Below are 144179 nucleotides of genomic sequence, written 5' to 3' on the forward strand. Positions count from 1 at the left end.
TAGGGTACCATTCCATCAATATATTGCTCCATTTTTTTCATAGGGACTCCATAGCATATCACCCGTGGATCTCCATGCCAACTTAGTTAGTACTAATTACTACTAATAATAATATACTAAATACTAAATATTATCTTAGAGATGAAAGCTTATAAAAGAATATAAAAATTATTGTATTATATTTTTCAAAATCTTTTATAAAAATATTGTATACATGTAAATATATAATATAGTCAGGCACCTAATGTAATTCGCATTTAATTATCTTCGCGCCAATACAGCTAGGGACTTGTCATCAAAACAAAGTAAATAAGGTATTCAAATCCCCCAAACACCCACAAGTTTTCTAAGCGCAGTCCGAATATGTTAACCCCTTTCAAATGTAAAAGCATTACTGAATGAAAAAACAGTACTTATGTACCCCGCGAGGCAGATAAACAATCTCTGTACAAAGCACACAATGATACAATGCCTCTGAAAGGGTTCAAGAACGTACTTTTAAATTAACCGTTTGAATACCAAAACAGCAAAACAGACATCATCTACACGCCACTCTCAACCCTCTGGTGTATAACAATAAAATCAGAACACGTCATAATTGCCTGCGTATGAAAAGGCCTATAGTCTGTGCTTAAAATAGAGTCGTTTACATTTTTCTTTTTCATATCATTGTCTCTGGCTCGCAACCGTCACGTTCCAATTTTGAAAAGTGTCGGAATAAAATGGTCGCCGCTTTGTGTCGTGCCCCCTTGAAGTTCGGTAATTCACTCTTTGAATGTTCCGACAGCGGGAAATGTGGGTTCTAACTGGAATTAGAGGTTTCAAAAACGTAAGCCAGAGGCCATTATGATGCGTTGTTATGCCTCAATAAATAAAATAAATCAGTGGCGCTATGACCTTTTAGGTCAGATTTCTGTATATGTTTCATTATCATTTGCCTGACACACACCGACTTATTGGGTCTTAAGCAAGCCGGTTCCCTCACGATGTTTTCCTTCACCGTTTGAGCGAATGTCAAATACGCAAATAGAAACTCCATTGGTGCACAGCCGGGGATCGAACCTAAGGGTCGCACGCTGAAGCCAATACGAGCAGTTATTCCGAAATACCGACGTCAAATATTATCGACGTCACAAGAGTCATAGATTTAAAACCCAATTGGAACATCACCGTGTTTACAACTAAAAAATAGACAACAAAGGAGCCGAATTTGAATTCCAATCGAACTTTGACACATGTCTGCCACCATAAACAATAGAAATTCAAATCATCATTCGACAGCAAGCTAATGCGATTGTGGCGTACTCTATGGCTATAAATGGGAGCCTTTTCTTTTGCTTTTTCTTCACAAAATCTGAGTAGAGATCGCCTGATAAGCTATCGTGTGAGATGGTCTCAATATCCACAGATGGCCTTGCTCGAGTAATCCTTAGATATTGTCATTTTTTGTTGTGGTTCCTTTGAAAACGTTATGTGGTCTAATAGGGACATTATTTTGACGGAGCTCACGCCGTTGTAATAATGTAAACACAGATTCACTGATAAGTAAGACAATCCAAGTGATATGAATGTGATGTTTTTTGTGGAAGCACTGTGTTTTGGAATTACGCTTTACTTTACTCGCAGCTGCTAGCTTTAATGACATCGGAGAGTATGTCATATAGGAACCTTTTCGCTGCTTAACTTCAAAACAAACTTTAACGGTTAGACAACTATACTTAAAAGGTTAACGGTCAAAGGTTGGTAAACTCAGTTACCGCACTTAGATTTTCGTAAGGTGCGTTGTGCGTAAAGGCTTGGCTAACTTAGCCAGCCTCCTCTCCTTCCAGAATAAGTCTCCTGGGTACTCAGGCTTCACGACCTTACAGCTCCAAGGAATTCTAAATTTACGAAATGGAAGTGACTGGCTCACGACACAGAGCGTCACCTGCATCAATTGTTTACTTAGTTAAATGTATTGAATATTTTTTATTGTTTTTTCCTTTTTGTAAATGTTTGAACCTTTTAATTAATATTATGAATTCCGTTGGTTATAGTTTGTTTTTATATATAATTTTTGTTGTAGGATTCCGAACTTTATTATACATTTTTTATTATGTTAAAAAAATAAATTACCTAAATCTATACAATTGTTTGTAATTGTACAATTTTTTAGTGATATGATTTTCAAGATACATTATAAGTGTGTTTGACCTTTCAAGTAGACTAACGTTATTATATAAACAAATTGTTTATTAGCAATCCTTTGTCCCTTATGTACTTTGACACAGATACAAGACACTATTGTATATACAGTAACTGACTTTTTTGTAGGAGTATTATACGTTCCTATGTATTAGTATTAGTTATTGTGTTTCGTATTTTCGTATTTTTCGTAACAAAAGCTGGCCACTGATTTCCGAATCAATTTGACTTAGGGTCTGCGGTCACCAATTCTTAAAAGGAGCCCTTTGGCATTGAGTGTCATCAGGTGAGCCTCCTACCCGTTTCCCCATGTCCTATAAAAAAAACGTTTAAAGAGTTTCATCCTTGCTGGCATCGCCAGGTGCAGCACGGCACGGCTTTGCCCACTACCATCCCTAGACATTAAAATTTATTTAATGTATTATATCATTTAAGCGGTCATTAAGATATTCCAGTCCTGCTCAATAGGACAATCAAACTCGACAAACTACTGGCTGCTAATCTAGTCATACAAGTTTATGTGTGCTTTTGACGCTCACACTGTTTGACTGTATATTAATTATTTCGTTGTTTATAAAGAATAATGTAAAATATATAGTAACAACTAGACATGTATCAACATAATAATATAAACACGTATGTTCTTTAAACACTGAGCCTATTTTATTTTGGTACCTATAGTAGTAGTAGTATAGTAGTATTTTGTTCTAGATACATGGTCTACGCGTATAATTAAATCAACGTATACAAAATTGTAGATATAGAGTCTCTCTCCCTCTTTCGTTTATTTTCAATATGAAACTACCTTTTGACAATTTTTTAACATTTTTAACTTAATTTTGACTTTCAAAAGTGCCTTTAAAATGTCTCCTGGACAGGCGTCTCCTCCAATAGGTGGAAACATCAGGTGGATTGTGGGCAACCAATTACTATTTCAACTATTTGTGTTAGTGTGTTACACTATTTTAGTGTTAGTGTACTTTAATATTAAGTGCTAAACAGTGAATGAAAAAATGAAAACACAAGAACAGAGTGTCTTCTATTTAATAGAGACTATAAGTAGCGTTATTGGACACTTACTTATGATAACAATCCTTTTTAGTAAATTAGGTTAGACTTAAATTACTTATTAGTCTTAAGTTAGGCTAGATCGTAATGTTCCATGATGTCGTAGTAAAGACACATGTATATAAAAATAAATTAAACTATTTCAACGAACAAATACAAAAATAGATCTACTATGTAATACAACACACGCCCACCCCAAACACAATCTCAGCCCTTATCTGTGCAACTTAAACAAAACATCAGACCGGCAATAAGCATAAAACAAAATCGTCCCGACCTCACACACGCCGCCGGAGCACTTGGGAAAAATCCCTATGGATTTTCCGCGGGGGGAACGAGGAGCGCGGGCCGAAGGAACGTAAAAGAGAAAAGCTGCGAGTTTTTATCTCGCCGCCATAAATTTTATTCGTAGCGTGATTTAGTGCGCAGATTGCCCCCCGCGCCCCGCCCGCCCCGCGCCTACGCCCGCCCTGGTAAGGCTGCTAGTCATTGTCAAAATTATTGCACCCCTATCTACTGAAGCTTTAAATATATGTCCCAGGCACGTAACCCGCTCTCTGAATACTTTGATGTGAATTTTATAACAGGCGAAATCGGCCACTCGAACACGTATAGCGGAGATTACATCGCGACTACGGAGTCTCGAATGCCAAAGTCACAATGCTGTAATTGCACAAGAAAACATCCAAAATGTATATAATTTCTCGTCACGCCGCGCTCGTTTTGGTGTGGACACGTCCGTATTACCTCCCTCGGACAAGCACAAAATCTGGAATATAATAAAAGGCTCAAATAAGATTTCTACAACTTTAGTTTTCTTTCGAGTAGAGACTAGGGTTGGAAGGACCAAGAGCACAGGCGCTAATAAAAGATTTGGCAGCTCGTAGATGGTGACCCCCAGTGTTGTTCCTTTCCTTAACGAATAAGAATCGTAATACAGCGACTAAATGTTGCCAGCATTAAAAACACTGACAATACTATTGTCTTTTGTTAAAATAGCTTTTACACATTAAGAAGAACCACGTCACGGTCACGGTGACCACGCACGCTGTAAAGCACGCGAAACGTCGGAAAAAAAATCAACATTTAGAATTATGTAAATAATTATAAGTTTTTAATAATAATACATAGCTTTAATCCGTTTAAAAAGTGTTTTTCTTACTGACAATATTGTTTGTGTATTAAAAAAACATTGTCCATCCATTGTTTAATTATTTGTTGTTGCGTAAACGTTTCTACTCATACTTTCCACTTGATATATTTTCAATACTTTCACTAAGAAAACAGATACACAAGCCAAATACAGATTAATGCAATAGCGAGCCAGTGGCGCCATCAAGGGAGCAAAAAATCGGTTCGCTAATCCTACATTTCTTCTCCTTTAAGTGAATCTTCAGTTATTTGTCAATACGTAGCCACAAAGGCGCCCAAATACCCTCAGTGAGAGCATAATACACGCCTCATAGCTGAACAATTGTGATACTTGTTAAAATCATAATGCCATTGTGCGCTTTGACAGTTCCATTTTTTTTAAACGGTTTCGTATTTCTAGGCAAATGACGTATATTTTGTCACGATTTCTGGCTAAGGCTCGATCGTTATCGCCGCGTATTTTATGTAAACACGACAAATTTTGTAGCTCGGACGGAGAAATAGCAGATGCGCTGGCGACTTTTATTGTCTATGGCAATTCAAAGGTTCGCATTTGATCCGGGCTGTACGCTGTGTCTTATCTCAGATCTGGTTTTATGAAACCCTAAATTTACGACTGCGGTCGAGGGGTAGGGGCTCGTATTAAGCCGAGCGAAACACTTTTGTCACCACAAATCGTGACTAAGCAGGCCCTAGCTCGTGTAAAAACCTTTCATTATAGGAACACGACTATTTTTTTGTTTTAGAAGCATTACTGTGTTAATTGTTGTATTATTATTTTCTTTATTCCTATATAATAATGTATTTACGGTGAATATTCGAGGATGCATTGGATGCGACTTGTTCAAAATAAAGAGTTACTCGATTGTGAGGAAGTTGGATCTGGTTAGCGCTGCGTCTTCTTAAGTTCTCATGTCATTTTCACACGTCCATTCTATACTATTTTCATAAGCGTCTGATTTTCTTCTATGAACTACTTTATCAAAATATTGGTGTCTTCAAAATTATCTTCAGAAAAACGTTTCAAAAGTTTTCTCAAAATTATCGACGACTTCTTAAAAATAATTTTATGTATGAGGCCATCCGCTTTTCGGTATTTTTTACTAAAACTAAAATTTTGATTTTTTGTTAGAACTAGTCCATTTATATATATAGTGTTGAATTCACAACGGAAGGAAACAACAAAAGACAAAACTTTAACGGATTTATCTTTAAAATTAAAAAAATGTTAATTGCCAGGCTTAGATATTGGTTAACATTCCCGCGATGACAATTACATGAGAACTGGTAAAAAAATCCGCTTAACAATTTTTTTTCTATTTTTATATATATAGATATATATTGTAACCTATAAGTTTACCAAAATGTTCTTATATTTTAGATAAAAGAGCACAAAACAACTTATATACAAAATATGTATATATAACTTATGTACAAAAAAAATCAAATTCATTTATTCATATAGGTACACTTATGAACGTCAAAAACAGAAATGTATATGAAATGCACCTAATTATACATTTACGATGTGGTAAACGTGAATAATTAAATAAATAACAGCTGTGTTAGTTATGAAGTTTGAAAAACTTTAAGCTAGGATCACTATGCAATTAATTATGACCTTAGAGACCTAGTAATACTCAACTAGTAAATCTTTAATTGCTAGAACCCATCCCGGTAAGTCCAGATACAGGTCCTCAATAAATTACGAGAATAAATCCTGGGAAAGAAAAATTGCCCTCTGGAGCACATAATTCTTGCCTTGTCACAAACCTTCCTTATCTACGCCCAATGGCGGATTACAATGCGATTTTTATTTTACGCTATATTCGCTTATTCAGCGATGTGTTACGTTTAACATCTATTACAAAGTATCTTGTGAAATTTAAACTTACGTTTACTATAAAAATTGGATTAATGTTAAGTTGTAATTCGTACGAAACGAAACAAACGGTCTGTAGCAAAATGTTTTTCCTCACTTTAATGTGTCAATAAAACATTTCATTAAAAAAAATATTGCTATTTATTAGATAAAGTTATTTATTTATTACAATCAAATATACAGCATTCACAACATCTTAACCTTCATGGTAATAATTAAAATAATTAATAACAAAAACAAATTTTAAAAGTTTGGGCCCTGTGGCAGTTTACTTTTAACGCTGGCAACATTTCTTCGCTGCATTGCGAAACTTATTCGTTGAGCGAGAAAAGCACCAGCTCTGGTGTCACCGATACTATGTACCAGGCGTTCAATTGAATCCCATGGCCCAAGACTCTACTCCGAAGGGAACAAAATCAAAGTTGAAGAAAAGACTATAATAGAAATATAAATTTGAGCTGTTTATGAATTAAATTCTCTCCATGCAATCAATTTAAAAAAAACTTAGTCATCTAGTCCCCATAAAAACCCCCAAAAACCAGACCTGGTCGGTCGGGAGTAGGTACTATTGGGATACCGACGAAGACCTCTTAAAAGATGGGTAGATGACATTATCTTAATAGCTAGGTGGATGCATGTTGAATGTTTGGCCATGACAGATTTACTTGGAGATTCGTGGAGGCCTTCACCTGCGGAATTAGTTCTTGAAAACCAATTAGCAATTATATAGTACAGATAAAAATTAGTCTATTTTTTTAAGTTATTAAAACATTTATTACTAACACACACAGAAACACATAAAGTAACAATAATCAAAAATAAATTGTGTAATGCGTGTTGGCAGGGTTGTGGCCCTGGCTCAGCATTATGCTGAGGAGCAGAGTTCTTCCACAGCGCTGGTCATTCTGCCAGAGATTACAGCATATATACTTTGATTTTCCAGGAAATAAAAGGCTTTTTATTATCTATAATTACTAGGGAAAAGTTTAAAATGTGTATGTAAGGTTTTCTCTTTTCTTCTCCTTTTTTTTCAAATTCATGTTCATCGTAATTGTTATGTATTTTAGAATAGACTGCAACTTTTATCTACTGTCAAAAAGAAATTATATATAATATGATGTAGTTTAAGAAATAAATGACAGATGCACTTACCACGATTTCTTAACAATGATGACAATTACTCAAATAACCAATAAATATACTACATACAATTTGTGTTTACGTCATGAAGAAGTAAAAGTTAATATTTAACATGTTTCCCAACAATATCGTCTAATGGGGAATGACAAATGTATCTTTTTGTTGCGAATTGAGACACGATTCGGGGGAATTTGGGGAAAAAAATTCAGAGAAATATTTTGACAGCATAATGAATAGGCAGGTAGACTGTGACAGGCTAATGATCTTTTAATAGTAATATGAAGCTTTGAATGTGTTCTGTGGAATTTAGATTGTCTCCAATTGTACCTTTGATATAGTCTGTGTATAGAGATTATGTGTGAACTACCTCCATGACTTAAGACAAAGCGAAATCATTATAATTTTTTTTAATAAGTTTTAACTATTCGATTAAAATTTTGTTGTTCCATACATTTTGACACGGACATATTTAATTTAATTTTAAATTAGAATTATTTAGATTTTAGCCAATATTGTTTAATCATGCTCTCAATCAAACACTGTTAAGTGAGTGTTTCTTCGTATGGAGACTATTTGTACAAATTATTTGTTATTTGTCTAACCTCTCTCATTTTTCCATATAAGTTAAAAGAGAATTATCATCAAAGAAGAATCTTAAATAAAATATATACCACAAGAGTCTCCAATGCAGTACAGCAGTTGTAGTTGCGACCCTCAGAGCCGTGATTAAGATAAAATCCAGACACGAGACAGCGTTATGTCTGACTCCAGCCAAAAATCCAAATGTGCTAAGTCTTGATTCTGAATTCCCTATTCGCTTAAACCATAGATAATATCTTCGTTATACGTGTCACCAACACTCCCATACATTAAATTATTGCAATTTCCCAATAATTGCATAACAAATGCGGTGACGTTTCGTTGTATTTAGATTTATTGTCTTCTTTTGTTACCATACTAGCACATAATGGCAACCCAGTGGACATTGGGTAATAATTTCTAGGCATTGACCGTCTTTTGTTATGTGACGAACCACAATTGTCATCAGATCGAAAAGGGACAAACAGGAGCTTCTTAAAGTTTTATGGACCGATGATGATACCTTGTCGCATACAACTTAAAACAAATTAATATTTTTTTTACAATTCAACGTAATTTACCTAACTTTTTTATTACAATTTTGTTACTATTTAATTAAATTTAATAAGAAATTTTTATATAACATTACTATATTTTTATATAACTATAACATAACAAAGATTTTAAACGTTAAAACGTCATATACAATTATTCGTTATGTCAAAAAACGCATTCGTTCTTACGCTTGTAATCTTATAGACTATATAAGGCGAAAATTTTCGTAGTCTGACAAAGAAAAAAACACTTTAAGATAGAATTTGATTTGATTATTCAAAAGCCTTCGATAGCTATACAACAATTATAACGGTGATACAATTTTTCGATACCATTTAATAAAGTATAAAAATGATTCAGACTAAAGTTAAAAGAAAACCTTTTTTTACCGATTTTTACCGAAAAACCGATACGTATTTTTTAAATTATCAAGTAATTCACACTAAAGTAATAGATTACAGAAATAACTCCATATGCTACTTACAACTTAAAGGATTAATTCGAAGGCGTAAGAAGATTCCCATTTTGTTTGGACACAAATCGTTTCGCCCCAATAGTACAAATGAAAGTGGATTTAGTTTAAAAAAATCCTTTATTTCGCGCTTGTTTGATGTCTTTGTTCAGCACAAAGGATACCTTTGGTGAACATGGAGAACAAAGAAAGAATTTGGTAGCTAAATATTTCCCATTATATTGATGCTTATTATTGAAATAATGTTTGTATTATTGTAATGTTTTTGTTTACGTATTAGTAACATATTTAAAGTAAATTTTGCCACGCACCACCACTATGTGTATCCAGTTACCTACTGAAGTATTTCCGAACCAATTCGATGAAGGATCCTTCAAGAAAAGAGCCTACCAGTTCAACGCACATTGCGATTTCTAGCATATATTGTGTCCACGCGCTTAGGTAACATTAGTTAAGTCTCCTTCCTGCCCGTTTGCCCTCAAGGCAAGTGGTACGAGTGATTAAACAATCATACTTTATAGTTTTGCGTATTCAATTTGATTAATTTAGTACACATATATTACTGAAGCTCTAGTATCATTGCATATATATTTTTAGTTCATTGAAATACAACGTTGAAAAAAATTGTATAACATTCCATAAAAACAATTTCTTAAGCGCCTTTAACAAAAACTAAAGTACAACCTTCCGTCAACAAACGCAATAACGTTGAAGAGCACCAAACAAAAATCAATAAATCAATTATGCTTTCGGAGAAAAAAAGACTGAACCGCACAGCGAGCCCCATCGCACGCTCTATTAGAATTAGTCACAGCCCGACCGTGTTTCCAAACACGCCGATATTATATCAAAATACGACATATTTATTGCAATACGAGATAATTTAACGATGTGAACGAACGACCCGCGAACTTAATTCGGTCAAAGTTTAATTCGTTCACAAAGATTACGACACATTCTAATCGCTCGGGCGTGATGTCGAAATTTCAATTTTACGATTGAATTGCGAATCGTTAATGAAAAGGCTGTTAAACTGCCATAAACTTGGCGATGGAAAAGGGAGCTTTTTTTCGTTTATGACCGGAAATGAAAGAGGTCTAATATATTATTAAAGCCTAAATTAACTTAAACAAAATTCTTTAGTTGTAAGCTGAGTTTAGTATCTACAACTGTTGTTGAACTGAGGAATTGTTAAGAATATACATAATAATTTGAAATTTGTGGACTCTTGGACCTTGGGGTTCAATTGCAATTGCAACACAGCGAGGAAATTCTACCAATATTACTTACTATGCCACAGGGCCCTACCTTTTTAAATTTAATTAATTTTAAATTGATATAATTTTTAATTATTATTATTACTATATAGGTTAAGAATATTGTAAATACTGTATATTAAAATAATTTTGATATACTTAAAATTAATAGCTTTTACTCTGATGTTTATGATTAAGCGTTATTATTTATATGTATTCCAAACGAGCTTTTCAATTGCCGCTTTAACCCGCTTAACGGGACACCTAAAAAAGTTTAAAACTACATGGAATTACTACGACTATTTTTTGTTATGACTGAGGCGCAAATACAGCAACACAATAGTTGAAACTTCAGATGATAATTGTTCTTTTAGATAAAATAAATATAATATCAATAATAAGAACAACTTAGGTAGCAGATGTTAAAATAAAAATAAATAAACGTAACTGGGAATGGGCGGTAAATGGCAAAAGGAACAGAAAAGTATTAAACAAAAGAACATGGATATACCAGATTGAGGGAACAGCAGGGGTACATGACAGTGAGTAGCTCAGTGCAGACTGACAGAATTTGGAATACCTAAAAAGGATGAGATAAAAATCTGAATGTGTTTAATTGTAATAGTATCTGAAAGTGCTAGTAATATTATTTATTTATTTATTTATTAACCAATGTGAGTAAAGAAAAAATTTTATTAAGACAAAAACTAAACAGGAACAAAAAAATAATAAACTAAACTAAAAAGATGATACATTAAAAATAGAAAGTAAAAACACACATAAATCACGATAATTTAAGATAAGTCTCACGTCAGTTAGTAGTTGGAATGAAAGTTAGTTATTAACGTAAAGATAGTTGTTATCGTAAATCGATACAAAAATACATATTAAATCACATTGTGAGGGAACGAAGGGGCGATCGGTAACGGTCATTAAATTACTGTTTATCTGCATACGCAAATTGATCCCTAAATGGCGTGACCAAGTCTTGAGGCCCATGACATTGCGCTTTGTTAATGGTTTATCTATTATATTACCATGGGACATACACATGACCAATCATATTTTAGCTTACATTGTGTTGTTTGAAATGGACTGAAGTGTAGGTTATATGAATTAAATTAACGCTTCGAAATGAGAGACGTTAAACGAAACGACGCGATTTGCGCGCATTGATACCGACTTGGGGTCCCCCCCCCCTCCTCTAAATTTAGGAGGAAGTCAAGTCAAAAATCATTTATTCTTATAGGTAACACAATGTACACTTATGAACGTAAAAAAAAGAAATATACATTAAATGCTTCTAATTTTACATTTACTGCCAGTTCTCAAATCAAGATGATGATGAGTTTTAGGGGTTGCTTTAATCAATATTTATTTAACGTATTAACATAAGTTTAGAGACTGTAAAGCATTTCCTAGATACTGTTAAGTATATAATGGATTCATCTTCACTGCATGAATCATCTTGCACTTTTTACCTGGAGTAGTATGTACGAGCCAAGGCTGTACATTTTGCTCACTCAGGCTAACAGGCACTAAGCGTGATGATCCCTATGTACGTGCCAAGACTCCCACATTTTGATTACTTATAAGCGTGACGATTGATTTCCCAAATCGTCGGAGTTACGCCCGCAGTTGATGCCGGCACTCTCTTCTTCATTACAGCTATTAGTTTCATAGCAATTAGCGCGTCATTATTATGCTCATATTCTATTGTACGCGTGTGGTTAATATAGAGTAAAACAAAAAACTTCTAATATTAAAAGCGTCTCGATGACCCAGGAACCGTAAAACCAACAACGTAAACTAAATTACTCCAAGATTTCAAGAAGAGCTATACATGAATGTAATTTTAATGCATACTTGAAATAAACCTCTCAAACCAAGTGTACAACAAAAAGTGGGATTTTGATCAATATTCAGGAGTATTTTAAGTTGGTCCTAGTGGGATCATTTTGTAGGTGTTGGCATCACGGGGCCATTTCATTGTCATTAGCGAACAGCGGCCACTAGACCAACAATCAATAGGTTTCTTAATCATCGTTTTATTTTTTTTTGCTAGGTATTGGTGGCAAAGATATATAGATATATATACATATCTTATAAGTAACTATTGTAAAATTGAAAATATTTTTATTTAGGCCTACACTTATCTAATCATATAAGTCGAATTTGGAGCCCATATGCTTAATATATTTTAAAATCGGGTTCACACGTGTCATGATAAGTCACTGTAATTATTTATAAAGTAACGTTTATAGGAAATAATATGAAGGTATTTTTGGTACGACGCGTAGATGGTTATATTATATTTTCCGTTCCTCTTTTTTTGTTTTGGGGACAAACAAGCGTCAACAAGGGTCTACGGACCCAAAAGGATTAGTCATCGCAGCCCACAGACATCTAGTTTAGTAAACCAATTGGAAATGCCTTCCAGGGACACCCCACCGGGAGTTAAATCAACAGTTTGCTAGTTCAAAAGAAAATATCTTGTGACGCGGAAGCCTTCCAGTCATCAAGGTGATGGAGATGAAATCTTGGAGTTCATACGGCTCGAACGGTGATGAAACGTGACAAGACATATGATTTATTAGATTTTTTGTTTATATTTAACTATTAGAACAAACTTTATATATTGCGTAATTATTATTACTTCCGAAATATATTCCTAATGTGTATGTTGTGTACAAACAAAAGAAAAACAATTTCCGATCGTAAAACAGTACAGAGGCAACAAAAAGAAAAACGGAAAAGTGGAACAAACAACTCCGCAACTTTTACGTAGAATTATACAGTTCTTTTTCTAATCTCTAAATCAAAATAGAATATTTTAGTAGGTGAGATTTATAACATTGTATTTACCACAGTCGTTAATTGAGCTTCAGTTATAAACAAATTAATTATATTAAGCCTATAATTTGTATATGATTTGCGTCAAATTCCTTACCAACACCAACTATGTTAAATCTCAGTTTTGTATCGCGAAGCCCAATACAACGATCAATATTTAAGCCTTGGCTTATTAGAGTTATCGCGGAATTTGTAAAACGAGTACTAAGAATATACATGGCTGTGTATTAATTTGTATGTGATATTAATGTTATGCCGCTTTCGAGTAATCTCTAATGGTAACCTATTTTGTTTGAAATAATATAGTTTTATAATAAAAGTTGATTTCTATATTAATGGCGCTACAATCTTTGCTTAGGTCTGGGCCTTTTCTGGATATGTTTCATGATTATTTGTTAATCGAATGGGCAAGTAGGTAATCAGTATTCTGTGCTTGACACACATTGTTGACTTTTTGGGTCTAAGACGAGCCGATTTTCTCACGATGTTTTCCTTCACCGTTCGAGCTAATGTTAAATGCGCACATAGAAAGAAAATTCATTGGTGCACAGCCGGGGATCGAACCTACGACCTCAGGGATGAGAGTCGCACGCTGAAGCCACTACTGCTCAATAATAAAAGTTTAGTTTATATATTTTAAATGTAACGAATCAATAAACAAGTAATACATTTAGTTTGATCGAAAAAATCTAATCGCTATCACCAATATAGATAAATTGAAATATTTGAATAGTAAAAGATTTTTTATTTTATTTCAAAATACTGTATATCTGTGATCCTAATAGCCTGAACATGAATCGAATATATTACAACTAGATTGACTCCGCACTAAAAATAAAACAATGGCGCTACAACCTCTCTAATCTGGGCCTTACATTTCTGTATGTTTCATGATGATTCGTTAATCGAATAGGCAAGTAGTTGATCAGCCTTCTGTGCCTGACGCACGCCGTCGACTTTTTGGGTCTAAGGCAAGCCGGTTTCCTCACGATGTTTTCCTTTACAATTCGAGCGAATGTTAAATACGCTCATAGAACACAGGTGGGTATCACCTCCTTGCCTATTAGATTGACAAATGATCATAAAATAGATACAAAAATGTGAGACCCAGACCTAAAAGGCGCCACTAATTTTAATACTATTAAAATTACGAAAGTGTACTAAACATACATGTATTTAATAATAATGGACTCCGTTCCTGTTGTTGTACAAGATTAGGGATAAGATTTCATGTTAAGACTTAGTCCGAAATAAGAGATATTAATTCAAGTATCAAATCTGAAATCTGCATCGTTAAAATGAGGATTACAACCATAAATATTTATGCAATTTAACAATGGACTTCCACAATTTTGTTAAAACACTAATCCAATTTCTGTGCCAGTCGTAATATTCGAAATATTTACGGAAATAGGAGTGACACTGAGCCCAGGTAACATCAAAATTAATTAAGGAGGGACCGCCCGCGCGCTACCGTCCCGACGGGGTACCGCGTGACGACTTCATGCGGCTTCCCTGTTCCCGGAACGCGCCCGGGAGGTGACAGGATTTAGTGATCGTACCTGTACGTGACCAGTGTCTATGGTCAGTGGTGACCTAGCACTACCTTTATCCGTGGCTTTGTATTTGTCTAATCATATAATAAGTGTTTGTTAAGAATTAAGTGTTTTTCTATTATTTATTTTGAATTGTGTAACAGACTTCCAAACCCCTGTCACTTGTAAGACCATTACCTTCTTATTAAACTAATTTTAAGGCTATATTTTTAGGAAATATGGCGTGAAAGGCGAATAACGGCAACTTCGATCACAATAATGAGATGACATAGCTCTATAATCTATGTGACTGTCAGCTCTATTGGTTCACGGAAACATAATCTGTGGCTTCGATTTTAAAATCACAAAAGTAACGTTTAATTTTAAATATTATCTTCAATAACATTGTGTAATTCTGCTACTATCTATGGGAATAATTTCCGGAGTACGACATATCTATTTGAGCCTGGCTTAAAATGTTTGTATGTAAATCATAAGGTTCGTGTAACAAAATTACCGAACAAACTACGTATTTTAAATACTGAATCTTTTTATGACCATTAGTATAAATTAAAGCAATACTAAACAGTAGCTAGAAGCTAGCTTTAGAAGGCAGAGTTGGCCTAGTGGCTTTAGCGTGCGACTCTCATCCCTGAGGTTGTAGGCTCGATCCCCGGTTGTTCACTAATGGAGTTGCACCGACCGTGATACGTCCACATATTAATATTCGCTCCAACGCTTAAGTAACATCATTATTATTTGTTCATCGTGAGAATACCGGCTTGCCTTAGACTCAAAAAGCCGATGGCGTGTGCTAGGCACAAGCTAATCACCCTAAACGATCATGAAACAAGTACAAAATTCTGAGGAAACCTAGTCGTAGTGACACAGTTTCCATTTAAATTACTTATTTAACCATTATATTCATCGTATATGTAGCACGTGGACACTAAAACCATGTTTCCTTTGTTCTCAGCCTTGTCTAACCTCTCCTAAATTAATAACAAAACCAGGAATTTGCGAATTGCGTAAAAAAGAGAAACTATAATGTCGAGACGGGGTTGACATCGGTGCCACAATAAAATCGATGAAATATCTCTAAGGGGTAGCAATAATTCATAGTGGGCGATTAAAGAGGCCATTGTGCCACGGTTTGCACAGGTAGAAAGAAGGCAGACACCCCGATGTTTGCGCGGCGCTAAACTCATAAATATACATGACTTCCATGTATTTGTTTAGTTTAACCAATTCAATATATCACATACGGACAACTGTCAAGAGTATAAGTGATTGAAACCTCATACGGCAAAACGCTCTTAACTGTTTTTCAATTAACTTCTCTACCAAAACATTGTCACACAGAGATTCTGTATAGACATGAATTTGAATGCATGAAGCCATCCGCCTTTATATTACTAAGCTATTTTAAGACGGATCCGTGATTATTGATTATGGATGGTTTTGACTTCTAATAACATAATACAATTGAAAAGCGCTGTAATAAAATAGTATATTTTTTAGAAGCTTTATGCTTAGTCCAGCTCAAGTTAAAAAAGTATTCTGAATGATTAAGGCTTTCTACTTATTTGTTAACAGAATTATATAATTGTCTGTTTTCTTTTAACGTCAGGTGAGCCTTATGACACCTGTATATAGTACAATACTCACCTGATCTGCAAACTCAAACAATAACTTTATTCATATAACCAAGTACGCTTATGAACGTCAACAGAAAATATGTTAAATTAATTCTAAATTTACATTTACTACCAGTACGCAGGTAGAGGTTGTGGCCCTTCACGGCTTACCGGTTCGACGGTACTGAAGGTAGCTAGGATATATAAAATATATAGGATAAAAAAATAAAAATAATGTAAAAAAATTATCTAAGATATTTTTTATCATGATATGAAAATAAACGGTCTTTATTATTATTACCAGTTCGCAAGTCAGGGCGTAGAGCGGGCAAGAAACTCTCCGCCCCTTTTTTAAGTGTTAAGTGATACAGCCATGAACACTCTCGATGCCAGAGGAATCGCAAGTACGTTGTCAGCTTTTTAATAATTGGTACGCAATTTACTCTTGAAGAGTTAGTCGAGTTAATTAGAAAACACTTCTGTGGGCAGCTGGTGGGGCGCGGAAAAAACAGCCTTAAAAACGCTTACTTATTGACGGACACCGATGTAGTATTTTGTATTCTGCCTCGACGACTGATGATGAAACTTATCTGCAGGTATTAATCCGAACAACTCCAGCTTTTCAATTACAATTATAATGCCAAAAGTATATTCTATAACAGGATATTAAACTAAAAAGTGTCATCATTATTATTATTTTAAACGTTAATTTACTTTTAAACTTTCAGAGTTCATTCAACATTGTTTAAGGCGTCATTATCAAAAGGTAGCACTTCAAAGAATGTTATACAAATATAATAGTAGCAAAGTTATAAAATCCTACAATCGTTAACCCGTACTCACCTGGCTTACTCTCCCACAGAGAAAAAACTCTTATAAAGAAATAAATTATTGCATTATGGCTTTTGCTCCTCCACTGCTGCTGAGAAATGACAATATTATTAAAGACTACGCGTCTTTGTCACACTATCTTTTTGTGTTCGATATATTGTCACTATAAAAGATGCCCCTTTATAGATCGAACATTGTGGACCCCACCTTTGTGGACATTATTAAATATATTTTAAACAGTTTTATTAATGGTGGGCGGATCGCGTGATTTATTTTTTCGACGCGTGTTCCGTTTTGCTTTCAATCATTTTAATTAACAGTCCAGATATGTTTAGAGGATCGGAACTTGTAATCTCAATAGTTTTCTAGTGAGATACGATGCTCTTACAGTTGATTTGAATTACATATTTAGAGCGTTTATTTTAGTGATTTACTGTGTTCTGTGTTTGACAAAGATATTTGATTTTTGTCTATGGATAAGACTCCGTACGTCCCAAAATTAATACCATATTGCTAAGCGCATAACACGAAAACGGCTTTACCAATACAAGTATTTTAAATGTATTTCTACCCGATTACAAAGTACGTGGTACTATATAATAGTTAGTCTATAAAACACTCAAAATATTTGAATAAAACCCTAAAAAATCCGAGAAATCGACTCATTGTCCTCAATTCTATTTGAAATTTAATAATCAATGTCTAATTTGCATTTTGTAATGGCGTGCTTCTTAGAATTCAGTTAATGTTTAAAATCCTGCAAATAATTGAAATGTCATACGAGTTGTTTTGTTATTTGACACTGTAACCTCTTCAAAGACACGCCTCCAAACTTTTATATTTGTGAATACGACTCCCATTCAAACAGGTGTCTGTACGAAACCACAAGAATACAAACACATCTTCCCACACATGTCACTCTGTCCATTTGTTAGTTTTTATCATTGGGGGAATTTAAAGAAACATTTAGTCCATATATATATTAAACAATAACTAATTAATATGTACTATGTAATATATTAGATAAATTCTCGGATCACGGCTCCACTTTAAAACAGCTCCAAATGTTTTTCTATATACTTTCATTACTCGGCAATGATATACTATACTATATAATGAGATCATCATTTGTGAAATGAATGAAAGAAGATACCAAGTACTAATGAAGCGCATGGCTTTGGGCCATTGAAATAAATTAATAACTGATAATTTTACATGCATGATGTAAATAATATTACCTAAATTCTCCTCCACTGGATTATATGATGTTAGGTTAAGGGCCTCAAAGCCTAGCGGTGTTATTGAGGTTCCGCTAGGTGAGGGTAGTCGATTCCCGGTAGTTTTCTTTCTATGAATTTAAAAACCTAGGGCCCTGAAGTACTGAGGCAATATCATTTACACGTATATTATCACGTCTTTAAAAAAAATTTAAGGAGTCCAAAGCCATGCGACTCCTATATATTACTTGAGATGTATATTACTATGTATGTTAAGAATATTGTTATAACTGTATATGTATGTTGTGAAGTAAATATCAATGTATAAAACTAATTGTGAATTCTTTATATAAAACAAAGTCATACTAATTTATTTGTATTAGCTTTCATTACGTTCAGTTTATATGTATTATATTTTTAGTTAAATTCTTAATTTATTTAAAGGATCTGAAATTTAACTCTGAATGATGTTATAGTAAGATACTCCGCCTTACGCGCCTGTTACATGTAAACTATTTACTGCGATTCAGTTCAGTATTTGTTGATAGATGTCTTTAATGATCGACTAATACACACGTTCAATATTTATAACGTCAGTATATAATCCGGTTTTTTGCTGAATACACGTTGAATGCACACAGAGCTAAAAATTAAGGTTTGTGTGGCTATTATTTTAGCAATTGGTTTTAAAAAAAGTTTAAAGAAAACGATGGTCAAAAAAACTGGTACCAACAAAGAGAAAAGTAAGGCCAAAGTTGATCTACATGACCAAATGTATGATTACTTCTAATAAGCTACAACATTTTTTAGAAAGCAGAATTCGGTGGTGAAAAAAGCTGTCAACCCAACAGAAAAATTAGCAATATGCATTACTTATCAACAGATTTATATCAGTTAGTACTGACCCGTTAAACGTTCAATATTTATCACATTATGAAGGATCGTCAATACGAAAACAAAAAATCTAGAAATTAATTATTACATATTGATCAGTACCTTAGTTGCTGGCTCACTAATACCATGATACATGAGTATTTATTGGCGAAACTCTTTACGTCTAACAGGCGCCTTACAGTTGACTTATTGGCAGTGACATCTTGAAGAAAGAAGAAAAAATTGCTGCGTCTATTTTAGTGATATTTTTATAGGCAAATTGGTGACCAGCAGTTTGACATTTGACACAAAAAACAAAAACCACAACTCAAGAATTACTTGATGATTATTATTATTAAACTGTGTATATACAACTTCTTAGGACAGTTTTAAATTTAAATTTAAGATTATTAAATTGGGATTATTGAATCCTTTTTAATATTGGTACAAATGTGGGGGACAAACTAGCAGTAGTCTCATCTGAAGTACCTACCGCTGTCATATGGAAATAACAAAAACATTTTATTAAACATTGATAAATATTCGTTTTACGGCAATGGTCTTTATTCACCATGATGATAAATAAGTGTAATAAAGAGCTACGTGTCTTTGAATAAATGAACGCGACGTGCTCACGCGCAGTAGCCACTCAATTGATCGCTACGATCGATATTATATCCATTGGTAGCTGCTTGAGATTCTATTTCAGAAACAAATGAGCGTTGAATCGATTAATTTCGCAATATACTTCGTTAAATGGAGGCAACAATTAATTACGTTTATATTATTGTATTTAGCATTTAATGAAGCGGTATCTTTTGAATACTGACTATATGCGTAATGTGTAAAAACAATTTTTTTGTATTTATAATATTTTTTTATACTTTGTCGCTACTCCTCTTTTAGAACACTTTTCTTAAAGCCACAGCCAACATCGGAATACTTGGCGTTGACATATCGAACGAAGTTCAGTTTCGCGGTCATTTGGAGGGAAAATTAGCCTCCAAAAAGCCTCATGTGCTCAGCAAGGCGAGACGGTATTTCACTCCGGTCCACCGCTGGCAACTCTATAAAGCGCAAATTCGGCCCCTCATGGAATACTGTTCTCAGCTCTGGGCGGGAGCCAGCCGGTACCAGCTCCTTCCCCTTAAGAATTTGGAAAATTCTGCCGATTTTAAACCTTGGGAATGAATGAACGGTTCTGTATTAGACCATTTAACAATTAGAATAAGAATCACCGGAAAGGGAGCTCTGATTGTGTACGATACATATGCTGTAGCATAATTTTTAATATCCTAAGCCGCCATTTGTGCCTATCAGAACACTGTTACTTATGAATGCTAAGTGTATGAGTGATTGATCTTTGAATGTTACATATAAATCCAATTGGACTAGGATATTAGATATATATTATTAAAGTGAGACCAGCGTTTGGATTTAGGAGCTTTTTCAGTATTACAAGAATAAATTTAAAATAATCTTTACCAATTGAAAGGCCGGAAACGCACTTGCGAGCCCTTTGCCAATAAAAGTGTCCATGGGCGGTGGTATCACTTAAGATCAGGTGAGACTTCTGTCCTTTTGCCTCCTATTACTTAAAAAAAGACTCCAAAGGCTACCTTCATTGTTAATTGGTATCTAAAGTTTACCCCGAACTTATGTTCGTGACGCTAAAGACGTTATAACGCTTTTATATCGACACGATTCATGTTAGAACCATTAAATATGGGATTTTTAAGGTCGTACAAGAAAAGAATTCGTTAAATACTTAATACAAAAATTTAATTTTATTTATTACAAAGTACTAGTGTTATAGTTTCACATTTAAGGAGGCTGTGATTGACTAGCTTTTCGGCTTGCCGCCTCTTTTATGACTTTTTTCTGTTTTAATGCCAATAAATAAGGTTGTTTTTTCTCGCAACACACTACATACGCCGCTCTCTTGCCTCCCTTACCGTTCCACCCATTTAGGAGCCAACAGGCATCGCTTGGTGGTAATGACAGCGATGGCAAGCGGCGGACGTACACCATCGACTCTTTGGGTCTAAGGCAAGCCGGTTTCCTCACGATGTTTTCCTTCTTTGTTCGAGCGAATGCGAAACGTGCACATAGACAGAAAATCCATTGGTGCACAGCCGGGGATCGAACCTACGACCTTAGGGATGAGAGTCGCATGCTGAAGCCACTAGGCCAATTATATCAATTAATAATTATTATTTAATTATCTGAATTTGTACCTTTTAAGCAACAGACTTTAACATAGCATTAGTATATGATTTGAGAGCTTTTAAGTATAGCAGGTACTGTAAATTTAATGTAAATTCAATCTGCAGATGCATCTGTCTGCGACACTTTGATACTATCTCCCCGCAAAAGCCTTTCAAAACTTCAAACGACGATCCCTCTTCCTACACAAAGATTTCGCATTTTAACCACTCCCTTTAATAAAGACTTAGCTCGTCTTATTTATATTTATAAAATCGTTGTTAAAATTAAGTTATTATTAGTTAATGTCATTATTAGTTTAATGTTTATAAACAAAATCTTACAGATAACAAAGGGCTGTTTTGCTAACTGAAGCAACTTCATTTTGTAATAAGGTTAATGGAACGTTGAAGAAAAGCAAAGGATTCTTACTATTCATTGTAGATACAAAAAAAATTGTTTTAATCCATCCCTGAGGTCGTAGGTTCGATCCCCGGCCAACACATTTTTTATCTGCGTGCATTTAACATTCACTCAAACGTTCATGGAAAATATCGTTAGCAAACCGGCTTACCTTAGACCCTATAAGTCGGTTTGTATCAGACACAGGCTGGTACCTGCCTATTAGATTGACAAATGATCATAATTCAGATACAGAAATCTAATCCAGACCTACTCTACTCTTTTAATCAACTGCGTTACATCTGGAGTGTGAATGTATCGCGTATATACGGAAATACTATTTTGTTATGCTTTATAACTCTTAGGATATTGCACTACTTCATGTTCGGAACAATGACGTAAGAGCTTTAAGTAGTAGATATAAAAGCAAATAGCCTCCTAAAACACAAGCACCTATACAATAATGGTTACAGGGAAATTGGAGTGGTGATCGACGTTAATTGTGGACCACCACGAAGCAAACACTCAAAACAATGTAATCATTAAGAGCGTGTGTCGTGGCAGCTGCGAGGCGCACCTAGAAACTGTTGTTCCTGGAGGGTGACAGTGGCACGTGCTGATACCCGGTGGGCAGACCTCCCTCATAGATAATTTAAAGGTGATTTTAATGAACCGCTAATGTCTTATTTCTCGCGGTTAAAGTCACGAAGTAAAGGGAATACCTATACCATGATTTACATATGTACTTGGAAAAAAATAGATGGCAAATTTCGTGGTGTTAATTTAAAAAAAAATTGTTAATTGTATAACAGTTTTTTTTTTAAATTGAATTGGCCATACATGTTTATTGTGGAACATAAGATACAGGTATCACTTATTCCACGTCATTAAGTTTGTATCGGTAGACATCCCTACTCATAGGCAAAGAAGACAGAGGGTGCAGGCCGAGAGAAAAAGCTGGCGTAAATAACTCTCGGTAATAAAATATTAAATCATCATACAAAATGACTTTGGCAAATATAGATAGAAGAAACCAGAAATGAGGTAGATACGATCCGCTTATTATTTGTATTAAGTTAGAAAACTGAACGAAAACCTCGCAGTCCAGTTTCCGGAGGTGGCTTATTTTCACAGGCATAACATGTGAGCCAGCCATCGTTTAACTCAATCATATTTGAGGGAATTAATCAAATGAAAATATCAGAGCTATCATAGTCTTTAGATTTTTTTATTATAAGTATAAAATACTGTCCTTAAATACTGTAATGTCAAAATTGATTTACTATGATTTTGCAAAATGTCGAAAGCTCTCTAAAAGTCATTACAATTAAAAAAAATTGTAAATGAATCTGCTTAGCGACGTGTAACCCGTAACCTTGGTTACGGTCTGTTAAAACTTGGCATTATAAGCCGTTAAATTTGTTTAATGCATGGGACAAACGTGCACAAGGCTCACCTGATGTCAAGTGATAGTGCCCATGGACACTCTCAATGCCAGAGGGCTTGCGAGAGCTTGGCTAGCCTCAAAATTGTACTTGTCTAAGTGAAGCGTCTAATATGAAAAAAATACACTACTGAAAACAAACTATTCATTTCTAAAGACACTTTAAACGAATTAATCACGTGGTAATAGTAAAATATACAATAATGCTCAGCAATATTTCATAAAAATATCTTCAATAAATTAGATTATCTATCAGAATCTTGAGTGTTTATATTTTTCATGAGAAACTGAGCTTGGGTCGATATTCAGCCCCCCCCCCCCCCCGCTCCCCGCAGGTACGAGATAATCCAAGATGGCCGCCGAGATAGGACGTGACGTCACGGCCCTCGCCTCCCGCTTTGGGCGCATCCTCGAGGCTTTGCCACCCTCCTTAGATCCTTTCAGAAATCCACTGTACTGATCGCAAACACATGTTTGTTGAAGATTGCCAGTTTTTTTGGGAAATTACAAACAATACCAATCTCTTTATACATTATCTGTAGACGGTCTGAAGGCTTGAAGAGGACGCCCACCAGAAACTTGGCAACATGGAATAAAAGGGACACGCGGGGCAGGATTGAAAAATTGTGGCGAGTAATAGAGACAAGTGGAAGAATTAAGAGGAGGCATTCTCTCCTTCGGAGATCCAGAAAAACATAATGATATGGACTCAATGTTTTAATGTAATGTTGTTCTCGAATGAATGCAATTTTCTAATGCCTTATTGTAAAACATATCCGATAGTACACGGATATTTATATATATACAACATATGTCACTTATTAAGCAACTAAATTTCTAATAACCAGTCCAGTTCAGTGACCACTGACAATGAATGTATGTCCAATAACAAATGCTGCTTTGCATAACTTCCAATTTATGTGTAGTAAGGTCAGGAAAAGTATAAAATATTAAACATATACGTTAGTATGTACGATATTGTTAACCTACATAGTAATAATAATAATTGATAAATAGAAAATTAAAACAAAGTTAAAAAGTTGGGTCCCTATAGCAGTCTTTAACACTAGCAACAATTTCTCTGATTCTGACTGGTCTGACTGGTCACCGATAGTACTAGGCTCCAACTTAATACTTTAATTAGCGAGCACTTGGACCCACGGCCTAAGTCTCTACTAAAACAAAATAAAGATACTGAGTGTCTCTTATATTTTTTGCTTTAATAAAGTTTTCTAGCGTATTTTAGTTTAGCTCAGAATTCTATTTAAAATTAAATTAAGGTAAATAAAATAAATACCATAGACTACATATTCTTTGACACTACGCCTATTGTTTTAAGCAAAGAGTTTGTCTATTCTCATACATGGTGATTATAGGATTATGTTTTTGGATGTTTTATAGAATCGGTTGCAAACGGGGAGGAGATTCCCCGAAGGCTCACGTACAACGGACTGAGTATGAGACTAAATGCGAATTCTGAGTCCAGCTCACGAGTTAGTTGTCGGCTCTATGACCGATATGCGTTATTAATTTATTTATAATTTCTAATAGGTTCTCAACCTTCTGTGCCGGTCACAGGTTTTGGGTTTAAGGCGTGACTTTCCTCACAATGTTTTCCTTCGAGCGATTGTTTAATGCGCACGTAGACAGCCCATGGTTGCACAGTTGGCAATCGAAACTACGACCTCGGGTGATGAGAGTCGCAAGTTCAAGCCACTACTCATAGCAGTAGTGAACTTCTTGCGATGCGCGACGTCTGTAGACGCTAAGGTAAGATTCGAAGGTTGAGATTACCCTCCAAGTGTGTCTCCTTTGTCAACTATTATAGAATATTGACCTACGTCAATTAATATTTCGCTGTAATTAATTCTTGCGTTTAAAGAAAAAAAAACTAATAGCTTCCACCATATACGTGACTGCATTGCATTGCAAAAACGTTTATTGTATCTGTATTCGTAGCCCATTTCCTTAGTCCACAAAATATGCTAAAAATTTTTAAAAGATGTAATCTGTGGACTGTACAGCGAGGGTGGTGCGTTATATGCTATGAGCTATGTAAGAGGTTATCTCGGTAGCTGCTACTATCTAAATCTGTATTATCGCAACAAGCCTGATAATAATTATCATTACTAGCTATATGACTGCAATTTGACTATTCAATAACCAATGATGTTATCTTCGCTAATGTATTATCTATGGCTAAATTGGTGTTGCCATCAAATACAATTATTTTTTATATGGTCCATATATAATAAATATTTGTAATAGTATTTATTAAATAGCTTAACATTATCTTTACGATTATCAAATACTTTCTTACCATTTACAATTAATTACGGCGAAATATTAATTGACGTAGGTCAATATTCTATAATAGTTGACAAACGAGACACCTTTCGAATCTTACCTTAGCGTCTACAGACGTAGCGCCTCGCAAGAACTTCACTAATGCTATGAGCAGTGGCTTGAACTTGGTACTCTCATCACCCGAGGTCGTAGGTTCGATTCCCAACTGTGCAACAATGGGCTGTATATGTGACCATTAAACAATCGCTCGAAGGAAAACATCCTGAGGAATGTCACGCCTTAAACCCAAAACCTGTGACCGGCACAGTTGATAACCAATTAGAAATTATCAACAGATACAGAATTAAAAGATTGTAACGCTATTGGTAGTTAGTATACTCCCTAGTGTCAGTCATTAAGTTTTTTTAAAGAACCTATCCGAACAAAAATCATATATACAAATATAATTATTACAAATGTCTAATATACAGTTCAGATTTGAATACATTTTTTTCTTATCACTCGATATCCTGACATCCTTCGGTAACGTTGATCGAACCCCCTTCTTGAGTAAAGGCCTCCTCCAGCAGTTCCAAATATCTGTATCCATTTCGCTCTGTCTCCATTCGCTTCCTGCTAACGCTTCTATATCTTTTATCCACCTTTTTAGGGCGCCCTCTTGTCCGTGATTTCCTTAGTCCGTGATAAGCCAAACATACGTTACATTCAATAATCGATGAACCAAGTTCCACTTAACCACTTTTAGCTGGAATCGCCCATCGAGTCCTGGCTCCCGAACAAAAGAGTGAAGTGAGGCAAAACCTCTTGGGACATGATGACTGCCGCGACTATGCCCTATCAGCCTGATCGCCTCACAAAAGGCACTCCCATTCGTATACTTAAAATAAACTAGATATTCTTGAGGTTAGCCCGAGTTATGTGATCAAAATTCATCTTTTTTTAAATAGTATTATCATCTTTTGCATATTGGCATATATATAATCCTTGGTAGGATTCGTAGCGTACATGTACATACATTAAAGTTACCACCACATGATACAACACAGCTGATTTAGATTATTTAAATTTAATATTTTTATAGATTTTTCCTTTTGTAAATATATCTTTAGTATACCTAATTGATTTTATATATAATTTATGTTACCTGTAGGATTGCAGATTAACAAAGAATATTTGTCGTTGTTTATTTGCTAGACTATACTAGAGTGTATATAATATTCAAAGAATATCGTATGTTTACGAAAAGGGATTTTGAACATTCATTCACTTAAATTTTATATTCTTAGGTCTGGGCCTCAGATTACTGTATATGTTTTATGATCATTTTTCTATATAAAAGGCAAGTAGGTATTCAGCCCCCTGTGCCTGAAATACCCTGTCGGCTTTTTGGCTCTGAGGCAATCCGGTTTCCTCACTATGTTTTCCTTCACCATCCAGCGAACATAGAAAAACCGGGGATCAAACCTACGACCTCAGGAAAGGAGCCACTAGGCCAACACTGCTCTTAAATATTTCATTTTCCATATTAAAACGACATAATGAACAAGTAATATAGCACTGCAACGACCTGAAAACCAACTATTATTTTTATATTTAATAAAAAAAAAATATTAATGATTATTCTAAGAGGTGTCCATGGGCTGCGATGACTTCACTTTTTGGGCGCCCCAGTCATATTTATCACTCAAAAAGTCTTTCTAAAAACAATAAATATAAAAAGTTTTGTCATCAAAAAGTTACACATTTAATGCTGGCCCTATAGCGGATTCCGAAGACACAAAAGGCAGTTGGCGACGTCTCGGTGATCAATGATTTATATATTTAAGTTAGTCTAGTGTCAAGTAAATATAGATTTAACAATTAGCAGCGCACAGTTTATCTACCGGCAGTCGGCACACATGATACGTCGCGCGGCGGAAATGGCGTCGAACCGGATATTGTATCGCGCCTTCATCTCCGGTCCTCTTCCTACCCTCGCCTCGCCTCGTGCCTACTCTAATTACTATATTCATCTAACCCCTTAATACGACTAGTTACACATCTATGATACTAAGAAAAAATAATTGTATAATATGAACATGTTAAAACTATTTCTTAAAGAATAATACATACCACGAACTACGCAAATAAATACCTAATAAACCACAACCTAAATAGTCACATGTTGACAGTCACTAAAAGAACACGCAATACAAATGTCATAAAGTTGTCTAAATAGGGGTTAGGAGCGTCTGTATTCTATGTCAACACTCGTTTAAACGTCTATTTAGGAATAAAGGTCCACAGATGTTTTTATTGCCTTTGGCCAATCAAAATATCACCACCAATAGAGTTGAATCGTAGATCGTAGAACCACAGATTATAATAGGTACAAGTAGACTATAAATTCTTCATTTGTTTATGGTCAGACTTTCCGACCCTCTTTGTAAATGCATTTAATTGTATTTTATCTGTAAGTGTACTTAAAAAATTCTTTTATTGAAAATATATTATGCTTTTTTTATTTATACTTAATAAAAAAAACACCAATAAGATGCCTGTAGCAATAAAGGGCTGTGGCGATTAATTAATTTAATAAGTCAGTTTTTATCGAATTAAATTGGTGGCCATCAAACAAGTTTGGAATGTCACTTGAATCAAAGTTATAATTAAACGCACATGACTTGAATTATTTTTAATATCGCTACATTCCAGTTTGTTCTTGCGCACATAAAATGCGGTAAACAAATATTTATCTGTAGTGGAGTGTATAGGAACAGGTACTAGGGGTTTTTAAATAGAAAGTTAATTCGAAAGATCCATTGAAAAGATCTCAGATCCTAAAAATAAAGTTAATCGTGGAAAATAAATTTTAATTGAAACTGAATATACCAGATAGTCTTATTCCGCTCTCTCCTCGCACTTGTCTATATATTTAGACATCAATGTTCGTCAACGTTAGCATCAGCAAAGATTCATTCATTTTATAATCTTCGTAACAGTACCGGATAAAATTGCTTCAAATAGCTTGAGTAAGGAAGGAAGCAGGCGTCGGAGGCTCAACTAAGGAAGACACATTAAACAAACTGTAGTTGGAATCGACTAGTACATCTGCTGTAGGACTTCGTTAGTTCACGTGACTTAGACAAATAAAAAATAACTCACAAAATGCTCTCGAGAGCTCTCGCTACAATAAAGTGTAACAATGAATTAACAGGAAGGAAAAGTCCTAAAACTTTTAAAGCATTCGTTTTTTTTTAATGTAATAGGAGGTAAACGGGCAGAAAGTTCACCTGATATTGCCAGAAGGCAAGTGTTGCCGGCCTTTGAAAAATAGTTAAAAAACAATTGAATTGTGAACCGACATATCCAACACACTTATAACGGTATTTAAACTATTTTTCTTTTATACTGCCAGTCTTAAAGGTTCCAAACTTTTAAAATAGGTTTTAGCAAATTATAAATTTTTAATTATTATTATTATGTGAGGGTTTACCTCCTGATACACAGTTGCACATGGACCTAAGGTAATAACACAGGTTTTTATTGGGTTACTCTGTAGAAATTTGCGGATTATTTTTGCTGTATTTAAAATTACTGCTTTTAATATTATGTAGGTTAAGAATATTCTTAATACTGGAAATAATTTTTTCGATATGGTAACAGCGTTTATGGTCTCGGCCAAAAGGGAACAAAGTCGTGGGATCCCCTTTGGAGTGAGATAAGTCACCCCACGCAGATCTGATTTACTGACACTGCTGGTATCCAGTTACATTACCGCCCTTCATTACACCGCATTTAATCAAATAACATTTATAACGATACGAACAGATTAGAATATTAACCTCACCATTACAAAATCATTTTCATTTTTTATATCTTCTTTTGCTGCCTCTCTATTACTAGAGCTTGGCCCTCAGTCTCGTGAAGCGTCTTGTCCTGATGCAGAACTCTTCCACAGTAACAATACGCATCCACTCCATTACGTTACGAAAAAAAAATCAATGGCGCTACAACGATTTTAGGTCTGGGCCTCAGATTCTGTATCTGTTTTATGATCATTTGTTAATTGAATATGCTAGTGATCAGCCTTCTGTGCCTGACGCACGCCGTCGACTCTTTGGGTCTAGGACGAGCCGGTTTCCTGACGATGTTCTCCTTCACTGTTCGAGCTAATGATAAATGACATAGAAAGAAAATCCATAGGTGCACAGCCGGGATAGAACCTACGACCTCAGGGATGAGAGCCGCACGCTGTAGCCACTATGCCAACGCTGCTCATGCCTTACGTTACGATAGCCGTGATTATTCCTTCCATACCGTAGTGTAATTATATTTAAAGGCCAGCAACGTACTCGCGAACCCTCTTGAAATGTGAGTCATGGACACTGAGGGGCTGATGTTAAGTTGTACAGATGTATCAGCCTCCTGCCCCCTCCTCCTCCTGTTATATATAATAAAGAAAAATGTTTTTCTCGAGATTCGATACTCAGTAAGCGAGATTTAAAATCCCAATTACCACCCCAGTGATAAACGGGTGCATACACTTTCGCCACCACCCCACGACCGGTCATTGTTCATCTTTATAACCGGGGTGAATTGGCAAGGGGAGCCAGGCGTCAGGGCTAGTTTAGTTTAAATAACAGATGTAATTGTGTTCGAATGGCTGAACACGAAACTGAATTGCTACTAAATAAATTAAATTGCGTATGGATATCGATATGCAGTTATTTATTTTATTTATTTCTTTATTAGTAGTACTACGACAATATACAAAGCCAAAACAGATTACATAGAGAAACGATATCAATTAAAAAGAAATTATAAGTGAGTATACACAAAAAACTAGAGAAAACTAAACTTTAACATTAAACAAACGCAAGTTAATATCTCATATAAAAAAACTAGATTGTTATTGCCAAGCAAAGTCAGTTTTCCCGCCTCTTCAAATATTTGTTCACGTCTTCTTTGGTGAGGTTGAAAATATCAATATGCTCATTAGTGTCATAGTAAGATAAAACCCGATTTTATTACGTAAATGTGCGCATTTTGTTTGTGATTTGCGATCCACAATAAAAGTTTCAATCTGTCTCAAGAATCATATAAGAACCGTTGTTAAAAGACATTTCATTTTAAAAAGTACAAACCCAGTCACCAAGTCAGAGTAACCTTGGCTTTAAGCAAAGGTAAATATTAGAAAACATCTAAAAAAACTAGATTAAGAACGAAAAGAACAACATCAGATCAATTATGCACTAATTTTCTCCCTTCAAAGAAAATGGAAATGCCTTGGACACGATGCCATATACAATAATGACCGGTGGACACAGAGACTGGCGAAATGGCCGTCCAGGCACAAGGTCGAAAGGCCTGTCTTTTGCCAGGCTAAATTTTTATAACGGGCTAAATATGGCTGGAGATAGCAAAAAAATTAACATTGTGGAATGCCTTGGAGGAGAATTTTACCTGTCTATATATAAATAATAATATATAAAAATACAACTGTTTTTTTCTTACCGTTAATGTCTTATTATTAGAAGATTAGAATCAAGCATTTGTTTTTCTTATCAATGGTAACTAGGTACTTCTTCAGTTTGTGAGTCCAAAGGTAGGATTTAGTTTTTAACTGAATCTTTCCCTAAGCTATAGTGGTCCTCCAAGATATTTTCTTTATACACTTCAAATGCTTTGATATATTTTTAAGTTTTTGTAGCAATCAGCTAAAATTATTTATTTTCATTTTATGAAATAATACATCGGCTAAAAGACTAATCAATGAAAGGACAAAGATCGCCACAGATTTAAGTTGCAATTAACGCACTACTTGTCAGAGGAAGTTTTCCATACGTCATCTCAAGGACGGTTCTATGTTTATCAATACTGAAAAGGTATTTATTTATAAAAGCTTACCATCGCTTGAGAGCAGTGTTGGCCTAGTGGCTTTAGCACGTGACTCCTACGAGTTCGATCCCCGGCTGTGCACCAATAGACTTTCTCTCTATGTGCGCATTTAACAATCGCTAGAACGTTGAAGGAGTGAGGAAACCGGCTTGCCTTAAACCCAAAAAGTCGACAGCGTGCGTCGGCAATTATTAACAAATGATCATGAAACAGATACAAAAATCTGAGGCCCAGACCTAAAAGAAAAGTTGTAGCGCCATTGATTTTTTCCAATGCTCGGAACACTTATACAACTTCAACAAAAATTAAGTACAATATTTAATTTTACAAGCACTTATCAGCAAACATAATAGAGACAAAAGTGTAAAGAAAACAACTATGATTATCTCGAACAAAAAGAACAAATAGTAGTAATAATATGACTCTTTTCGTTAAAACATTTATGGAAAATATTCCCCTTTCCAAACACAAATCAATCAAAGTTTAAAAAACAAAGATCATAATTCGCACGCAACGATTCCCGCAAAAGTTAAATTACACTTTACGCGTTTGAGTGCGAAAAATCTTCCTGACGGGCTAAGAAATTGATGACGTCTAAAAAAGCGTAAGGCTGACGAAAGTTTTTACGTCAACCAAGTTTCACTTAAGTTCCTACATCCATTTGGAAGTTGCTCGTACCACAAAATGACAAATTTTAATGAAACTAAGCGGGCGCTAATGTCTCCGAACTGCGTAATGGGAAAACTTTGACGATTCAACTCCACCCTCTAGACTCGGGTGGGATTTTTAATATTATTTTCCCTCTTCGGTTTACAGTCTAGGGACAGAGAACGTTTAATACAATCGATTTGTATATAGAAGTCAAATACCTATGAACGTTTAATTATACATATCATTTTTTATACGTACATAACAATCTGGCAGGAGTCTCACTCAATGCCAGAGTGTTTGTTACCCTCGTTTCTTTTATTTATATCTTGTATATTGTTTTCTAATCTTTACTGCCCCGTTAAATAGTTTTCGTTACTTATGATGATGCCCAACATTTATATTATATATTTATTTTGTTTAACTATTTTAGGGATGAAAGCACAACATACTAACGTTCTAAAGAGCAGTTGAAAATAAAGGTAAGCTATTGATTTCTACTCCTTTACAATTTCTTTAAATTAAAAACAAAGCAAATGATAAATTGATAATGAAGTAACAACCAATTTTAATATTGTTCAAAAGTGCTATGGGAAAAGAAATTCAATCTGTTGTTTTTATTGCAGCTAACAATACATTCAAAATTTAAACCCACAAATAAAAAAGAGCAATCATTGTGACGTGTGCCAATTGAACTCTTTCGTCGAATTAGCTCGTATCCATTACATTATAAATTTCGCCGTGTTATATCGGTGACCATAGAAAAATTTTGGGGTTGAAATGATTGTGATTTAAACGGCTAACCCCCATTTAGGGCGGCGTTGGAGTCATCCATCATACGCTTTACATATGTTTGAATAAAGCTCGTGGGAAAAGGATTTCCTCTCAGAAGTCACCGGCCTTTAGCATTAAAACGATGACCATATTTAAATTCATAATGGGATAATTCTATAGTCTTTAACAATGTTTTTATACTGTTTTATGTTCCTGTGTCTATTCAAATTACGAGATAACGGTTTTCTATCGCATTTGATATTTACTTTTTATAAATTACACTAATTTAATGTTATTTATTATTTTTAAATTAGGATGTAAAGTTGGCCTAGGGACTTCAGGCTGCAACTCACATCCCTGAGGTCGTAGGTTCGATCCCGACTAATTGTGCGCATCTCACAGTTGCTCGTTGTTGAGGGAAACATCGTGAGGACAGAGGCATGTCTTAATTACAAAAAAAATTATGGCTTATGTCAGACAGAAGGCTGATCGCCAACTTTTCTATGAATTAAAAATTATCAAAGAAACTGGTGGAATCTGGCCAGATGGGTTAATATAGGTTAGCGCCAATTGATTATTTAATTATTTACTCATTAGTTTTTGGGTAATAGCTTTATGGTCTATGTAAACAATATTATAGAATGTGAATGAAATGCCTAAGGAAATATTTAACGAAGTAGCTCATAATATCTCAATCAAAAGCGACAACATTATAACTTTGAGAAAATAAGTTTTTCTTCATCCCCGTTTTTAAAGCAGCATGGTGACCATAAACTACAAATCGTGGATTAGGGCAGTTTAGCAAACAAGGCGTCGCCGTCGTGTGCCGTTGCCCTAACAGCTAATGTTGTATTAATGTCTATTAGAAGCCACGCATTGTTCTCGAGAGTCGATTTATATGGATTTATTTGACTAATACGACGTGCTAAGCCAAATACTTTCGCACGACACTAGTGTGCAAACAGAGTCAAGTACAGATTACGTCATCGAAGATTAGCAAAGTATTAAATATATTTTTAATATTGCAACACTGTTGCGAAGACATTTGTTTTTGGAATTGCGTCTTTGACTTGAGGGATGTGACTCCATCTTGTTTATCTTTTTAATCGAGTAATCTTTTTTATTTAAATCTGATTAAAAATTTGAGTGACAATGAAATGTTTGCAAACTTATACGTTTTATTTCTATTATACTTATACGTTATAGATCAAACCCCAACTGCCCTTTCTTATTAAAACTTGCTCGGACAGAGATGGTAATACCATATAAAAATAGACACAGGAATGTGTTCGGGATTTCACAAAATACAAGCCGTAAATGGCGAATAAAATAGGCCTTATTTGCCAGGAAAGCATCTCCTAAGGACACGGTTGTATGATTTTCAGCTACATTAATTCGAGTTTCAAAACCATTCCTGTAAGCAAAAAAGTATAAAATGTATTAAATATTTATACGTTATTGTATAAATTGGCCATAAATGCAGCGAGGGTGCGTCTTATCAGAAAATGCGACACGCGTCAAAATCATACTATTACGACCTCCAACCTTTATCTTTTGACACAGCTGTGATTAAGATAGTATATCTATACAGTAACAATACAATAAAAATCATCCCTTCATCCTTTACTCTTCAACATCTCAGAAGGTAAAAAATATGTATTCATTAAAAACCTTGAAAAAACAAACCTTACCTTCGTCTCATATTTCTATTTTATGATTTTTCTTTTTCTTTATAGGTGAGCATTCTAGCTTGACATATCCCGTCATACCGCTTTTATCTTTAGGCATAGAAAAAAAAGATCATTGGTCATATACTAATATATATCTGTGCACTTATATTATAGTCGGAGCATATTCCTTCTGAAATAGAGTAATGTTTGAATTAACTCTAAATTCGGTCAATATAACTTTTGAACTTTATTTTATATTATATTATGTATTTTATAACAATTAAAAAATAAATACAGTCTCTTGAGTTGGTTCCATAGATTTTAAATTTAACTTAATAATTTATTTTTATAGACTCAAAAGTGTAACTGTTAATTTCATTCATTCCATCAAACAATCTCATTACCGTTTCACTTTACACTTCCCGTGTATTCGTGTGCAATCTGTAGTGTGCAAATCCGTTAATCTTATTTGGCGGGTAGTCAGTGCGCACGTGGCGCCACGTGGCGGCAAATCAACTAATCTCGGCTACGTACGCGTCAGCGGCGGGCGGAGCGCGTGCGCTTGTCCGATAACACCAAGAAATGCCATTCATTCCCGATCTTTTGTTCAGAACAATCATATATTTATGATATTTGTTGTGAACAATCGAACTTCTCAAACCATAGGCCAAATTCCTTCCTGGTTACATTTTACTGACGACGGTCATCATTATCAAAGTGATATCGTTAATATAGTTCACATACATATATATGAACAAATATAACGTACTAATGCGCATCATAAGAAAAATTTAAATTAAAAATTGCCGTATTTTAAAAAGACGACTGACGGTGAATTCAAGCGCCTGAAAAGAATGCCTCTTTCTTTTAATAATTTTCTCATATTTTATTACATCAAATGAAGTGTCATATATGGATACCTTTTTAAATTAAGCTTTGCTTAGTAAATAACGTAGTTTAATTCACAACATCGTAAGATTAATGCTTAAAAATGTTGATTGTAGTTATTCGTCTGTCTTTAGACTAATATCACCTTGTAAAACAATTTCCGTTTTCCACAATTAAAACAATAACAATAGATAAGATTAGTAAAATGCTTAGTCATGGATGACGAACTCAATGCCAGTAACAATTGTGGAGGCAACAGAATTTTCTTGTTGAAAAAATATACATCCAAGCCCGGAGCAGAGGCAGGGTAAATAAGGTTTATGTATCTTATGGACACAAGCCGCATTTTATTCATGTGTTATCAGTTTTCTCGCCTTGCGGTCGTGCTAGAGACTGTAAGACTGAAAAGCATACTTCCTTGTCTTACCTAGTTTTTATCACTTGAAAATACCTTGGAACAGATTTTTTTTGCATTATTATAATTAAATGTACAAACGACTCAACCCGTCCTTTTTTTCAACTTAAATTATATCAGTAGAAAGTTAGCTGTCACTGTCTTATATTGTTGTATACATGATGTCAATTATCATTAATGAACCGTCATACTCGTATGTCTATGACATTACTTCATTAAGTATTTTGCAAACATTTAACATACTATTTTCATAACAGTGAAAATTGTGAAATAGGAACTATAATTTTTGCTAAGATCGCACAGTTTGATATAACATTACAATGGGTGAGGAGGATGAATACGCATGTGTAAATAAAGCTCAGCTTAAAATCAAAGATAATTCTGGAATTAAGAAAAAGAAGAAGAAGAAAAAAGCCAATAAGGATATAGAAAAAGCTATTGAACACGAGGTCAAACAACATCAACAACAACAACAAGTAAAACCAACTGAAGAACAGAAAAGAACTAAAGCAGAACTAGCTTTTCAGAAAATGCAGGAAAAAATGGTATGTTTGCTTCCTATTCAGTAATATATTATCAAAATTCAGAGAATAGTATTTAAAAGAATATATACATTTTCTAAAATTATTTATTCTTAGCTGTAGTATATTGTAATAAGTTTAAAAACTTTGTTTCATGGTTCTGAAATGAAATCCATACTTCTGTGCTCATATTATAAAGAGGTAAAGTTTGTAAGGTTATAGGTCTTGATCTTTGGATCTATTGAACTAGTTCTGAAAGATTTTTTTAATTCTTGCATGCCATGTTGTTTGTATGTGCCTATATAAAAATTCAAAGACCAAGCAGGAACGGGAAACTGAAGATGGATTTGTAAAGTGAGTCACAGAAAGAATACTCTACTAAAACATTTCTTATGAAAGATATGTGGGTTCTAGGGAAAATATTTAGAACTTAATAATACCTAAAGAATCAGTGACATCATTTTTAAATAACTAACTTTAATATTTTATAAAATATTGTTAGGCATACAGTAAAAACTACTGCGTAGAATTTAATGCAGTTGTTTCCAATATATAGTATGATACTTGACTAGCTTATAAATTAATATGACTAGATCATTAAGAAACTGGTTAACCTTTAGGCTTAATCACCAGTAAAAAATAAAATGTATTGAAATAATTTTTGTGCTTATGTTTTAGCAAAAGCAGAGGATTCAACAAAAAGCAGAGATGACACACAAACAGCGGGTGGAGAGATTCAATCAGCATTTAGATAGTCTCACAGAGCACTTTGATATACCAAAAGTATCTTGGACAAAATAAAACTATACAGATTGTATTATTATGGTTTTGATTACTTAAGATGTACTGTAATTACTAATATTAAAATAATAATTATAAGGAACATTTTGTTTCTATTAAACCCTCTAAACTATCTATCACCTATATATACTAGGAATATTAGATAAATAATTACTAATTAATAATAATAATAGATAAGTTTGATTTCTGCCTGTATGGTGTAGAATATGAAGGTGCAAAAAATGCATTGACTTTAAGTATTTAAGAAAAACTTGTTTATATGTACATATTTGAATAACAAATAAATTTATGTCACATAACCAAAATGGAATTGCTTTGCTACATTTCTAAAGAACTACTTTTAGGTAAAGTAGAACAGAACATGTAGTAGTATATTTGTTGGTGTTTATGGGACAGGAGGCAAACCACCGGGCGCTTCACTTCGAAGAAAGTGATAACCGCTGCCCATGGACACCTGTAATGATGAGGGCTAGCGGGTGGGTTGTCGACCTTTTAGGTAATGGTGCGGTCTCTTGTTAAATACCCCTAAGTCATATAAGTTTGGAAATACTATTTAATATAAAACTAGTTCCAGGTGAGTGTGTGAGGTGGTGCGCGAACACCAGGCGTCGAAAAGGATTCAATTTTGCATTTTGCCTCGACTTCCTATGACGGAATTCAGCCACAGGTATTAGTCCGAACAATTCTTCAGAGCACTTTTCATGAAAAATACGGTAGACTATGCTGAGAGAACCATCATCTTTACGAAAAGCCAAAAGATCAAGCCGGTCCGAAAGTCGACGATTCGCCGTCTGCGTTGAGTCCCGAGGATGCCATAGGTGAGAATAGTACTCCATCTGGGGTCGAATTTGCGCTTTCCTCAATTTTTAGCGATGGCGGGGAGTATTCAGAGTTTTTTGGTTTGAGTTTCATTATTAGCCGTACAAGCAAAATACAAAATACCCTTCTTATCGTATCATACGGCAGTAACTTAGGGACCAAGAAAAAAGCGTACCAATTCTTAAAAGGCCGGCAACTTGCGAGCCTTATATGAGAGTGCCCATGGGGAGCGTTATTACTCAAGATCAGGTGATCCCCCTATCCGTCTTCTGTTACGTTAAAAATATATATTAAAGTTCACCTGCTGAGCAATTGCCCAATTGTTGACATTCAATAATCAGCTGACGATCCTTTAAGTACTGAAAGAGCTGGCTGTTTAAAATAGTCTCCACTATGTATAAATATTAGCAGTGTGATGTACATTGTCTAAATATAATAACTATTTTGTTATTAAAAAAAGGTTTTACTAAAAATTAAAAACAAAGCACATTTTCTTACTCTTAAAACTTGAGGCTAGATTTATTGCTATCCAATATTTTTATTGTATTAATGTGTAAAGTAAAAAAAAGTCATGTATTAATACTAAAATAATAACTTTATTGTATAAAAATGGTACAAAAGTAACTGGACGGATAAGTTACAAAGAGGTACTAATATATACTAAAAACACAATCGCAATATATTTTTCTCTGCCTTTCATAAAACCACTCGGCATCTAACAAAATTAGGAATGCAATCCGAAAGAATTAATCTAAATTAGACTTAATTTTAACATAATGTAAGGCACTGAAGAAATGAGATTCATATTAATACTACACAAATCTTTGCAAACTACAGTAATTGACAATACAATTATACTTAAATCGACTGTACTAAGCAGTGTAATACAAAATTGTGACTTATGCTTAACTTTAGGTAATGAGGCACTTGAGAATTGTACTAAAACTTAAAATAAAAACTACATTCGCTGCATATAATGTAGCAGCTGCATTTCTTCTCCAAAACGAATAGGAGAAAGAGAATATTTTAATAAAACTCTCTTTTGTCGACCAGGGATCGCTTCCATCATCAAAATGCATCGGGCACTGATCCCTCTCTCTCTCATATTCCTCCATTTCAACGGCAACTGCAGCGCCCTCTGTATAGTTCCATGACGTCACATCCTGTTTCAAATCGCAGTAAGCTCCCAGTGCTTGAGACATAAGTACTCTGCAAAATGAATGTATGTAAGAATTTAGATTTATTAAATTATTATTTTTTGGGTAATAATTACATTGTTTTAACTAGACTTAAGATAAATTTAAAAGACCCAAAATGATTGATGCCAATACTGCATACAGACAATATGTACACCAAAAGTCGAAAATCATTTATTCATATAAATAGGTCAATGTACACGTATGAACGCCAAAAAAATAAATATACATTAAATGCTTCTAATTTTACATTTACTGCCAGTTCTCAAAGGCGTAGAACGGAAGAGAAGAACTCTTTTTAATAGCCAATTACACAACTAATGTAAGGATCTGCAACCATAACACCATGTTCCACATGACATCAGCAGGAGGCATGGTGAAATAGGAATACGCACTTACAGTCTCGTGGGAACAACACGCAAATACATAGTCGACTTAACTAACATCACCGCATACACCAGTTTTAAGTTGTTTACAGTTTACTTGTACATAATGATTTAGTCGCAACAATACCAATAGAAAATGCCTCCAATAATGTAAATATCGTAGAAATAAATTTAAAAAAATAAAACAAACCACCGCACCACAAATCTAAAACTTTAGATGTGTACCTTGTACGCACCTATTTTTATATTAAATATAACTCACAAACAATTCAATATATTATTATTAAATAAAAAGCTATACAACGAATAGGCTCTGTTAAGAGTCAAATCGCTTTATGATCAAAAAGTTACAATAAAAAAATTTATTAATGTAAGAAAAAATACCTGTTAAGATCAGCCCTTTGGTACACCCAGCATCGATACTTTGAAAACGGATCAAGTTCGTCATACGTTATCAGATATGACTTCAAATTCTCTTTCCAATAGCCGATACACTTCATCTTATAATCGGGATCACTGTATATATCCACCGGTCTTCCCAAATGATCCACCGAAAGGCAATAGTTTTCCTTTATTTGCACAGTTTTCTGATCGACATCACACACAGAGAAATCACTTATATTGATTTTACAGTATAAATTTGGTCGGGGACTTAATGTAACACCACCGAGTATCCTAGTTTCAAACTTCACATCTCCTTTTTGGGTGAAATTAAATTTCCCTGCAACGGGACATCTTATCGGTGTTGGGTCTTTCTTAAGGAAGATATCATAACGCCAATTTCGTTTGTTCTGGAATTGTACCCAGGAGCATACGGTGTGGAAGTTGTTCTGTGTCATTGCTAATCCTTTACGATATCTGTGGAAATATAAATTAAATGTATAGTTGAAACAATTGTTTGAAGCGCACAATGGATAATATGTCCAACATTTTATCCTAACCAAATGGAATCAATTATTGCTTCGCTATGATTTATTACAAAATTATATATATATATATATATATACACATACAGCACACTTGTATGTATATATGTGTGTAGTGTATAATGTTTAAGATCATTCTATCTCTTTTGTATAATTAATAGTAAAAAAGATTAGTCTTCTTTGTTATGTTCATGCAGATGAGGTGATGTGACAATCAACCAGTAACTTAATAGATTCAGAGTCAGGACTTACTAAGTATGACTTGTATAAAAACCTATTAAATTTGACATTAGTTATACTTAGCCCTAACTTTCTCTAAATCATTCCCAGTTACCTAAAAATTATTTAAAATGAGTATGTGTGTGGTGATAAATCTTACAGTGCCCCACTACAGTGGTTACTTGTAATGCTCAGATTTTTTTAAATTAGACTAGTGTAGTTTATTATGTATAAGACAAAGCTGTTAGTTGTGAGTACGTTAGTATCATAGGAAATAATTGGTAATCAGATATCTTTTTTTTACTATGGGACCTAACACTGTGGGTAATCTTGCATCGTGCAACCAAACCTGTAATGTATTTATAAAAATATCAGACGCAATGAATTCTCTGGATATCCAATTTACCTTATAACATTGTGATGTTGCGGGACGAAGTCGAAGCAGACATAATCCTTTTGATAACCAAATGGAATCAATTATTGCTTCGCTATGATTTATTACAAAATTATATATATACAGTCAAAACCTGATATAGCGACATTGAAGGGACCGTATACTTGCCGACGTTATATCCGATAGTTGTTATAAGCAATACATAAGTATAAACAAGTACAGTAGTTATATTAGTTGTGTAGTTATATTATCATAGGTATCTATCTAGAATAGGTTATGTATGTGAACTTGTTGTCAAATCAAATGTCAGAAAAGAAATGGAAATATTTATTAAGAAATAATTAGAATACAAAATGTACTTAGCTACTTACAGTACAGGTTATAAGACCACACTAGTTTTTAAAGTAATCAGTCATTTTAGTCTCTTTTTTTAGCCTAGTCTCAAATATTTTATTCCATTTTACGTTTCATACTCCTCAAGGTATGAGTATCATGAGTATTAAACTGGTCGTTAAAGGCAACAAATTTTTGCAAAACTGTTATAGCGTTAAGAGCCTCGAAAATTGTTGATGGCTGAAACTGTTCTTCTGGGTCTTGCTGGTCTTCGTTTTCGTCGTCAGTGTTATGATTGTTACTTTCAGCTTCTGCAAGAATTTCTTCCTCAGTAGCTAAGGCGCACACGGCGACACTGTCATCTATTCCAATAAATTCCTCTATCTCAATTCTTTGTTCTGTAGCAGTAGATCTTTGCAACTGAGCAACCAATTCAGCAAGTGCTACGTTGTCATCTTCATCTGTAGATTGTATCATTCTTGCTAGCGGAATATCATCGTCGTTCTCCGCTTGTGATGGAGAGAGATCTTTGAAACCTGCATGGCGAAAGCAGTTGGCTATAGTGGTCTGTGTGACCTTTTCCCAAGCTTCCGATATCATTAGAATTGCATCCAGAACACTAAGACTTTTAGTATCTTTGCTGTTTTCAATATTCTGTATCATTTGTAGCACTTGAAGTTTTCTGTATTGTGTTTTTAAAGCTTTTATCACTCCTTGGTCCATGGGCTGTAAAACAGAGGTGACATTGGGCGGTAAAAACACAAGCCTTATGCATTTCAGATTGGAGACTACAGAATGAGCGGGACAGTTGTCTACTAGAAGTATTTTGTTTCCTCCAGACTTTAATTCTGCATCCCAGATACGCTGCCATTTTTCAAAAATTTGCGATGTCATCCAGGACCTAGTGTTGTTTTCATAAGTTACAGGCAAAGATTGAAGAATGTTCTTAAAGCAACGCGGTTTTTTAGCTTTTCCTATCACCAAAAGTTTTCTTTTACATGAACCAGTCATGTTTGCCGCAACCAATACTGTAATTTTGTTTTGGACAACTTTCCGCCCTTGCATTCCTCGCCTTTGAATTTAAGTGTTTTGTCAGGGGTTAAATTGTAAAACAATCCTGTTTCATCAGCATTAAAGATTTCCTCTGGTGTGTATCCTTCGCATAGTGCAGGCCACTTATGAGAGAGCCACTCTTCAGACACTCCTTTAGAAACGCCAGCCGCTTCATTGCAAACTTTTCCTGCCACAATATTATGACGAGCACGTTGTACCCAAGACGACGAACACTTAAAATTTTCCTTAGCCATAAGATGAGCAAAGTCATTGGCTTTTTGTTGCAGAATCAGACCACTTATTGTGACGCTGTTTGCCCTCTGATGTTTAAACCATGTTAATAAAGCATCTTCTATAACTTTATGTTTACTTGTCCTTGCTCGTTTAAGTTTTAAAGAGTTGTTTTCGAAAAGAACTTTTATTTTATCTCTATTCTTCCAAATCGTTGATATCGAAACTCCACATTCCGTTGCAATTTCACTATTTGACTCGCCATTTTCTAATCTCCATATGACATGAGATTTTTCTTCAATAGAAAACACTTTCCTCTTTTTTTGCGACATGATAACGCATAAATGCACGGTCTAATCAAAACCAACACTTATAAATCAAGCTGTTACTCACGCAGTCATTTCGCGCACTAAACAATTGGTGTAAAATATGCAAGGTCAAATGGCCGGGAAGAGGTTCGGATGAGGTGGGAGAAAGTGCGTAGGTAATAATACGCCTAAATATTCCTTCAATGCTGATCAATAAGATTTAAAATCGTCCGTATTGTTTTGTTTTGCCGGGACAAGAAGCGGTTGGTCGTTATAGTCGATGAATATCGATAAAGTTTCGTCGTTGTAAGCGATATGTCGCTGTATCCGATGTTGTTATAGGCGGTATGTTTGCTGAATAGTTTACTAGAGATTCGGGCGGGACCTTACAATCTGGCTGTAATAACCGATCGGTCGTTGTAAACGATGTCGTTATAATCGATTTCGACTGTATATATATATATATATATATACACACATACAGCACACTTGTATGTATATATGTGTGAAGTGTATAATGTTTAAGATCTTTCTATCTCTTTTGTATAATTAATAGTAAAAAAGATTAGTCTTCTTTGTTATGTTCATGCAGATGAGGTGATGTGACAATCAACCAGTAACTTAATAGATTCAGAGTCAGGACTTACTAAGTATGACTTGTATAAAAACCTATTAAATTTGACATTAGTTATACTTAGCCCTAACTTTCTCTAAATCATTCCTAGTTACCTAAAAATTATTTAAAATGAGTATGTGGGTGATAAATCTTACAGTGCCCCACTACAGTGGTTACTTGTAATGATCAGATTTTATTTAATTACACTAGTGTAGTTTATTATGTATGAGACAAAGCTGTTAGTTGTGAGTACGTTAGTATCATAGGAAATAATTGGTAATCATATATCTTTTTTTTACTATGGGACCTTACACTGTGGGTAATCTTGCATCCTGCAACTGAACCTGTAATGTATTTAATAAAATATTATACCTTATAACATTGTGATGTTGCGGGACAAAGTCAAAGCAGACATAATCCTTTTGACAACCGTCAACTGTCAAACGGGCCATCATCACTCTACTGTCACGTTGTTCCCTGAAAAGTTTTTCCAGCAAATAATTTTTTTACATACATCAATTAAACACAGTTCAACTTTTTAACACCTATCAATAAAAGTTATTATATCCTTTAAGACTGAATCAAGATCAAACCAGCTGTATATGAAATATGGCCTGAACATAGCATTTGATAAGGTCCTTAGAGATGCTGTATCGATAAAAAGGGGTCATAATAAGAATGTTGATGCAATGTTACTTAGAACTCGATGTATTTTTTTTTACATAATAGGGGCAAACAAGCCTACGGGACTCCCATAAAGGGCAGTTCTCGCATCCCATGAACATCCATGTGGTGCGTTGCCGGCCTTTCAGGGAGGAGTACACTCTCACTTAGAACATTTGGAAGTCAGGAAAACCCCCCACTGGCAGTCGATTCCATAATTAGCTAGTTGGCAAAAGTACCTGTGAAGACTACGGAAGACTTTCAGCCTTTAAGGTGATTTTGATGAAATTTTGAATTGATACGTCACGTACGGTGTTGAAACAAGGCAGGAGGGATCAAACGAACCAACTCTTCATATAGTGAGTCATAGTACACTTTGTAGAAATGAATAAGTTAATTTTGAAATAAAAAACTCACCTGCAAACATAAATAGTCCGCCTATACCTTCCTTCGTCGGGATAATACGTCTCAATTATGTGTGTTTCATTTATAAATACATCAGCGTCAATGTTTGCCGTATTTATCCAATCGCCTGAGAAGTTTTGTGGCAATCGACAACCAGGTTCTACTACTTCAGCCTATGGGTAAACCAATTTTTTTAAATATATTTCAATAGGATCAATTTCTAGCTGCATTTTTTTGCAGCAGTCAACATGCATTGCAGCAGTGCACATATTAGAAAATTGTAATTTCCATAATGTTACCCTAGTTTTCAGGAAGCTGAAACCTTTTTTTCAGTCGGTTTCAGAACATGTGTAGGTGAGTGGTGCAGTTTTCAGGGGACCCGTTTTCAGGCCTAGGTCTTATACCCCTTTGATGAAGGAATATTCTAGACCAAACTTTCTAGGTGTGAGACAAGGACGAAATGATACGAGAGAGAGAGAGAGAGAGAAGATCAGAACTTTCTCGAAACTAGACTGAGCACTCTAGAACTCCGTACGACAAGGACGGAGCAACGTGCGAAAGAGACAAAGAGTGCGGACGTTCTAGAATTGTGCAATCGCTACTCAGTAGCAAGCCCGCCTAGAAAGTTCTCGAATATTGTTTAGAATTATTCCCAGGGATATATAAGCGAGCCGAAACGCGACTAGTCGCCTTTAGGTTTGAATGCGATAACAAGAGAGAAACACCGAAGCGATAAAGTGCGAATAAAGTGAATACAAGTGATAAAGTACTGTGTGAAGTGTGCATAAGTGAAGTAATTAGTGACTGTTTTTGTGCGTGTTATAAGTCATTTCTGCATTAATTTGTGTCCATAAATTCCTCATTGATTTTTCAAGAAATAAACCCTTGAATAAATTTCCGTTATTTTCTATCCGATCCCCTAGCTCGTAACAATAACAATAACTGATAGTAATAACTCTATTACAATTGATGAAATTCTGTAATAATTAGTAGTAATAAGGTAAAATGAAATAATTATATATATATTATTTGTATTCATGTCTATGATAATAATAAATTTATCTAATTTAACTTTATTTAACCAATTTCTGTAAAGTTGCATATATCATATATATATCACAAATCATTTTTCGAAAAATAAGATCATAAAGAAGTTTAACTTCTTACATGTGTACACTAGTACACGCACACACTTTTTTTAAACATAAATATTACCTTAACAGGTGTAATCTTGTATCTTTCAGGAGATTTTTCCACTGTTTTCAAACTGCTACATTCAGGTGTAATAGATGCTCCAATAAACAAATCATCATCTCTGTTTCTCAAGAAGCAGCGGTATCTCTCATCTTTACGTGACTCCTTCGTGTTGGCAACAGCAAAGAACTGATTCTTGTTAACAAACCAATGCCCTAAAAGTATTAAACCATGCGAATGTAAAATCCATAAATTCTACAATGTTCAGAAAAGATATATCCCAATAACTATTGATTCATATTTGAATTAAAATCCTAATTTTTATATGATTAGTCAAAAACTTTAGTACAATAAAAATATTCAAAGTTTTCCATTTTGTCTTGAAATCTGAGTCCTTATAATTCTATTTGAACATGTCAACCCTTATACAAATGAGACTGTCTTTGTTAATTATAGTAAAAAATATGCTTACCCAAACAACTGTATTCAACAACTCCCTCAAATGTGCCTGACATTCCAGGGCACTTTCTATAGGTGATATTAAACTTTTGATTTGTTATCAAGAATTGTGTTCCAGCTGTTTGGCAAGACTTGATCTGTGCTTCTGGGTGGCTACATTCACCTGTGAATCTAAATCGGTTTTGATATGTAAACTGCCACACTCCCTCTAAAGAAGATCGACAATTAACCTGAAATTGAACACGATGCAAAATAATTAATGATATAGAATATATATAATATAATGATAAAAAACCAACAACTTGTTACTATAAATTTAAAAATGTAGGCATTTTCAGAATGAGCAGCTAGTAATTGACTACTCTTGTCTACTTTAACTATTCTTGTTCATCATCTGTTGTTTTTATTTTCTTCCAACTATATATTTTTTAATTGTTCTTAATCTATTTAACATTACAGACTATATTGTATTGAATTTATAACTTGTATACTAACTTTTTAGTAAATGCAGTTAAAACCACACATTATAATTTAACTAAACACTCACAACACAATGTCATACTTACAGGAACAAAATTTTCAGCAAACAAGGTTATGAAATACTGGTCAGGATTAAGATTTCTGCAAACACGCTCCACAGTTGGTTCTTCATGAGGTTCTAAATCTACACAAGGACTTTCAATCTTCTCCAGAACATTTACAGTACGAACAACAAGCTTTACACAATAGTAGCATTTTGTATATTTAAATACCATAGTATAGTTTGATTGAGATTCAGCTTTGATATTCACACATAAACCCCTAAAAAAGAAAAAAAAACATTAGTATCATTAGTTGTGAATTCATTCAATACAGTTTTAGCACAATTTGAAAAGTTTAAGGTGTTTGTAGGTTTTAAAGTATTATAAAATGTAACCAGCGAGAAATGTTCTACATATAATAAGAAATCTTCAACTCATTTTAATTAATAAGTTATAATTTCTTAAAGTAAACATATTTTGGTAAGACTTCAAAATTAAGTTATATAAATTGTATACCTGCCAGTCATTTCGTAAGCATTGATATCAGTCGTTGTTTGTTGACCATTTTCAAAAGAAAACCATGAATTCCTCAAAACTATTGGTATATTACACTCAGAGGAGACCAGCTCGACTGAAAAGAATGAGATGTTTGTTAGTATTTAGTCACAATAGACTTAAGTAAAGTATGAGTAAATAAGCAGTTATATTAATACTGACCCCTATATAATACAGTAAATAATAATATAAATAGTTCTAGCTTCATTTTTACGAACAACTCGAGGTTACATTTATAACTTTAGAAATAAATTTAAATAACGACAAGCAAGTGCCACCACCCTTTTCAATAATTTTTCTTGTTAATGTTGTATATAGTCACAGACTATAATCCACAGACTCGCATAGTATTTTCTATTCGATTAAACAAACACTCGATACCTTAACATGCGGGTTAAACCGGTACATTATTATTTGTTAGGACATAAACATATTTAAATGTAAAATATTATTCTATACTTATTTATAATTTATTGAAATAGATTTATTTGTATTTGTAAACTGCAATTATTTAACAAGCTTTAACATTTAATTATGAAAATCGACCGACATCATACTTATTTCAGACTATAAAATGTTTAAGATTTTTTAAATGACATTATTAAACGCAAAATAATAATTATATTGCTTTCTCTAATATTATAGTTTTGATTACATATGAGGAAAGGAAAGCCTAAAAGATATTGTAGAAAACGATCAATAGCAACACTAGCCGCTTTTATTGATCCAGTTTGTAGTAAAACGCAAGAGTCAACCCAAAATATTTTACTGCAGTCTTTTCCTTTCAACAGGCATCACTAGACCACTAACCACTGAAGTGGTAATAAGTGGTCATTTTAGGGTTGATGTCATTGCAGTCAACGTGAATCATTACTGTCATTTAATTAAATCATAATTTAGAATAATAAAAATATATCATCGAAAATGCCTTCAATGGTAAGTGAAAATATAATTCTAATTTAATTAGCTACATATGGCGTTAATTATTAGTTTTGTAATAGTATAAACAATAGATTCGCTTTAAATGTTTATATTACTTTTATAAGTATGTTTATATGTTTGTTATGTATATTTGTTGTATTTAAAACACAGACACCATAAAGAGTATAAAAAATCGAGTATTGCGTGATTGTTTTACTTTTATTATTGTTTAAATTAACAATTTTACACAATGTTTCGTCTATAATTTCTACATATTTCACAGCGAATGAAGGCAGCCAAATGCCCATCAGATGAGTTGGCGATCACTAACTGTGCTCTCATAAATCCAGACGACTTTCCTAGCGATGTCAAGTAAGCTATAGCAAACCTTGTATATTAAAGATTACATGGTAAAGATACATAAATTTAATCATATTTTAAAGATTTTGACTAGCTTCTTATATTTTTAACTTAAAATCGAGTCTTTTTTATGATTAATGAACTCTTCTCTAGGCACATTGAAGTATCAACAGGCCCATCCCAGCACTTTGTCTTCAGTATCAGATTTTACAGTGGAGTTGATAGGGGGACTGTGGGATTTTCTGCTCCACAAAGAAAATGGGCAACATTATCTATTGGACAGGTATAAAAAAGCAAAATACATTATGTAATCATATTTAACCTGACTATCATGCTGACTTTCCAATTTTGTTTTGTGTAATATTTTGAAGAGTCATCTTTCATTTTATTTGAACTGTAAATCTATTTGTAGCCTATTGAAGTCAGTGTCTTCAAGCCTCAAAGCGCTGAGTGCCTCTGCAGCGTTACTTTGGAAGCTGATTTCATGCTTAAGAAGACGTAAGATTTTCTATACTATATTGCACCTATTTTAGTTATGCTTTTAAATCTTAAAGAAGAGAAGGAAAGCTATTCAAACCGGAATAACTGTGTTATAATTTTACTGTCCTTTGTATATACATCAGATGTTATATACCGACTTAATAAAATAAATGTTGTATTTCTAGAACATCAATGGAGCCTTACGATTCAGAACAGATGGCACGGGACTTCCTAATACAGTTTTCCAATCAGGTTTTCACAGTTGGTCAGCAATTGGCCTTCTCCTTCCAAGAAAAAAAAGTACTCTCCTTGATTGTAAAGAATTTAGAAGGTAAAAGGATTATTATCTTGAAAAATTGTTTTTAAAAGTTCTTTTTGAACATAGTGCAGATAATGCTATCGAAAAATGGTTATTTAGTTTTCTAGTCTTACTATCATGTAATCGCATACTTCTATTTCAACATACCAAGTTTGTGTTTATTTTTTCATTGAACAAATTTTATTTCATGTGATGTAGAGCAAGGTAATAACGGATTAGTTACCTATTTTGTTTACATGTTACATATTTAAATCTATATCATTTCATTGTTATCGCAAGATAGAGAATTAAATTTTTGGAATTTTCTTTTAGCTGTGGATGTACAGGCATTAGCTCAAGGAGCAAATGCAGTCCCTCGAAGAGTAAAGATGGGCCGATTACTTCCCGATGCTTGCATTCAGTTTGACAAGGCTGAGAACTCTTCACTTAACCTTGTTGGCAAGGCTAAGGGGTAAGAAATTCAATGCTTGATTTTGAACAGCCGCAAATATTTTTTAATTTTTTTCTCTTGGTCGACTATTGCAAACAATAAATGAATACAACATTTTCATCTGAACTCAATAAATAACTAAATATGTAACAGTTAACAGAGTACCTATGTTTTCATTGTTTCAATTGATGTTCTCTATAACATTTGGGACACAGAAACAGGTCGGAGTCGACAAGCTTCTCTTAAAGTTTTTTTATTTTATTAAATACAATCATAATATGAAGGTTTAATAATTAACTTTGAATACCTGCATTACATTATGTAAATAATTTTATGTTTTACAGGAAACAACCTCGACAGTCAATCATAAATCCTGATTGGGACTTCGGAAAGATGGGAATTGGTGGTTTGGATAATGAGTTCAACGCCATCTTCCGACGAGCCTTCGCTTCCCGAGTCTTCCCACCAGAAGTGGTCGAGCAGTTGGGTAAGGAAGTATTACATTATATTGAATTATACTGTTTTAAAGTTTATATTTATTAGTTATGAATAAAGCATTAAAATTGACTCGTCAAACTTAGGACGTAAGATAGCCTAAACTTAACCACACCCCACATGATATATGTATGAGTTTTCGGCCCGAAGGACCAAACTGTACGGTGCCTGGCTCATCGGGATGCTGTAAATAATAGAGGATTTTCCTTTTCTCTATATTAACCACTCGTGTACAATATAACAGTCGAAGAGAGAGCCTGCATCTGGCTATACTCTCGAGCGTAACCCCGACGATTTCGGAAATCGCCACGCTCATAAAACTAAGAAAGCCTGAATGAGAAAAATGTTCAGCCTCGATTCAGACACCTGTAATATATGTATTTTTAATAAAAATAATCTTAGTATTGTCTTTTGTTAACATAGCTTTTGCACATTAAGAAAACAATTTTTAAACGGATTGAAGCTATGGATTTGGTCACGGTGACCACGCACGCTGAAAAGAACGCAAAACGTCGGAAAAAATTTAAAGTTATGTAAATAATTATAAGTTTTTAATAATAATACATAGCTTCAATCCGTTTAAAAAGTGTTTTCTTAAAAATGAAAAAAATGTTTAACATGTTTTTAAATTAAAAGCTTTGTATAAAGTATATTTGAACAAGACAGCGGGACATGGTCCCAAACCAAATGAAGATATTTGATCTACACCACGGTGTATCTGTATATAGTTTGTAAATGACTGGAACAATCATGATGGGGTTTTGGGATATTAGCTGCAGTTAATGAAGAACTGTTTGGGCTAACATAGGGAACGATGTTCTGGTATTACTGACCTGACGATGGGTGGATGATGGAGCTTGAAGGTTGACGAGGGTTGATTATTCTTTTATGCTTATTAGGGTGCAAACACGTGAAGGGTATTCTTCTCTTCGGTCCGCCTGGTACGGGTAAGACTTTGATGGCTCGCCAAATTGGGAAAATGTTGAACGCGCGCGAGCCTAAGATCGTCAACGGTCCGCAAATATTGGACAAATATGTGGGCGAAAGTGAGGCGAACATTCGTCGGTTGTTTGCTGATGCTGAGGAGGAAGAGAAAAGGGTAACTATAATTTTAACACACACATACACATTGAGAAGACTTTTCTTAAACAGCTTAACTTCTATAATTATGATGATTAGTTATATAAATTCGCAGTTTTTACGAATATGACAATACGAGAAGCCAGTTCTTTCACAAATATACATTGACAATATCAGGAATTAAGGCCGGTAACGCACTTGCAAACTAGTGTTGCGTGTGTCCATGGGCGGCTGTAAAAATTTAACTTTATGTTAGACTGCTCGTGTATCTACTGTCTCATAAAAAAAGTATTTGTTTTAATAAATATTACTGAAATTATTTAATTGTAATCTTAAAATAAATAAAAATTTAAAGGCATATCAAAATTTTATAATTAATATTTTCATATGATTTTTTTTTGTCAATTCAATAATAACTCTTACGGTAAAGGAAAACATCGTGAGGAATATAATGCCTTAGACCAGTGGTTTGTGGTTCCAAAGCCCTACAGTAGGGCAATGTCATTGTTAAGGGAGGCTATGAAAATTTAATAAAATTTTTAGAAATTTGAATTTCAGTTTTTCATTATGTTTTGAAGATTAAGTGTTTTGTTAACAATTTGCTAGTAATTTCTTAACTGGTGGGGGTGTTAGAAAAGGTAAGTTTAGTATAAGAATTTAAAAAAAAGCCTAAGATGAGATGGTACAAAAGCGTTAGAACACTTAGAACGTTGACGGTGTGTGTCAGGCAAAACAAATTAACAGATACAATCTCAGACTTAAACTGATAATTGTAGAGGCACATTTCTCAATAACATTATATGATTTTAGTGCGGTCCAAACAGTGGTTTACACATCATTATATTCGACGAAATCGACGCAATTTGCAAAGCAAGAGGCTCCACGGGAGGAAACACAGGAGTTCACGACACAGTCGTTAACCAACTGCTCTCTAAGATCGATGGTAAGCCTGGGGTATGGGCTAAAATGTGGAACGATAGAATATGTTGCTATATAACTGGCGTTAAGTAGTTAAATAGGGGAGTTAATTCAGTCTCTAGACAGTTGATAATATCGATATTCAATAAAGTCGCTAGCATTTTGATTTAAATAAAGCAACGTCGAAAACGTTTAACTATATGTCTGACCGAAAGCCAGCGTGTTGATTAACAACGTTAAACAAGACTCTGCCATGATTATGTTATTTCGGTGTGATCGTGTAGAACTGAGAGCTTGGAGATTCCATGTTTTGCTTTATTGTAAATGGTTAGGTTAGGTTAGTCTTATTGCTTAGGAACGTTTAGGAAACTCGTCAAACGTTTCGTTCACTCACTTGTCTGACGGAACTTTAGCGACTTGATTGAATATTGATTTTTAATTGTCTAGAGATTCAATTAACTCTCTGATTTAACTAGTTTACTGCGACATAATTACGAGTTAGCGTCGATAAATACACTAGAAAACGTTTGGTGAGATTTGAGGTATTTCCGAATCAATTCGGTTTCGACCTTGAATTAAGAGTGCTAATTCGCACACGCCAGTGAGAGTGTCCATGGGCGGCGGACAACATCAGATGAGATTTTTACCCGTTTGTCAACTGTTCTATAAATTATATAATTCTATAACGTGTAGTATATAAGAGTTACATTAGCAAAGCTGCCTTGACGGTTCTTGAGCGCACCGTCTTTCTTCTTTTCTTTCTTTTCTTTCTTTTCTCCTACGCACACGACGAATTTGAAAAAAATGTGATTATTCATTTGACAATAATTCATTGTAATGTGTAAGATTTGGGAAGATTGGGTAATAAAAAAATACCTTTGCTATTACTACTTCATAAAAAATTATGACACTTGTAGTTGATTCATAATTAGACAGATAATAATGGGTTTATTTAATAATTATTTATATAGAAAAACATATGTAGAGAATGTACTAAATGCTTAAGAATAATTCGATAGGTTCTAAATCACCATCATTGCCCCCCTCATCAATCTTAATAAAGTATTCTTGCTTATTTGATTAAATTTCCTATTTCACGATTCCCGGAAAAACAACGGTCTTTGCTTGGCGTTTGCCTTAAAAACAGCAAACAGACAGTAATCCCTGCCATCTTCAGTCAGTAGATCATGTCAGTGCGTCGTGGTATGCAACGAAAGATCTGGAGCGGACAATTTGTTTCCACCAGTTTCTGTCCAGCGCCTCTCTTTCCATGTTTTGAGGAGGATGAGTCTTTCACTTGATCGGGCCAACTGGTTGGTGAAAAGCCACGTGATCTTTTGCCTTCTGCGTCCAACCACGATCAGTTTCTCCATGTTCTCGTCGCCTTGAACATTGTGCCATAAATTAAAAGAATAATTAATCCAGATTTAACGATATACCAACAAATAATCCCAGTATAGGGCTAACACCGATTTTTTGTGGGTTATATAGGTGTTGACCAGTTGAACAATATTCTGGTGATCGGTATGACGAACAGAAGGGACATGATAGACGAGGCCCTGCTCCGTCCCGGTCGTCTCGAAGTCCAGATGGAGATCGGTCTGCCCAATGAGAATGGCAGAGTCCAAATTCTGAACATTCACACGAAGCGTATGAAGGAGTACAAGAAGATAGCCGAAGATGTTGATAGCAAGGTAAATAACATTCTCTTACATAACAACCCTATTACCCAAAAAAAATAGACTGTAATTCAAGGGAAAATAAATGAAAAAAACCCCTTTTTTATTATTTATCAAAATTTATTAGTTATTAAAAAAAATTTAATTATTTGCTTGTATCGTATGTATTGTCACTTATTTAATACACTTCAAATATATTAATCCGTGCTTTACGGGAACTATTTTGTATTATAATATATTCGCCTCAAACTCAAAATAACGTTATTCATATAGGTAAAAAAGACACTTATGAACGTCAAAAAAGAAGTTAAATTTAAATAGTAAAAAAAGTTAAATTAATTCTAAAGGTAGTCAACCTTCGGAGTTTGTTTGTTTAAAAACAAATACAATTTCCTTATAAAGACTGGTTCATCTTCTGGGGAGAATTTAAAAGAAATAATCATTGACACACAATTTAACAACTCAGAAATATAAAACTTAATATAACATCAAAAACATAGCAGTTGGACTGACAAGTTCGTAAGCTAACACAGAAAAACAATGATTATTGCATTCTCAAAACTTGCATTTTCTGGTGCAGAGTCCGGATTTATCAAGCCAAGCCTTGGCGTAAATAGATTTTAGCCAGACATCAATATTTTATAAATTTTTATCTTTTATATACAAACAAAAGTTCCTTCACTCAATATACTATATCTCACAAACGAATAGTACGATAATTGTCAAATTTATACACGTGCCTTTTGAAGGTTATTTGACGTTGAGGTTTGAAGACAATAAGGATTGCGTGTGCTGCCGCTTCCAAGTGGGGACTGCCGGTTTAGTTCGTAGTTATTCTACCACTATCTATCACTGGAGAAACGTTCGTCTCTCCCGCTCTCGTAGTTATGATAGACTGGTGGAACGTCCGTCTCTCTCGCTCTCTTTTCTTCTTGTAGCTAATTCTTCAGTTAGGCCTACATCGGATTCGTAAGCGCAACTGTAACGCCGCCAAGCGGGAATATGCGTCGCAGAATGTTTGTCTTCAAAGCGCCCATAAGAAGTTTTCTTTCATCCTACGTCTGAATTCGTTGGTTAGGTCAGCCTACGAACTTCTCCCACTGATTATAATGACGCTTATACTAGATTTATTTATTTAATATGAAATGACTTAATGAATATTTGCAGGAATTAGCGGCGATAACAAAGAACTTCTCCGGTGCGGAACTGGAGGGTTTGGTGCGTGCCGCCCAGTCTACGGCCATGAACCGGCTGATCAAGGCCTCGAGTAAGGTCGAGGTAGACCCCGAAGCCATGGAGAAGCTGATGGTGGAGAGGACGGACTTCTTGCACGCCCTTGAGAACGATATCAAACCGGTATGTGTTTGTTTGTGTGTTAAAATTTTGTCTAGCAATATGTCGAAGTGCGCTGTTTCACTCGCGGCTTACGCTCGAGCGTGGACACACGTATAGTTGCGCACGAGTGTCAATAAAAAGTTTCATAGTTTTTTTTTTAATATTAAAGATATGTGTGAGGTCGTCGATTCCATCACCAGCTGTGCACCTGTGACTTTCCATGTACGCATTTAACATCCGCTCGAACGGTGAAGGAAAACATCGTGAGGAAACCGGTTTGCCGCCAAAAAGTAGACGGCGTGTGTCAGACACAGGAGGCTGATCACCTACTTGAAAATCTTATTGTAAAATACACATGAGAGATACAGCAATTTGAGGGTTAGACCTAAAAAGACCACAGATTTTTTATTTATTAATCACACTTCGTTACACTACAATATATAAAAAATTGAACATAATTAAATCAAAAGGAGGGCAACTGGCGGCCTTATCGCTTTCGAGCGATCTCTTACAGGCAACCACTGTGAGTAAAGCAAAAACATGTATTAAATTACATAAGGTAGGCAAGGAGTGCAAAAATACATGTTATACACAGTTATTAAGACAAAACTAAGCAGAAACAAAAAGCGAACTAAACTAAAAAGATGATACATTAAAAATAGAAATACGATAATTTAAGTTTATTTATTATATTATTATTTTACGTTTGAAAATGAATGAAATATGTATTCAGTCAATCTGAAAGAATGTCAGTAAACTGGGTATTTTTTTAAATTTTATTTCATTAAGGAAGTCTAAGGAAACCGCAAGCAGAAACTGGCATTAATTTAATTATTTTTCAGGCTTTCGGGACCGCAGCGGAGGCATTGGAACACTTCTTGGCTCGTGGCGTCATCAATTGGGGATCTCCCGTTTCGTCGGTACTCGAAGACGGACAGTTGTACATACAACAGGCCCGGGCTACTGAAGCGAGCGGTACGGAACAAAAAATATATGTTTTTCATTTTATAAATGACATTTTATGAGAGACGTAAAGACAAAAATATATAGGGAAAATTAAATTAATAACTAAACAAAAGAGGAGATATTTGATGTCAAAGTAATACGACAAAACGTCAATTTCACATGTCAAACTTGACAGACGTCAAGGACCTAATATTATTCTTGAGAGCTGGCGGTGAATCTCATCTTCAGCATAAATGACATTTTATGAGAGACGTAAAGACAAAAATATATAGGGAAAATTAAATTAATAACTAAACAAAAGAGGAGATATTTGATGTCAAAGTAATACGACAAAACGTCAATTTCACATGTCAAACTTGACAGACGTCAAGGACCTAATATTATTCTTGAGAGCTGGCGGTGAATCTCATCTTCAGCATAAATGACATTTTATGAGAGACGTAAAGACAAAAATATATAGGGAAAATTAAATTAATAACTAAACAAAAGAGGAGATATTTGATGTCAAAGTAATACGACAAAACGTCAATTTCACATGTCAAACTTGACAGACGTCAAGGACCTAATATTATTCTTGTGAGCTGGCGGTGAATCTCTTCTTCAGCTGTTAGAATATGGAACAGCTATGTGAGACGTGTCAGCAGTTGGTCAATCTTCAAATGAAAACATTTTTTTTTTATACATTTCATTTAGTAATGTATTCCGGGACAGCGCGGGTTCTCTGTAATTTCAAACCGATGTTTTCGTATACAAAGCAAGGTAATTTTGATCACAAATGCAGGAGTTAACAGGTTTTTGGAATACTTTTACTGACATCATTTGTTAACATAGCTTTTACACATTAAGAAAAACACTTTTTGAACGGATAGAAGCTATGTATTATTATTAAAAACTTATAATTATTTACATAATTTTTTCCGACGTTTCGCGTGCTTTTCAGCGTGCGTGGTCATCGCGACCTTCTTAAAAATTATTTTGTATTCTGACATTCGCTGACTTGACATGAGTGAAGAAAAGAAACTCGATACAATCTTCTTAATACCTGTTCGCAGGACTCGTATCTGTGCTGTTGGAAGGTCCGCCCAACAGTGGGAAGACAGCGTTGGCGGCTCAGCTCGCTAAGCTTTCTGACTTTCCCTTCGTCAAAGTCTGTTCTCCTGAAGACATGGTCGGATTCACTGAGACAGCGAAATGTTTACAAATACGGAAGGTAATATTTAAAAAATAAAATAGTCTTCATATATCTCAAAAACGACTGAATCGATTTTGATGAAACTTGCACTGTTGTTTTAGTTGAATAAGCATTACGACGAGTTTGTTAGTTTCTGCATCTTCTACCGCTACCAAGGAGAGTGTTCAGAGGAGTTGTTCTGATTAGTAGCTGAGTTTTATCATCGGACTTCAAGGCAGAATACAAAATACCATCCTTATTAACACGACTTCCGTCGTTCCTCAACTGTGCTTTTCTTAAAGTTCTATATGGAACCAGCTGCCCGCTGAAGTATTTCTGAACCGATTCTAATAACGGTCCTTCAAGAAAAGAGCGTACCAATTCTTGAAAGGCCAGCAACGCACCCACTAAAATGGCAGTCCATGGGCTGCGATGAGTGCCCTTTTTGGGCATCCCGTAGGATCGTTTGCCCCCTATTATTTAAAAAAAAGCCAATAAAAATCAACGGTCCATTGACGTGGCGATAATCGCAGCAGTTCCTGACATATATCATACTATATGTCAGTATATTTATAAATTAACACTTCAAATTAAGTACTATTTAAATAAGGAGGGCAATAGGTGGCCTTATCGCTTTCGAGCGATCTCTTCCAGGCAACGACAATATAATAACAAAGTAATTTGTTTCAGTACTTCGACGACGCCTACCGTTCGACCCTATCGTGCATCCTCGTCGACAACATCGAGCGGCTGCTGGACTACGGCCCCATTGGCCCACGGTACTCCAATCTCACGCTGCAAGCCTTGTTGGTGCTGCTCAAGAAGCAGCCCCCTAAAGGAAGGAAACTGCTCATCCTGTGCACGAGTAGCAGACGGTATGTTGTCAACGGAATGTATTTGATAATGTTCAAGAATAATCGCTAATTACATATTAATAATAATAACCAGTGGCGCTGCAACATTTTTAGGTCTGGGCCTCAGATTTCTGGATCTGTTTCATGATTTGTCTCACGATGTTTTCCTTCATCGTTCAAAGACGAGACTCTCACGCTGAAGCCACTACTAATACTGGTCACTATGTACTATTCTAAATTAAATGCTATGCTATGCTAAAGAGCCCGAATCTGGTTCTACTATTGGGAGGAACTTCAGAGGTGATCTCTCATAAAACCCGTATCACCTCGACGTCCGACGTTCCACGACTGAGCGTTTTTTAAGGCAATTTTGCCGCGCACCACCGCTATGTGGAACCAGCTGCCCACTGAAGTATTTCCGAACCAATTCGACTTAGGGTCTTTCAAGAAAAGAGCGTACAAATTCTTAAAAGGCCGGCAACGCACTCGCTAGCCCTCTGGCATTGAGAGTGTCCATAGGCGGCGGTATCACTTAACATCAGGTGAGCCTCCTGCCCGTTTGCCCCCTATTTTATAAAAAAAAACAAAAAAAAAACTAAGAAAGCTTGAGTAGGCAAAATGGCATTTCTTTGGGAGCTATATACCTAAATATTAAACGCTAACGATTCAATGGCGCTACAACCCTTGATGGTTTTACATTATAAATAAATATAACGCGGGCCGCGTTATAGGAAAAAGCTGTGGAGTATTCTCGTAAAAGCGTTTTTAACAATTGAAAATATATTTATTTATTAAACACTTCGTTGTATTACAATATAAAAATTGAACATAGTTAAATCAAAAGGAGGGCAACTGACGGCCTTATCGCTTTCGAGCGATCTCATCCAGGCAACCACTGTGATAAAAAATTAAGATGTGCAAAAATCCATATTACATAATATAGTTATTAAGACAAAACTAAACAGGATCAAAAAACAAACATATAGATACATGAAAAATAAAAATTGCACATGAGTCACGATAATTTAAGATCAGCCTCACGTCAGTACGATCTTCCCTGAGGGATACGACAATTGTTTGAAAAATAGTCTCTCAAAAGCCGGCAACGCACCCACTAAAAACGGGTTGCATTCCATCTATAGAAAAATTTCGCAGGCTTTTTCCCGTATCTCAGTATCTAGCAACGAATTGCACCAGCAACAGAAGATAATTTTGAGTTGACGTGATCAATTGTATGACGTATGTTACTATCGAGGGGAAGATCAAGATATTCTTTTTGATCATTTTTCATCTGCCTCGTAATTAGCTACTTATATATTTATTTATTATTTTCTTCTGTAAGTGTTTCTTTATTTTATTGTTCCATATTAGAGTTGCCTGGAAGAGATCGTATGTAACCTACTTACTTTTTTGTTTTTTATTTGTATAATTATGTATGTTATGGTAACGAGTTTAAGTAAATATTTTTTTTCTATAGAACACCGTTCAGATTAAAGGGGGGGAAATGTTGATTTTTTTAGCTTTGCCGAAAATATAAGAAGTTTAGGTGGTCGTGGCGAAGTTGGACGAGATCTTTTTGAGCTCGAGAAGCAATGTCTTGTATTGAGGGTCCAAACTAGAATAGGAATTATAACTATAATTATAATTATGTATATATACACTAGCAGTTTAGTAAGCTGATGCGCTCGTATTTGAGGATTTGGAGATATTATCCAACCTATGTTTAAGAGTCCATACAGAGGACACTATTTACACTTTCCAGAAGCCTATTCCAGTCAGCTTCTACTAGTTTTGGGAGAAAGTTCTTCAGAGAATTTGTATTATATTAAGTTGTCTTAAGTATTAAAAAGCTACCCCTCAAATGTATATATTTTCTTAAAATCAAGAGCTTCTTAATTCCTGGAACATTATAGTGACTGGTGAGGATTTTATAGGTTTCAAGGAGATTTCCTCTTAATTGCCTACTTCCTAAATCAGTAAGATCAAGCTTTTAGACGCTCAATATAAGGTTTATAAGTTCTCTGACCATTTTCGTGGCATCAGTATTCTTGAAAAGAGGTGTTTGAATGATTTTATCATACAAACCCTGTTTAATTTTAGTTAAAGAAATATAATCATGCTATTAAGGTAAGAGCGCATGTGTCACAGTTGTTCAGTTTACTTACTCTGTGCTTTTACGGAACTGACGTCATAGTCAGCCCGGAGGGGATCGTGTCAAAGTAGGGAAAAGGATATAAAAACAAGCTTCACTGGCACACCCGGGCTATTACTAAAATTTTAAAGTGAATATTGAATCAGTGAAGAAAAGTGCCCAACTGAAGTAATTCCAATACTACCGATATTAAGTTAACAATAGTAACATGATAAGTTTTTTTGCTTGCATTCCTTTACACATTTATTTGTTTCAGCCAAGTGCTAGAAGACATGGAAGTGTTGTCAGCGTTCACGGGCGTCCTGCACGTTCCGAATCTCTCCCAGCCGGAGCATGTTATGGCCGTTCTAGATGAAAGCGATGCCTTTTCGAAGAAGGACCTAGCGAAGATACAGAAGGAGTTGCGGGGAGCCAAGTAAGACATCTAGACTCTGAGACCACAGTTACCGGTTTTTGATTTCTTAAGCTATGTTTATAAAGCAATTGTAAGGTTGATACTGCTTCTCTTCTGTTCCTTGTTTCTCATCAATAACTTAAGCTGAGTGAAAAAATATATGTCTATTTGCAGTTACAGTAATAATGTTGTTCCAGGATATTCATCGGCATCAAGAAGCTGCTCGCTCTGGTAGACATGGTGAAGCAGACCGACGAGGCGTCCCGGGTGTTCAAGTTCCTCACGAAGATCCAAGAAGAGGGAGGCCTTGACCTCGGCACCACTATTCAATAAGAGTCGCTCCAACCTTAGGGACCACGTTCGCATACCACGCGCTCTCCATCACCCAATGCACTTATTTCTTCATTAAAAGCCACCCGCTCAACCGAGAGTTCGCCTTGCGCCTCCGACCTGAGGAGCTTCGAAATCGACTACGACGACGTCAGCGAGGCCACCGAACCCCTGGACTCCGGCAGAATCGTCCGAACCTCCAAAGGCCACGAGGTCTCCCCGAACAAGATGCCCCTCATGAGAATCAGGAGCGTCGAGATCGTGTTCGAAGATGATCTCTCGACTTGTACCGACACCGGCCTGCTCGATCGGAGCATCGAACTGCTCTCCGACAGCGACGACTCCACCAAATGCGTCGATGATATCGAACCCCTCCAGGCCAAGGATGACCTTGACGTCACAAACGCCGATCTCACAGATGACGACTCGATCACCATCACCAAAGACAACGTGGATCTAGTCGAGGTCAAAGCAATCGTGGACTCTCTCGCTCCCGAAGACATATCGGACCTAGGCGACTCCGGCAGGTTCACGGAAGAAGCTTGCTCCTCCAGAGAGGTCGCCGTGTCGTACCAGGACGCTCTGCTTTCACAATCGATTGACGCTATCGAGGACAAGAGTCCTGATGATCGAAGGTTGTTCGAATACATCGATAGTAACAGCGAAAGTTCGGACGATACGGCCATATGCGAGGACACGACCGGAACCGGAAATAAATGTCCGACCCCTTCCCAAAACGATCCCACTGACGAAGATACCTTGTACGATAGTTGTGAGTTGCAATATGACTCATTTATAGATATGGGAAAATTTTGATTTGTTTTTATTTATTAAAGTTATTTCGATGTGTAATATATATGTTATTCTCCCGAGCTAAATGTCTCTACGCAGCTTATGCACTCGGGCTCGGTGGTATGCAACTCTGTGTACTGTGTCATATTTGTATTGGTTTAGACATTTTATTTTTAGACAATTTTATACTTTGTAAATATATTTTCATCTTCTAGTGTTGATTTTTATAGTGTGACACGGTCATGGAAATCCTGGGGTTGTTCATAGGCAGTAGCTCAACAATTGTCTATAGTGTATTATATTGTTTTAAATATTAATTTATTAACGTGTTGACACAGCTTGATGCTGTATATTGTGTTGCATTAACAAACCATTTATTCACTGAATGATATTGTGAAAAAGGAGTCGCATTCGTATATATCAATATAAAATTAGTTATTTCATCATCATGGCTTAATAATTATAAGATTTATTGTTCGCCAGTGAATAAATGGATGTGCATTATTTATAGCTTAAGTAAAGGTGTCAAAGTATTTATAGTATTATGAATCTTATCACTAGTAGCTGTTGGACTAATGCTGTGTAGCAAAGGCGAGTTCCATGCAATTTTCGCAAAGTACAATTTCAAATATTATAAGCGTTATATTTTAGTACTTAATGACTCTTGCTAAAAGTAGGGTGTTATGACATGTGGAGTTTAATCAAGTCAATAATAATTACTAAATTATTCAAGTGTTTAATAATCATAGTATATAAAGTTTACATTCCAACAAATTGTCACTGAATGGAATACAATAAAATATTAGATATATTCATAGTCAAATCAGCTTTTCGAGCACAATAATTGATGTTCTGTAGTGTGTGGATAAAGCAACTATTTTTCTCTGAATGTGAAGATTTTAAATCATTTATAGCAAAGATGTATACTTTAGTCTAAATTACTTGATGGAATTGAAGATGTATCATAGCTCATTTATCTTTGCTCTTTCCTGTTAAATAAAATATATTAAAACAATTTTGCCTTTTTTTAATATTTGTAATGTAGAGAATACATTTTAAACTACAAGGGAAATTTAAGTTAGTTATTACATATTTGGGTTTTTTTCATTAACAAATACCTTGTTCACAATGGAATAATCTTATTAGAAAATCAAAATTGGTTTCTGTTAAGGTCTATATTAAAGAGGATTAACAACCACAGTAGCAAATTATTTAAAAGCCCTAATCAATAAACTGAAACATACAACTCAACTAAGACAAAACATCAGAACATCTTGACAGCACTTACAAGTAGTATAGTAAAAAAAGGGGATTTTAATAACCTGATATCAGATTAAAAAACTTCTCTAGTTGTAATGAATAGATTCCATAACACAATAAAAAAAATAGTTGCAATTAAATTGGACACAACTAATTTGCACTTTCACAAGCGTCTACCCAGTCATTGTAAACATCTATTGGCTCAGATAAAACATTTGTGGTAGTCTGAAAATCTTCTAAACAAACCCGGCATACTATACGCGCTGTATTCCTTGCTCTATCCCTGATAAAAAAAATATTTTGTTTAGCCACACAATTTAGTAATATCAAACAATAAATAAAAATATTTTTTGTACATTTTGACTTCACACGACTTTTCGTGATTACAAAAAGGGCAGTTAAACTGTTGATCCAAAGGTTCTATTGCTTTTCGTTTGGCTGGAGGCTTTCTTTTCGATTTGCGACGACCCATTGCTGAAATTTTAAATAGCTTTACGAGTGTTTGTTAAATTATTTTTGTTACTATAAATGTGTAATTTATGTGTACTTACCGGCGTTTGATTAGTGTTTAATAATTATGTTATACTTCAAATAGGTTGGCAAATCGTAGGGACTTTAATATAATTGTTGACTGGAAAAACGAACAATATTATTTACATTGAATACATAATAAATAAGTTACAATAGTCAATAGCGCACCACTCGGAAAAGAAAAATATTGAAACAGAAATCGAAAACACGGCGACACTTGCTAATTGTCGTATTGAGATACGTCAATCGTCAACAATTTAGCCTCGATTCAATTGTCAGCTGACATCTGTTGAATTGTCTATCATCGAAATTTTTAACAGAGTATACTTCTCCGATTTTCTTTCAAAAACTTTTAATCCATCCATTTCGCATTATTACTAACTAGTGTTGTAGCACATCATTACTATTCAGTGATGCCAGATCACAGGATTTCCCCCTAGATTTAGGGGTTTCTCAACCGAGTTAGGGGCAGAATAGGGGGAAAGGATATATGGGGATTTTTTTAGGCGAAATTTCAAAAACACGCCAAATACTGTTCTTTTGCTATTATATATCACGTTCCTGATTTTGGAACTAAATTGAAGTACGCACACGTCGTAAAAATAGGATCAATGTGATTAACCTTGGTAATTGTATATTCGTTTCATAAAAACCGAATAAAACTTGAACCTGTCAATCCATTTTCTAATATGCATAATGCCTTTCATTTCCCAACAATCCCAATATGACCGCCGCTTTAAAGAATCACGCCATGGACTACGCCCCCATCTGCTTGGTGAGGGGATCCTATGGGATTTCTGGGGGGAAATCAAATTAGTCTACGGGTACGTCGCCGAGACCATCGGGCAACACTGCTACTATTCCAATCTTCCTATTAATCTGTGGCCTGTACTATCTTAATAATTAATTTTATAAAGAAATAGCCAGAAATGGCTGCCGCTTTATAGTAACAAAAATCTATCTAGTTACTCGGTACTTTTAAAATAAACAGTGTTTTATGTTAAAATAAACTTTTAACCAGTGTTAAATAAAATCCGTGGCAAGTTTCTTAATATAAAAAATGATTATTAGAATGTACTATTGACCAGTATTATTTGTAACCTAAAATTACTATTAAAAAACAACATAAAATGGAGCTTCCTCAGCCGCCACAAGGTAAATTCTTTGAATGATGCTTATTGGAAAAAGCATTTGAGGTTGAAGATAAGATATGTTCGCTAATTAGAGTAATTTTCAGACCAAGATCTTCGCAACATAATCGACAAACTCGCGCAGTTTGTCGCAAGAAATGGCCCCGAGTTTGAGAAGATGACCAAAACAAAACAAAAGAACAATCCAAAATTTAGTTTTCTGTACGGTGGAGAATATTTCAACTACTACCAATACAAAGTGACAACTGAACAAGCAAGTAAGCATATTGACGATGGTGGTTAAAACTTAGAGAAAGTCGCGGTCCGCCCGATCGCTACTTGCGTTGTTGTACCTAACCGTTTCAAGTGACCCTCCGCTGTTTATAGTTCTAAAGCAATCTGCCGGTGGCCAGGCGGCTAGTGCTCCGTCCGGGGCTTATATGGCACAGACAAGGCAATATGTAATGCCCCAACAGGCTGGAGCGACCTCTGCCCAGCTCGGGCTGGCAGCTACGATGTCGGCGGCGCCCGCTCTTCAGCAATGGCTCGCCGCGAACTCCGCTCCTGCTCCTCCACAGCACAACCATGAGATTGACAACGTGAATGTTCAGATCAACATTCTAAAGGACCAAATTACTCAGTCTGAGAACAATCTTAATGCCCAGCACAATGTGAGTAACTTGAATTTAAAATTTACAACAATTCACTTACTTTCTGAAAGTTAGACTGCATATACTTAAATCTTTTACATAATTCTATTTATTATGTATATTATCTGCCTATTATTAAATATGTAAATTTGGTTCTTGCAAAGTCCTATATTTTTAAATTGGCTAGATAATGTGATGCTTATGTTACTTTCATTTAACTGTATTTTTTCTGTGTGTAATAAATAGTGTAAAAAAAACATTTTTCAGTAATAGGATTTTGGACAACAGGTCAGATCTTTAGGCTTATTAATATCATATTTATGCATGATTACAAATTTTATATCCATAAGTGTAAGAATGTAACAAAACTATAATGCATTTCTTAAGTTTCAACTATGCATTATTATTAATACTTCTAGATATTTTGTTCATGATGCAATATAAGCAGCAATTATTGCTGCATAATACTTTGTGCACCAGATTGTACTTTCTATAAAACATTTTTTTAAAAAAATACTATATGTGAATATTGTAGGTGCTCATTCAACAACAACAGACCAAAATCAATGAATTGGTTAGCAAGGCTCAAGTGGAAACAATACAGATCATGGCCGAGGATAATAATATCAGTCTCACAGAATTAGACACCATCTTGCAACCTATTATTGAATCTTGCACTAAAGATAGCATATCTGCAGGTACACTTTACTTTGTTATTTTATTATTAATGTGAGATTGAAAGATAATAGAGATAATATACTTAGTTAATTTCTTTTTTGCAATATTTTATTTAATTCAAAATTGTTTTAGGGAAAGGATGGATACTGCAGCATGCAACATCAGCCGATGCTGGCAAAGTTATCTCACAACATCTACTGCGGAAAGTGACACAGCCCGGGGCAGCTTTCACCCAAAAACTACACATCATATATCTTGTAAATGATGTTCTGCATCATTGGTTAGTATTTAATATTAATTTTTATCATTAGTGAATGTGTGATTTCATTAAATAAATTAAAGTAATTGTTCGGGTCATATAAATGCTGGGAAGTTGGGTATCATTTCCAATTGCTATTTTAATAATTTTTTGTTTTCTTTGGTCCTAACAGTCACAATTTAGAATTCTTTGTGCATTTTTTAACTAAATCTTATATAAATATATATATATATACCTCCTACCTATATTTTTATTAAATTCAAGTTCAGTGATATAGCGTTGGGTAATTTCATTTGAAAGTTTTATCAGTAATATTCATGTCCCCCTTTCAAGTTGTCAGTTTGGTGTCTATGATACTTTATTCCTAATTACAGTGCACGCAAAAACGCAGAAGATCTCAAGAAAAATTTGGAAAATGTGGTGGTTCCAATGTTTTGCAATGCCAGTATAGGTAACATATTTACACTAATGTCCTCAAGTCCTAGGTCTCTTGTCTTTTTGTGCATTCTCATCTATTTAACATCTAGACATCATCCTGTGGTTTTGTCAGTCAGGTAAACTTGCTTGAGTCGGCCTCTGTCTAACGGCAATCCCAGTAATCTTGTTCACATTTCAGCCGTTACCGAGGAGCAGGAGGCTAAGCTTAACAAGCTACTGCGCTTGTGGGAATCCAAGTCCAACTACTTCGATTTGGCCGTCATTGAGAAAATGAAGACGCCCACCAGCTCCTACCAGGAATACCAGAATAACCTTATTGCTCAACATTCTAATGCCATCGCTCATTTAGCACAACAGACCAAATCAACCTTCGAAAGGTGAGTTCTGAAATTTTTTTTTTATAAAAGTCCTATCAATCTGCTAACATTTTATCCATTTCAGCTACCAAACCCAACACCAAGCATTTGTTGCGCATACTCTGCAACAGATACAACAGATGGAAATGCAGAAACAGGCTCTGGAGCTAAACAGTCAAGATTCCAAAAAGGACAGTCAGCAAAACATGCAAAATCCTTTTAAGAATAGCTTTAATGAAGGGTACCCACCGATGGGTTACGAACAGAACTTTCCTTCAAACCACCAACGCTACGGCAGTGAAAGCGGGGACAATTATGCGTCAAACAACAGTATGAGTGGAAACGAGAATAGTTATGACAGTCAGATGTTTGATCAGATGAATCAGCCAAAGGAGTCGGAGCCCGATCTGTCCCATCTCCCAAATGTGAACTTCTCCCAACCGCCACCTGGTTTTGAGCCAGAGCCTCCTTTAGCTTTCCAAAACGGTCTTCCAGATCTGAGCAAACCACCCCCGGGATTCCCACCTTTTGTAGAAATAAATAATGAAGAGCTCATGCCGTCTGTACCTTACTTTGAGTTACCGGCTGGTTTGATGGTACCACTTATCATGGTAAGTTTACTATGTATATATATTTTCTGCTATGCTTATCACTATATGCGTTAGATTTGAATTATTTATTTATCTTAAGTTAGGCAGAGAAGAGAGTAAATGATGTCTTTGTTCAGACAGTTTATGAAAAATATTTTATAAAGATTAGATTTTTTTTTCTTACCAATATATAACATATGTACCTAATAATATATAACATCAGCAGCAAAGCATCAATGAAAAATTTGTTTCCTTAAGCTATCTTGACATTCGGTTCGAATAAAAAGAAATTATGTATGTCTATTAGGGAAGTTTAACATATACAACATCAGACTTCCGTAGTCTAATGATGTCAGGTGTTGCTAACCTTCTTAAAAATTAGATTTAATAAGATTCAAATGTAATCTTGGTTTCAGTGGCTTTATTTTTAAACATAAATAAGACTTACATCCATATATCTGTATTTGGGTTATGTATTTAGGGCTGCACAGTTGGTCACGGAATAAGTGATTATAAAGTTAACGTTTCTTGGTGATTGTGCAAAGATTTATCATTGGTTGATGATGGCAAGTTGCGCAGTGTTGGCCTATTGGCTTCAGCGTGCGACTCTCGTCGCTGAGGTCGTGGGTTCGATCCCCGGCTGTTTACCATCCCCTTGAACGGTAAAGGAAAAGATCGTGAGGTAGCCAGCTTGCCTTAGTCCCAAAACGACGGCTTGTGTCAGACACGGGTGGTGAACCCCTGTACTTGTCTATTAGATAGATAAATCTGAGACCCAGACCTAAAAAGATTGCAGCACCATTGATTTTTTTTTGATGATGGCAAGACGTTTGTTTTGTTTAAAAATATGGCAACAAAACAATTTCGGTACATGTTTTATTTTAATAATGAATGACAAATATATTTCTATTAAGAATTATCAAATGGTGTAACATTCTAGCTGGATGAAGATAAGTACAAGCCATTAGAGCCAAACCGGATCCGCCTTCCTCCCCCAGCCCCGCCCAACGACCGGCTCTTGGCCGCAGTCGATGCCTTCTACGCTTCACCTAACCACGAAAGGCCGAGAGATAAGTTAGTATTTTATTACTTTCAGGCATTTTTATCTAAATATTTAAACGTCCAGTTTCAGCTATTATAAAAAACTTTATTATTTTCTTAAAGATTTGTCAAATAAAATTAAAAAGTTTAATCTAACTAATATTATCAACTCGAAAGTTTGAAAGTATAGATGGATGTTTGTTACTCTTTCACGTAAAAACTGCTGAATTTATTTTAATGAAACTTTACAATAATGCAGCTTAATACATCGGGTAACACATAGGCTACAATTTATAAAGATATTGTGTGAATTGTCAATGTACCATCGGTAAGCTATGCGAGCGGCAATACCGATAGATGTAAGGGTTCATGGAATGGTTTATCCTTAAATGGCCCTACAAAAAGGCCCATATCTATATTTTATGTGTATGCCATTATAGCCAAAATAGTAATCCTTAACTACAATAAAAAAATTCAAATGCAAATTTGGTAGGAAATATATTAATTCCTAAATGAAAATAGATTGGAATTGTACCCTTGTTAATGCGTAACCTGGATGCACCATGATTATGTGATAATATTCAGTTGCGAGTTACCGAACTCGGAAGGCACATTGTGAAAGCCACAATAAACTGGAGAAGCCAAGGGAGATCGATTATAGGAAACAACTTGCCATTCAATATTAAACGATCCCATAGAAAGCATTTTCAATGACGATCGACAAATCGCAGGGTTAAACTTCAACGTAGCAGGCATTTGATCAGCTCTATGTGGCTTGCTCACCTATGCCTGTGAACTATGTTTAGGGCTCTGCAGCAGTGCCTAGTTACCGTATATCCGTTGACAATACTGTGACGTCAGGCTGTTAATTTTTTTTAATGTTAGTTCTTTCTACGCAACGCTAATAAGCTACTCGAATTACTACTCCTGCTAGTGTCAAATATTTGCCTCAGAGATTGCAAACAAGTAAATTATGATGAAACTAAAGTAAATGAATGTGCTGAAGTATACAGAGTTGGTAGAATCTGATTTTCTTAGTATATTTTTAAATTACTTATTTATTTATTAACACTTCAATATAAAAATAAAATTGAACATAATTAAATCAAAAAGAGGGCAACTGGCGGCCTTATCGCTTTCGAGCGATCTCTTCCAGGCAACCACTGTGAGTAAAGAAAAAATAAATAAAATGTATTAAATTACATAAAATAGGCAAGTAGTGCAAAAATACATGTTATACACAGTTATTAGGACAAAACTAAACAGGAAGAAAAAACAAACTAAACTAAAAAGATGATACATTAAAAATAAAAAGTAAAAAGACACACAAATCACGATAATTTAAGATAATTCTCACGTCAGTTAGTTGGAATGAAAGTTAGGGATACGATGTGGTCAGGTCAGGTCAGATGTTTGTACAGAAGATATTTAAGTTACGTAAAACATTATAAAATTAATAAAAATCACTCTCAAATAATCGGTAAAATAATAATATGTCTTGACCAAAGTAAAAGACGCTGTGAATAGCGTAATAGAATAACTAACGTATATAACATGATTAATACTTATTATTGATATCAAATTTTTATTAGTATGGAATTAAAGTGGGTTTATAAATAAATGATGCAGTCCATTTTTAAAGGCTCCGTAGGAAGATCTTAAAATATTACGTATTATAAGCATTTTATTGGGTAACATTTAAAAATAATAAATTATTACAAATGAAAAACGATTTTCTCAGAATCATTGTGATCCCATTTTATTATTGAAATATCTGTTTTATGCATTTAAGTAAACTGACTATATTGTTAAGTGTTATTCTGGATAGAAATAATAATTTATGACGAAATAATTTACAAGAATATAATGTTTTTTTCACAGTGAGGGCTGGGAGAAGCTAGGGCTATACGAATACTACAAAGCGAAGAACGCGGCGCGGAAGAACAAAGAAGAGGCGATCTCGAGTGGGAGAAGACAGAAGTCCCGATCACCCACGCCCATACCCAACGACCTTCAGAAGCAGCCCTCGCCACCTGGAAGGCGATACAGGTGAAACCCAGCTTTTTGTTCTTGATTCTTCGGCCGTATATTTTTAATTATAACACAAATATAGTATTTCTAATTCAATTTCTTTGGATCAAATTTGTCAGCTTCATTGTCATTTTATCCTACCATTAAACATTGAGAAACATGTGTCTGACTTCAGTGACTGAAGCCAAATAAAAGTGCTTATTAATTTAGCTTCTCAATAACTTTTCGAATATAGCAGAAAATTACTACTTATCCGCTTGATATGTTCGATAGTGTGATCAATTAAAAAAAAACACATTGTTAAGTGCCTATCTGATACCTTATCCGCTGTTTTGATGGTTTTTTTTTTGTTAAAGTGTCATATTACTTTGTAATTCATTGTGAAATGTAGATAAATAAATGAATTTGTAACCTTTAATAACTGTCGTTAAATGTAAATTAATAAATAAAGCTCCTTGGAATCTTTGGGATTCATTTGCTCCAGTTCAAACAATTTGTAAAATTTGTCGATTTAAAAGAGTGGCGGAGAGTTTCTTGCCAGTTCTTATTGCCCGCTCTACGCTCTTAACTTGCGAACTGGTTGTAAATGTCAATTTACAATTAATTTAATATCTTTTGACGTTCATAAGTGTACTGGGTACCTTGGTTTAAAAGAGTGGCTGAGATTTTCTTGCCAGTTCTTATTGCCCGCTCTACGCTCTTGACTTGCGAACTGGTTGTAAATGTCAATTTACAATTAATTTAATATCTTTTGACGTTCATAAGTGTACTGGGTACCTTGGTTTAAAAGAGTGGCTGAGATTTTCTTGCCAGTTCTTATTGCCCGCTCTACGCTCTTAACTTGCGAACTGGTTGTAAATGTCAATTTACAATTAATTTAATATCTTTTGACGTTCATAAGTGTACTGGGTACCTTGGTTTAAAAGAGTGGCTGAGATTTTCTTGCCAGTTCTTATTGCCCGCTCTACGCTCTTAACTTGCGAACTGGTTGTAAATGTCAATTTACAATTAATTTAATATCTTTTGACGTTCATAAGTGTACTGGGTACCTTGGTTTAAAAGAGTGGCTGAGATTTTCTTGCCAGTTCTTATTGCCCGCTCTACGCTCTTAACTTGCGAACTGGTAGTAAATGTCAATTTACAATTAATTTAATATCTTTTGACGTTCATAAGTGTACTGGGTACCTTGGTATGAATAAAGTTATTATCGAGTTAAAATAAAGTGATCGTATTTCGAATTACATAGTATATGTCTCTACACTATATGTATAACATATAAAAGTTTAGCCTTTATTTTGATTTTACATAGTGGTTAATGAATTCTAAATAATATATTCTTACAAAAAATTGCGATGTCAGTAAATACACTTAACCATCTACGAAAATTGGTGATCTTATTAATCTGTATTTATTTCAGATCCCTTAGTAAATCGCCAGAGCCAAAGCCAGTGGAATCGCCTCGCAAAAGCAAGTCCAAATCACCTTCACCGAGGAGAAGGACCAACTGGAGAAGAGAACGTGATAGTGAGCACTTTTATTTTTATTAACGTTTATATTGTTTAGCAGGGAGTCGAACACAAGCCTTTGTTGTTGAAAATATACTTTAATATATGCTATATATAATATGTGGTAAGTGCTGACACAAGTTTGTAATTCGTAGCCAAGACATTTGCTACCAGGTTCAATCTGTAACCCATCAATCATCATGCCTTAGTAATGCAAAAGTCAAAAGTGCTGATAAGGGAGGATGCGGGCAAGATGTAAGCCACCTTTGCTCGGTGGTACGGACAAGTTCTACTTTGTTGCGTATACGCTTAAGAACCTCTCAATTTTTCTCTTTGTCCATTTGATCAGCAAGATCTAGGATAAGATCCAAGCTTCCATGGTCCAGGAATTACCTGACTCTTAATCTTAAGGTGCGCGTGAGGCGATAAACATAAAACGAAAGTTTCTAGACAGTAGGAAGGAAAAAGAAACTTCTTAAAGTCTTTAACACTATTAAACGGCCTCCACGTTTCTTCATTTTGCTCCATTCGCTGCTGGCGCTGCGAAAAATGCAGGCCCCACCCACCGCGCCAGGGTCGTCGCACATGTGGTATAAAACAGTAGTGTTATCATTGGTTGCCACAATCCAAGAGAATTGTAATATTATTTATCACGTGTTTGTCAGAATATTATTCTGTTAAAGATGTCTTCCCTGTCTTCCAATTCATGGTTTCGCTTACCCGTGAGGCCAAGTATTTTTCAACTCTCTTCAGTAAGGCTCAATGCTTGTTGTTCTCTCATCTCACCGGCGACAATCTTTATTCTCAGTTTTTTTGATGCATTCCATGATTGATACATGGATAATAGTAAATTATCAAAAATTTATTCATGGTAAAAAACGTTGTATTGCCCAATCCGCGTTGTGGGACTGGACTTGTAATATTTATTAAGGAGCAGTAGCTTCAGCGTGCGACCCGAGGTCGTAGTTTCGATCTCCGGCTGTAGACCAAGCCTTAAATCCAAAACGTCAGTGTGTGTCAGGCACAGAAGCCTGATCATTTGCCTATTAGATTGACAAATGGCCATGAGACAGATACAGAAATCTGAAGCCCAGACTTTCAGAGGTTGTAGCGCCACTGATTTACTTTATTGTTTAAATGGTATTGATGTTTTTTTTTTATAGATCGTCGCAAATCCCGGTCTCGGTCGCGATCAAAATCGCGCAGTCGGTCGCGAGAGAGGGAAAGGGAGCGACACCGCGACTCCCCGCGAGAAAGAGACAAGACGAGAAGAGTGGACAGGGAGAGATCGCCCACGCCACCTAGTTTCCTGTGAGTGCAACTTTATTTACACAGAGTTGAGGAGTTAGTTGAAGCTATATTATTTATATTTGTGTTTCTTGTATCGGCATTCATTCATTCCTTGAGAGTTATGTCGCAAAGAACAAAGTCGTATAAGCAAAATCTATTTTTTTTTTCAGGAAAAGTAAAAGAATTTATACCAATTTTTTTCCATTACATATGCCAATATACATATCAAGTGAAAGTGATATTGTCCTCTTCGACAATTGAAACATTGTTGTCATAACTAATTCGGATATTAATATTTCCGTTAATATTGGAACCTTGTTGAATTACTCTATTCGTATGACTACGCATTAACTTCACTTCGGTACATCCGATTCCTAAAAAAGGCGATCGCCCAATAGCTATGACCTCCTTGTTCTCCAACATAATGGAAACCATTATTAACGGCCAACTCTTGAGGTTACCTTACGCATTGAGTCCAAAGGGGAGGCGCTGGCGGTTTGGACATAACGAAAGCCTTCGATCGGGTGTGACACAGAGCACTGCTCTCAAGCTTCCAGCCTATGGGCTCTCCGAGTAATTATGCAACTGGATTTCCCGCTTTCTCTGTGATCGGAGCATTAAGGTTGTCATCGACGGAGCATGCTCCGACCTTAGACCCGTCAATGCTGGTGTGCCACAAGGCTGTGTTATATCCCCGACCCTATTTATTTTACCGACTTAGCAACAATGAATGTTCATTGCTATGCGGACGACATCACTGGGGATACTCTTTACACTGGCCGGGCAGTTTCATTTGTCAATGAGTACCGGAACAAACTTGTGTCTGAAATCGAAACTCTTTTACGTGGAGTCACGGACTGGGGTAGACTAAATCTAGTCCAATCTAACCCCAAGAAGACACAAATCTGCGAGTTTTCCGCCAAAAAAAACTCCCTTTGTCGTTACTCCCCTCTTTGAAGGCACTCTCCTTAAAGCCTCAGCTAACATCGGAATACTGGGCGTTGACAAATGTTTCGCGGTCACCTGGAAGGGATGCCCAAATAAGCCTTCAAAAGCTTGGTGCGCTCAGCAAGACGAGACGGTTCTTCACTCCAACTGGATCACTTTCCATGCGGCTTGATCCCTTGGCGTTGTGTAGAGATGTGTGGTCTCTGCATATTCTACCGCATTTACCATTGAGAGGGTTCATAGAAGTTGTTCGGTCTAATACCTGCAGCTGAGTTTCATTATCGGACGTCAAGGAAAAATACAATCCGTCGTTCCACACTGAGCGTTTTTTAAAGCAATTTTTGCCACGCACCACCTCTAGGTGGAACCAGCTGACCACTGAAGTATAAAAAGGGCGTACCAATTCTGGAAAGGCCGGCAACGCACTTTTTCGAGCTTCCTTGCGATGAGAGAGATGTTACAAAAAAAAAAAATTCCGTAGAATAAAGATGTCTGAAGATGACGTCACCCTCATGTCTTTTTTTATTAAAATGTTTAAAAAAAAATACTGTCATTAGGAAATCAAAAATAAAATCCAAAAATTCTTAAAACATATAAATAAAAAAATATATATAAAACTTAAAAATTTTCAAATTAACGAGATATTTAAAGTATTGAGAGATTCAATTTATCGAGAGTCGACTGTACAGTATTTCACGAGATTGAAACTAAGCTTCAATTTGATCAACAGTGGTTCAACATATCCGTCGACGTCGGGAGGTATAGACGCGAGTAACAAAGGCCACCAGCTGCTCCAGAAGATGGGTTGGGCAGGTCAGGGCGGATTGGGTGCGGCGGGACAGGGCATAGCGGAACCCATCACCGGCGGCACCGTCAGAGACAGGCAGGACCAATATAAAGGTATAATTTATTATTTATTGCTTCTTATCGAGAAATAAACGTCATATTGCTGTATTCATTAATAAGAGAACAGGTTCACTGTCACGTGGAAGTGGAAATACTCACGTCCAGTTGCGTTTATATCGGAAAATTTGCTTTTGCCGTATGTCCCTAGTATTTTTGGTTCTCAGTTATATGTCCCGTAATGTCTGGGCCATATACGCAACTATACCTGGAGGTCGACAACTCCCGATGGCCTGGAAGTTGTACCTGCGAGCAGACCACATGTGGTCTGGGGACAGTGAATAAATGAATAACATAAATTTATGAAATTCACTCGGATACTAATTTGAATTTGGTAGCTTTTTTTTATTTCACAATGTTTTTTACAGTCATTTTACTTTCAAAGGTAAATTTCCAGTGTTATTTAAGTCAAATAAATTAAATATACAGAATAAATTAATATAAGCACTGTTTAGATATTTTATGAGATTTAATAGGTTCAAAGCGATCTAATAAATTTGTGATATTAATAAATTTAAAAAAATACTGTAGTCCCATGTCGACGGGCAATTGGTATAATAATTAAGTTGTAATGAAATAAAAGTGTCGTTTTGGTAATGCGAAAAAAAATTTTGAACGCTCATAAAACAAATTATTTTGTCATAGTTTACTGTTTGAATTCATATTTTGAGTATTTTTATTACTTTTGTTGGAAGGAAATTAGATCAGTTTTGATCACTTTTTAACGTAAATACATTTTGCATTAAAATAGTGACTTCAGCGTGCGACTCTCATTCTTGAGGCCGTAGGTTCGAACCCCGGCCGTGCACCAATAGACTTTCTATGTGCGCATTTAACATTCGCTCGAACGATGAAGGAAAACGTCGTTAGGAAACCGGCTTGCTTTAGACCCAAAAAGTCAGCCAGTGTCAGGCACAGGAATGATCATACAGAAATCTGAGGCCCAGACCTAAAAAGGTTGCAGCGCCACTAATTTAAAAGAAAACAATTTGCAGGACAAAAATAAGGGGTATTGCATTTTTTATTTGAACCAGTACATCCTGAGACTATTGCGTTCGAATATATACAAGTTATTATTAGTTTAGATTAAACGTAAACTTTTGTTCCAGGTATCGGAGTAAACCTCAATGACCCATATGAAAACTTCAGGAAGAACAAAGGCGCAGCATTTATTACGAGAATGAAGGAGAGAGCATTAGAGCGGTCAACGTGATCCTCGAAAGTAGTATAAGGCTGTAAATGTGTAATTATGAATGTGTGACTGGGATATGATTTACTTGAATCATCTTAAATAAAATATATGAGTTTATAAACATTCTTTTATTTGTTCTTTTTTCTCTACTTTAATTATTATTAATTTGACGTTATATGATTGTTACTTGGAGCATGATTCTTTAGGTTCCAAATTAAATTTATAAATAATAAAAACAATGATCATTGTAAAATTGCTAAAGCCGCGTATTGATCGTTTCAATTTTTACGAATTACTAAAAAAAATTAATGCAATATTAATGTCTATTAAATATGACAAAGAAAACAATAACACAAGTTAAATTCCACTAATAAAGCGATATTAACTGGTAAAATATATAATTTGAAGGTTGTTCGCTTAGTTGTACTCTAGCTAGTTAGCTTGTGATCAGTAGGGGGCTTTTGGTTGCCAATTCAAGAGTTACCCTTGAGTTGCCTGGCCCGAGGCCCTAAATTTCTTCATGAGCACCATATTAAGTCTGCTCAACTAAAGTTTGCTCAATACTGCTTCACGAACTTGAGAGGACTGGAATAAAGTATTGTAGTAGAGAGAAAATATATCGAAGTTTGTTCATATAAGTAAAGAAAGAAAAAACTATGTTTTAGACATTTATTTAGATATTATAATACTAACTAATCTTTAATCATTTTACACAGTAATTTTTTCAAGTAATCTTAGTCATTGATCAGTGTCCAGGATAATGTACTATAGAAATTGTTCAAATCTCAAACTATTACAAAAATATAAGTATATTTCTCTGAAGAAGGTTTTATAAGGCATATGTTTATGAATGTGTAAGTAAAGATGATGTTAAAAGTTAATGTTGCCAACAGTAGACATTATGAAGCCAAATACAAGACATCATCCAGAAAAAGCTCTGATAATAATATAAATTACAGTTCAAAGTCATCCTCATAGTTATCTTTGAATTCAGCAAGCTTGTTCAGACTCTCTTGGTAATCTATAAGTTCTAGTCCTTCTTCCTCAAATTTATGAAGTTTTGAAAACTTTATTCGGCTCACTTCTCTATGAAGCTTTTCAATCATATCTGCCATAAAGTTACCATTGTGATATCCACTAATAACTGCACAACTTTGCATGTTTTCAGACCTTATATCATTGTGTAATAGACCATGTTTGTTAAGTTGTTCAGAAAATATATTTGGGAATGGGGTTTTCACTTCTAAAGGTTTTTCACAAACGGTAATATTAGTCGCTGAAAGAAAGTTATTTGCTTGGAAATATAGTTCCAACATTTCTTTGACATCTCTACACCGGTATGCAGGTAGATTCATTTGTTCCTTAGCTTCTTTCAATGGTGCCTTCAAGTAATGTTCTGGAATGCCTCTTACCGTAATAAGTTGGAAAATTTTGTCTGTGGCTATCTTACAACTGGGTGTTAATGAAGTATAGATAGGCTGGGTGGTCCTATTTAAGTGATCTATAAGATATTCAGATTCATGGAATGAAAATGGAATTCCAATGGAAGCAGCCGCCATTTTTCTTCCGTAGCCTGTCAAATCAGCACAAACATCTGACATGGAAAAAAAGTTACTTCTATGTCTATATTTTTGACTGAGAGTATCTAATGCCGAAGCAAGTATGGCTGAGGTATGGTAATATAATTCAGACTTATAATTTAAATGCTCAAACCTTCTTCCTGCTCCAGGTTTCCGCCAACCTTTCTCCCCAGTACATAAAGGTACAAATAATGTAGCATGATGTGATAGCTCTTCAATTGATAAGGCAATATTAACCAACCTCATTGAATCTTTTAAAGTAGACCTATCTCTATCTTCTTGTGATGTAGGGTCATTATCCTTGAAATATGAAGGTATTATTGGGTGAGCTACGATGGATTTTGTGTATTCATCTACTAAATGCTCAATACAACCCAGTGCTAAACCTGAAAATCCATCACAACAGTCAAAGTTCACTTGAAATCCTTGCATGCTGTCACATTCCTCTACATATTTTCGAATGTTATCTGAAAATGTTTCTCCATAGTCTGATTTCCATATTAAACGTCCAGTGCAACCAACATCAAAGCTTTCCTGAAAAAAAAATTAAATATCATAATTTTATATTAAAGCAGATTAGGAAATTTAATAATTAGTCTCATACCTGTTCATTACCATGCTGGTATTCTTTTACTATATTAATAGTACGCGGATGAAATCTAGGATATAAATAATCTGTCCAGGTCTTAACATCTTTGTCAAGTATGTATTTTTTGTTTTCTATATTTGAAGTATTTTCAGATTCAATATCTGTTAAGTATACATTTTTGTATGCAGGTGGGTCTTCTATTTTTTCTACTGAATTCCATGGTACTTCTTCGTCAGTACTCAACTCATTCTCTAAGCCTCCGTGAGCGGGCAATGTCTTCAGTGATCCCTTAAGATCTGCTATTAACAATCTTGGAGTAAATGTAATCTCACCATTTGATGTTTGTCCCTCTCGATAAAGAACATCATGATTTACTTCGCTCTTTACCTTTCCGGTATAGTCAAAACTTAGTTCTTGTATGTTCCAAAAATGGGCACCCACATAATTAGAATAATGTCCAAATTGAAGTGTTAGAATTTCTCGAGTAGACATGATAAAGTTAGAGTTAATAGTTTCATTCACATATATTGTAATAATATAAGAAATATCAAAATAGGAAACTCAAACACTTGATCAAAACAAATCGCAAAAATTTTAACAAACTTCACAGTTCACATACATGAAATAATTGACATCGACACATTGATTTGAATAATGTCTTTTTAAATTCTAAATATATTTAATCTGTATCGTTTCACAAAAGACGCAGACAAACATTTGGAAATAAATAATAATATAATATAATAAATACAAGATACCATAATTAATTCTTTTACGTTTTTTAAGAAAGTTCAGTTTTTAGAATTGACCTAACTATTCCAGTTTTAGTTCCCTGTTTATTGACTCTCCTTGATTTATAAAATAGTATTTTGTGAGAAGAAAGTACTGTACACAATAACTGAATTAGGGGGTTGGTAGTAAAAATGCTTTATTAATTTATTTATTTTATTAAAAAAGAATTATTAAAAATCGTTCAACTTATTGTTTTACTCTACTTGTAACTACAAAACTAAACTATTATTATCCTTAGTTTTAGTGCTTTTATACAAATTGTTGAAATACTGGCAGTGAGATATTCTAGTTATAACCTATAGTACACTTTCGTTTTCGATTTTGCTTGTAAAAAATACAATTACATTACCAAATAATACAACCTTTAGCCGTTTGCCATTAAGTATTCTGTCGTTAGAAGTGATTCACAATTATCTTTCAATCCAAAAATTAGTTACAATTAGATGACACAGATGTTTTAATTTTTTTGAAAAAAAAAAAATGGTTACAAACATTATTTAGAACTAATGGCTTGTGTTTTTAAGCCAGTATACATAATTTGAGACATTTCAAAAACCTTGTCAATAAGACTAGCCGCACAGGCACCATACATTTTTATGTAAATACACATTCTAAGGTGTCATTATCCCTATTTCTTCAATCAAATACATAAGAATCCCAGTACACTTATGGGCTCCATATCAATGTAGTTTATTGCTTTACACTTTCAACTTTATTCTTACCATTTACATCCATACACTAAATTTAATTCTTAGGCTAGTAAATGCTATAGGTTCCTATAGAACTCTAGGTACTTTTAGAGCAATATAGGAACGGAAATGTATTACAAAATCTTACACTAATCATAACTGAACCCAATAACAAACACATTCCCTCAACAATAAGCATATAAAGTAAAACATGGAGTTTTTTTCTAATATTCAAATGCATTCAACAAATTTAAATTCCTTGAATACATTCAAAGTTGTTTGAAAATAAATGTAATATGAATGTAACAAACTTTAAAACCACTGTGAAGTTGCTGAAAAATGTGCAAATTACAAACACTCACCGTGTTGCTAACTTCAGAGAGGTCATGGAGTTTCTCGGTAATATTGACATTTTCTAACTAGAGAACAATTTTCTAAGTATGTCACACAAAATATTTCACTTCAAACACTTATACAATTTGTTGGTTTTAAAAATACAGGCATACAATATGCCTTCGTCCGAGAGCAAAACTATCATGAAATTAATGTTCATTTCAATAGAAGCTAGAACACTAGACGTCAATTGGTAATATTGGATTCAGAAATGGCTAGAAAATCTGCCAGTGTCAACAAATAAAAGCAATTAATTATCAATAATATGTACAAGCGGTGGGATCTTTAGTAAAATACCCGCTGTAGATCTTTCTACGATACTTGACAATACTAAACTAAAACTACTATCGTAAAAAAACGAACAGAGTAGCAAAATTCAAAAATTCATATTTTTGTACTCATCAGTGTTCTACTTATTAACTACGATCGCCAATACTTCAAAACTAAATCAGTCTTAATAAAGATTGATATTCAACTGCAAAAATATACCCTAATCGATATAATTTACTAAAGTTACTTAAGTAATGCCGACAATGTGTTCCAAAGTGGAGAGTTGTATTCGCAGTCAAAGAATACTTTTGAATTGGTCGATTAAGGGTCGATCCCCTGAATCTGACTTAATCTTCAATGACATAGAAATGTATCTGCTCGTTGTTATAACAATGTTTAGTCTGTATGTACATTAATACATGTGTCAAAAATTCGTTTTGTTTTTCTTAACATTTGTCTAAAATTAATCTGGGATCAGTATTAGATTTTAATACTGGTTTTAAATTATTTGCATCAACATTTCTACATTTGCTGTTAGACGTTCACACGTCTTTAATATACGAGGGTAGTAGGTTATCGTTAATTTGTGAATACAGAAAAATATCCATCTTTATTCTTACCTATGCGCGATATGTCACTTTCACTTAAACAAAATCACTTGACTTAAAGAAAAAATACGAAACTAAAACTATGGAGACTTCTTGATCACAATTCAATTAAACTAAAGCCACTCTATTGACGAGTGGAGTTTTTCGTCTGTTCGTGTGGGATTGGGAACCCATCGGCTTGTAGATGAAGCTGCTTTTTGCTTTTTTTGCCGGTTGGACTGAAAAAAAGAAAAAAAAATGTTATTAAATAAATAATGTTTCATAATTATTAATAATAACGACGTATTGAAGTTTGTTTATAGTGCTTACAACTTAATCATGTTCCAATTTAAAAAAAAAAAGTCAAATCGTTGATAAACAATATAAGATTTTTTTTTATTTATTAAGTAAATTTGTAAATCACCCAATTTTAATGAATTTTAGTAGAGCATTGCATTCTATCAAACTACAGTTTATTTAATCAGTTTTTAATATTTTTGCTATTAATGATAAATAGACTGGACATTGAAAGTCGTTTAGGTAAATTTGATTCACGATTTACTAAAATAGAGTCGAAGGTCAATACCTGCGTTGATGTTAATGACCCTGAAGGCTAAAGTCGTGATAGTTTAAATAAATATATGTATTTATTTATTATCATATGGATTTTTGTATTTAAAATTAATTCCGTTTATACATTTTGGCAACATATTTTAAGTAATTTCTATAAAATCAAAGGAGGAAGTTTCTACAATGTGTGTAACATTTTTTTTTACAACAAATTGCCAAAAGGACATACTCGAATAATCCTCTTCAAAAGACAAATCCAATTTCACGGGTTTCGTGACGTCCAACTCGATTTCTTCATACGATCGATCTAATATCTGTAACAAAGAAAAAAATTAAATACTTTAAACTTACATCATTTCTTCAATTTCATTTTTGACTCTCTTTCAAGTCATTTTCGTATGAGCTTTGACATACGCACACTAAAAAATCGTCATTAATATTGTCTTTGACTAATTCTTATTATTCAAAACGTTTAATAAATTCCCATCTCCGAGTTTTAAAGCGTAACATTCCTGCTTTTATTACGACAACGATTAATATGTTTTAATTTATTATTCAGGTTTCTGTATCTGTTTCAAGATCATCTGACAATGTCTAAAAGCTAAGAGCTGGGGATCGAAACTGCGACCTCAGGGATGAGGGCCAACGCCACTAGGTCAACACAGTCTCGCATCGATAAAAATGAAACTCCTAGGAGATGAAGTTATAACTAAGCCTTTACCTCGATCTGATCATAATCGTCGGAGTAGTGCGGGGCAGCGGCGAGAAGTCTGCAAGTGCCTCCGATCATCCCCGTGCCCTCTACCACTTCTTCTACTTCCAGCTCTTCTTCCGATACCTCCTGGAAATATTACATTTTGTTAACATCTCACCGACCATATGAGACTTTAATATGAAGTAGTGGTATTGGGGCGAATTGGAAAATATTTTTTTTTTCCATTTATTAAGGCTATATTACACAATACTACAATACGATACCAGCAATCAATTTGAAGTTTTTTTTTTAACAAAATAAACTATCATTACAGATAACTCCAAAGAGCCAATTATTTACATTCACAAAAAGACTATTTCTAGCAGTATATGAACTGACATAAAGACATATTTATTAATTAAAGTTCACCACATCACACATAATGCTATATCTAGGTATGTGTTATAAACAATAAAGCAAAATAACACAAAAATAATATGGTTGAATTTTTGGACTTTTGCCTAAATAACTTATACGTGTATTTAAGTGTCAAAAGGTAAAGCCGGCAACGCATCTACTAATAATGACTGTCCATGGGCGTCACGTAGGCTCGTTTGCCCCCTTTGTATACATTTTTTTTTAATGTGTGCGTACCTTAACCTTATTTTTCGAAAAATCATCTTCTATATGCAACATTACAGAAATTGGTTAAATAAGATAAAGTTTAACAAAAGGCTTTAATTATCATAGACTTGAATTTTATTTTACCTTATTACTACTAAGATTATTGTAAAATTTCATTAATTGTAATAGAATTATTATTATCATTGTCATCGTTATTATATATATTTGTTATTAATGGCTTCGAATCAACCGTGGTAGGGACGTGAAAAATATGGCGCGTAACCGAAAAATGTGACGGTAATTTTTTTTCCAGCAGCAGAAGTTTCACTTCAAATAGCAGGTAATAATATTTTAATATAATAAAACATATTGTAGAAATCACGAATATTTAATAAATTATCCAGAAATTATGGATGGTTGAAAAACAGTTTTTTTTTTAAATTTATAGATGTAACATTACAACCAATAAACAATAAAAAAAATTATCTTAGCCAAACAAAACTTAATTTTCACATGACTTTGAACACGTTTATTTATCGTATCAATACCAAGAAATTAGACGTAACTTAAAACGTATGACGCATCGTTTTTTTATTCGCAAACGCTTATTATACACAATTGATAAGCTGTGGTATACAGCGAAGTTAAATACGTGTACACCCTACGGTATCGGGTTCGATTCCAATACAAAAATATACTGGTCTTGAAAATGAAGCATATATACATTATGTATATATGTATCGCTCTCAAAATATGTCGATACGAATGTTATGTTTTGGTTTGATTATGTACCACAATGGTGGCATTTGCATTTTTTTTTATTTTTACGTATGCATTACGTTCTGCGCGTAATTAACTTTTGTGTTTAATTAAGGCAAGTAATAATTTGTGTCTTTTTTCTCCAGGGGGCAAACGGGCAGGAGGATCACCTAATGTTAAGCGATGAACCCATGAACACTCTTAATGTCAGAGCTAGCGAGTGCGTCGCCAGCCTTTTGAGAATTGGTACGCTCCTTGAAGGACCTAATTCGGATCGGTTCGTAATACATCATTGAATGAGAATTGCCAGTTCTGGAATGCCGTTAAATTTTTAACCGTTTGTATGAGCAATATTTATTGAATCCATTTACAAATGATTTATTCCAGAGAGAAAACCACAGCGTATGAATAATTTTATTTTTCGAGAGATCTTTAATAATCAATTTTAATACCGTCTTCTCGGCTAAACGCGAGGTTCTAGATTCGAGTCCGAGAACATTACATTACAAGTAACAACAAATATCATCTATTGGTGGTTACCGACTTCATTCGATTTTCTTATTTGGTTTTTACGTCAACAGTAATTATTTACTTTCTAACACATTATGTATACTTGAAAAGGAAATGTCTTTTTGGAGAATTCCTACAAAAAATTAATACATCTATGTGCTATTATTATTGAGAGTTTTGTTTTTGACAAGCTGAAATGCTGTTAAAGACAAAATAATTTTTTTGTATGTACATTGTTTATTGGTCTGATATTAACCTGTTCGACTAGTGTGTCGTCGTCAACTTCCTCTTTGACCTCGGGATCAATTTCGAGGTCAGGGTCAAGGAGCGGGTCGACATCCACGTCAGCGTCGTCCTCCGCCTCCGTGTCGCTCCCGAAGCCGGAGTACTTCATCTCCCCGCGTTCTAGGGCTTCTAAGCTTTCTGGAAATGTTAATTTCACATTTAGTACCACACCCCACTCGACAAGGCATCTTCATTTTTTCAAGTGAAACTTCTTTATATGCGTTGGGAAAACAATTTACGCGTCACATTTTTCCGTTACGCGTCACATTATTCAGTTACGCGCCCTCTTTCTTTTGCCCCTACCATGGTTGATTCGAAGAGATTCGAAGCCATTAATAACATAAATATATAATAACGATAACAATGATAGTAATAATTCAATTACAATTAATGAAATTCTGTAATAATCTTAGTCAAAGGTAAAATGAAATAATTGTATTATTTGTATTCATGACTATGATAGTAAAACTTTATTTAACCAATTTCTGTAAATTTTCATATAGTCGATAATTTTCCGAAAAATAAGGTCATAAAGAAGTTTCACTACGTGTGTGTGTGTGGGCTTTAGAGGCACTCACCAGGATACACCATAGCCTTCTTAATAGCCTGAGGATCCTTCCGAGACCACTTCTGTACTTCTTCATCCATTTTGCCAACTTTCGATGGGTTCATAGCCCATAAACAACCTAAACAAATAATTATATGAAGCCATGAAACAGAAAAAACATAAATTTCTAATTAAGTACTTTTTTCAATGCATTACAATTATAGAAAGGTATCGACCAAAAGTGGTCTTAAAACTAATCTTATTTTTATTAATTTCAAATAGTCTTTCTCCTTTCAACAGCGTACACACAATTTGACAGAAAGATACAAATTATATTTAACAGTTTTTTTGATCGTCATTGAGACATTACAATCTAGGTCACTGTTTCCTCATCTACCCCATACCCCAACTGAACCTTTCTAAAAATTTTATCCCCCAATGTAACATACTTAGTTTTTAATATAAAAGGTTTTAGGTATTACTAGGAAATTGTTAATACAACGTGGGGCCAACGGAAAACACTATTTCAAAACTTACCTAATGTACTAAAAGGGATATTTAACATATGAAAGTGTCCAATAATAAACTTAGACTAACATACAGTCAAAGTATTTCAGTGTAATTAGAATATTTTAGTTTTTTTTTACAATTAAGGTTTTATATATGTAAAGTAGTTAAATCAGAGAGTTAATTGAATATCTAGACAGCTAATTAAAAATCGATATTAATCGCTAAAGTTCTGTCAGACAAATGAGGGAACGAAACTTTTAAACGATTTTCTAGGCATCAAAACTAACCTAACTTAACCATTTACAATAAAGCTAAACACGGAATATCCAAGATCTCAGTTCTTCGCGATCACACCGAAACAACAATAATAAATGAAATAATCATGGCGGAGTCTTGTTTTACATTGTTGCCTAACCTAACCACAAAGCTGCTTTATTTAAATCAAAACGCTAGCGACTTGATTGAATATCGATCTTTAATTAACTGTCTAGAGATTCAATTAACTCTCGGATTTAACTACTTCACTGCGACATACACAGAAAATGTCAATAATTACCTTTGCGTTGACTTCCGTTACTCGAAGGCTTTTCGATTTTCTCGAAACATTTATTCAAACTTAGGTTATGTCTCACTGAATTCTTCCAACCATTTGGTGCTGTTTTGAAGTATGGAAAGTGTTGACTGAAAGTATTAAGTTTTTAAATCAAGGTATCGGGGTACCAAGAAGCTGATGAATTAAAGGAAATGGCAGGAAAAGACTGCCAAACTATTGGTAATTATAGAGCCACATGTAGAGTTAATGGAGGCACAAATCCAGAGATGAGTCAATGTCAATAAGTAAATACTAACAAAATTTGAAATGTTAATATAATTATAAGAAGGGTTCAAAAGACCATTACTTGGAACGGCCCAGTGGAAAGAAAAAAGAGAGGATGACCACCAGAAACATGGTGGAATAAAAGGTATAGCGGGGATCGGAAAATGGTAGCGAGGATGACAACAATAATTTGCTGGAGGCTTTCACTCCGACAAAGGTCGTGTACTAATGTAAAACGTAGTGACATAGACGTAATCCTTACGTAGCACTCGAATACAGCCTATTTTTATTTAACATTTTTATAATAACCTTCACTAATAGGTAATTCTTTTTTTTTTAAATTTTAGAATATTTTTTGGTAAAATGATTTTGAATGAATATTTTATGTATCACAGTAATTGTCATGTATTTAGATTCTCTAAAAACATTCTATATATAGGTTATAAATAAGTGCTGTCTGCCAGGTAATTGTAAAGTAATAAAGATAAATAAAAATTAAAGAGTATATATCTATCTAGTATACATCCTATATATGGTATATAAAGGTATTGTAAATACGAGTTCTTTAGAAACCCCGATGGGATTTGTATGTAAAATAACATTTATTTAAACCTTCGAAACATTATAAATAACAATTAATATAAATTATTAGGGCTGCAACTAAAGTGTAAGTGCAAAATCGACAAAAAAAAATAATTTTATAAAACTATTTATTTATTTAATTAAGTTCAAGGCATCATATAGTATGTTAGAATCTTACGGTTGATTTACCGGGTTCAATCTGGATATAACAAAAAAAATAGACTTACCACATAAAGTTATAAATCTCCGAAACTGGTAAGCTGCCAGTGCGGGAGTTCTTCAAGGCCATGGCTATTAAGCATGAGTAGGAATACGCTGGCTTAGGAAACTCGCTCGTGGCATTTTTACTAGTATTTACATATTTAGCCTGACTATCCATATATGAGCCTCCCACCGAGGTTTTGATAATTTGCCTATTGCTCAACGAATTTTCAATTAAAATCGCCGCCTGGCTCTTATTATTAGCTATAATTGTCCTAGATTGCTGCGTGTCCAGTATATGTATATTCCCGGATATTATCGTCTTAGTCCCGATCTGTTGGGATATTTTCGTGCTAGTATTGATAATGGGACAGTTCTTGTTGACTTTGATTATTTCTGGCTGATTTGTTTTTATTCTTGTGAGGGGTGATAATGATGTGCTCAGTTTGACATTGCTCGTATCTAAGTCCTTTAACAGGTCCTTTACAACGTTCTTGTCTTGTTTTCGTACGTAGATAACCATTTGCGGGGCTTCGTCGGGCTTCTTTGATGTGTCTTCAGGCTCTTGCTTTACTTTGATTGTGTTCGGGGAGAATGTTAGGTGACTCTTATCTTCGTTTGGACTGGGTGACGTGCTTGTATTCAAGTCGTTATTCACAACTGATGTTAATAGAAGGTTCGACGCCTCCTCCTTCACCATACTCTTTACGGGGGTGTCTGCAAAGGTGGATGGCATCACTGAGTTTGGATTGACCATCACGGCATCCGCTTCGGAGCCATATAAATCTAGGTTCTGTACAAAACTTGACGAAGTATTGCAGAGCCACGTGACCGAGTTATCGGTGTCCATGTCTAGTAATGGTGGCATTTCTGAGAAATTTAATCCTAATGAATCCTGAAATAACATTCTTGTTAATACCGTCCGTCTTTAGTTCACGATCTATCTATTGGTGTTAGCCATGGTTGGGGAGGTTGTCAGAGAAACTTTGCTCGTAAACTTTTAGTGGGGGGAAAATCATTAATTTATTCTACGGGTACCGACTTTCTATAATAATAAATGTATATCTTATACTAACAGAAAAATCAGTTACGCTGCTCAAATCTGTAGCTATTTCATTCTTTATGTCCATGTCCAGCATGTCCTGGAGGGAATCGGTGATGTATAAGTCCATTTCGGAGCACCCCTGTAATATTATATTTTAATTTAATTCATTATTAATATGCCCTGCGAAAGATCATTATAATATAGTACATATTATATTACAAAGTGTCGTAAAAGGCTAAAACAAATAAGCTGAAAATCCCAATAGATACGGCTTTATGATAAGATTCCTAGTTCTTTTAATATCCGCACTGATTCCGTAAAATTCCATCGTGGGGAAACTTTTTATAGAATCGGATAAATAACCAAGAATATAACCTGGACCAAGAAAACTAAATAAGTTAAACATCTGTCTGCCCTCAGTTCTTTAAAAGATGGAGATAAGTGAAGTCATAAAGCGTTATATTACCGACATTGAATGTTATGTAATGTTTATTACCACTAAAAAACATTCACGCTTCCAGTACGTTAATCATTTAGTATATATAAATGTATTTAATTTAAAGATATTAAACAGTACTTCTGGTAGAGATGAATTTTAATGTAAATCAATGTATTTCTCAACAGAGCATTTCCCTAATTCGTGCAACTCGTAATAGTTTAATAGAACTATCTCAATATATATTGCAATAAGGATTTCCGTAGTTTCGCGCCATTTTTCAATAGTTGAATATAAATAGTATCCAGCGTGACGAGACCGTGCGCCGGGATTCCACTACGAGCGGAAACCGGTTTTTGTGGTATGCAATGCCCTAACAGTCGGTTGTTTTTGTTGCCATCTCCTTCACGCTCATTCAAAGTTTTAATTAAAATACAATAATTACAGAAAGTTGGAAATTACAACATTATCAAGATGTATACTAGATTATTTATTGTTAAGTATTTAAACGTATGTAGGAAGTTATACCCGACTAAAGATATTTATTTACATAATATGCAATATATATTGTACATCGCTGGCAATCATTATTTACGTGATGATGTATGCAGAATCACTAAATTGTATTTCAATAGAAAGCACGAAAATGTCTACAAAGACCTACGTCAACAAAAGTTTTGTTATTCCAAGAACTGTTCGGGATAGGTAACAAAAAGCTCGGCGCTACTAGCCTCGGCCATTTGGGCCGTTTTTTGTTAATTGTAACCTATAAATAGATGGTGTCTGGTGTGCTCCATTAGGCAGGTTAAGTGTTTGGACTTTCAATGGCAACAGTTTGAATTCAAAGAACTAATGTCTGTCCAACCTGTTATTGTAATACTTTTAAGATAAACATTTTATATATACGGTAATCAATATCTTCAATATCCGGTTTCCAACATACAAATATACAGTATTTGCAATATTCTTAGCCAACATAGTAATAATTATAATTTAAAAAAATACATAGAAAGTTAAAACAAATTTTAAAATGTTGGTTTAATGGAAGCAGTATTTCGATACTTATTCGTTCAGTGAAAAAGCACCAGCTCTGGAGTCACCTATGTGGTATATACCTGGATACTATGTACCCGGCGCCAACTTAAATCTATACTTAAATCGACAGCTTTTGCGCTTGTCCGAGGGCAATACAGGGCTTAATTTTAAATAATTTGTAGGATTATAACTATTTTTATAATAAATTGTTTATTATTGAAAAATGTAGTCTTCGTCATTAAAGTTTTTAAGGTTATCATTTGTACATGCGAATTTAAAGGCAGGTGTACAAGGGGCCTTTGTTACCTGTTCGTAATAGCAACACAAGTCGGAAAGATGTTCAATAATAACTAGTTCGATTGTGCGAGTTTGCGTAAAAATACATTTGGATCAGTGGTGTTAAATTATATTATAACCCTCTTCATACAAATATATTTCTTCTAAATTAATAAACTCTTCGGCATATGATGAATAATCTGGCAAACAATTGATATGTAGGAATTTTGATTATTAGTTTTACCAATAAAAGTTTACCTAACATTTCATATAAAGTATGTAAGGTTCCTTAATACCTTTATATACTAAAAAAATACATACCATGTATATGTGTTATTATTTAACGTCTATCGTAAGTTTTATATTTCCTACATAATTATATTTAATAGTACAAGATAAACGAGTGCATTGACTGATAAGACTGTAGGTAAAGTTATCAAAGCTTACATTACGTTTTTTAAATTGTTTACGTTTCTTAATCGTTATCACCAGTTTTCAGTTATACAATCGTAAATCTGCCTTTTGTCTTCATCATCAGTTAAAAATGTTGTGTCAAAATCGGTTCACGTACAGAAGAATTTTATGTATATTTTCATTAGCGGGAAAGAGATAACTTAATAGGGGTGTTAGAAAAAGACAGCTATAGGAGGGTAAAAAGACCCCTAACGAAATTGCAGCCGGCATACCGCACCTTAAAATACGGAATACTGACGGGTTAAGTTATTCTATAGTTTATTTAACTAATTATTATGACGTCACTACGATCGGAGGTCTCTAGCCGGTGTTACAATAAATAAATAATTATCTGTCTACTTCCAAAACATTTATAACAGTCCATTGCTAATAGACGATTATTTTGCCTGTTAATACACATAATAATTTAAATTTACATATTACCAAATCGTTTATAGAACGTGTGTAAGCACGTTTCATTTTGCCACATGTATGAAGTATTTCACGGCTGTGCATCCGCCTTTTAAAGGCCATGAACTCACTTTGACGAGAGTTCATCTAGATTACTATTGAATAACTTTAGTAATATTTTATAAGTATTTTTTCTCTATTCTCCAATTAACACAGGACATTAATATACTAAAGTTTGGCGGGAAATTTATTTTTCATATGATTGCTCTGTGGTTCAACAATTTGTATATACAGCTGAACCAATCACAGTGTTGCTGTTTAAGCGTTTTTTTATGTTTCGTCAGTGAATCGCTAAAGGAAATCTGAAGTTATTTGAATATTTTTCAGCGAGTGGAGGGGAGGCATGGAGGCGCCGTGAGGGGCTGTGTCCTCGATCATGACCGCGCGAGCTCGCCTTGAACCCAACGTAGACGTACAAATTGCCTTACATCTTGAACTATGGCAATTTATTTACAAAACTTAATCGTTTTGTTTCTTTAAAAAAAATACGTGTAGAAATTATTTTATTGGTACACGAGATCCGGCAGTAAATTCAGTAATCTTATTTAAAATAATAAATGAGTATAGCAGCGAGCAAATCCACAGCCAAACTCCCATATTAAAAAGTTGTTGGCGCGAAAACTACACAATTTTCCACGTGCGCGCGCAGTGTGGTTTACATGGAAGGGGTCCCGTATCGATTGGGACCGTCCCCTTGGCCCCACACCCCGCTCGAAAGGAGGGAAACTGAAATATTACACTGCCAACTTTTATACATCGTGTTATGTCTAGACCGGAATTATTAAACTTTGTGCGCTTCCAAACTATACATTAAAACATATATTTAGTTGTTTTTCATTGTCACTTTATTCACGGATCGACGTTAATTTTCGCGATTAGTTAGAAGTTCAACAACCCCGTTATATGTATGAGTCAACCTTGAAGGCCATTGTAATTCTCAATGGATATTAAAAAATTTAATCTCTGGACAAACATCTGTTTAAAAATTATTTTAAAAGCAACTCTTACATTTCCGAATTTTCAGGAATAGTATAATTATGTATGTATTACTGATGGCTGTGTAGAAACTGGAGAATATGCTTCAATAGGTTTACCGCAATCGTTCTAAACGGTAGTTACATAAATTCTGAGTTATACTAAGGAAACTAGGAATCAAACTAAATTTTAAATGCCAAATAAAGTGAATGTTAGATTAAGTGGTTTTATTTTATTAGATTAGAGAACTTATATTAATAGGGGAGTTAAAAGCACACAGGTGTGTGAATCACGCACACAAGCAAGGGTAGAAATTCACTCACACTACAACAAAGTTGCAGTAGACCCTTTGAAGAATGCATTCTGCCCACAGAAAGGCGATTACAGTTACGCAATATCCTTTTTGATTCCCAGAATACGGAGAATTTATTTTCCATCAGAAACTTTTTGAACGATTGTAATCAATGCGGTAATTATAATATATAGCCTAGTTTGGGTTCTTAAAATTTTCTGTAAATGTTAGTTGCATTACACTTAGTTTTTGTCATACAGAAACTTTTAAGTAACATTTCACTAATACAGTACGTATCATTCATAAAACAATATAAGGTCCATCGGTTGTAGATATAAATACATTGGGTTTCTGTGAATTGAAATCTGGCATAAAATACTACGGAGAACGTGTATACTGTATAAGCTAAATCTATTACTCTATGGCACTCAACTACACTAACGATATTGCGTATACACATTTTACTAGCGACTCACACATTGACAAAGTGCACTCATTGTTAAGCGTTTTGAAATTCTCGTTTGAAACTGGCCGTGGGAACGGTCCCTAGATCATAAACAAAAGTAGACTGATTGAAGTTATAACTGTAGAAACGTAAGAAAATCTAACCCTAAAATTTTGTAACAATAGTTTCAATAAGCTTGTATTATTATTAAATACATTTGAAATTGTTCAATGACTTGTATGTTAATATACATATATTACACTTTACGTTTACGTGTGTTATAATTTTAGAATTTGCATTAGTCGTTTGACGAAAAAGTGATCATCTATCATACAATCATAAATTTATATAAAATAATGTTACACATTCTTAATACTTTACTTTTTGAAGGTTGATCATATCAATTAGCCTAACGTGTATGCCGGCTTATGGTATGAATAGTAACGATTAATACTACAAGGAGTGATAGTAAGTTCATTGACGGCGAAATAGTATCAATATAAATAATGTAATTTTGCAAATACAGGAACTAGTTCGTAAATGGTTTTACTTTTCATCAAAATGATAACATTATGATTAACATTATTTCATGCTATCGGAAATGATTGTTTTTATACAAAAACACCAAAATAACTTTGTAGTAAATAATAATACCTGCTCAAAGTATGTACATCTCTTTTACACGTGTCATAAATGAACGCGAAAGACAGAGATAGACTATGACGATAAATCGCCCGTTACAAATTTTATTTTTTTCGATTATAGTATGTACAGGAATCAGAATGTCATTAAGTATTTAGTATGTTTCAATACAAAATATTTGTAGATTATAAGCAGTTACTATACCAGACTATTATGTTTTTACACCATTAGAGTAAGACTTGTCAAACGCCTACTACGTAACTAACAAGACAACACGATTTCCCGCCATATATTAATAGTACTGATACTAAATAAAGAATTAGGATGATAATATAACGAATTAAAATATGCGAAAAAAGTATAAAATAGTTAAACGCAATTAAAAAACGTTTAAGGCGGAGAATTTTATCAAATGACATTAAAAAGAGCGGGACATCACACTTACTTTCTCGCCATGTATTATTTACATTATGTTTACGTGTATTAGGTTAAAACTTTTACTCACCGAATATTTACTGACATAAATATCCTTATGCACTATAGAATAATCCTGAATTTCACACATTTACGTTATTAATGTCATGAATTTGACAAAATTACACTACTCACTCCATAGACCACAATGTTTTACTTTACTAATATGTGAAAAGGTACACAAAGAATGGCTTCCATTGCTATTGGACGAAACAGACCACGTGATAGCAGAAAAACAGATTCTATTGGTTTAATTTTACCACAACCGATTATCGGATGTCAATAGACATTTCTTTTAAATTTTAATACTACAAATGGAGGTTTTAAGAATTAACTTTTTATTTTTTAAATAAATGAATATATTATTAAATGCAATAATTATCAATGCAAGAAGATAAGTACTATTTTCAATACTTGCTATTTCAAGTTGTCGTGTCACATAAAACAACATGGCGGTTTGTTTACACCGGCATGACCAGCGAAAACCGTTTTAGATATTTAGAATAGAATTTTATTATTTAATTGATATTTTAAAATAAGCGTTGAATATCAATGAGTAGCTTTATTTACATACAATACTAATAACATGTCAAAACATCATCTTTTTTAAACAAAACAAGGCACATGGTGAGAGGAAATTCTCGCAACAGCATCTAGCGCCATCTGGTTCATACGTAAAACACACAAAGGGCGGTAAAATACAAATAATTAAATTGATGACCAAATTACCGTATAAGATTATATTAGTTTCACGTAGTAAATTATTCTAATAGAAAGGTGAATAAAACATAGTGGAATGGAAATCGAAACCAGTAAAATGTATGATCGGAAATATTTAAAAACTGGTATTAATCTTAAAACTTAATTACATTTATAATCCCTAAGTTAAAATTTAACAATGTCAGTGTAAAACCAGATATCAAACAGGAAAGGAAAGAAATTAACTACACCTTACTAGAAATTACTAAAAGAATACAAAAAACTTTCAGAAAACAATGAAATGCCTACAAAAGTCACGTTCAACAAATGCTTAATTAAATAAACAGGCGGCTTAAGTCCATAAATAAAAAACGATAACTAAAATTTTGACAATTTCGAACTTGTGTGTTTCTTTAAGTGTTGGAATGTACGTCGTTTTCGATTTTTATTGTATAAACAGTCTTCCCTGAAGTTGGCGACGTTATCAGCTTGTGCGACAAATTTGGTTTCAGCCGAGATAACATTTATTTTAAATGTAGTCGTAAATCCCTGGTTGGAGGAAGAGGTCGAAGGCATTGATGGCAACACTTTGGGTATTTTTTTCTTTGGTTTCTTCTTTTCAGGTGAATCGTCGTTTAGATAAACACTTTCTTCTAGATATGTCGAGGGCATTTTTCTACGATAATCCTCGACTATAAATTGACTGGTTGAAATTACTTTTGGCTTCTTCCTCGCTTGAATTTTCGGATTATCCGCCAGCTGTGTGATGACAGACATGGGCAAGCGGGGAACTGTCATTTTTGAGGAACTCGGTTGGACCTTAAACAATAATGTTTTGTAAAGCAAAGACTAATGTCCAGATAAAAAATTGATGTTTTATCTAACTATAAAATACCTCACTTTTCGGTGTTAATGTGTAAGATTAAAAAGTTAGCAGATTTAACAATTACTTTTATATGGAACATGGTAATCATGCAACATGTGGTAACTTTAATCCTTATAATGAGGACTATTTATTTAAGCATCAATTTGTTTTTTATAAGTAGGTTGTTCGTAATTCAGCCTATTTAAATTATCAAATTGAATACAAAACGCATACAGAAGTTTTATAAAAATCAAACCTTCGGGTGATCATGTTCATCATCTTCCCTTTCTTTGCGTTTTTTACTTTTCTTGACATCAGCTACTGCAAACATACAAATTTATTAAATGCAATAAAATAGGAATTTTATCATTAATTAATATATATTGTTCATATTGCTTGAAGAATTCTAATCCATTAAACAAAACTAATAATATTTAAAAGTTTTGTTCTGTATTATGTTCGACAAAAATATTATTATACCACTTTATTTACCTTTAACAGTTTCATCCGTATTTTTTATTTTTCTCTTTTTCTTTTCATTGCCATTACTATGTGAAGTAGTTTCTGCAAAAATACCACAAATATATATTAAAAATTATTTTTTTACCCAAGTTTCTAAAATGAATTTTAAAACCTTTACTTTTCTAAGATGAGATAAATAATATTTTTTAATGAAATGAAACATGAACTTAGTTTTGACAGGTAAAACCTGTTAACCGGTAAAATTAATTCATATTTCTTCTTACCAATAACTTCTTCAACCAGAACAGTGTTTGACCTCTTCCTCTTTTTCTTTCCCATGACTAAATCTTCACTTTGCCCTAAAACAAATAATCCATTAACAATTTGATTATTTTAGGCAATTTGTTCTTTAAGCAAGCAAAACGTTTCGTTAACTTGTATATTTATTATTAAATTGCTGTTTGTTTGAATCAATAAATATTTCATCCACATATCCTCATTAACTGAGCCCCGCCCATCTTTTATTATATGTTAGTTATTAAGGACCTATGATGAGATGGTCTAAGTCTAAATTTATTTCTGATTACCAAGCTTTATATTAAAATGTAATGTGCATACAGAGCAATGTGAAAAAATTGATATTTAAAAATTTAAATATACAAATATTTTTAGTTTTCGTAAATTAATGTTTAGAATATTATTAGAAATATATCTGAACTATGAAATTGAAAAAGTGTAATAGTATGTGTGGTGTGGCTACTAATGTATTGATGACATACAATACATATATAATATACCATAATAAATCATACCTTCAACGCTATCTGCAGATTGTAACATCTGTTTTTTCTTTTTCTTTTCACCTTTAGTCTTTATTAAATCAATTTCTTGTTTATTTACCAAATCTGTAATAAATATAATGTGATCATATTAATATATATACTATTAATATTTTGACTAAAAATGTCCTAAACGCATGCTTAAGTATGCAATTCCCAAAACCGTGGTCGTGCGTTTGAATCCCGGCTACACTGTGGATATTTTTGTCTATGTTCGCAATAATTTTTTTTGTTATCAAGGTACACAAAGTGTAAGTTAGGGTAGGCAGAGATAATGTCTTGATATACAGAAATAGGTCTGTCTGTTTCATGCCCATATTGTGTATAGTAATTTAGCCTTTCTGACGAGAATGAATAAAAAATACATACCTTCAACATGAGTTTGAGGGAGTTTCTCAGCACTTTTAGGTGTCTTGATAACTGACACTTCAACGACATTCGCGTCTGAAATTTTTAAAATTATTGCAAAATTAACAAAAACTATTTTTTTCTCAGTTATGCTTGGCAAAAGATAGATTATGCGGCTACAGAGGATTATCATTCACTAATAGAACACTTTTATATAAAATATAAATATTATTTTTATGTAAACCTCAACAAAAAGTGCTACAAAAGACTCTCTATTTGCCTTTATATAAATTGATTTATATTATCAATAAAAATAAAGTTCGACTGTACTTTTTAGAAACACTTCAACATAAATAAAAAATATATAGAATTTACTAAAAGATATTTTCATTTTCATGTTGGTTAACAAATTAGACAATATATAAACATATATGGACAGTGATATGAAATTACCTTCAATATTGCCAGACTTTCTTTTCTTTTTCTTGTCACTTTTAGGCGTCTTTACATTCGAGTTCATCTCGGCAACGATCTCATTTATTGGTGCTTCTGAAACTATTGTTTTTTATTAAACAATACGAAATAACATGTAAATTTGGTACAATTTGCATTTGTAAATTTTGAATTATAAATAAAATATTATTCACTTCCACAGAAAATATAAAAAAATAAATATATTTTTGAATGTTGGCACTTACATATATTTTTAAAAACTGTCTATGGCAGATCTTACCTTCAATATTTGTCTGTGACACATCTAGATTCTTCTTCTTTTCAGATTTAGGAGTATTTACTTTAGAGACCGGCTCTGAAAAAGAAAATATTTGAATAGAGTACAAAGCCTACAATTAAATGTTCTGTTGCATCAAGAACTTATTATGGCAAGCTTACAATAACTACAACCCTATTCTGTGTGTGTAAGACACATTTCCAGAAGTCATTTAGTGAAACAGATAATTAATTTCTATAATCCTACATGGTAGTCTAATAGTGCTAAGTTTTGGTAGAATGGCTGTTTGGCATTTGGAATGTATTATCAAATTTCATAAAGTGTTTTATAAGCAACCAAATGATAATGTCATGATTTCTATATATATAAAATTCTCACACAATGTTTGTTCCCATACTCCTCCGAAACGGCTCAACCGATTCTTATGAATTTTTAATGCATATTCAGTATGTCTGAGAATCGGCTACTATCTATATTTCAAACCTCTAAGTGAAAAGGGGTGTCCACAAAAAAAAAATTACACAATTTTTTTTTGTTTTTATTTTTTTATGATACTTAATTGTAACCCCTCTACGATGAACCCCTATTTTTTATTATAGTAGATAGGTTATTTTAATTGAACTAAAAAAATGTTTCCTAGAAATAATATACATGGCAAAACGACGTTTGCCGGCTAGTAATGGTATATTGTTTAAAGATGGCTTTACCTTGATTATTCTGGAATTCCGATAAATCTTGTTTCTTTTTCTCTCCACTTTTTGGGGACTTGGCATTGCATGAGTTCAGTTCTGTAAAGAAAAAATAGAAATTAGTTTATATGTTGACAACTTTTATAATTTACAAGATTAATAAAACTATTTCACAATTAACAGATTTAAATAAGAAATATTCACCTTGAATATTTGTCTGTGATTCCAATAAACTAAGCTTTTTCTTGTTTGCACTTTTAGGAGATTTCACATTTGACGAGTCCAGCTCTGAAAGTATAATTAATAATTAGAATATATACAGTATTGTTATAACATACTGAGGGGTAATGTAGCATGCTAAAAGTAGTTTACTCATTAAAAACATCTTTTTATAATATCAGAATAGAAGAGAAACTGTTCATCTCTGTCTTTCGAATTGTCTTAATGCTATTATGAAAAGAGTCAAATGAGTATTTCAGTTAAAACTGTGCATTAAGTCTGATTTATGCTTTAGGAATAAAGAATGTATATTTATAACTTAGGTTAGGACACAAGATGAAATCTTATACCTCGAATATTCCCTTGGGATTCAGAAAACTCTTGTTTTTTCTTCTTGTCACTTTTAGGAGTTTTTACATTTGACAAATTAAATTCTGAATCTGTTAAACATATGTATTATTATCAACATTGAGTAAATTATTAAAAAATAGACATTTTTATCAATCTAATCTCACCATCAAAATCGGCAACTGATTCAGATAATTTATTCTTCTTTTTCTTCTCACTTTTAAGAGTAATACTTGAAGCGTTTTGGTCAATTTTATCATCGGGCTCAACTATAAGAAATTAAGATACTAAATTTAAACCCTTTTAAATTTTTATGTTTTGATCTTAATGTAATATATTATTTAAAAAAATAAAAGAATTACACATAGTATTTTTTTTTATTTAGCTAGAATTGTCAGAAAGACTATAGGTGTGAGTTTTAGTTAGCGTTTATATAGCATTTAGGATGCACGTTGTTTAAAAAAAAGCTCAAATCATTCAATCAATCAATCGTCCATAGATCAAAATCAGTCTTACCGTCAATATCAATTTGTGACTGGGATAGCTTTTGCCTCATCTTCTTTTCACTTTTAGGAGTTTTTACATTTGAGGTATTTAGATCTTCGGCTTGCTCGGCTTCTGAAATAATACATACAAATTAAATTCATTTATTAAAAAAAGCGAGAAAAGTGGAAAGTATCCTACCAATATCAAGATGAGATTTCGATAGTCTTTTCCTTTTCTTGTCATTTGGAGTTTTGACACTGGAAGTATTTTGGTCTGGGATTTCTTCAGTAGGTGTTTCCGCAGTCAGCGATTTAGATTTTTTTTGTTTCTTATCACTTTGAGGAGTTCTATTGAAAATGTTTTGGTCTTTGATAATCTTTTCTTCTACTGGTGCATCTTTAATAAAAAAAAATAGATTATAACTGTGAATTTATTGATTCTTGGGTTACCACTTAGGGGTTTCAATTACGATTCTAAATAAAAATAATTTATATACTTAATTAATGAATATGCCTTGTCCAAACCAATACAAACAAATATTTTACAAAGCAAAAACATACCATCTTCACCCTGTGATTCTGAGATGTTTTGCTTTTTTTATCACTTTTAGGATTAGCATGTGAAGTATGAGTAACACTTATTATGATTTTTTTAATGCGGGAGGCAATAAGGTCTGTAAGGGAATGGTACCCTGACTCCTTGATGGCCCCTTAATTGTTTTGGTTAGTTTGAGTATATTTTATTGAATATAGGACAAATAAGCAGGCCGCTCAGTTGATACCTACCACGGACACTTACAATGCCAGAAGGCTCATAAGTGTGTTATATTGAATCACATTAAATATACATTTTTCATTTTTGCAACAAATATGCATGCTTCAACAATATTAGGAAATAAAAACTGAACTTACCCTCAGCATCTGCAGATTCGGATAATTTTTGCTTCTTTTTCTTCTCACTTTTGGGAGTTTTTACACTTGAAGTATTCTGTATTTGAATTATATTTTCAGTTGAGGCATCTAAAAGTCAGAATATATATTAAAACTCTTTCAATTATAATTTAAATACTAGTACTGAGAATGTCATTTGTAAATATTTTTATTTTAATGAATGAATTTCTAAATCTTGAGATTTTTGTTATCTACCCTCATTTTTAAATATTTTTTATACAAATGCAACGAAATTATAATTAATGTTTGTACCCTCAATATCAGCTATAGATTCAGATGACTTTTGCTTCTTTTTCTTCTCACTTTTAGGAGTTTTTACACTTGAAGTATTCTGTATTTGAATTATATCTTCAGTTGAGGCATCTAAAAGTCAGAATATATATTAAAACTCTTTCAATTATAATTTAAATACTAGTACTGAGAATGTCATTTGTAAATATTTTTATTTTAATGAATGAATTTCTAAATCTTGAGATTTTTGTTATCTACCCTCATTTTTAAATATTTTTTATACAAATGCAACGAAATTATAATTAATGTTTGTACCCTCAATATCAGCTATAGATTCAGATGACTTTTGCTTCTTTTTCTTCTCACTTTTAGGAGTTTTAACATTAATTGATGTATCTGAAATAAAATACACAATTAACATATAACAATGACCAATTAATTATTTTCTATTTAGCATAGTACATATCGGCACATAGCATAATATTTAAAAATATTATTATTATTACTATGTAGGTTAAGAAATACTGTATAATTATTTTAACTACATTTCTATTAACATGTAATACATTAGTATGTATAACTATAAAAAAAATGAGACTCTCATCCCTGAGTGTTGTTGAGCATCAATGAGTATTTAGTTTTTTGTTCGCATTTAACTATTGCGAGGAATATTATGACTTCAACCCAAAAAGTCGTCGAAGTGTGTTAGGCACAGGTCGCTGATCGCCTACTTGCCTATTTGATCGTGAAACAGAAATCTGAGGCCCAGACCTGTAAGGTTTTTAATGTATAAATTATTTTTCATACCATTATCTGCCATCGCTTCAAACACTTGTTTCTTTTTATCGCTTTTAGGAGTCTTAGCACTGGAAGTGTTTTGATGATCGCTATCCTCAATAAGTGTAACTAAAACAAATTAAATAAAATATTTACTAAAATAAAGCTAAAAAGTTTTTTGATCTGAAGTATTACTGGTACAAAATGAAGAATTATTTTATGTGTCCATTTATCAAGGTTAAGCTGTATAACGGAAATATTATATTTATCATACCATTAATATCAGTCTGCGATTTGGACAACCTTTGTTTCTTCTTTTCACTTTTAGGTGTTTTAATGTTGGAAATATTATTGTCCTTGATAATCTTTTCTTCGGCCGGTGCATCTGAAAATAGTTATTAACATTATTTAATAGGATTTTTTTATTTGGCCACCTACAGTTTTGGTTTCAGTTTCTAGGAATAGAAACAAACTGTAGCTAATCAAGCACAAAGGCAGTTCAAATCAATCAAATCTAAATATGTATTATCTTAGAATGAAATTACCGTCTCCAAGGTCCCCTTTTGTGTCGATGAAAAAGAGGTTTTCTGAACCGCAATCCATATTTTCTGGAAAAATGCAATAATTATGAAATGTCATGATGTTAAATAATACTTTTAAACCAATATTTCTTTTTTATTTAAATTTATGAAAGTCTATTAAAAATATCCATAACAATAAATCTCCTCATGAGCAGACTCTCTCATACATACACTATATGTTTGGCAGCTGGGATACATTTATTTTTCAGTGTTTGAAATGTTTTAGCTTGTAAACGTGTTTTCCATTTTATTATATAATTAGCGATTGTAATATGTAATTTAGTGAACAGTGTTGGTCCCCTGAGGTCGTAGGTTTGATCCCTGGACTTTCTTTCTATGTGCGCATTTAGCATTCGCTCGAACGGTGAAGGAAAACATCGTGAGGAAACACGTCGTCAGACACAGGAGCCTGATCACCTACTTGCCTATTAAGTTGACAAACTATCATGAAAATTATACAGAAATCTGAGGCACCAATCTTAAAAAGTTGTTACTGACTATTTAATATATAATTTACGTTAGGTATAGAACCGCAAATAATTTAATGTTAAAGTTAATTTGTAGAGACAAATACAGACAGAACATATATCTTACCCTCTTCATTATTTGTGAGATCAGTCTTAGCTTCACTTTCTTTCAAAGGAACCACTTCATCTTCATTTTTAGTATTAATAGAATCAGTGTTGCTATCTTCGGAAATAAGCAGGTTGAGATTGATCGAGTCAGACGACGAATTATCATCATCTTTAACCAAGTCTGTTTTATTAGGATTTTGCTTCGGTGTTGTGTTTGATAAACTTTCTTTTTTACCAGACTGAGTTAGATTAAGCTCGTCAATTATGGAGGCTCGTTTATTTTTCATCTTTTTCTTCACGTCTAGGTTAAGTGATGTGTCAATTTTACTAGCTTTGTTCAGGGTGCTTAGAATTGAATCATAATTACTAATTATATTGTTTGTGTCGCTATCGGACGAAGTTTCGTCATCTTTTTCAGACTCCAAAGGATTTTCATCACCTTTTTCGAGATTGTTCAATTGACTTCTATTTGATGATACTTCAGAGTCCAGTGTTGTATTCGTTTCGTTATTCCCTTTCTTGGGAGATTTTGGATCTTTTTTCATTGAAGTGGCTAGTGGGTCACTTTCTTTAGAACTCACATTCATTTGTGTCATCTCTTTTTCGTTAAATGTTTCATTTACATTGGATTCAGATAAGTGTTTCTTGATTTCAGTACGGGACTTACTTTCATTAAGCCCACTGATTTCGTGACTGGAATCCAATCGCATCCTGTTATTTTTTTTCCGCTGTTTAGGAGAGTTGTCATCATCTGATTTGGAAACGCTGTCGTCTTTTATGATATTCTTTTTCTTAATATTTAATTTGTGACGGGATTCAAACATTTCTCTAGAAGCTTTCTTCTGTTCTTTGATCATACGTTCATTGTATTTTTTCTTTGACTTCGCTGTCATTTTAAGTTCATTATCACTCATTGATAAGTCATCTTCGGTTCCTTCTAAAAGCTGATTGTCTTCTTCATCAGAGCTGACAATGAAGGAATCTTTTTCGTAATCAGAGTCATTTGAGAAGTCTTCATCTGAGGTAAGAGTGACACCTTTATCAATGATTTCGTTTTCTTTGGCATATTGTAAATCCTCTTCGTCCTGACTATCACCCGATTCATAATCATCACCAGCATCGTCAGCTTCATCATTTACTAAGTCATTTTTTGCGATAGATTCATCACTAGATATTTCACTATCATCAGATTCATCATTTATTAACATTTTCTTCTTTTTTGATTTCCTCTTAGATTCATTAACATTGAGTTTCAAATTTGGCATTTCGTCACCTGTATCTTCATCACTAGAATGCACATTCACCATTAATTGGTCCTCCTTTGACTCAATGGATTCAGTTGACACTTTATTTTCACAGTCCTTATCCTTAGGCGTAATAACATTAGACTTATTAATCATTGATATATTTTTGCAATCATCTTTATTTTTTATCTGGCTATCATTAACAGACTTTATTGATTGATTGCTATTCATCATTTCATCTTTTGGAACCTTGTCATCACAATCTTCATCTACCATGAGACTTTTACTTGCAGAGGAAAGTTTATTATTTTCATTTTTCACTAAAGGCGAGTCGGTTTCGACGAAACTTTTCGGAGTACCGTCAATATTATCACTTGATTTAATAATGGATGTATTCATTGGTGCAATTAACTTTTGGAGAGGTTTCTGTTGTAATGGGGTGCTTGTTAAGCAGGTTATTGGCTGATTCTTGGGTTCCTTATCCAAACTTTGTGTTTTATCTAAATCTACAAGTGATTTAGATAAAAAAGTATTGTCTGATGGCATTGGACTTTTTCCCAGAATATTTATTTGCAAGGGATTATCATTAGGCTGTGATAATATCAATGTACTTTTATTTTCAGTTTCGAAAGCCTGTGACACTGAAGAGTTTCTTTTCGACTTAAATGATATGCTACTTTTACGGGATTTGTTATTTAACTCTGTGAAAGATTCTTTTTCTTCAGGTATTATCATGCTTTCTGGTATAGTTTGATCAATATCCATTGGCTCAACACTGTCATTAATTTTTTTCTCTCCATGAGAAGCATTCATGGTTTCATCTCTATTAGACTTATGTAGAGAAACATTAACATTTGTTGAAGAAACATCTACATCAGGAACAAATTGATATTGAGTTTTCTGAATATTAATTTCAGTAGTGAATTCCTCTATTATTATTTCTGGCTTTGAAACATGACTTGGGTCTTTGTTAAAAAGTTCTTCACTTGATGTGTCTTTGTGTTTATTTTCTGTTAAAGATTTGTTGCATATTTGATCAATGTCCATTTTATCTACAATAACTTTTACAGTTTTTAAGCTTTGAGAATTTTGAGATAAACGGTCAATAGCAGATTCATTATTGTTTTGAGATTTGTTTATATTAATGTCTTTTTGTTCTTGTTTCAGAGTTTCATCGGATGTTGAAGAATTTGTTGACCATGACATAGTTCTTTTTTTATATGGTTTCATGTTTGATTCCATAAATGATGTTGTTTTGTTTAGAGTGTCAGTTTTGGAAAATTTGTCTACATTATTTAATAATTCTATTGATGAGGCTGAGAGGTTGCCCTTTTTGTTATGCTTTGGTCCAGGTGATATATTCTCCTTTTGAATATCTGGTGACGGAGGACTGGAGCATTTTACTATAGATTTATTTTTAGAATCATCAATAACACTATTGTTTGACTTTTTCTCACCTTGATCAATAATTATACCAGAACTATTTTTACTCTTATTATTTGAAGGAGAATGAGATGGTGTGATGAAGCTTTTTTCAACAAATTCCACTTCTTCAGCAATAATTTCAGTTATACTTGGTACTGCTTTTTCAATTTCATCTGTAAGGGAATGTTATAAATATTTAACAACCTAAAATATGAAAAAGAAAAGCCCATATTGAAATAATATCTGTGGGCTGTTGTTGTACATTAAACTGGATAAATTTGCCCTGTCAATTGACAAGAAATGTCTTTACATGGCAACAAATATTGATTCAAAGATATACATGCCTTTATCTATATTTGGGGTTGAATCCTTTCTTGTTCTTCTAGTTTGTTTGGCAGGTGTTAAAGGAATTTCACTGTCACTACCTGTAACATTATAATGGATTAATAAGCACAAAGAACAAAGCTAAGCAAAATTTTATGAAAACAAATATGGCAAAGGAATGATTGCAAACCTAATTGTGAGTTTCTTCTTGTAACCCGCTTTGCTCTGGGAGTATCACCAGTAGTAGTAGCAACAGTATCTGACACAATACTTGTGTTTGATTTGATCCTTGTACTTCTTCTGACTGGTGTCAATGGTTTGTCATCCAGAGGTTCGAAGCCTTCTTTAGTTGTTTTTCTTGTAACACGTTTTGGTGTGGACTTTTGTGGTGTTACATCTGTAAAATTTTGTGCATTGTTATTGGTAAATTAAAAACAATTAATTATTAAAATATTATACCCATTAATGATAAAAACTAATATCAATCTAAATAAGTATTTTAGTTGACTTAATGTTACAAGAGTTAAATCTAAAAATAAATAAATTTGGTTGGTATAAATACACAACTTTTTTTATAAAAATAGCAAAACAGATAACAGTAATGGAAAGTTTAAAGCTAGCATTATTGTTACTTTGATAAGTAGGTTTAGACAACTATTCCAATTAATTGGAATTACTTTTCAATAAGAAGCTATTAACCTAGTACATAGTGGAATAAATTACCATTTTCATCAATTTGTATCAATTTTGATGGCCTACCACGCTTTTTGGTGGGCGTATTTGGTGTGGACGACCTTTCTTCTGTTGATTCGACAGATAACCTTCTGCGCAGTCGAGTCACCGGAGCTGTAATTTTTTAAAAATATAATTAATTACTTGTTATGTTACAGGAATTCATATGAAATAGAATCGTAGACATATTATAATATTACTATTTCATGTATAATAAAGAAGTTTTTATATTTTTAAGATAGTGGAAAAGGAATATTATTCTAGGATTAGGTAAAACGTAAGCATCTAAGATGTATAGTACGATCTTCTAGCTGGTTCTACGATAAAATAACCCGTCGAGTTGCAACAGGATACCATCTCATCCGTAAGAAATGTTATATTTATTTTAATAGCTAATATTAATTTTATTCTAGTTTGATTGTTTTGTAACATGCGTTAAGCACGCCTTCATCAGTATTTGGACATTTCGTATTTCACGTACCTTTTGCGCTGTTATCATCCTCCATCGTAGGTAATGAAGGAAATTATGGTATTCGTAGTCAATAACTTCAGTCCCAAACGAATGGAGCACGTGTTTTGTTGAAATAACCGATTAACACTCACTGAAAACGAAACTGAGAGGTTGGGATGAACAGCTGTTATGACGCCGGCACGAGTTATGTCAATTCAAATTTAGTTCAAAGCGCGAAGCGGTTACAGCAAAGCGACGCTTCATGTTTTGTAGCTTGGCAACATTTTACTCTTTAATTTTTGTGTAACCATAGACTTGAATGTCTAGATTCTAATGCATAATAATTTATTACTACTCTTTTCGCAGATATATTGTGACCTTGTGATCTCGATATGTTTTTAAAGTGTCGCTTTAACTTTTATGATAATATGATAGAAATAAAACCTAAACTAAAACTATTTTTATGGTAGTATGCGATCTGTTTCAGGATTAGGAAACGATTGACATATTGTACAAAATAATTTCCATAGAATAAAGATATCCTCGTGTTTTTTTATAGTAAAATGTTTTGCAAAACATTAGTAAAAATATATAGTTATAGAACATCACTCAGAAGTAAAAATGAGAAAAAACAGTCGTAATAGTGTTTTACGACTTTGTTCCTTAGGGAAGCGACTTGTAGATTTAATGAAAAAAAAAAGGAAATTGAGACAACGTTTAACTAAAATCTAATTTAGTGAGAAAGCCTTCATTTTTCTATGTGCGGATTCATATTTTGTCTTTGTAGTCTGCCTAAAGATTATTTCAAGAAGATGGTCGTATTTATTGTCTCGTGATAGTGAATTGAAAGATATAATTTACTAAATATTAATATTAGTTTATCCTGTTAATTTATTATAAAATAGTGAACTGTTCTTTATATTATTATTAGTATTTGGCAAAAGCAATTAATTATTTGTTTTACGACTCAAAACTGCCGCTATCTCGTTCAGGTATCGGTCTATAAGTACCAAGTTTTGATCTAAATCTAATCATTATTATCGACTTCTCAGTATTTAAAAATTTCAGGTTGAATATCGAGTGATTTATCTTCCATGTGTTATTTTACACTTAGTTATTCAAAGCAATTATAGTTACACTACTTTAGTAAAAAAAGTCACTTTACATTATAACATCCGACATATAAATAAACGTTTATATAATATATTAATAAAATTTATATAAGCGATTAAATTTTTTATGTGTGTTTCCTGATTATCCGACGGGAATGAAAGTGTAAAATGAAAGATGAAACGACGGTGCATTTCTTCAAACTTGGTCAACAGCAACTCAACAGTGTTTATCTAGTCTTAGACAAGCGACATGATAAGTAATTGAACAAAGGATGCAAGGAATGTAGAAAGACGAAGGAAAACATTTAATTTTTTTATAAATTTATGTGTTGGTTATAATTTGGTTGATATCAAATGTCGATAAAACTACGTTAGACGTAAAGTTTAAATATCTTTGCATTTTAAGTCGTTTATAGTCTTTTAACACATTTTTTTCTATAAGATAAATAAACAAAGTAAAAGATGATATTTGGAAGTAAATTAATGTCAATAAAGAAAACTACTATTGTTCTAACTACCCTAGTAATATATTTTACAATGTAACTATTTTTTCTGTTAAACGATATATATTCCAAAGCGTCTGGAATAAATTCTAACATTGACTTATTTTTCGAAGCAAAGTCCATACATTAAAATATTTTATTACATAACTGTCGAAATCCATTTGTAATTTTTCAAAGTTTGTCATAGAGGACTACGTGTCCCGTTAGGGTTAAGTGGTGCGTCACTTAAAAAGACATCAAGGGTACAGAAATGGCATTATATCTTCCAGATGACCCTTGACACTTGAAATTACGGACAGGGATGTTAGCCTCATTTCTATCGCACCATACGGTCAATAAAAGGTTTGACTAGTTGATGGCCGACTTAGCCCGTTTTGAAACAAAAGATCATTTCCCAGGGGGACTTTGTTTTGTACAATTACTTCAATAATATGTTAACCTTGAATTGTTTAAGCTGTCACGGAATATGCTTAAGGGTATTAAGAATATCCATAGCACTAAATCACCTGCATCATGAGCACACCCCACATACACACTCTCACTTTAACACCATCACACAACACAGCCGAATTAGGTTACTTAGTTAAATGTATTTTTTTTTTACTTTTGTATATATTAACTATTCCATCTTTGGTTATATATTTAGTATAATTGTTTTTTTAATATATTATTTATGTTAGCTGTCGGAGTAGGAAAAAATAAATATGTAATAATAATCAAGCCCGTCAATATCAAATCTTTATAAATGTTTAATAATATGCAGCTTAGACTTGTTATATACAGTATAGTATTATTATTCTTCTTCTGTATCATTCGAAAACCCCCTTCACGGATTCTCCTCCAGCTTTTTCCAAATATTTGTATACAAGGCTGTACCTTTTTTAGGGCACCCTCTTTTTCTTCCTCTTGGTAAGGACCAAGATCCAGCAATGATGTGCGTGAAGTGATGTAATAGGTTCATCTTATTGTTCTCGCGTTTCGTGGGGTGAGTGAGACTCCCGAAGAACATTACCATTCGCTCTCGGGAAAAACGGAAGAATTTAACGAAGGCAATCCCTTCCACGCTTACAGTAGACTTTATTAATGTTAGGGGGCTGAATTCTAACCTCAACGCGGTTCGCTTTCATGTAGCCAACTGCGAAGCTAGCCTTATTCTTCCTTACCGAGACTCAGATATCCTCCCCCGGCTGATACTTCCTACCTCTCCTATAACCCCCCACCCCACAATCACTTCTCTGTGCCGCGCGCGGGAGATTGCGGGTACGTCAGGGAACATGTCTGTTCGTCACTTGAAGAAACGGAACCTAACGCCCACCATGCCGACTAGCTCGGCTATGATACCAGCGGTGACGCGGGTAGGTCTTTTCACGACTTTGCCTTGGCATATGACCTGACACAAGTGGTTCCCGCAACTACGCGAATACTAGATGTGGATGGTCACAAACCATCTTTGTTGAACCTCTCATCCAGAGTACTTCCAAGTCTCTGTCGGTCCCAATCTGATTTCGTCGGAACATTGCATGGTTCGGAGTGCCTACTACAGACCCTCCACGGCCCCGCTTTGCAGGTTACCGCCGTATTTCGAACTATAGGTCAGCGGGTTGGGACGGGTTGCGGTCTCACTTTACGTGCCATCGAAGTGGTTCTGCAGGGAATGGAACTATTTTTACTTTACACTGGCCATGTAGGTAGGTATTTATAAAGTAGTTGTCTATGAGTAGCGGAACAATCTTGTGTCTGAAGTAGTAACTCTGCTACATGGAGTCTCGGACTGAGGTGACTTAATCTAGTCCAATTGAACTCCAAGAATACACAAGATTTTGCGTTTTCCGCAAAAAATCTCTCACTCTTCTTAAAGCCTCAGAATTAGAATACTGGCTGTGGCTTTAAGAATTGGCGTTGAGATATCGTTGGAGGGAAAGGATAAATTAGCCTCCAAAAAGTCGCAAGGGAAGATGGTACTTCTATCCGGGCCACCGCTTGCAACATTGTATAATGCGCCAATTCAGGCCCACATAGAGTACTGTTCTCAACTCTGTACCTGTACCATCTCTTTCCACTTGACGACGTCGACGTCGAGCGGCTGGTTCCCTTGGTGTTATGTAGCATCTTTAATGTTGTCTATTGTGAGAGATATATTTTGTATAGGTACTTCGTTATAGTTAGGTAATATCTAAATAGAAAAAAGAAAATAAATTAAAATAAAAGTTGTACAACAATTTTTATTAAAAAAATCTCCTTTAGTAAAGATAACAGAGGGAAGAGAGAATGACAAAGGCTAAGAGGTCTTTGGGCCACGGATAAGTATTTTCGTAGAACAAAACACGACCGCAAGTTTTGTCCTGTCCACGGTGCTATTGTATGAGTTTTATTGTACACTGTTGAATTGTTCGGATTATATAAAATGATGGTAAGTAATATTCTCAACAGCTGCAATTATAATAATTAATTTTTGTAGCCAATAACTTGTATTCACACAAAAATACACTTAATTGTTATCCATTAATAAATAATTTAAATAAAATGTTAAAAGTCTCATTATTATTTATTACCCAGCTACATGAATTAATATAAACATGAGTTCTACGTATTGATTTAATTTGACTGAAAAACAATATCAACCAGGTTGATCAAAATATGGCGCACAAATAAACAATCGCTAAGAGCCAAATGTCAAAATAGTCAAATGTCAAATTTGACAGAAACATGGCCTATTTAAGCACATAAACGGTCAACATAGTGTTATTATCCGAGGAATTCTCTTTGTTGTGTAAGCGAATAGCGGTGAGCGAAGCGGCGTACCGTGAAATTGCAGCAGACTTGGTTAATAGACGTGATAATTTACAAGTTACAACGACAATGTGGTCATCATTTTTGTTCATAAGGAAATTTGGGTTTTTGGAGGAAGGCTATACTAATTTTTTTTCTTGTATTATATTTTGACCTTACTCAACTGTTTTTAATGACATTTATCTACAATAGTACATCGCCGGCGAGCCGCTGTCAACTTGTAATGGGTTTAATAGTAACTTACGATTCAAATTTTGTTACTATATCGAAAACTACGTAGAATTGGGATTAGTTAAAGCATTTACATTGTATCAAATATCTAAAAGTAAATGAGTATATAAAAAAAATATTGTGAGAAAATATCTGCTACTTTTATTTTGACAGACATAATAGGCATTAACCTATTTTTTAAACTGGAGCACACAGAACAGATATACAGATAGTTTATAAGTAACAAACTTACATTGCAGAACAGCTTCTTATCCAAGAGGAAGGAAATGGCTACGTCGTATCTAACTTCTTGGTGGCCTAGTTGTGTATTACAACTCAGTAAATTGTATCAAGGATTATGCCAAAAACTACGCCTCATAAACGAACATAGAGAACGAAGTTTTAATATAATAGAAATTAATTTTGTAACACTGCTTAATGCTTCTTTCACGACGATATGATTTTTGACATATACATAGAATAAAGAATAAATTAGTGGTACTACAACCTTTTTAAGTCTGGGCCTGAGATTTCTGTTTCAAAATCATTTGATCTAATAGGCAAGTAGGTGATCAGCCTCCTGTGCTTGACACATGCCGACGACTTTTTGAGGCTAATACGGCTTGTATTGAGGTTGTCTCACGATGTGTATCCTTCACCGTTCGAGCGAATTTTAAATGTGCACGTAGAAATTCCAATGGTGAACTGCCGGGCATCGAGCCTACGGCCTCGGGGAAAGTCGCTCTGAAATAAAATTATAAAATTATAATCATAAAATTGAGATATTAGAATAACTGATACGAGAGCTACAAAACTCTTTTAAAATTTATACTTTAACTTTTAATGGTTTTTGTTTTTTTTATTAAATATATACAATACGAAAAAGCCTTTTTATTTGCAGTGTGTATAAAATATAATATTTTGAATAAATTTGATATTATTCTTGTTTGCTAAGTGCTTTTAATGCTCCTGTGAATAAGCTTTCTTCTTACAATTTAATTACTAACATTAATGAAAATGTTGATAAATTTCACAACAATCTTCCTACTTGCTGTAATTTTGTGTATTACGCTTAATGAGGATTAAGTTTCTATTTAGTTTTAGTTTTTACTGTTTGCTGGTGTAAAATTTTCTTGCTAGTTTGAATACTGCTAGCTGCTTGCTAGTTATGTTCTTATATGATATGTGTGTGTGTAAAATTTGTGACGTTGTAATTTTTTGTATCTTTAAAACATGTCATGTTGTTTTAGGACTTATAAATATATAAAATGTCTTGTGTGGAGCACTATCCTGATATATTTTAAATATGCTTTCATATACGTCTAAAGCGGTGTTGGCCAACGTTTTTTGCACTAAGTAGTTCTAAAATTCTTATGAAACATACATAACTTTTAATATTGTTACGAGCTAGGGGATCGGATAGAAAATGCCGTAGAATTATTCAAGGGTTTATTTCTTGATAAATCAATGAGGAATTTATGGGCACAAATTAATAGCAGAGATGCACTAATTACACACACAAAAACAATCACTTATTACTCCACTTATGCACACTTTACACAGTACTTTGTCACTTGTATTCACTTTATTCGCACTTTATCGCTTCGGTGTTTCTCTCTTGTTTTCGCATTCCACACTGAAGGTGACTAGTCGCGTTTTGGCTGGCTTATATATCCCTGGGACTAATTCTAAACAATATTCGAGAACTATTTAGGCGGGCTTGCTACTGAGTAGCGATTGCACAATTCTAGAACGTCCGCACTCTTTGTCTCTTTCGCACGTTGCTCCGTCCTTGTCGTACGGCGTTCTAGAGTGCTCAGTCTAGTTTCGAGAAAGTTCTGATCTTCTCTCTCTCTCTCTCTCGTATCATTTCGTCCTTGTCTCACACCTAGAAAGTTTGGTCTAGAATATTCCTTCATCAAATACCTAGGCCTGAAAACGGATCTCCTGAAAACTGCACCACTCGACTACACATGTTCTGAAACTGACTGAAAAAACGTTTCAGCTTCCTGAAAACTAGGGTAACATTATGGAAATTACAATTAACTAATATGTGATTGAGCCTCTCCTGAAACGGTCAGAAATCATATTTCAGCCTGCTGAAAAGTTCTCTAACTAGTGGAAAAATCTAGAAACATTGCAGTCGACCCGTCTCTGTAACAATATTAAAAAAAATCACTTAAGATACTTTAACGATATGTTTTAGAGGAAAAGAAGGAGAAGGATCATGACAAAGATATTTCAAAGCATGTAATGTAAAGCTGAAATTCAAATAACTAATGATTTTAATAAAAACTGCAATATCCCCCCTAAACGATCACATCTTGCGATACACCGGCAATAAGATAAAGCGATAAAACTAGACGATAAAAAACCTACAACAGTGTCAATGGTTGGGGCAAATAGCAAGATGAACAAATACAAGGTGGACCTTAAAGACAGCTATACGGACAGCATCAAGAGCTGAGAGAAGAGAGCGCCCTAGAAAAAGGTGGACAGCAGATATTGAGCGTTATCAGGAAATGAATGGAAAAAGAAAGCTATGGATGGAAAGATATTTGGAGATAGCTGGATTTACCCGTGAAGGGGTTGTGATCAATGTTATATTTAACATTTCTACAGATTGGAAACAAACAAGCATTATTAATATTATAAACATCTTTATTACCCTTAAAATATGTATCACATAAACCTGTCACTCACATAATCTTCTTATTCAGAAATCAAACGCGTAGGCGGAATTAAAAAGAATAACATTAACAAGACATACATTTGAATATTTCATCAAAGCAGAATCTAGGCCGGCTTAAGTAATCAACAAATTTATATTTAGGCTTTGTTCGATAGTCTCCTGGGATCGGGAAATGTCCGCCTTGGAAATATAGCGGCAACAACCAAATGACTTGAAAGTGTTCGTTAAGATTCATCGTGTTCATTTATGTTTGTGTTCAGTTTCCACATTCATCCATTGACACGAAATGACTCAAACCGCTCGGCTAGAGAACGCTAGGAAAATTTTTGAGGCCTTTGTTCATCAAACCCATTGACGATAGATATTAAGTATAAATAGGGACTAATTATTATTTTAAGCACATTTACAGTATGTTTAGCAGTTAGAATTACGGCGTTACTAATCTTATTCTAAATTGTTCGACGTTTATACATTGCCTAAAATGTCTTGACTGATTTGGACTTTTCTTTCTATATGAGCAATTAACATTCGCTCGAACGGTAAAAGAAAATAGCGTGAAGATCCCGCTTGCCTTAGACCCAAATGGTCGACGGTGTGCGTCAGTCACAGGAGGCTGATCATCGACTCTGCCTATTAGATTGACAAATGATCATATAACAGATACAGAAATCTGAGCCCCAGACCTAAAGCTTGTAGCGCCACAGATTTTTTTAACATTTATATTTTGCACTCTTCATTAATAAATGTCGTGATAGTGGCGCCGCACAACTTCCTCCACCCTCCTCTGTCTTTGTTAAGCCTCTGCGCCTGGGATGGTAAGACCTGTGAGGGTCTCGAGGTGCCCTCCACTTATAAGTTAACTAGCTATAAAATCAACATAAGATTGCTAATATTAACTTGACGGCATTTGACGGGAACATCTTATCTATATATATAATATTATTATAAAATAAAACGTACATATCAAATAAACAGTCTTTACGATTTTCTTAACCTACATTGTAATACTAAAAATAATTAGAATTAATAAAAAGAAAGTTAAAACAAATTTAAAAAGTTTGGTCCCTGTGGCAGTATACTTTTAACGCTGGCAGCATTTCCTCACTATTGCGATACTTATTCGTTGAGCGAGGAAAGTACCAGCTCTGGAGTCACCAGTACTATCCACCAGGCACGAACTTAATTCTTTGATTAGCGTCAGTGCATTTAAATCCCACGGCCCAAGAGTCTAATCCAAAGGGAACAAAATCGAAGTTGGAGAATAGACTCTTATATTTTTGACGTTTATTATTTTCCGCCTACTCTACTGGTCACCCCAGCTTTTTTGCTTGTCCAAGGAAGGTGAGACGGGGCAAACGTTGGATACGTTAAGCAGCATCATACCAAATCCCATCATCCAAATCGGCCGCTTGCCATCATCTCCAGCCTGTTGGCTCGAAAATGGCAGGATGATTAACGGAGGCAAAAGAGCGGCTATATCTATATCTGTGAATTTGTTGCATATATGTATATCTTATTCATAAACTCATGTTTATTTATTTAAATGGCTACATTACTACAATATTGATGGACATGGATACATACCAGATAGTTTCATAAGTCTTGGACCCTCGTCCAAAATGATCTGTCGGAGTGAACAAATATTTGAAAATAAATAAGGCTTTATCCGTTATCCCACAATATTCCCGTCTAGGCGAGTCGTCAGAGCACAATTTATGACCACACATTATTTTTGTCAGAACTACTCGACTCGACTTCATGCGGTGAAGATTATCTGCCAGGTTTAAAATTATTTTATAAAGAATTACGGTCTCGTTTAAGAAAATATTTCTTATAATATATTGTGTAATAGGGTTACAATTTGCGATATATTAATGCAGTCAAAACACGCAGGAGCCCTGGATGTTGACGGTTGTCGTCTCAGAGAACGGAGTTTTGAGCGCGCGCGCAATATTTTTCCGTTTTTTTTCTTTATGATTTATTCCAAAACCATATTTTTCTATCTTCTGATTGGAGAGGACGATCCTGTGCCAGGATAGGAATAGGAACCATTTACCACCGAAGATAAGTGCTATTTTTTTATGGAACAGGGGCTAAATGGGCAGGAAAGTCACCTGATGTTAAGTGATACCGTCGCCCATGGGTTGAGAATTGGTGCACCTTATTCTTAAAAGGTTCTTAAAAATACTTCAGGAGACGGCTGGTTCTAGTGATAGTCTTGATCGGATGACATTGACCTTTTGTTCACATACCGTTAGCGATAGTTATATTAAGGTAACGAGGTATGTACTCAGGACTTATTATTCTAGTATAAGATTGTGTAGCGACGGCCACCGAACCGTTCTTTGTGGTACAGAAGTATATTAAGGAATAAAAGGTCACTCAATTGATATAAAGTTAAATTACTTTACGAAGTAATGTTGGTTTCGTATTTTAGGTTTTCTTTCTACATTTGTTATGCTATCAAAAGTAGCTTACGAGTATAAAGTTCTGTTTTTTTATTAACGGAAGACTGTGCTATTGCGTAGGAAGCGTGGAACTGTGCTATGTTTTACGATTTCTAAAGCTTCTCAAATTATAACCTCTCGGCCCTGTCTTGTCGTATTAGTTATATCGATAAAAATCAAAGCTTCCCAACTGCAGGCCTTGATACCTACCTAACATATATGAAAGAAAAGAAGTCATATACTAGTATAATTTCTTGTTTAATTGTAGATATGATCTTTGAATTGTCCCCTTTTCCTTTTAACGTTCTAGAACGCAAAGAACATTTTACGTTATTTTTTATTTTTAAGAGCTGTTATATTACATATTTTTGTAATACTTACCATTTGTATGAAGTCAAAATAAATTTAATAAGTATATAGGAAAGTTTATAATCTTTATTTATAAGAGGTTATTAGGGTAGTGAAGCGTTTATTTAGCTAGTTATAAAGGCGTTATGTGAACTAGTATATAGTATTTTTCACGCCTTGGGTGTGAACTGAATGCCATAATAATTTGTAAAAAATATTCTTTAGCCCATGTTCATGCGAGATAACGTAGGGTTCTAATTCTAATTGATCCTGTCAATCCATCCAGTTTCGGGGCCTATTCAAAAAGCAAACAATCAAATCTTGTCTTATAGTATTCGTATTTTTTTTTATAATTTTCACAATTTTTAGAGATTATTAGGTGAGTTGAATATTTTTATAAAGTTTTTTATTTTTCAGAAATAATGGATTTTAATTTTTTATTAATTTTAACGATTATTTTAAAATGTAGCTTAATTAAATATATAATATTTTTATTATTTTTAGAAGTTCCAGTAAAATAAGGTTCTTACAGGACTAATTTCTTTTAATTTTTTATTTAATTTTACCATTTTAGAGCCTCTTAGGTGAGTTAAATATTTTTATAAAGTTTATTTTTTACAGAATTAATTGATTTTAATTTATTATTAATTTTAACCATTATTGTAAACTGACCTTAATGAAATATATAATAATTTTAATATTTTTAGAAGTACCAAGTCAGTTTAATATTATAATAATTTCAATTTTTTTATAATAATAATTTTATCATTTTTAGAGCTTCTTAGGTGTGTTGAATATTTTTATATTTTTATTTTATTTTTATATTTTATTTTTTACAGAAATAATTGATTTTAATTTTTTCCTGTATTAGGGGCCTACAAGAACCATTACCCGAAAGGTCTGCGACACACCCGATAGACCAGCGTTGCAGGTGTCCTTGGGCGGCGGCTTCATTAGAACAGTCGATTGCGTCCTGTCTCGTAAAAAGTGTTCACGAACCGACACTTTATTTTTAGTCAAACGAAATGTCGCGTGTCTGTAGCGTGACTACAGGTGCTGTTGACCAATCATAATAAAGCGAAACACGACATCGTAGAACCTGAATCCAAAGCCTTCAGTTTCATTTCGCAACGTCGGACGTATGAAATCTGAACGGAACTGCAAGCCGCAAAGTTGTGTTACGTAAGATATTTAAAACCTAATGAATTCACAGATAATTTAGCTGTTAATTTGCGTTATAATTTATCTTATATTGGCATTATCCTCTTGCAAATATTATAAGACAATAGAACAAAGTTTGAAGTTTCTCAATTGGCGTGCGAAACGTGGGCACCCTTTTATACGAGAACTTCGGCCGTAAATTAAACAACGCCTGAGCCGCAAGCTAAATACGAATAGAAGTCACTGTTACAATTATATATAAAGTAATACAAGACGTTTATAAAATTAATTGTATTCCCAGTCGAAGTAGTTTAGCGCCTTCTTTGGGGCTGTCACGTAATTAAATAAAAATCCTAGGATTTCCAATTTTTATGTAAATAGAGCAATAAAATTGCACGCCCTATGCTTGAAGTGTATGATAGTGTCGTCATATGTACATAGAGCAGTGTTGGCCTATTGGCTATCTTCGTTTAGATTTGATCCCCGGTAGGTAGACTTTCTTTCTATATGAACATTTAACGTTTGCATGAATGGTTAAAGAAACTATCGCTAGGAAACCGGCTTGCCTAAGACACAAAAAGTCGACGGAGTGTCAGGCACAGGACGCTAATCAGCCACTTGCCTATTATATGAGGCGCAGACCTAAACAGGTTGTAGCGCCACTGATTTATCTTTTATACGTCAATACGATATTGTCAGTTTTCATAGCTCTATCATGTAAAGTATATGCTCACTTAAGTATACAGTTTGTATAGTTTAAGTGTTCTATTCAATAAATGTTCTGCGACATCAAAAACTACTGCTTCTTTTCGAATAGATAGTTCTAATAACGCCTACGTAGCGCTTCCATACATTTATCGTTGCTTCTCCGCCTAACTATAAAACGCCGAAGTGGGTGGGCAACTGTATTGATTTGTTATTCTGTTTCTAGAGATTAATTTATAAAATGCTGCCTTGTCTAGAATAAATAATTGGTTAATTTCATAACAACGTAGAAGCTATATAAATAATTCAAACCAATAATCAACGATGTGTGACTTGCCTATAAAGCTTGCTATGAGTTGAGTTCAAACGCCAATAATTCCTTTTCGTAGTTGTAGTGCCGTGACAACTACGAAAATGGAAGTGGGTGGACCACTTCCGGAGGGATTAGAGCATACATTGCCATGTAAGTTGTGTGATGACATAGTACCTGTTATCCTGTATACAGCTTCCGTATACCCAGGCCCACATAGTATCTTCCATCCATAAATTATTGTAAAAAGATTTTCTTTTGTCGAAAGCCTACAGTGACTACAATTTGTATCTTATAAATGGTGCCCGAAACTTCGACTGTTCATGATTGAGAATATTCTTTATAAACTTTTATTTTAAAATTAACGCAATTAAAGTACCAAAATTACAATCGAAAACGATTTTACAAAGAGAACTTTGTGGTCGTAATTGAATTTTCCGTAGTACATAAGCTAGCAGGAGTTCAGAAACGTGTAGGAAGGTGACCTAATGAGGCATAAATTCGAGAACCTACTTCAATCTAGCTTCCCAACTTCATGTGACTCTGAATTAAGTTTAAGAATTTATATGGAGAAGAGCTTTCCAATTATTTCTCATTCAAATTTTCTTCTCTGGAAAAGCTATATCTAGAATACTAAGTACAGTGCCACATTCTTGGCCGGCGGTTGAAATTGGTACTACCGTCGCCATTTTGAAATGTCAGTCAAATTTTTTGGTGCGTACAATAAATAATTTTAATATCTACCATCTACCAATAAAAATCCAAATAAAATGTATTTATTCTTATTCATTACATTGACAGAGTTTTAATTATCGACGGGTTCTGATTCCTAGGTATCTTAAAAGATATTATATTAAAACATTTGGTTAAGCTTAGAACTGTTTTTTCTTGATAGTATATATATACTAGATATACATTGTTTATTTCAATATAATTTTAATTTTGCCTGCACGACTTCAAATTATTCCCCTTATAATGGTTAATTTTTATTTACTGGCAAGAATAATATCGATGACAGACAAGCTCTTCCTGGTCAAGAAAAGTATGTGGCACTCATCACAATTGCGTTTTTAGCTTAACGCAATTAAAACCGATTAATCAAATAAAATTGTCTGCATTTTAACTTCTAAATACATAAGCTTCTTCATAACTCATAAATAACGTTATATATTCTAAAAGATGCAGTGCTTAAAGCTAGAATATAAAGCAATTTTCGCCACAGCTAACATAATATTTTAATACTGCTTCTTGCTGCAGTTGACAGTTGCGCACTAACAAGTTAAAAGAACAAAAATAAAACAATTCTGTTGAGTTTAGACGGCCATTTTACATTTATTATGGTTGCTTTGTGTTTTGCTTTGAAAAATTGTTCCAAACATTTCGTATATCATGTTGTTAGGTTGTTTAAAAGTTCGGTGATTTCTTTCAAAAGTACGTCTTGTATTAACGTATAAAGTATTACTTACTTTATGTTTTAAAATTTCATCACTTATATATATATATATATATAAGTGATTAATGAAATATATATATATATTTATATAAACGTGCTTATTACCTCTGATGACAAAATAATCGAAAAAATTGACGTTCAAACACCTTGAACCGTGTATCTTTGTCTATGACCAGCGCCTGTCACATACGACTTGCTTTCACTTTAACTGTCTTATATTAGGTCCTTACATATGAAATTGGCGTTTTGTATGGGAGGAACAAAAAGTCGAATATTTTTAAATATAATATATTTAATTAATCAAACCATTATTTTCTATGCACTCTTGACGGGACACTCCGGACGGGAATCAATAAAATCTGTGAAGGCGATTTGGACTGCCCTATCAGAGTTAAATTTTTTCCCTTGTAAGAAGTCCAAATTTCGAAAAAAATGGTAATCAGCCGTAATAGTCTGGCCAGATTTGAGAAAACTGCAATGAACAATACCGGCACTAGTCCACCAAACGCTTACAAGTAACTTTTTTGGGGCTAATTTTCGCTTGGGGCAGGATTTGTCTGGCTGGCCAGGATCCAACCACTGCGTTGAGCGCTTCCGATTATCGTAAAGAATCCATTTTTCATCACAGGTAATGATTCGGTTTAAAATACCTTCATTATTGTGCCGGTTCAGTATTTCGAGAACGAAAACGTTGGAACCAAAACGAACTGTGTTTTCTTTTGCAACATGACCGCCGTACACATCATTCACCCTTCAAGTCGTTTCCGCAGCACTAGTGCCACGGCGGAACTCGTACTCGTAAATAATGCGATAAGTTTAGTTAACTTAAGTTTTCCATTTTGTAAAATGAGTGACGCAAACAGAAAAAACAGAAGAAAAAAAACAAATGAATGACGGTCATCGAAGCACAGATACACGAGTAAATAGCTGTACAAATTTGAATTTGAAATTCCTAACCAAAGAGGAGGTATTTGAGGTCAAAGTGGCCAGTACGACAAAACGCCTATTTCATATGTAAGGACCTAATAATAACTTGATATAATTTTCAAAGGCCGGCAAGGCACTTGCGAGCCTTCTGGCAATGTGAACAATTTCTTTTATGCAACATATACTAATAGTGACAATTCCCGTCTGCCTTACCTTGACTTTGATTATTTTATAAAAACTGATACGATTTAAAGGCCGGCAAGGCACTTGCGAGCCTTCTGGCAATGTGAGCGTTCATAGTTAAGGGGTATTACCTAACATCAAGTGAGCCTCCTGCCCGTTTGCAGTTTTACCTTTTACATTAAAAAAAAAAACAAATTACAAAAGATGGTGTCAATATATAACTGAATATAAATTAATATGTTGAAAGTAATTTAACTGAAAAGCATATTTAAGACATTTTATGTTTGTTTTGTTTCTTAAAAATCGTACCAGATATTCTGAACTGATTTACATGAATTTTAGCAGGGACGGGGTATATTTCATGATATTTAATTATGTACACAGTCGGTCTGCCAAATTATATTATAAGGCCGGCAACGCACTTGTGAGCCATTTTGAAATGTCACCATGGGCGGCGGTATAACATAACATTATGCTTGCCATCTGTTGTATAAAAAGATGCAACAGGAGGCCTTATCGCTTCTCGTCTTCTCTCGACTCCTACTCGATTTTAGCTGTATATTCTAAAAAATCCTGTTACTAAATAGCTGAAAAAGATTATATAATTTCAGTGTGCTGTAATATTTTACACACAGGTTTTAAATATGACATACATTGAAATATTAAAGACACATTAGTCAACGGTGAAGTGGGAGTAACTTTGAAACTCATTTTCGTCTTAGACTGGAGTTGTCAAACAGGCGTGCCGACTCAGCTGACTTACTAAGTGTAAAGTAATCAAAGCCAAGATGTCTCTGAAGAAACATTTTCATTTATTTTTCACATTCAACCGTTAAGTAAAAGAAAAACATTTACAGACATTTATTTTGTAGGGGAAGGAATTATTTTATAGTTGTATTTGAGCTTTTTAATGAAATCACGGTTTTTCATACGTTCCCAGGAAGTTTATTCAGGAAGTAAAAATGTCAGGAGATGTAAAGTCAATATACTAGACGTATAATCCTGAAAAACCTAGTTTAATAATTAAATTGATAAATGTTTATCACATTGGGAATCTCGCTTAGAGGTAATTCTCGTAATAACATATAAATTCTTTATATGTATTCTACACGAAATAAGTTTCAAAAACATCAACAATAACAAAGACACAGTATAGATAATTAACGTGAATTTATTTTATTTTTATATAACTTACACGCTTAATTTGTTATAAATAATTTCATAAATATCCCCACAGGTCTCGTAAAAATAGGGATAAAATAATGCGTTTATAATTGTAATTACTTAACAAATGACGCAGGCATTAATATTACTTTGTTTCTATGACAAAATTTTATACTAGCTTTTCAATAATAATCTACATATTACATATAACCATATATTGAAAATTTGTAAAAACCGAACAATACTCCGTTTGGTAGAGGTTAACGCGTTCCAATAATTCGATATAAATATCGCGGACTGTTTTTACACTACGATGGACAAGCAAGCTGGATTGCCCTTACAAGGATACAATGTAATTGCCATGGCCTCCATGTGCCCTTTTCAATTTTATGATTCAATATTTAAAGCTTATCTACTACTATTACTTAAGACAATATTGTACCTAACACTATATATGGACTTATAACTTTCTGCTTTAATAAATAAATTATTATTATTTTAGACAGCTACGCGCGGCCGGAAATTTTTCGCTTTTATTTGAGGTATAAGATACTAAACTATTTTTATTTCACGTCTATTTTGCTTTTATAAGTGAACTGCACCGTTTACAGTGGTTGTATACTTCAAATTTTAACACAACAATATTAGTTGTAGCCTATAAAGTAAGTCCAGTTAATATTGTAATTAATTAGCGCGTATATCTGAAATGCTATAATAATATACTCGTAAAATGTTTAAAGAACTTAAGTTATTATTATGTTTCTCACTAAAAACATTTTTTGTAATTATTTTAACGAGACGAAATACACGTCGCTAACAGCAATTCCCAATTTTAGCTTACTAAGCTCATTCTGAGGAGTAAGGAATGAGATCTCTCCACACTTGGCCATAATAATATTAATGTCCGTTCCAGTTTTGCGTGAGTGCATACAAGAGAAAAGAAATATATGGAAACTGGTCAGGCAAACCTGAACAAAAAATATACCAAGTCAACACAGTTGTAACAATTAAACGCGTTAATAATGTAATTGCGTTTTCCTTTGTAGCTTTGATAATTGCATAATGACATTTCTTTGTATAAAAGTTTTTGTTTTTTGTCTTGTATAAAAAACATTTCTTCCATGATGTCGGTATTGAAATCTGAAACATCTAGTGGCATCGAACGCAGGACCACACAGACTCACTCAAACTCGTTTTCTTCGCGTATAAAACAGATTAAAGACTTATCAATTCACAGAACACCATAGTTAAGTGCTGATACCAAATCCGCCATTTTGCTAGTATATTTTGCTTATTGTTAAGCAAAATCAAATATTGGAAGTGATAATATTATTATTTTTACTTTTGAATTATTTGTAACATATTAGAAAAGATAGCTTGTATTTAAGAACAGATACTGTATAAATATATGTGGTGAACTTTAGTAAATAAGTTAACATTTATACCCTGAAATAATGTAAGGTTAAAGACACTTTACACCAGCTATGCACAGTTAATTGCACTCATAAAGAATCTTAGCGAAAGAAGTGTTTGAAACGGTCCATTTGCTCAAAAGCACTTCCATTGAATATATTTACAGAAGATTTTCAATATCTAATATTAGTTCAATAAGAGCCGTGTGTTTCTGCTCAATGAAGCAATACGGATACCTTCGTAGCGTTTTCAACATCTGTGAATACTCCAGTATTCAGCCTTGTAAGCCACGGATATCTTGGCAATATAAAGAAAATTGAAACTTTAATAAACGTATTCTAGTGTCTAGTTTTAAAGTCTTTTGTATAGTCAATATAAAGACATTCAAAGCTTATTTTTTTTTACTTTCTACATAAAATTACAACTACCTAAACATAATTATAGTTCACATTGTTATTCTAACAAATACGCACAAAAGTAAATGTGACAATTTAAAAACAAATGAAGTTGTAATCTCTGTTTCACCTAGGTTCCAATATTTCCGCGAGATCTAATATTATTACGTTCTAGACTTTCGTCAAATGTGAGTTACTGTGTCGTCCGTAATTATGTTTAAACAGTGAGACAATCGTTAAACGCTTTTGTTTTTCAGTCTATTTGATAACGTTGGGTCCCTCTGCATCTTCTACCGCATTTACCATGGGGAGTGTTCAGAAGAGTTGTTCGGTCTAATACTCGCAGCTGAGTTTCATTATCGGACGTCAAGGCAAAATACAAAATACCATCCGTATCACCTCGACGTCCGTCGTTCCACAACTGAGCGTTTTCTAAGGCAGTTTTTGCCGCGCACCACAACTATGTGGAACCAGCTGCCCACTGAAGTATTTCCGAACCAATTCGACTCAGGGTCCTTCAAGAAAAGAGCGTACCAATTCTTGAAAGGCCGGAAACGCACTTGCGAGCCTTCTGGCAATGTGAGTGTCCATGGGCGGCGGTATCGCTTCACATCAGGTGAGCCTCTTGCCCGTTTGCCTGATATTACATTTAAAAAAAAAGTAGATTACGAGTTATGTTCAGGCAGACCGAAAAGACATTAAAAAAAGAATTTATTTATTTATATGTCTTTACAATTTGAAATCTACTACAAGACTGATCTAAATCTAAATAATACGAATACAATAATAACTTTCAAATAAACTATAGTCGGCGAAATCGCTGAGTGCAACGTCAGCGATTACCAAGGGTTATGCCTTGGTAACTCCTCCGTCCTTCAGACCAATAGTGTTTGTTATGAATATACTGTCCATCTATATAATTAGTCTTTATTCTTACTACCTTCTCACATTTGGGCTCAATTTTAATTTTACGCAAAGGATGATTAAAATAAATTGGTATATTCGCTGTTTCTGTACGTAATATTCCTCGATTTAAGTCAATATTACTTTTTAAATGTTTCAGTAAGTCACATCCTATTAGTCCCTTATATTTTGGGTCAAAGTCGAAAATTAAAAATTTATGAATTGTATCTGTGTTAAAAATTGGTGGTAAAGGGAGGTGTACTATGTACTTATGACGTGATCTACTATGTGCGGTGGATATTTCGAAAGGCTCGAACTCAACCAATTGTTCCCAAATATTGCCAAAAATAACATCAGATGAAACAACACTCCGACTGGCACCGGTATCTACTAAGAACTTACCTTGAAACTCCGGCAGCTCTATGTACGGTAGATGGTCGGTATTTTGGACGTTGATTTTCACTACCTCCGATCTTCCTCTCCCTGAGCTTCGTGAAAATCCGGGTTGTATTCGGCTTCCTCCTGACAAGAATTTGGCTCGACATCGCTTTCGTCCTGTAGACTATTGTAACAATTATAACATGTACCTTGGAACTCCGGGTCCGAATTATAAGGGTTATTCTCAGTATAAAATACCTCTTCAATTAAATATGGGGGTTTTTGGGGTTTTGACACTGACCGCATGGTGACATCCGAATTTTTATGTGCCTGATGACCCTGTTGAGGAATATTGAGTGATTTACGGAAGTTTCCAGAGCTTCTACCTCCTTGTTGGTTCTTCCATGGGAGTAACGACTTAACTAGCTGTTGCCGTTGTTCTGGGGTCATATTGTTCTCTTGAGGTACATAGTTATCAGGTCTAAATTGAGGATGTGTGGGTGGAAGATGTAGTCGAGATGGGAAGGGTAACCTGTTGTTATGTGAATGTTGAGGAAAGTTCGGTTCCTTTTGCCTAAACGTACCGTTATAGAATGTCGAAGGGCCCGGCTTGTTAAGAGCAAGTCGCGCTTCTTCCTGTCTAGCTGCCACTATCGCCATTTCTAGTGTATCTGGTTTCGCTATTCTAACGCCTAATGAAACATGGAAATCTAGATTATTAACATACTGTTCAATTACCATTTCCTCGTAATAACCTTTATTAGCATGGTTTCCTATAGATAACAGGGTGTCCAGTAACTCACGAAGTCGTTTGCCAAAGGACTCGGCGTTCTCATTTTTAAATTTACGCGACCTCGTAAGCTCCTGCATTACTTGAATTTCGTTGCGAGGTTCGCCCAAGCGACGAATAAGAGCTGTCTTTATATTGTTCCACGTATCTAAGTTAGTCTCATAAGCGATTGCCTCTACAGCCGCACCGCTCAACTTACTTTTTATTACGCTAAGCAATGTGGGATGGTTCCTCCCCGCGACTTCTATTTGTTCGAGAACATTTTCTACCTCTCTAATATAAAAATTAAGTAATTTCTTAGTTCCGTCATATTTGGGAATAAGATCTACCAAAATTTTAAAATGCGGTGAATCTAATAGCGACATATTTTGAATTTAATTATATGAATTAATAAAGTTATAAAATATAACAATTTCTATGTAGATCCGCTTACACTTAACAATACGCGTAACGTGACGCTAAGGAATGCCCGTCCGATGTGAGAACAAGACAATAGCCTATTGTTATAATGTTAAAGTTTTAAACCGATTTTAGATTTAAACACTCATTAATTATATATATAAAAAAAAAACTATATCTAGGACAGGAAATAGAGCAGGAAACTTGGCTTAGCGAGAGTACTCACCAGACCAGCAACTGCATTTCTTGTCGAGTCTCGTAGCAGCACGAGGGAACGCCCAATGCTCCAGGTGTACCCGCGTGGATCTCGGTGACCGCCCTTGATGAGGTTCCTTTGGATTGCAGTAACGCGACTAGGGAGTCGCCGTTTACCAGGGGACTTTGAAGAGTTTGATTCGCGGTTTTCCTAGTTAAACGTGCAATCCTACCGACTGCGCCAGTTATGTTCAGGCAGACCGAAAAGACATTAAAAAAAGAATTTATTTATTTATATGTCTTTACAATTTGAAATCTACTACAAGACTGATCTAAATCTAAATAATACGAATACAATAATAACTTTCAAATAAACTATAGTCGGCGAAATCGCTGAGTGCAACGTCAGCGATTACCAAGGGTTATGCCTTGGTAACTTACGTTAAGTTATTTTTTAACTATTTACACTGAATTCATAACAAAAACGTTTACATCATTAAATAGGAAAACATTGCCTTGATATATATTTTTATATATGTAATGTACTCAGTATCCTAGTAATAATAGAATTACCTACTTTTATTTTATATTTTTATAGTAATATATTTTTGACAAAAACAGTCCGAACGGGCGTAAGCAGGTACAAGCAGGTACAAGATACATGTAACTCGCGTTGTATCTTCTTATTCTGAAAATTGTATTTCTCTTTTATTTATAACTTACATAATTGTATTCCTGAAACTATAAGTAAAACGGTTAAAAGAACCGTTCAATTGTTTCTATAACTTGAACATACATTTAAAGTCTTCTAAAGTTATTCGCTACACTAAAAACAATAATAGTATTATATTTTGTTAGAAGCTTACTTTTCTCTGTTAATAAATAAATCCTTAATCCAATTACTTTTTTTTCAAAATTTAATATTGTTTTATAAATTTATATTCACATATTATATAATTACTATATGTAGAGTTTAATCGTTTTATTATGATGTGTTTTTTTAATTGTTTCAAGGTACGAATTTTATATTAATCCTTATATATATCTGATCCTCTTCTCTTTTCTTAACATATTTTATTGCATATTATGATAAAAAATTTAGAAAAATAACATTTTTTAAAATATATTTTACAAAATAATATAATCTTGTCACAATATGTTACATTAGAAAACCGCTGTGGTTTGTATTAATGTAACGATATCTGTCTTGTTTAGCTAAACAGATTCGCTTTCTGATACGCCATTATTAATATCGCATAATTGCTTAGGTACGCCACAAAAAAGTTTTAAAATACACCCAGGAGAAAGTTGAATTAGCTTAGCTTAAAAATAGAAGAGGTCTTATTTCATGTTCAACTATTGTATAGGTAGCTAATATTATTTTCAACACAAATATATAGTTTTTACAATATTGTTAACCTACCTCAATAAAAAGAGATAAATGGAAATTTAAAAAAAAATGTTTCCCGTGGCAGTATCCTGCTGGTATCATTTACTCGCTCTATTGAGATACTTATCTACATACTATTTATTATAAATTTAAGGTGATTTAAGCAGTTTTGGCTATGGCGTTTTTAATTTATATTACGGAGAGAATAGTGACAAAGAGTAAGAAACGAGGGTAGCACGTAAATAATGATGAAGGAAGATACGCGTGGAGAAAGCAAGGTAGATAGTCCGAGGTAAGAACTGACTATGAACGATAGCGATATTGGACAGGAAAAAGGAGGAGAGACAGATAGGTACCGATTGTTGATAAAGCAACGAACGATAACCTATACAATTGATATTATGAAATTATAATGACAATAGCAACTGATACCAGCGCCATTGCTCCGACTAATTTAATTATTGAAATTTCTTTGATTTTTGCAAATAAGGCAGTACTTAAAGAGTATTAAAATTTCGTTTTAAACTTTTTTTTAAATCGATAAAAGCTTGCCAACGTTCGGCACACTGATACATTGGTAAAAGATAAACAATATACAATTTTTGACATGATAATACACACACACAAAGAGATAATACAAATATTAAACAAAATAATTAAAATTACAAAAACTAAACGAAAATCGATTTTAATGTGTGCTTGAAATATCGAATACATGTTCATTCGATTCACGCGTACTGCACATTGTTCAGATGCAATACTCGAGGTAAGGAAAATGATTTTTCTGCCCGAAGCAGTTTTCCACAATAATGAGTCACTTGACGTATTGTCCCGCGGGCGCCATCTCGTCCAAATTACGAAGCCATTGTTACTGAGATATTGTTCGTCGCCTCGTGAATATGTGCGAAAGGAAATGAAATGGTTCCCCAGCGCCCGTCACCGTTTGTTGCTCCATGAGCCGACATTGTGACCCCTACATTTACCGGGGTTGAAGACTCTCCCCAGATCGGGATTAGTTTTTCAAAAAGATCCACAAAATTAAAAATCTACATAGCTTCAGAATTTAATAATTGTTATATTTATCTCTATGTTGTTCTTATAATTTCGTTATAAGTATGTCTATATATATTAAAGTTTAAAAGTCTTTACTTGAAACAGTAATTCCGCTCAAAACGTACACGTGAGATGAACAGATATTTTTACACGCGGTATGCGTGTGTGTGTGTCAAACTGTGCTTTAAAATTACAATTAAAATGTCAATGCTATCTTAAATTTTAATATAATTTGGGTCTCTAAAAGCTGGTAATGCTCAGGACCCATGTTCTGTAACTTCCAATACCTCGCAATAGTCAGGTTTTATTCCACATGATTACAAGGTTTAGTTAACGCTTTGGCAAAGGTTACTGATAGATATTTAATTTATTTAAATATGTATCAGTAACCTGTGCTGTGAGTAACGAATTAATGAGTGGCTACAACCTTTTTAGGTCTTTTTACGTTGGGCATCAGATTTATGTATCTGTTTCATGATTAATTGTCAATCTAATAGGCAAGTGGGTGATATGTCTTTTGTGCCTGACACACGCCGTCGACTTCTAGGTCTAAGGTAAGCCGGTTTTCTCATGTTTCCCTTCACCGTTCGAGCGAATGTTTAGTGCATAGCCGGATGATCTAATCTACGACTTCAGGGATGAGAGTCGCACGCTGAAGCCACTAGGCCAACACTGTTTTTTCTTGGTTTATTGTTATTTATGAGTACGTGTACTGTTATAGACGTTCCAAACTAATTACATTGCTTTTTAAGTGAAAACGTACATCTTGCAAAGACCCAAGTAAAAAAGCTTAAATCGAATAATAGTGAATTTTTATTACTTCTATTGTCTTTGGAGGATCGGCAATCGCAATTTTATTAGTAAATACCGCTTTCAGTAGCTTCTTATTTAATTGAATTTTTCGTTTAGCAGCGAAACGAGGAAGATTGTTACTACTACTGTTAAGTAAAATAATAAAGATTGTAAGTTTTATTGTTGAAATTTAACGTTTATCGTATAGACTAACTAATTAACTTAAACTAATATTGATTCGTATAAGTTTATTAAAGCTACTAAAAACTTTTTAAATAAAATTATTATAGACTGTTTAAAAACTTCAAAATATTGTTGGACTAAAAAAAATATGTTACCTATATATATGCATATAAATGAATCCCTATTTGCCTTGGTCACGGCATCACGCGTGAACGGCTGGACTGATTTTGCTAATTCTTTTTTCTTGTGTTTGTTATTGTCAGGCCAATGTTTTTATAAAGGAAAAATTAAGAAAATTGCGCGAAAAATTAGAAAATTTGTAAGTAAAAAAGTATAGGAGTACTTTTGTTACGATAGAAATTTTTTTTTCAGTGCATAGCGCCTTTACAATTCAAACTGTTTTCATGTAACATTGACAGGATGCGTGCTTCAAATAATTACAGTCGCTAATCGTTTGTGGCATTAATCTTGAAAATCCGTGTTTTTCACCCATGGCCAGTTATATCTCGCCTGTTCCCGTGACGAAATACCAACAAAACTATTTATATACGCGCCAGAAAAATAAACAAGGAATGTTGTTTATCATGAGGCATTAGAATAATAAACACTTTATTTATAATTTTTTTTTCAATATTATACCAATTCGAAATTAACATTCATAGTTAAGACAGGACAAGGTCTGTCACCCGACAGCTAGTTAAAAATATATAAATTATAATTAAATATTTTATTCCGACGCATGTGGTCTATCTGGAATGAAGATAAACGTATGGTAAGGTAAACTACCTAGCTTTATTTTCTTTTAATGGAATCTTCGTTCGCCTAAAGGGCCTCGGCCTGAATGGACTTTTCCCGCGACTAGAGCAAGGGCTTAATTAAAGATTAAGATCAGAAGGGAGAAGAGAACGTCAAATAAAGATTTAAAATGACGTCTGGCAGATAGTGCCAGTGACCCCAGAGCTGGCACTTTACTCAGTCAACTAATGTCAATCGCAATACAGTGAGGAAATGTTGCCAGCGTTAAAGGTACACCGCCACAGGGACCAAACTTATTAAATTTGTTTTAATTTTCTTTTTATTATTTGTTTAAGTTTATGAACGTTAAGAAAATTCTGAATATTGATAATACTGTTCATTTGTATGAATTTATGTTTAAATTATACGTGTATAATTTATAAAAATTAAAGATATTTATATGTGGCTAATGACTCAAAATATAGTACAGAAATCATAATCATTCGTTATAACGAAACATTTATACATAAAGTCTGATGGAGAATCTTGAATCCTCTGGATTTTTGTTTGTACGTTTCGATCGAAATTTCCATAGACATTTCAAAGGTTTTGTAATTAGTCAGTTCATACCACCGTGATGTTGGACACGTACTGACCCTCTATTACTATTCTAATTACGATCAGGAGTTGGTTACCAATGGCTATTGTTTTTCTATAACACTTATTAATTAACACGGCCTTAGCTTAAGCGCAATCTCTCCCAAGCAACTATATACAAACTAAATACATAACAGAATACAAGACGTGCAATAATACATAAGACAGTTATTTAGAGAAAAGTAAGTGAAATTGTTTTGAAGTGGAAATTGGGCAAAATCTGAAGCCGGCAAGGAGTCTTAAATCGTAGTGGCACCATGACAAACAGTAACAACATCAGTCTTGTATGCATATACATTTTTAGACCATACAACATAAATTTTATAAATTATTCTATGTCATACATACATCAGAACGCACACTTGCCTTCACACATAACTTAACAGATACTTTGTATTTTAATTAAACAAATATATAGTATAGTATTGTCTTTTGTTAACATAGCTTTTACATATTAAGAAAACACTGTTTTCACAAAAAGTGTTTTCTTAAATATATAGTATTTAGAATATTCTTAACTTACATGGTAATAATTAATAAATAGCATATTAAAACAGTTTGGTCCCTGTGGCAGTGCAAAGCTGGCAGCATTTCCATGCTGTATTGCCATACTTAGAAAGCACCAGCTCTGGAGCCACCGGTACTATCTACTAGGCACCAAATTAAATCTTTAATTGGGGACTGTGCACTTGAACTCTACGGCCAGTCTCTACTCCAAACAAATACTTAGTTTTGCTTTATTTTGTGTATATACGTATATTCTGACCTATCAATGAAAATGGTTCTGGATAATATTTGGTACTGTTACCTTTAAATTCATTAAAATTACTGGCTTACTTTAAGATTAAATACAATATTTAGTAGGATTATTGTGTTTATTACGTCAGTTGAATAAACCAGATTTAAACATTCGAATTGTACAATAAAACAACCAACCTGTTCAATCCGGTGCTTTTAATCCGTGTTACGATACTCCAGTATCACAACTTTTATCCTAACATATGCATTTATTATTCATAAGTTTATTTAGTGAATTAAGAAAAAAGCTTCTATCAACAATACACGATTGTATAACTCCCAATGTGTTTCTGAGTCTGTAGTAACGGAAATGTTTAAATAGGTTTTGGGTATCAAATGTCAAATATTGTTTATGGTGACCACTACTATTCAACGAGTACAGAGGAAGAACAAGCCAAGAAACTCAATAATAATTTATTGATTGGGCAAAATATGGTGTGGTACAAAAATATTATGGTGGTACAACCTTAACTTCGCTTAAACACTTATGTGTGTATATTTATCGTACATAATTAAATTTTAGAATTTTTATAGCAGTATATTAAAACTTATATCATTTTATTAATATACTTTATTACATTATGAAATTCATAAAATAAAATAAATCAATGGCGCTAAAACATTTTTAGGTCTGGGCCTAAAATTCTGTCTCGGTTTCATGATCATTTGTTAATCTAATGGGTAAGTAGGTGATCAGCCTTCTGTGCCTGACGCACGCCGTCGACTTTTTGGGTCTAAGGTAAGCCGGTTTCCTCACGATGTTTTCCTTCACCGTTCGAGCTAATTTTAAATGCGCACATAGAAAGAAAATCCATTGGTGCACATCCGGGGATTGAACCTACGACCTCAGGGATGAGAGTCGCACGCTGAAGCCACTAGGCCAACACTGCTCAAATTAATATCCACCCAAATAATTATTAAAATAATAATATATTTTTCTAAATGTAGCATATTGAGTCGATTTTTAAATACTCTAGTAGGAAGAACATTTATTGTTTTTGGTAAATTATTATAAACCTTAATTGGCATACAAGTGTCATTCCTATAAGATTCCAGGTTTTATTCGTTTCATTCAATACAGACTAACTCATTCTGTGAATTTATTAGAGTTGCATAAAACTTCATAACAAACATTCCACGAAATACGTGGGTTATTTGTAACGCTGCAAGTTGTAATTAGCCAAGCCTTGTCGCCACGACAAAAGGAACGCCGCTTTGAGGTGCGGTTTCGATGACATGATGAAAATTCACACATTATGAACACTGAGCCAGTAATTATTTCTAACCCGGCACAAAAAGACGCATTAGTCGTGTTTCTTGCTATATTTATTTGTATTCATAGATGTAATATGGATACCGCCGTTTGTGGTAAACCAGCGAAGGTGTTCGTGTCCCCTGACATCTTCCCTGGACAGTTTAATAGGGTTTCATTTGTGCGGTTAAACATGCATCTTCTGGACACAGATAGGCCACTTAACATTAGGTGTGTGGGTGTAACATTAGTTTCGTATTAAAAAAATGTTTTGTCATGTTTATTATTATTATAATTTTACTCTATATTAACCACAACAATAGAATATAACCGAAATAATTAAATGTTAATTGCTATATACCATTTAAGAGAGTGTCTTCGTCTCGCTATATTCGTGGGGCGTAACTTTTTTAGAAAATCAGTTAGATGATAGATAAAATAAATATACAGTCATGGCTTGTACAGATACGTGTATGACAATGATTCTTCAGTTATAAATAAAGTTTTTGAACATATAAAGACAATACCTGAAACAAATTTACTGTCGTACGGATTCCGGAAACATTTACAACTGGTTGAAATAAAAGATATTGCGAATACTTTTTAATAGGTTTAATTCACTGTAACTAACTATGGTAGGTCCAAGTTTTACGAGCCAACATTGAATCAAACAACTGCTCCCTATAACGGACAAGAAACAAACAAAATTATCTCAAAGAGGCTAATCGAATCGTGAACTTGGAAATAAAAGTTTATAAAAACATTCCGACTAAAATAATAAATCAAACCTGGCGCCATCTGTTGGAATGTGGTGATGGAATAATGAATTAGCTGGTCCGAGCCTTGGTGAAGTCTAGGTTGTATGTTTTGTATCAAAAGGTCCAGTTACATGACGGACAAGGCAAGTGCTGAGCGCATTGACCGTCTTTATTTCAGAGTCTTAGATTTTTCAGTTTTATGTTATGTATTTCCAGTTACATATAATTAATAACAGATAAATAATAATTTCATTTCAGGTTGGGCTTTTTTATTAATTGATATCTTAATATAAAGTAGCGTTGGTCTAGTGGCGTCAGCTCACTCTCAATCCCGTGCTAGGCATCACAGGGCTTTCTTTCTAAGGGTGCATTTAATATTCGCTTGTACGGTAAAGGAAAACATCATAAGGAAACCGGTTTGTTGACCCGAGGCTGATCTATTACTTGCCTAATATATTGACATTGATTGAAATGATCAGAAACAGATACAGAAATCTGAGGCCCAGAACTAAATAGGTAGCCACTGATTTTTCACTTCATGAAAATGCATGCATAATTGTTTTTACTTATTCCGTATAATGAAAAGATTTTCCTCTGAAATGAATGAAATCTAGATCATTTATTTTTCATAAACATAAAGGACTCTAAATTGTTTAAACAGGACAGACAATCTATTGTTAATGGAAAACACAAACAATAACAAACATCATCATCAAACAGAACATCAAAAATCGACATTTAAACTAGGAATAAGGTAGGTATCATTAATTTTTCCGCAATATTCGAGGTGCCACGGCGTGATATGAAAAGATGAGAGGAATATGCTAGGAAATAGGTTTTGCGGTGGATTGATAGAGGGCTTTTTCTGTCATGACGTCATGTACCGGTGCGGGTTGAAAGCTGCGGTTTTTTCAGCACCGCATGTGATTTGGATTCCGGAAAACGATATTTTACATTGTCAAGTACATTCTTGTCACTTCACAGTACTTTTTATGTACGATTTCATCTGGGATTCGGCTGTAACTAATCGTGAATGGTACTAATAAGTTACTTTAAATAAAATAAACTTTTATTGAACTCCCTCACCAGTTTCCATATTGTTTACGTAATACGTATACAATTACTACTATAAATATTCTATACTATAAATAAATTATTAAATCTCATGTTATTTTCACACATATATCCTTCCTATAATATATATTCATAAGTATCTGATTGTCCTTTTAAATGTGTGAAGTTTGATAGCAAAAAAACTTTTTAGTAGAAACGTGATTGTTAGGTCGTCCGTTCGAATTCCAGCAGTGTCAATTGAATTATTCTATGTACCCAACCATCATATTCTGCTCGATGAATCTGAGGCTGGCTCGTCAAATCTAGTGTCAGGTCCGAAAGATATGATAATTCATGACAATACTAAATGACATACAGAAATGACAACACTAAATTTATAATATCAATAACGATTCCTCTTTAATTCTTTCATTGTGAAATCATAAATAAAGTAAATGTTAATGATATGACATTTAAGCGAATGTCATTCAAGAATTTCATATGACGTCAATTGTCAGTTTTAAAGAATACATATTTCGTATCAAAAATCCGGTGTCATTTGTATTTGAATAAGGAAGCAAGTGGTTGAGATATGTCTATATATCTATTGAACATATTTTTCCATTTGCGTGCGCCCAGTCGAGTGATTTATGAATAAAATTGTTCCAGTGACAAGAGTACTGTATAACTGTCCCACATCTCATTTATCAGTCGGTTTTGATGGTTTCCAACCCGTTAGCGCTGACGCGTGCATTTATACCCCTCACCATTTTAACCCTTTTTTAATCTTTCCGAAATTCGTTTACTGGCAATTCAAATGAAATATGTCCGCAGCCTAAAACAATTTCGGTTCAACACTTATTGAAATAGAAAACATACCTGTGAAATCAGGTCAAACGTTCCAAAAATAGCAAAACTCGTGTATTTTCACTAAGTAATATGCTGGCTTCCTGTCAAAAGGATTAATTTGAAGAGCGAATGAAACGTTGTCTATGGGCGTGTTATTCGCTCATAGATCGCGCATTATTCCATACCGAGTTCATTTCGTTCATTGTTTTCTCGTATAACGAAAAATTCGGTTGCATTCTTATTGCGAGTGCAGTGGGTTACATTGCTCTTTCCGGGCATTTCTCATAAAGGAAGCTCTCAGATAAGTAGCTTTTATTTGAAAACTAGCCGGTTCCTGCGGGTTATTTCCTTGTTTTAATGGAAGAATAATATACAGCGAAATTGTGGCGTTTCATTTGTTTTCATATTTTGTTTTGTTAACAATCTTGGAGTTTTCCTTTAGTTCATTAGTAATATCCAACAGTAATATTATATTCTGAAAACAATGGCTTGTATGAGGTAATGGAGTGGCGGAAGACAATACACTCAGACCGGCTCATATTACAGTTTGGCCCAAGGACGTCCACTCCACGCTAGGAGCGCTGTTTGCGTTAATTAGATAAGTTTGCATTGAAATTTCAAGTGTGATTTATACCTTCTGTATAATCATGATTATACAGTGAATAGGATTTATAACTGCTATATTCATGGGCACGTTTTCGAATACCAAAGATCGTATTTTGTGTTGTCTAGTATCTGTATGCGAAATTTTTCTTTATAATTAAAATTTTATTTTGACTGCTACTAGCTAATAATTATTAGAAATATTTTTAATAATTTGATGTTTTCTATAACAGGATGTGAAGTCGAAAAAAATAGTTCCCTGCTCTCCCTACTTACCAACCAATTGGGCAATGAGAATGCCCAAATGGTTGGTAAGTGTCCATGGTGGTATCACTTAACAGCAGATGAGCCTCCGTTCTATAAAAAATATGACCTAGGCTGCTTAAGTCTAAAGTTTATTACGTTAAAATTCCCATTAACTGTAATATAACATAAGGCCTATAACAATGGAATTCACTCAAAAGCCTTGCTATGAGATTCGAACTATGTCTCAAATGATAGCTGATATTAGAGTCGAAACTATTTTCATACTGCAGAAGAGGGCTATTCGTGCTATCTATAATTTAAAATGTAGGGAATCTCTGAGAGATAAATTCCTTTGTGTCGCAATATATTTATGAAAATATTATGTATATATACAAAAATAGTGATAAGTTTACGAGAATAGAACGCACAATGTTAATACTCGGAACAAACGCAGGCTGCAATTTCCCCCGTACTAGACAATCTAAAGTTAGTAATTCTTTTTTGAGAAAAGGGATACTTTTCTTTAATAAAATCCCCGATCTTCCTTTTAATAAATGTAAGAAATGTATTAAAGAAAAGCTGTGTAAATAGACTTACAACGATAATCTAGTTGATAAAAGGAACTGGGATTAGTGCTAGACATGCTACTTCTAATTAATTTGCGATATTTGTTTTAAAATAAGTGTTGTTTGATGATTTTCTATTTTAAAAGAGTACCGAGAGTTTTTTACGCCGGCTTTTTCTCTCGGCCTACTTCCTCTGTCTTCTTTGCCGATGAGAAGGGATGTCTACTATTTAGATATATATATATATATATATATATCTAAATAGTATATATATAATCTTTAAATCTAATGACTTGTATACTTGTATCTTATGTCCCATAGTAAACATATTTTTTAAAAAAGAATGCCTGAACACTTTATTTTAATACCGCTTTCATTGTGTTATTTATCTTCTCAATAAACAAAACAATTTATACAAGCCAAAAGTAGAAGTAATAAGACCACAAAACGTAATTCAGTGGGAACGTTTTACAAAAGTATCCCGACAGCAAACCATGTTAATGTAATGGATTTAGCGAATGTAGTTTGTCCGCACTGAGTTTGATCTTCATATACGTGATATTCTAAAACCCCTTTTAATCTTGTGGTGATATTTTATATCTTTCCTTGTCGTGTCGAGCATAGTGTATAGGTTGCAAGGTTAGAAATAACATAAAGTATTTCACGATTAAAAACTAGTGGTGGAGAGTATCTTAACACTTATTTTCTTTAATTTTCTGTAAATGTAAAGTAGAGGTAATAATTATTTAGTTATTAATTAAGTTTAGAGTGTATGTTATCTACATGAATACATTTTGACATTGACGTAAAAATGTGTCTGCTCGATGACTTGCGTGTGGTAATGAACACCCAACATCAAGACATTTTTATGTATCTAAGTACTAATTTTTTTTGATAATGGTTCTTTTCTAAGCAATAATAAATTATCATTTTCAACTACAGCTGTTATTGCGTTATTGAAAGTCGAAGAATGACTAAGAGGGTATACAAATAATTGTTTATGCTAGCTTTCTATAAAAAAAACTGTCTTGTGAATGTCTAATAACATTTATTGAGGTCACAGAATCGAAAGGAAAAATCAAATTATAGAGTAATTATTTTAAATAGACAATAATTCATAACGTGATTCAGATAAGAAATCCATATTTGTTTGTAAATGGTTTTAAGGATGCCAAATTTTTAAATATTTTGCACAGATTTTCACGCAAACAAAAGAAGAAAGACCACAGGTACCTAACACGTTTTTGGTCTGTTGTTTTGTTTTGCTATTTTTCGTTTTAACAATAAAATGTTTTTCAATAATGCGTATTATTCCATTTACGATCTTGGTAGAATGTTATACAATTTCTTGAAGCTGCATACGCGAAAAGTTATTCAGCTAGTTAGTCTCGTTAAAGTCAATAAAATGTAAGTTGCATCATTAAAATCGAGTTCCAAGTTTCTGGTTCACCGCTAACCTAAGTCAGACTTTCGCCTTAATTAATATTATGGGCAGGCTGCATCCAGCTCGAGCTTGCCGTTTTGATGATGTTCATCCGCCCATCTCGTGACCGGTCTTCTTCTATATCGTTCATCGCTCGTCTGACACTCTTGCTACAAGCCCTACCCATCTCCATTTATGCTGAAAGCATAGTTTAAGGCATAAATAACTTTAATAAACCTTATTATTTTTGTGTGTCTTATTTTTATTAATTCTGAGTATGCTCCGTTCTATATATGGTTAAAGCATGGAATTACTCTACCAGTATCAACTAATCTTTTGTTAACATAGCTTTTACACATTGAAAGAAAACACTTTTTACCGGATTGAAGCTATGTATAGTCTGTATTTATTGTAAAATTATAATAAATACAGATAATACACTCCACATCCTCTAGCACCCCATCATCCCATTTGTTCCTTCTGTTAGAAGAAAACGTTTTAGCCAAAACTCACCAATGCCCAGATTCAGAATTCTGAACAACTGGATATCCAGACCCAGTCCCAGCTCAGGTCTGGATATCCATTGTTCCTCCCCTTGCACTTTGAAATCGATTTTCTTTTAGTTTCTATTATTGAATTTTTTTGTCTTTTCCTCTTTGTTATGTTTCAGTGTGCTTGGCAAGCTTTTATAAATAAATATAAATAATCGTAACTGTTCTAAACCGTTGTCCTAGAAACCTTTGTAAGGAACAAAGTTGTAAACGGTTTACCAAGCGAGCATTTATTACAATAAAAGCGAATGTTACAATTTCTTTAAGAAAGTTTAATTAAAACATTCTCAATATTTTCCACTTTCAAAGCGAAAGTTTATGTAAGTACATTTCAAATTAAACGCTTCGAAGTAAAATGTTTGTTTTTGAACTTGGCCGATACACAAAGCTTTTTTAGCTTTAAGTAGACGATTCATATTGACGACATTTGCGTTTAGTTTCAAAGAAGCGACTGATCTTAAAAGGGAGGTTAAAAATTGTTTGTCTATAAATAAAAACTAAACTTGATATTCCTAATGTTGTGTAAAAGTATATAAATAATTTCTAGATTATTATATTTATATTGATGGCAACTTCTGTTCATCTATAATGGTAATAAGATTTTATATTGATCCCGTTGTTGTGTATGCCATGTGGGCTCTCTCTGCATCCTCTATGGCAACTACCATGGAGCGTGTTCAGAGGAGTTGTTCGGATTAATACATGTAGATGAGGTTCATCATCGTACGTCAAGGCAGAATACGAAATTACACCTGTATCTTCTCGTCGACCGTCTTTCAACTGAGCGTTGTTTTAAGATAGTTATTGCGCACCACCACTATATGAACGGAGCTGCCCACTAAAGTACATATTTCCGAACCAATGAAGTCCTTCAAGAAAAGAGCGTTCCGATTTTTAAAAGGCCGGCTACGCACTTGCGAGTCTGGCAATGCGAGTGTCTATGGGCTGTTGTATCCCTTAACATCAGGTGAGCCTCCTACCCGACTGCTTGACTTCTTTTTATATGTATATAAAAATAAACAATATTTGCAAGTAATTAAATAACAAACATTTCGAACGATTGTTGTATATGCCACCTTACTTTAGTTATTTATTAGAACTTCGTTACATTAAAAGTAGATATATAGACGAGCAGTTTTATTGCTATCAAGCGAGACCGCCTAGACCAGACAACCCTAGGAGAAGAAAATACTAATTCTAAACACTTTAAATTATTTCTTAAACAAAACTTAATTCATACAAAGTTGCATTTAATAGTTTTTTACATCAATTAAGAAGAATTAAAAATTTTTTTACTAAATTTTCACTTTTACTACTAAAGATTACAAAAATAAAATCTGTATTAAATTAAAGCAGTTATAGCTTAAAGTTATTACACATACGTGCGTCGCTTATTCACAACTTTCACGTGCTTTACAGCCTGCATTAAGAATGCTTTAAGGTCCAAATTAAATAAGACACTTATCACGTTATAATCTAATAAAGGTATTATATTTACGTATAAAATAATTCAAAGCAAAATAAACCCCTTCGTCGCTATCGAACAACAATATTTTTGCACGTGACAATTGGATTGGATAATTTTTATGAATGTTCGAGAAACTATGCGAGATTACGTCGGAATGATCGCTCCTGGAGGTCGGCCAAGCGCCTCTAGCAACTATGTGCGGTACCAAAGCCGCGCTGATCGATGGCCGAAGGAATTTGCAGTTGGATTTCCGAATATCGATACGGCCTCTGCAATGTGCAAACATTTAATTTGAATATTACTATAAGTATATTTTTAATACATTGTCTCTTCACTAAGATATTATGAACTAGCCTAAATGAAGACTAACAAGCAACAAGTCTAATTTGATTTACCAATTAGGATATTTAACATAATAATGTGTCCAATAACACTACTTACAGTGTCTATTAAGGGAAGTTCTTGTGTATATGATTCAGGGTAGGAATCCTCTTTTAAAAACTTGAAAGAGAATGAGATGTTAAGTTAAAATAGCAATTAAATGCGACCGTTTCATTGGTAATTGGAAGTATTTTTAAAAGGTACAGGTTTCACTTATTAGTAATACTGTGTATGAAATAATATTCCTCAAAGGAGACCACCGTATGATTAGTGCAACAGTGATAATTACAGCAAAGTTAGAAGTAGAAAACAACTTAAAGGCAGACAGTCAGAACTGAACCCACTAGAACAAGAAGCACTCGAGAATATTTTTTCGATTAAACACACTGATTTTGAATATCCAAGAACAATATGATGTCATAATAAAGCAAATTAAAACCACACCAGACTCCAGTGGAACCGGATGGAGGAGGCCTATGTCCAACGGTGGTCCAACTCAAAGGTCCAAGATTAAATGCTAGCCATCAAATCAGAGCTCGACCGAGACTCTCAACAACAAAAAGTGTTCTAACGAACGTTGACCATATCGCCCATCTCGAACCAAATAACCTGGACAAGCTGGTTGTAGTTGGCATGGTGAAATATATAAGGCCGCAGGGCTGATCGCAAACCCGCTGGTTTGACCACGTCAGACTTCTTACAGCTGCGCTAAGGAATAGCCCTAGCCCGAACAAAGCGGAAACATATCACTAACAGGGCAGCAGTCACCTTACAGTGAAGCGACCTTCAGAAATGAGGAATACCAGCTTCCCACTGAAGTATTTTCGAACCAAATCGTCCTTCATGGATGTGAAGAAGAAGAAGGAGCATACCAATACTTAGAAGATCGGCAACACATTCGCGAGCCCTCTGGAAATGAGTGTCGATGTCACTTGAGATAAGAGCTTATATCATCAAATAAGGGGTAATGGGTTGTGACGCTGGACTAACACTACTACTATTTTGTTACTATTAATTATGTAATATAAATTTTGTAATGCCTTCTTTTGCTGTGCCCTAACAGGGTCCATAATATTGTACCTAGCTTTAAACCTCATAAACATCTTTTGTAACGTTATGGAATGCAAATAAATATATGAATATGAACAAAAAACTGTAATTTAACACTTAACTACGGGTTCTTAAAACTAAGTGACGCATCTGTTACCTTTAAAGAATAGGTATGTCGAGATATGATTTATTCTCGGAAACGTGAATGTTATATATTACTACCAAAACTGACGTATTCCAATTTATTGGCTACAAGTGTAAGATGATTGTCAGCATTTGGTTGGCGCTTCTAATTATTAACTAAAAATATATATATTTTTCCAACTTTGGTCTCCGGCCGTTCACGTGGCTTGTTCTGCAAATTTCCGGATTCCGAGTTCTAATGTTGAAATCCAAAACGCACTGTGTTGTTGTTTTGCAGCACCGCCGC

General features: G+C 34.0%; 8 protein-coding genes across 12 annotated transcripts; 3 read left to right on the top strand and 5 right to left on the bottom strand.

Moving 5' to 3' along the window:
- The first annotated feature begins 36064 nt into the window (after window positions 1-36064).
- Window positions 36065-37268, top strand: LOC123708123 (protein FAM32A-like). The gene is made up of 2 exons (XM_045658644.1): window positions 36065-36412; window positions 37067-37268. Exons 1-2 carry the CDS (start codon window positions 36188-36190, stop codon window positions 37187-37189), a joined length of 348 nt encoding a protein of 115 aa, XP_045514600.1. The 5' UTR covers window positions 36065-36187; the 3' UTR covers window positions 37190-37268.
- A 1316-nt stretch (window positions 37269-38584) lies between these two features.
- Window positions 38585-47749, bottom strand: LOC123708116. The gene is made up of 9 exons (XM_045658633.1): window positions 47630-47749; window positions 47429-47543; window positions 46958-47192; window positions 46405-46621; window positions 45954-46147; window positions 44751-44911; window positions 44043-44147; window positions 39975-40448; window positions 38585-39217 (listed from the first exon to the last, which is right to left on the bottom strand). Exons 1-9 carry the CDS (start codon window positions 47673-47675, stop codon window positions 38920-38922), a joined length of 1845 nt encoding a protein of 614 aa, XP_045514589.1. The 5' UTR covers window positions 47676-47749; the 3' UTR covers window positions 38585-38919.
- A 460-nt stretch (window positions 47750-48209) lies between these two features.
- LOC123708115 (vesicle-fusing ATPase 1-like) lies at window positions 48210-62357 on the top strand. Its single transcript, XM_045658632.1, has 16 exons — window positions 48210-48403; window positions 48672-48760; window positions 48902-49031; window positions 49161-49246; window positions 49414-49559; window positions 49860-49998; window positions 50322-50464; window positions 51372-51571; window positions 52363-52495; window positions 53962-54164; window positions 55317-55505; window positions 56327-56459; window positions 57503-57660; window positions 58312-58496; window positions 60884-61042; window positions 61219-62357. The coding sequence occupies exons 1-16, from the start codon at window positions 48392-48394 to the stop codon at window positions 61352-61354; spliced, it is 2241 nt and encodes a 746-aa protein (XP_045514588.1). The 5' UTR covers window positions 48210-48391; the 3' UTR covers window positions 61355-62357.
- A 512-nt stretch (window positions 62358-62869) lies between these two features.
- Window positions 62870-64155, bottom strand: LOC123708124 (transcription elongation factor 1 homolog). The gene is made up of 3 exons (XM_045658645.1): window positions 63955-64155; window positions 63760-63877; window positions 62870-63686 (listed from the first exon to the last, which is right to left on the bottom strand). The coding sequence occupies exons 2-3, from the start codon at window positions 63873-63875 to the stop codon at window positions 63554-63556; spliced, it is 249 nt and encodes an 82-aa protein (XP_045514601.1). The 5' UTR covers window positions 63876-63877; window positions 63955-64155; the 3' UTR covers window positions 62870-63553.
- A 661-nt stretch (window positions 64156-64816) lies between these two features.
- LOC123708114 (calcium homeostasis endoplasmic reticulum protein) lies at window positions 64817-77071 on the top strand. Its single transcript, XM_045658631.1, has 14 exons — window positions 64817-65089; window positions 65172-65342; window positions 65452-65735; window positions 66250-66412; window positions 66525-66672; window positions 67026-67102; window positions 67268-67466; window positions 67531-68056; window positions 68976-69109; window positions 70958-71125; window positions 72525-72631; window positions 73776-73923; window positions 75581-75750; window positions 76863-77071. The coding sequence occupies exons 1-14, from the start codon at window positions 65065-65067 to the stop codon at window positions 76964-76966; spliced, it is 2424 nt and encodes an 807-aa protein (XP_045514587.1). The 5' UTR covers window positions 64817-65064; the 3' UTR covers window positions 76967-77071.
- A 565-nt stretch (window positions 77072-77636) lies between these two features.
- Window positions 77637-79711, bottom strand: LOC123708118 (protein misato). Its single transcript, XM_045658635.1, has 2 exons — window positions 79130-79711; window positions 77637-79059 (listed from the first exon to the last, which is right to left on the bottom strand). The coding sequence occupies exons 1-2, from the start codon at window positions 79604-79606 to the stop codon at window positions 77899-77901; spliced, it is 1638 nt and encodes a 545-aa protein (XP_045514591.1). The 5' UTR covers window positions 79607-79711; the 3' UTR covers window positions 77637-77898.
- Window positions 79712-80381: 670 nt separating this feature from the next.
- On the bottom strand, window positions 80382-94655 carry LOC123708117. Its single transcript, XM_045658634.1, has 9 exons — window positions 94520-94655; window positions 89021-89128; window positions 87971-88839; window positions 86901-87025; window positions 85866-85973; window positions 85259-85425; window positions 83137-83256; window positions 82645-82729; window positions 80382-82084 (listed from the first exon to the last, which is right to left on the bottom strand). Exons 1-9 carry the CDS (start codon window positions 94577-94579, stop codon window positions 81975-81977), a joined length of 1752 nt encoding a protein of 583 aa, XP_045514590.1. The 5' UTR covers window positions 94580-94655; the 3' UTR covers window positions 80382-81974.
- Window positions 94656-95030: 375 nt separating this feature from the next.
- On the bottom strand, window positions 95031-107679 carry LOC123708113 (dentin sialophosphoprotein). Of its 5 annotated transcripts, none has more exons than XM_045658628.1 (25): window positions 107494-107679; window positions 107004-107126; window positions 106471-106677; window positions 106301-106381; window positions 103307-106129; window positions 102677-102739; window positions 102406-102516; window positions 102162-102260; window positions 101670-101750; window positions 101376-101486; window positions 101085-101192; window positions 100372-100569; window positions 100204-100296; window positions 99855-99956; window positions 99690-99779; window positions 99325-99408; window positions 99139-99219; window positions 98435-98509; window positions 98155-98256; window positions 97723-97797; window positions 97327-97419; window positions 96799-96873; window positions 96545-96616; window positions 96309-96373; window positions 95031-96006 (listed from the first exon to the last, which is right to left on the bottom strand). In XM_045658628.1, the coding sequence occupies exons 1-25, from the start codon at window positions 107516-107518 to the stop codon at window positions 95566-95568; spliced, it is 5478 nt and encodes a 1825-aa protein (XP_045514584.1). In that variant the 5' UTR covers window positions 107519-107679; the 3' UTR covers window positions 95031-95565. The 5 variants fall into 5 exon arrangements, with proteins under 5 accessions (XP_045514584.1, XP_045514583.1, XP_045514582.1 ...); XM_045658627.1 differs by having other exon boundaries at window positions 100204-100302; XM_045658626.1 differs by having other exon boundaries at window positions 96309-96370; window positions 100204-100305.
- Between the last annotated feature and the right edge of the window lie 36500 nt (window positions 107680-144179).

Source organism: Pieris brassicae, chromosome 4 (assembly GCF_905147105.1).
Source record: "Pieris brassicae chromosome 4, ilPieBrab1.1, whole genome shotgun sequence".
Classification (NCBI taxonomy): domain Eukaryota; kingdom Metazoa; phylum Arthropoda; class Insecta; order Lepidoptera; family Pieridae; genus Pieris; species Pieris brassicae.

Bases quoted from the DNA above. Each gene is read 5' to 3' on its own strand.
- LOC123708116 (XM_045658633.1), bottom strand. From the start codon at position 47,675: ATGAAGCTAGAACTATTTATATTATTATTTACTGTATTATATAGGG. The intron at 44,148-44,750 runs GTGAGTTTTTTA...AAAACTTTTCAG, and splicing joins CGGACTATTTATGTTTGCAG to GGAACAACGTGACAGTAGAG. The intron at 40,449-44,042 runs GTATAATATTTT...ATATTTCCACAG, and splicing joins CAACATCACAATGTTATAAG to ATATCGTAAAGGATTAGCAA.
- LOC123708113 (XM_045658625.1), bottom strand. From the start codon at position 107,518: ATGGAGGATGATAACAGCGCAAAAG. The intron at 97,798-98,154 runs GTAATTTCATAT...TAAAAATTTCAG, and splicing joins AAAGTCTGGCAATATTGAAG to ACGCGAATGTCGTTGAAGTG. The intron at 96,617-96,798 runs GTAAGAAGAAAT...GTATTTTTGCAG, and splicing joins TCTGGTTGAAGAAGTTATTG to AAACTACTTCACATAGTAAT.
- LOC123708115 (XM_045658632.1), top strand. The intron at 50,465-51,371 runs GTAAGGAAGTAT...TATGCTTATTAG, and splicing joins AGAAGTGGTCGAGCAGTTGG to GGTGCAAACACGTGAAGGGT. The intron at 58,497-60,883 runs GTATGTTGTCAA...TATTTGTTTCAG, and splicing joins CTGTGCACGAGTAGCAGACG to CCAAGTGCTAGAAGACATGG.
- LOC123708124 (XM_045658645.1), bottom strand. From the start codon at position 63,875: ATGGGTCGTCGCAAATCGAAAAGAAAGCCTCCAGCCAAACGAAAAGCA. The intron at 63,687-63,759 runs GTACAAAAAATA...TTTTTTTATCAG, and splicing joins AAGTCGTGTGAAGTCAAAAT to GGATAGAGCAAGGAATACAG.
- LOC123708123 (XM_045658644.1), top strand. From the start codon at position 36,188: ATGGGTGAGGAGGATGAATACGCATGTGTAAATAAAGCTCAGCTTAAA. The intron at 36,413-37,066 runs GTATGTTTGCTT...CTTATGTTTTAG, and splicing joins AGAAAATGCAGGAAAAAATG to CAAAAGCAGAGGATTCAACA.
- LOC123708114 (XM_045658631.1), top strand. From the start codon at position 65,065: ATGGAGCTTCCTCAGCCGCCACAAG. The intron at 71,126-72,524 runs GTGAAACCCAGC...TATTTATTTCAG, and splicing joins CCACCTGGAAGGCGATACAG to ATCCCTTAGTAAATCGCCAG. The intron at 75,751-76,862 runs GTATAATTTATT...CTTTTGTTCCAG, and splicing joins CAGGCAGGACCAATATAAAG to GTATCGGAGTAAACCTCAAT.
- LOC123708118 (XM_045658635.1), bottom strand. From the start codon at position 79,606: ATGTCTACTCGAGAAATTCTAACACTTCAATTTGGACATTATTCTAAT. The intron at 79,060-79,129 runs GTATGAGACTAA...TTTTTTTTTCAG, and splicing joins ACCAGCATGGTAATGAACAG to GAAAGCTTTGATGTTGGTTG.
- LOC123708117 (XM_045658634.1), bottom strand. From the start codon at position 94,579: ATGTGTGAAATTCAGGATTATTCTATAGTGCATAAGGATATTTATGTC. The intron at 85,426-85,865 runs GTGAGTGCCTCT...TAACATTTCCAG, and splicing joins GAAGGCTATGGTGTATCCTG to AAAGCTTAGAAGCCCTAGAA. The intron at 82,085-82,644 runs GTATGTCCTTTT...TCTTTTTTTCAG, and splicing joins TTTTGAAGAGGATTATTCGA to TCCAACCGGCAAAAAAAGCA.